Here is a 138,294-nt window from a genome sequence, read left to right as displayed (position 1 = left end):
ACTGCTAGTGTGTGTGTGTGTGTGTGTGTGTTCACACAGTAGATCATCATATTGATCATCGATAAACCACCTTCCTGGGTTAAAATCCTCCAAACAGGAAGTGGCCTCGGGTCATTCCAACTGCAGGGGTCCCGGGGGGGGGGGGGTCACAGACCGGTGGTTCAACCCAAGCATTATCAATTGATTCTGTTTTTGCCGTTGTTTGATATTAAGGCCTCCTATTGAAACACACACATACACACACACACATACACACACACCGGACCCCCGTCACCGCAATCATCCACTGAGCCGAGGAAATTAAGCCAGTTGCCAATAAGTCTCTGCAAACTGTGGCCTTAATGAATGTAATCATGCTGAGAGTCCCCCCCCCCCGACACACACACACACACACACACACACACACACACACACACGGCCCATTACAGCAGGCTACATTTGTTCCTACACACTGGTCAGAGGTCGTGGGGGCGCTGCTGCTGCTGCTGTGCACAGCTGGAAAAGATTAACAAGCCAACACATGTACACGTTCACACACACACACACACACACACCACACAAATAGAGCATTGTAACGATAATGATGAGGAGGAGGGTCCAGTAAGTGGAGAAAGGTGGAGAAATGGGGGGGTGGGAGGTCTTCTTTTCAGGTTGACATGAACGTAAACAAAGTACAGACGCGCGTCACTTCCTGCTCACACCTGATTGGTCAGCCTCTTCCCGATACTCGGCCAATCGATGAGCCATGTGTCACAGCGTTCAAAAGATGGTGTCCCACCTGGCATGGAGGGGGGATTGGTGGGGGTGGGGGGGCTCTACGGGTGTGTGTTCCGTGTTTGTGTTAGCCTTGTCCTCCATTGTGTAGCTGCAGCACCGTGTGTCATCTCATTGTCTCCGTCTGAATCGGGCCTTTATTTTTCATGAGGGTGGAAGCACACACACACACACATGCCCGCACGCACACACACACTCAGACACGCATACACACACATAAACAGACACACCAGCGCACAGACACACACACACATCAGCTCAAGTAGTATTAGCACCCAGAGAACATGTGATCAGCCAAACCAGGCCCTGCTCTTTTCTCTCTCTCTCGCTCACACACACACACACACACACACACACACACACACACACACACACACATAGCATGTGACGCCACCTAATCACGCCCCACACTCCTTCCAACTCATCTTATTTCCTTTTTTGAGGCAGTAAACTTGGCTCTGATACAAGCAGCCTCACGTGTTCATCTTGTACATACACACACACCTGCGTGTGAGCAGCTGGTGTGTGTGTGTGTGTGTGTACGAGGAGGATCTGTGTAACAGCCAATGCTGACGAAAGAGGCAGAAAATAAACACGGGGCTCATAGGGAGTATTGTAATCCCAACTTCCTGTCACAGTCAGCGCCTATTTACAGCCCAACAATGGGCGTACACACACACACACACACACACACACACACACACACACACCACACGCCTCATGTGTGTCAGTTCGTTTGTGTGCATGAGAGGGGGTGCTGAAATAGCCTGGTGAGTTCATGAACATCTTGTTATGTTTGGAAATTTGGCCAATGAGGGAAAGTCTTGCTATTTTAAGATACGAAGGAAAAAAAACAAAACAAAAACAAACGGCGTCCGTCCCAAAGTCCTTCTCGGTCGCCTCCTTCCATCCGTGCACGCTCGAAGCTGCAGGTTCCACGCTGTGGAGACGGCGTCCGCTGCTCCACCTCCTCCATGGTGGCCGTTAACCCCGTTAATCCCAGCTGCTGTTTCCCCGCTGTAATCCCAGTCCTAATCCAGGGCCTGGATTCACACACAGCCACAACAGTGCCGATGGAAAGCTTCCCCTTCACCCCCCCCCACCAAAGATGTCACTCTCTTCCACGTTTGTGTATGTGTGTGTGTGTTTGTGTGTGTGTGTGTGTTTGTATTTGTGTGTGTGTGTGTGTGTTTGTGTGTGTGTGTGTGGCGGGTAGCTAAACGCAGGCACTCAAAGAATCTCTTTCTTCTCTTTTGAAGTGAGTTCAAATGCTCTTCAAAGACTCTGTGTGTGTGTGTGTGTGTGTGTGTGTGTGTGTGTGTGTGTGTGTGTGTGTGTGTGTCTGTCTGTACATCTCAAACTTGCCCTTCACTCTTAGCCATGTATTTGAGGATGTTCTTTGATAGCCGACTGTTATGTCATTTTCTCGTGTACAGTTACATACGTGTGCTCGGCAGCGGCGCAGCGGTTAGCTCCGCCTCCTCGCAGCCAGAAGGTCCCTGGTTGGACACCACGTTCTCCCCGTGTCTGCGTGGGGTTCCTCAGGGTGAATGGCTGTGTTTCTCTTTATGAATGAGAGTTGATGGTTAGATGTTTGGCTTGAATTTTTCTCCACCCTTTCCAACCAGTGTGAACCCCTTTCTTCAGCTCTTCTTCACTCCTCTGGACTGTTGATCATAAGTACTTGAAACCCTTCACCTTCTTGATCTCCACTAAATTCCACTTGGGTTCCTCTCAGTCATATACGTATTCTCTCTAGCTGCGATGAACCTTCATACCTCTCCTTTCCAGAGCAGACCTCCACCTTTGTAAATGTTCCTCCACCCCATCCCTGCTCTCACGACAAATCACAATGTCATCTTCAAACATCGTGGTCCATGGAGATTCCTGTCTAACCTCATCTGTCAGCCTGTCCATCACCACTGCAAACAAGAAGAGGCTCAGAGCTGCTCCCTGATGAGTCCCACCTCCACCCCCAACTTCTCTGTCACACCTACAGCACACGTCACCACTGTCTCACGTCGAGCATACATGTCCTGCACCAGTCTAGCATACTTCCCTTCCACTCGAAACGTCATACAATACCATAGTTGTATGCTTGTAAATGGGTGTGAATGGTAGTAAGTGGTCAACCCCTCCTCTCAGCCAATCACAGCTGGGATCGTCCTCACTGAGTGTGGGATAAGCGTATAGATAATGAAAGGATTATTACACACACACGATGTACTAGTTACCCCCCCCCCCCCCCCCCCCCCCCGTTAATCTGAGAGAGGACTTCATCCCCCCCCCCGTTAATCTGAGAGAGGACTTCATCTAATCCACACTGATAACTGGATCCGGTGTTCGAAACCGATCTTCCTTCGCTGTCCGGGTTCGAGGTTTTTAATATTGCTCCATTGTGTTTGTGACACACACACACACACACACACACACACACACACACATACACAGACAGACACTAAGTGAAAAGTTCAGTGTGAATAGGAGTGTCACCTTCCTATCCTGCTGTGCTCCTGAAGGGGGGGGGTCGAACATGCATGTGTGTGTGTGCGTGTGTGTGTGTGCGTGACGGACAAACGTCTTTGCTCTGTTCTATTTTTTTCCCTGCTCTTTATCTTCTTGCGGCGTCTCGGAGAGTGAGGGGATGGAGAGGTTATGTAAAGTGGGGGGGGGGGGTTACATAAAGAGCTGTAGATGACAAAGGTCAATAAAAATGGAGCCTTGTAGTGTGTGTGTGTGTGTGGGGGGGGGGGTGAAAGAAGTAAGGCTGTGTGTGTGTATGTGTGTGTGTGTGTGTGAGGGGGGGGCGTTACATAAAGAGATAAAGATGTGGTAAATTATGGCAGCTCTGATTTTGCCGTTACATAAAGAGATGGTGAATCCAGGGAGACGGAATCAGATGTGACACAACGTCCGGCCTCGGACGACCCCGGGCTCACCGGCTCCGGGGATTAGAACTCACACACCTGTCACACACACACACACACACACACACACACTGCGTGGGGATCACTCCGTCGGGATCAGAATAAGCAGGGAGCCCGCATCACTCTGACCCCTGTTATTGTTTACAAAGCCTCCGTATGATGGTATGCCGCCATCCCCAGCACACACACACACACACACACACACACACACACACACACACACAAACACACACACTCTGCCCCCACTGCCCCCCCAGGCCTGCTCTGTGTCACACAACACCCCGTAATATCGGACTCAAAGAGCCCGAAGCCTGAAAGGCCGGGTTATTAAAGTCTGTGTGTGTGTGTGTGACCCGCGACTCTAGAGACGGTGTGTGTGTGTGTGTGTGTGTGTGTGTAAATGTTTGCATTTACCCTTCTCCTCTTTGATTCTAGGTATTATTACAACAAGAGGATCCTCCATAAGACTAAAGGCAAGAGGTTCACCTACAAGTTCAACTTCAACAAGCTGGTTCTGGTCAACTATCCCTTCATCGACATGGCGTCCGCTGGTAGGAGTGTGTGTGTTTGTGTGTGTGTGTGTGTGTGTGTGTGTGTGTGTGTACACAAATGTCACAGTGTGTTTATATGTGTGCATGCAAATGGGCATGTGTGTGTGCATGTGTTTGCGGGTGCAAATGCGGGTGCGGCTGCTTATGTGTGTGTGTGTGTATGCACGTATGCATGTACATATGGGTGCATGAATGCATGCGTGTGCGCGTGCGTGTGTGTGTGTATATATATATGTGTATGTATGTATGTATATATACTCACTTACATGGTTGTGTGTGCATGTGCATGGGAGATGTGAGTATGCATGTGTAACTGCATGCATGTCTTTGCGCTTACGTTCTCTTTGTGTGTGTAGACACATGTGGCGTGTGCGTTTACTTGTGCGCATTTGTGTGCATGTTTGTGTGGTTGCGTGTTTTTCCCACGTGTGTCCGTTGCCAAACCTCACACGGAGTGTGTGTCTGCAGGCAGCGGCGTCCCTCAGAGCGCCCCTCCCGTCCCCACCGGCGCCGGCACCCACTTCCGCTTCCCTCCGTCGACGCCGTCGGAGGTCCTGTCCCCGAACGAGGACCTGCGGAGCCCCGGCGCCGTGTTCGGGTCGGTGACCCGGCGTGCGGCGCGCGGCTCCGTCAGCGACTGCAGCGACGGCACCTCCGTCAACTCCGAAATCGAGGACGGCGGCACGGGCGGCGGCGAGGAGCGCGGCGGCGGCGGATACAGGAGCATCATCCACCCCCGCCTCTCTCACGAATCCCTGTTCCGGCTGTACGGCGGGCCGGGGAACTCCGGCGGGCCCCCGGGCCCACGCGGACCTCCGGGGCACCGCATCCACCCGGAGTCGCTATCGCCTTTCCCGGTGTCGCCTCTCCCCGGGCCGGGCGGCGCCGGCCTCCTGGCCCCGCCCCTTTCCCCGGCGCTCAGCATGACCCCGACTTCCCACCTGGCCTACACCCCGTCCCCCACCTTGTCCCCCATGCTGGGCTCCCACTTCTCCTTCAACCCCGAGGACATGAAGCGCTACCTGCAGGCCCACACCCAGTCGGTGTACAACTATGGCCTGAGCCCCCGCGCCTTCCTCCAGTACCCCAACATCGTCATCCCGCAGCCCCACCGGCCCCCCGCCGACAAGGGGGCGGAGCGCGGCGCCGAGCGCCACCACCAGCACCACCACCACCACCACCACCTGGCGTTGTCCCACGCCGCCCACCACCACCCGCACCCGCCCCACTCCGCCCACCACCACCCGCACCACCCGCTCCACCTGGCCGAGGAGCCCCCTCCCCACGTGTCGCCGTTCAAGTTCAAGCTGCAGCCGCCGCCGCTGGGCAGGAAGCAGCGGGACGGGCAGGGGAAGCCGCGCCAGAGCTCGCTGTCCTCGTCCTCCACCTCCGGCTTGGGCTCCTCGCTCTCCTTCGGCAGCGACCTGAGCTCCGCCGGAGGCTCCAGTCTCGTCTCCGCATCGTCCTCCACCCAGTCCCTCAACAGCGCCGGGCTGCCCAAGATTAAGGTGGGACCTCCCGCTTTGGTTTCTTTTCACTGTGAGGGGGGATCGGAAGGCGGTGATCTGATCAGTCTGGTAATCGAGGTCCCGAGAGGTCCAACCTGAGGTGTGTGCAGGTCCAGGGTCAGGTGATTGGAAGTCCAGGGTCAATTTTGTGAAGTTAAAGGGTCAGTTCCATAGAGGTCCACTGTCAGATCAGATTCTTGGGGATACAATATCAGGTCCATAGAGGTCCACTGTATAGTTTATAGGGGTCCAAGTTCAGGTCCATGGAAGTCCAATGTCCCTGGGGTTTAAGGATCAAGTCATTGGAAGTCCAGGGTCAGTTTTGTGAAGTTAAAGGGTCAGGTCCATAGAGGTCCACTGTCAGATCAGATTCTTGGGGATACAATATCAGGTCCATAGAGGTCCACTGTATAGTTTATAGGGGTCCAAGTTCAGGTCCCTGGAAGTCCAATGTCCCCGGGGTTTAAGGATCAAGTCATTGGAAGTCCAGGGTCAGTTTTGTGAAGTTAAAGGGTCAGGTCCATAGAAGTCCACTGTCAGGATCAGGTTCCTGGGGATGCAATATCAGGTCCATAGAGGTCCACTGTAAAGTTTATAGGGGTCCAAGACCAACGGCCTCGATCAGGTCCCTGGAAGTCCAAGATTGGGTCCCTTGAAGTCCAAGGTCCCTGGGAGTAAAGGATTGGGGGCCTGCTGGTCCAGGGTCAGATCTCTGGAGGTCAAATATCAATCTTGTCCTTGTACTCCAGGAAGAGGTCCCTGGAGGTAGTGGGTAAGGTCTTTGGAGGTCCAGGATCAGGTCCTTTTAGGTCTAGGATCAGATCCCTGATCAGGTCCCTCACCTGAATTGAACAGTTTGTAGAGTTTGAGGTTCCATGGTCAGGCTGGTGTTCATGGTTCTGTCTGACTGACGGAGTGTCCTCCCCCCAGGTGGAGCCCATCTCCGACATCGAGTCTGAAGAGGAGGTGGAGGTGACCGACATCAGCGACGAGGACCCAGACGAGGAGTTCGGGCTGTTCGGGCCCCCCCGCCCCGGGACCCCGGACCACCACCATCACGTCTCCAACGGCCTGGCGTCCACCTCACACCCCTCCCACCCGGATGAAGACCTTGACGAGGACGTCTTCAAGGCCCCTGCCCCTCCACCGCCCGGCCTGGCGCCGTTCTTCATGTCCCAGTACCGCGGGCTGCCCCCCCTCAAGACCGAGCCCCCCGAACCCGGGGACGCGAACCCCCCTCCGCCCCAGGCCGCCACGGCGGGGGCCCCCCAGACCAAGTGCATCCCCCTGAAGCTGCGCTTCAAGAGGCGCTGGAGCGAAGACCAGCGCATGGAGGCATCGCAAGAGGAGACCGACGACAAGAAGGTGCGTCCGCAGGCCGAGGGGGGGCGCAACGGGCGGATGGAGGTGGAGGAGGACGGGGGGGGCAGCGGGGACGGGGACAGCCCCCCCCCCGCTGCCCCACCGGGGGGCCCTGGCCCCCCCGGGTGCGACGCTGCGCAGGGTGAGCGCCGAGCTGCATCGGGCCACAGCCCAGCTCTCCCTGGAGAACAAGGACTGCTGATGGACAAGGGTTGGAGTCCCGAGGTGGATACGGAGAACCTTCACAGAACCCTAGGGTTCTGCCGGGACCCTCGGTCAGGGACGGTTAGAGCCTCGGATCCGGTTTCAGCCTCAAGTTAACCTGGCTCCAGGAGGCCCCCCATCTACCCCCCACTGCTCCTCCTCTGGTGTGACACTTAGAAGGGACTGACAAGTGCCTGAATCTGGAACCCCCAGCCTCAAAGAGTGAGACCCGACGTCTGGTCCGGGATCCACCATCTGGACCTGAGGCCCAACTTCTGCCCTGGTATCCACCATTGGGACCCGGGACCAAACATCTGGCCCAGAACATGTCGCCTCAGTACTAGGACCTGCACCTGGGACCTCAACATCTAGCTCCTGGGCCCACCGTCCAGATGGGATCTACCATCCAGATGGGCTGTACCAACAGGACCCGGGGTCTGGCCTGTAACTCACCATCTGGACCCAGGCTCTGCTTGGACCCAAATGTCTGGCCCCGGGTCCCAACCTCCAGGCAGGATCTACCATCAGGACCCGAGGTCCAATGTCCCAACCTTTGACCCTCGGACACAGCGTCTCGCATAGAACCCATCGCCCCGCTGCTTGGACCCGGGTCTGAGACCCCAACGTCTGGCCCCGGGAGTCTCCTTCTGGACCCGGGACCAATGTCAAGCCCCAGGACCCAACGTTTGCCCAGGGATCCTCTTTCCGGACGCACCATCTGGATCCTGGACCCACCTACTGGACTGGGGCCCCCTGTCGGGTCTGGAAGATACCGAAGATCATGATGGACAGGAAAAGGTTTCAGTGGGGAAGGGGGGGGGGGGGGCAGGATGTAGTCCACTCCTCTCAGGGAAGCCTGTGTATGTTTAGTGGATTTGTCTACACACACACACACACACACACAGAATGTGACTTGATGTAAAGGTTGGACACTAAACATCACACTTGGACTCGGAGCTCCTCCTGTAGGAGGACGAGGAGATGAGGGGACCATGGAGGGAGGGGGTCCGGGTGGGGGGTCCGGCCCGCCTCACACAGCTCGTTTACCGGAAACCGTTTTTTTCCCCTCCAGAAGCACAGAAAACTTCTTCATTCACCAGCTCAAGCTCCGCTAACAATCATAGATAGTGTTTAACTAAACCAGCAAACGTTCACACACACACACACACACACGGTCAACTGTCTCGCTCTCATTCTCGCTTTCCTTTTGCGTCGAGACGTTAGATTGTACCCGAGCGAGGCGAGAGCGGGGCTCATCTGAGAACACACACACACACACACACACACACACACACACACACATACTGCCTCTCTATGCCTTGTTTTTATAGCCTGTATAAAAGTGCAAACTGAGCTCCTGATGGAGCCAAAGTGACGGAGGTGAGATTTTAAGGATTTTTTTTAACAACAACAAAAAAAAAAAAATCGACCGAATGTCCCGACTCAGGAGGGGCAGGTCCAGGATCTGGTCTGTGGAGGTCCAGGACCATCAAATTCCAGGAGCAGGTACCTCAAGGTTCAGGATCAGGTGCGTGAAGTTCCAGGTTAAGGTGCATGAAGTTCCAGGGCCAGGTCCATGGAGGTCCTGGGGCAGGTCCAAGGAGGTCCAGGATCAGGTACCTGGAGGTCCTAGAATAGGTCCCTGGTGTTTCAGGATCAGGTCCTTGGAGGTCCGTTCAGACCAGGGGGTCCGAGCTGAACATCTAGCAGGAGGTGAAAGCTGCTCAGATGTTCTTCACGCCAATTGCAGTAGCTTCGTCCATCTTAGCACCAGTCCCTTCAGGGGTCACACCTCCCCGACCCCCCCCCCCAAACTGAGCCCAGGCCCTGTGTGTGTGTGTGTGTGTGTGTGTGTGTGTGTGTGTGTGTGTGTGTGTGTGTGTGTGTGTGTGTGTGTGTGTGTGTGTGTGTGTGTGTGTGTGTGTGTGTGTGTGTGTGTGTGTGTGCAGGTGGAGTTGCAGTAATAACGGTGTGTTTCTTTAAGGCCAGTTACCATAATGCTCCAAAGTTCGCAGCAGGTGTGTGTGTGTGTGTGTGTGTGTGTGTGTGTGTGTGTGTGTGTGTGTGTGTGTGTGTGTGTGTGTGTGTGTGTTGGGGGGGCCTTGGGGGCGGGGCCAGAGTGGGGTGGGGTTAATCATTACTGTATAGATGGGACGAGTTTGACACGTGAACATGTGACCTGAAACAGCCTCTCAAACTATGCACACACACACACACACACACACAAATATATATATATGCAGACTCCTCAACACACACACACACACACACATACAAAGCTCCCAGAGCTCCTGGTCCCAGGCAGGGCTCCGATTGGCCGGCCCGGTCCGCATAGCTGAAATCGAATTTCCTTATCGGACCCCTGCTGTCTGGATTAGAGCAGGCACACACACACACACACACACACACACACACACACACACACACACACCATCCTATGTCTGTACTCCAACTGACAGCTGCCTTAACTCTGTGTGATGTCGAGGCTCCGCCCCCCCCCCCCCTTCCTCGCCGTGATGCCCCGCCCCCCTCGCCGGTCGACGACACAGCACAACCCCCTCCTGCAGGCATTACCTTAGAGATTATAGATTATAGATTATTATTCCGAGGCTCGTCAGCTGTTGCTTTTCTGTCACTTTGGACCCCCTCCCCCCCCGTGGAACCCGGTCTGTAGTTTTTACAGATGTAATATAACTAATATGTCTGGGGGGGTGATGGGGGGGTCACAGAGGGAGTGATTTAATCTTTTTTTTTTTTTTTTTTTTGTCTTGTAATTTTTATTTTATTTTATAACATGTCTTTTTTTTTTCTCTTGCTCTTGTATATTTTGTTCCTGGGTGGGGGGTTAGAGAGGGAGAAGGATGTGTTTTACTGTGTAAAGGCCCCCCCCCCCCTCCGTCGTTACATAACCCTCAGATGGAGATGAGCGTTAATACCGTGACGTAACATGAAACTTCTCCACTTTCGGTTGTTTTTTTTTTTTTTTCGTGGCTTTTTTTTTTTTTTTTTTTTTCTCTCCTCCCATTCTTGTAATTAAGCTGTAATCAGGGTTAATTAAAAAAAAAAAAAAAAAAAACACGGTTCATGACCGTATGGATATCCGTTGCCGTGTGTGTGTGTGTGTGTGTGTGTCTTCTCTGGTGTTTTTAAATGCCCGCTCGGATTAACCTTTGACCTCGCGTGAGGGCGACGCCACTTGCCGACTGTTTCGCATAAAATAGGAAATTTCCTCATTTATAAAATTAAAGGTGCATCGACTGTCAGAAGCGAGCGCTACACACACACACACACACACACACACATTTACACAAAAGTACGTTGGATCCACACACAGCTTCCACTGGAACCCTCCACACTTTCATTTTCCCGTTACTGATTTACCCTTGAATGCACCCAATGAAAAAAAAAACGCGTGTGTGTGTGTGTGTCTTTGTGTGTGTGTGTTCCAGCTATGATTCATTTTTCCTAAAAACAAAAAACAAAAAAAAAACAACAGGCCAGGAAAAGTGTGGCTGTTGTGTGCAATTTGCGTTCTGTCCACTGGGTGGCGCTGCAGGCAGATGTGCAGGGCTTAAGAATACCTGCAGGAACATCCATCCAGAACGTCTGCGCTGACAGAAGGAGGATCCAAACTGGAGCTGCGGTGAAAGATCTCGGCTTCCACTGACAAAACCCACCGAACCAGGTGAGTCCTGAGATCAGCTCTATTTTTGTATCTCTGCAGGCGGCAGTACTTTTACTTCTTCTTTTCCCTTCAGGCGTCACCACAGCGAATCAACCCTCTCCATCCAACCGGATTCTCTGCTTTACTTTTACTAGCGTCTGCAAAATCACTCAATCAGATCCGGCTTTTTGAACTCGCCGGCTCCGCCTCTTCCTGTCGGCCGATTGGTTGCTGGGACTCACACTTGTGATGTCACTGGTGCCGAAGCCACGCCCCCTTTGCATCCTGAACACACCTGTGTCTGCAGCAGGAGGAGCTTGAGGATGCAGACATGAGGTTCTGTCAAGAGCAACACACACACACACACACTGTCAGCTTTTCAGCAGGACCAGGTCATGTGAGGTGATGATGATCAGATGTTAGCAGCTCCTTCATCTCCTGCTTCCATGCTCTGCAGAAAGTTCTCCCTGGGTTCTGATTGCTCTAAGCCAAGAACGTTAGAGTTTCCCGCCTTTTCCCCGCCGCGCCGCTTTCTTAGGTAAATATTTCACCGTCGTCGTTGTTCAGGGTCTGAGAAAGAAGGAGAGACACCAGAAACCACCACAACTCCTCTCCACATCCTGCTCCCTGCTCTTGTTTTCGGTTTCGCCTTCCGACTGCTTTCACAGAAAGCACTGAAATCCGTGCAGCAAGTTTGTTGTAACAGTAAGTCTGTACAGAGCGCGTGCACACACACACGCACACACACACACACACACACACACACACACAAACACACATACACATTATCATCACGACTTCCTGCTTGCATCTTTATATTAATCCTGGTGGTCCCTTGATGTAGTAATAACAATGATAATAATAATAATAAAGATTTAATTGGGGAGGAAAAAAATTTTAACCCAACTTTTCAATTTTTAAACATTTAAATGTAATTTTTTTTAACAAATTTTGCAATCTTTATGTATATGTATAAATGATGTTTAAATTGAATTAAATTTGTGCGCTGAAGCCCCTGATGTCTGACTTTACTTATTTCATTCAGAATGGCGCCTCTTGCTGGAGGTGGACGGCGTTGCACTCTGGTACAGATACAAGTTCAGATAATAACATTTATGAATAAATAAAAACGGCAATATACAATTAATGAAAACATAGACAGATTTTATGTTTAAAGCGAGTAAATAGAATTTAAAACCGGAACCCAGTTTATTTCCGGGTCTTTATCTATCGGCTGCTTTAATTTTGACAATCTGGATCGGGGTCAAGTCTTGAGTCAAAAAGGTGAAGGTGGATTCTGCCGCCCGACTCTCACCGCCGACTCTTCCCCCTAATTTTAGAGCGTCTGCAGGAATGTGTCCCGTCTCCTGGTGGACCCTCCACCCCCACCACCACCACCACCATCCACCCGACCAAGGAGCAGCTGGGGGGTGTAGAGTTACCGCCTAGGAGAATGCAGACAGAACAAGGAGCCTCTGTTCTCCATCCCGATGCCTCGTCTTCATCGTCATCCACACCCTCGCCCGTCTTTGAGTTTCCTCTCTGGGCGGGGGGGTCGGTATCACTTGACACGGTTTCATCACCGAGTCAGTATTCTCATAAATATGTATGTTTGCCGCCCCTTTTTAGCTCTTTTAGCTTTGTGACTGCACGGGCGGGGTGAAGATGAGGAGGACGTTACCTCACCGTGTATTTATCGTTGGTCAGTCGTTGCAATTTTTGTCAAATTGTAAAATGAGCGTGACGTTTCATCGTCATCTTCGTCCCTCTCTTCCCTCGCACACTTTCATTTCAAACTGTGATTCTTGGAAGAGAGATTTCTCAGGTTTTCTCAGGTCTTATTCACCTCCGAGACCAAGAGAATAAAGCTGATTTATTTTGATTAAAGAAATGTCCATTCATTCATTCAGTTGTGCTTTAAGTTTAACCTTTTTCAGTGAATTCATGTTTCCATGTATGTATGTATGTATGTATGTATGTCTATACATACGTGTGTGTGTATATATATAGATATACATCATTTATTTGTGTGTATATATATGTATGTATATGTGTGTGTAGATGTATGCACAGTATATATGTATATATATATGGATATATGTGTATATATTTAGATATGTGTGTATTTGTGTGTATATATATACACATGTATATATGTATGCATATAGATATATATGTATATGTGTTTATTCATATATGTATATAAATGTTTTCATGTATATATATATACTTGTACTTGTGTAGATATGTACATATTTCTACATATTTCTATGTATGTGTGTATGTATGTGTATGCACGTATGTATATATATGAATATCCGTATATACATATATACGTGTATATATGTAAATATATTTACACATATATGTGTACATATGTATGTATGAATGTGTATGTAACTATGTATATGAAAGTATAACTGTTTGTATAAATCTATGTATGTGTGTAAATATGTATGTCTATGAATGTATGTGTATATACAAATGTATGTATATATACACACAATTATACAGATGCACAATGAATATATTTGTATGTATGTGTGTGTATATATGTATATGTATACATGTATCTATATATCTGTTTTCATCAATATATATGTATGCGTGTATATATGTATGTATGTTTATATGCATGTATATATGTGTGTTTACATTCCTGTATGTATCTACGTAGATATAGTTATATATGTGTGTATGTTTATATGTATGTATGCATGCATGATAATAACATCAATATGTAATTGTCTATTTTAATGTGTAGCTGTGTGTATGTATGTATCTATCGATCTATCTATATATATCTATATATATATATGTGTGTGTGTGTGTATGTATGTGTATATATCTATGCATATATATATGTGTATATATATATACATGTATCTATATGTATATGTATGTATTAATATATATATGTTTGCATATATATATATATATATTTGTGTTTTTATATGTGTATACATGTTCATATATGTATGTATTTATACATAAATATATATTTATGTTTGTATGTATGTATGCATATACGTGTGTGTATATATTTACGTATGTATATGTGTACGTATGCATGTATTTGAGTATATTTGTATATGTTGGTATATATGTATGTATGTGTATATGTATTTTGTATGAATAGATGTCTCAATGTATGTCTATAAGTATACGAATGTATGTGATGTGTGTATATAAATCTGTCTCTATATATGCACATATATTCATACGTATATTGTGTGTATATGAAAATATATGTACATACATGTATATGCATATATATCTATATATAGACATACTTATGTGTATATATGTATATTTATATATAAATATGTATATGTATCAATTTATGTCTGTATATGTGTATACACAATAGTATGTATGTAAATATGTATATCTATTCATATATGTATGTAAGTACGTATGTATATATATATATGTGTATATATTTAATTATGTATGCATATATGTGTGTATATATGTGTGTATATTGGTACATATGTATGCATGTTTATGTGTATGTAAGTATGCGTTTGTCATTATGTAAATGAAAGTATAACTATATGTATATATATATGTATGTTCATATGTAGGTTTAAACATACATATATGTAGGTTAGACACACATATGTACGTGTGTATATGTATGTATATATTGATATCTCCATACGTGTATATATGTATCGGAATGTATGTATGAATATGTGATTGTATGTATGTTTATATGTGTAAATGCATGCATACGTTTGTTTATAAATGAGTATATACACAATATATGTGAATAGATGTTTATATATAAATGCATGTATAAATAAACACGTAATTATGAATTTGAATGTATTGCCTTTTTTATCTATGTGCATATATATATCTAGATATGCATTTATACATGTATATATATATATACATGTATGTGTATACGTATATATTTGTATAAATGTATATGTATGTGTATGTGTGTATTAATATATGTATGTATATTTATATATATGTATGTATGTATCCATATATTTGTTTTTATGTGTATATATATGCATATGTGTGTACATTTATAAATATATATATTTACGCATATATACTCATAAATGTTTATGTATAAATGTATATGTATTTGTATAGCTATATACGTATATATATGTGAATGTATATAAATATATGTTTGTACAAGTATATAGGTATTTATGTATTCATATATCAATATGTCCTATGTATATATGCATGTATAAGTAAATATGTAATTATGTATTTGATATTTTGTAAATATCTATGTATGTGTATATATACACTTATGTATTTGTATATATGTATGTTTTAATATATGTCTATGTATATACGTATGTAAATATGTACGTATATAATATATAAATATATATATATATATATATATATATACATACACAGTTGTGGCCAATAGTTATGAGGATGACACTTACACAAAGTGTTCCTCCAGGGTTTTTAGGTGTTTGTCAGATGTTTCTATGGTAGTATCATTCTCAAAACTTTTTACCATGACTGTATATATGTATGAATATATATAGGTATGTATGTTTATATATGTATGTGTATATATTAATGTATGTATTTGTGTTTACATATTTATATGTTGGTTTATATATGTATGTATATATTTATATGTATGTTATATGTGTATATGTATTATCTATGAATGCATTTATATGAGTGCAAGTATGTGTTTCTATGCATATATGACTGTATAGTTATGTGTATCTCTATTCATCTGTCTTGCTATATACGTAGAAACCTGTATATTAATAATGTATAAAGAGACAGAATTATATCTATATATAGATATATATATGTGTATCTATGTATATACATACACACATTAAGATATTATTATTATTATTATTATTATTATGACTTTTACATGTTTACATGTATATTTGAGTATTTATGAACAGAAATGTAGACATATGTGTATGTATACATATATGTATATATATATAGATATATTTTTTCTCTTTACAAATACATGTACAGGTGTGTATGTACATATATATGTTTATAAAGGTATATGCATCTATATCTATATATGTACATATATGCATATTTTTTCACATACACATATACACATATATAAATGTTCTATATGTATATGTGTATATACATGTATACATTCATTCATGTATATATCTATGTGTGTATATGTATATATTCAGAAGCATATATGTGTATGCATATATATAAAAATGTATGCATGTATATAATGCCTGTTTATATATATCAGAGTATTTGTAAATATATGTATTTATATATATTTACTTTTGTATATACCTATATCAATTTATGTATGTATATGTATGAATACACATCAATATATATATATGTGTGTATACGTACATATATATGTATACATGTGTAAATATGTATATGTATGAATATATACATATGCATATGGATAATGTTTAAATGGTGTAAATACATATATACACAATTTTTTATATCTATGTATATATTTTTGTATATATAAATATATATGTGTGTATATATGTATAAACAAGTATTATATGGATTTATATATATGTGTGTCTACATAAGGACATATGTATTTATTTATGTATGCATACGCTTACTTATGTATATTTGCATTTTACATGTATATTTATGTATCTATGAATGTATGTATGTTTATATGTATATGATTATGTATATATCTGTTTGATGTATATAAGTATGGATAAGTGTGCATATTTTTACGTATATATGTATGTATACATAGTTATATGTATATATATGTATATATATATTAATGTTTGTGTTATATGTATGTGTGTTTGTATGTATATATATATATCTATACAAAATCAAGATATATCCGTATTCCTATGTAAAGATATTTGTTTTTATATAAATATATCTATGTATGAAATTATATATTTGAATGTATAGCTGTGTGTATGTATCTTTGCAAATATGTATATATATGTATAAATACACGCATATATCTATATATGTATATGTATGTATTTATGTGTGTATATTACATAAATGGATGTATATATGTATATATTTTTATTTTTATATATATACAAGTATGTATTTGTATATATGTATGTATGCATATGTATGTATTTATGCATATATATATATATATATATATTCTTGTGTATATATACACATGTTCATGTGTTAATGTGTTTATACATGTATATAAATGGACATTTTTACTTGTATATATGTAATATATATACATAGATGTATATATTTGTATGTATAAAATATGTAAAAGAAATTATTTATGTAAATGTGTATATAGACTTATATAAGTGTATATATATGTATTTACAATATATATTGTTATATATGCATCTGTGTATATGTATATACATTTGTTGTGTGTAAGTATGTAAATCAACAAACACATACGTGTAAATGTATGTTTGTAAGCATGAATACAAGTGTCTATTTGTTATGTATGTATTTAATAATAATCTCTTTATATTTGTGTAGATATATATGTATGTTTGTATATGTATATATACATATACACATATATGTATACATGTATGTATATATGCATATATACATGTATATATGTATTTTGTATATGTGTACATACTTGTATGTACATATATGTATACATATGTATATATGTATCCATGTATATATATGTATATATGTATATTAATGTTTGTGTATATATTGATACAAATATACACAAATTTTCATGTTTATATATGTATGCATTTATACAAGCACACATAGCACACACATGTATATACATATACATACATGTATATATATGTATATTTTTATATATGTGTATATATATGTATGTATATATATCTGTATGTGTATATGTATGGATTTATGTATGCATGATTATCCGTATATTTGTAAATATATGTACTCTTATATACGTATTTGTATATATGTATGTATATGTACATTGCTATTTATATATGCAGATGTATTTATGTACATTATTGTATATGTGTGTATGCGGATATACATTTAGATACATATATATTTTTGTATATGTATATATACATATACATATATATGTTTATATGCATGTATATATGAATGCGTATATGGATGTATACATGTATTTTGTATGTGTGTACATATATATGCACACGTTTATACTTGCCTGTGTATGTTTATATATATGTATGTATTCATGTATGTATATATTTATGTATATATGTATGGATCTATGTATACATGACTATCTGTATATTTATAATATATGTACGTTTATATATGTATTTGTACATATGTACATATGTATACATTGGTATGCATATATGTGAATGTAAGTATATATATGTTATTGTATATATGTATATGCATATATACATTTAGATACTAATAAATGTGTATACACATGTACAGATATGTCTAGTATATTTATATACATGTATGTATGTATACGCATATGTACATGTATGTAAATATGTATATATGTATATAAATATGTGTAAGTATCCATATATATTTGTGTATGAATTGTATATACACATGTATATAAAGCTACACTTATGTACATATGGTGTCCATATTTTTCACACATTTATGTGAATGAATGTACGTATGTATTTACTCATCTATATGTATATACAAATAAATATGTATGTATTTGAATATATATGTATTTATTTATGTATATGTAAATTTAATATACGTATACCTTATTTGTATCTATGTATATATGCGTGTAATTTTGTATGCATATTTGCATACATACATGTATACATACATAGTTATACATGTACATATATTTTATTTGTATGTGTGCTTGTAATTATATGTATTTATACGTGTATGAATATGTATAGACATGTAAATATGTATGTATTTATAAATACCTTTGCATTTCTATGTATGTATATGTAAGTACATGTGTATGTATAGATATATCTATATGTTTGTATATGTCTATAAATATATACATGTGTATTTATGTATATATACATGCATTATACAAGCATATGTTTTTGTATGGGAATGTATACACACAAATATATGTGCATATATGTATTTGTGTATATGCATCTATGAGTAAATGTATAATTTTGATAAAAATGTGAATAAATATTGAATGAATATTTGAACGTCTAGCTCTGTTTATGTATCTTTGTATATGTATCTATATATGTATGAATATGTATAGACATGTATATATGTATGTATTTATATATACCTGTACATTTCTATCTATGTATATGGAAGGACATATGTATGTATAAATATATCTATATGTTTGTATATGTCTATACATCTATACATGTGTATTTATGTAAATATACATGCATTACACAAGCATATGTTTTTGTATGGGAATATATACACACAAATATACGTGCATATATGTATTTGTGTATATGCATGTATGAGTAAATGTGTAACTTTTATAAAAATGTGAATAAATATTGAAGAATGAGCGTCTAGCTGTTTATGTATCTTTGTTTATGTATATATGTATAAATATGTATAGACATGTATATATGTATGTTTTTATATATACCTTTACATTTCTTTGTATGTATATGTAAGTACATACATATGCATATATATATATATATATGTTTGTATGCCTATTCATGTATACATGTGAATATATGTATATATATGTACGTATGTATACATGTTCGTATGTGTATATGTATTTGTATGGGTATATGTGTATGTTGGTATATATGTATGTGCATATATATGTATGTGTTTGAATGAGTATTTGTACATTTGTACATTTAAAGAAATGTGTATTTAGATCTGTCTCTATATATACGTATATATATATCTATATACATTATATATGTGTACATGAATACATATGTATATACAGACATCTTTACGTGTAAATGTGTTCAATACTTTAATGTGTAAATAAGTAAAAGAATATACACACGTGTAAATATGTATATGTAGGTAAATCTGTATGTACAAATATGTATGTGCCTGCATATCTATATATATGTTTCTAAATGTTTATACACATGTATATATATATATATTTTTTTTAATTATATATATTTTATATGAATGTTTAGGTATGTATGTACGTATATAAATCGCTTACCCTCTACATATGTATATGTATATACACATACATATAGACGTGTACATCTATATACATGTATGTATGTGTATATATGGATGTATGTGTGTATATATATGTACATACATATACACGTGTATACATATGTATATTTATGTGTACATATTTGTGTATATGTGTGTATAGGTATGAATATATACGTATTTTTGTATTTGTATGTTTATGTATATACATGTACATGTATCTGAATGTATTTATATATGTCTATACATATATACACATGTTAATGTATATGTTTGTGTGTACATATGTATATATATATATGTATTTATGTGTATATGTATAAATGGAATGTAAATGTATGTATATTTGAATGTATGTATGTATGTACATATGTATGTATGTATGTATGTATGTACATATGAAGAAAGTCTCAGAAGAGCCAGCATAGATCTTATTCTCCCACCTTAGTGTGAAACCACCAGATGTCACCAATGTCTCTATTACCTTTGAATGAATAAAAAAACTCACCTCCACACGCAGGAGCTCACAGAAAGAGTCATGTGGTTTATTACAACGTTACAAACAACAAAAAGTTTAAATAAACATATGAATCCAGGTTCTGGGGTTTTAAAGTGATTCTGTGAGAACATGAAACTGGCCAAGTCATATGAACGTTTGTGTGACCTCGGCGAAACACAGCGAAACAGAAATTAAAAGCAGTTTTGTGTTATCTTTTGGTTTTAGCGTGGACAGGCGGAGGTTACGGGGTTAAATGTGCGGAGCGGTGGAATGTCCACCTCAACTGACGAGGTTTGGTTTAAAAAAAAAAAATGAAAGCGAGGGGCCGCCGTTCTGAGCTCAGACACCGTTGAGCAGGTGGGCTCGCTCCTCCCGCTGCTGCTCCACCGCCCGCTCCATCGCCTCCAGGAACCTCTCCAGGGTCACGGTCGGCGTCTGGAACGATAAGAGGAAGCAAATGAAGACACACCAGGACCTTCCGGCGTTCCTGCGAGGAGGTTTCTGAGGGTCTCACCTTCACAAAGAGGGCGTGGGCCAGGAAGGGCAACTTCCTGAGAACCCGGCCGCTCAAACCTTTGCTCTTTCTGGAGGGGAAGAAGAGACAAGAAAACATAACCGTCAGCCAGCCTTTGCAGATGTTTCTCTGGAAACCTGCCGCTGCGTGACGGGAGCCGGATGCTCACCTGGCGACGGCCCACAGGTTGAGGCTCTGCTCTGAAACCTCGCTCTTGGCGAAGCCGATGGTCTCCAGCTCCAGGAGGGTAAAGAGCTGCTGGCAGGGGCAGATGATCTGGCACTGCGGAGCAGTTCCTTTGTTACAAATAGTCCAACCCAAACGGAGTTTGATTTCACTGCAGCTCACACTCCGTGTCGAGCTTCAGTGCGCCCCCTTGTGGCCAGAACCACACCTCACAGCGACGTCCACATTTTAATATAGTGATAGAATTCAGCGGCGACCTCAAGGTGAGGGAAGTGACAAAATGTCGAACCGCATCCAGATGTTCCTCCCGAAACGAGGACTATCTCAGGATCTGGCTCTGACTGTCTGGCCGTACCTTCATGAGCTCCTCCAGGCAGGAGAGGTAGATGTTGTAGATGCCCTTCTCCGACGGCGGCCCAATGTACTGCTTGATGTCGGCCCGGTCCACGAACGCCAGGTCGATCTTCTCCGTCATGTTGGACGTCGCCAGGATCACCACGTTGGAATGCCTGAAGTTCCATTGAAAAGAAAGAGAGGGAACAAGATGGTCAGGATACCTTCAGCTGCCCGTTCCAATGCGAGCGCTGATGGAAACCTCTGGACCTTTTGATCTGGTCCAGCTGTGTGAGGACCGAGTTGACCACGCGGATGGCGTCCGACGGCTCGGTTCCTGCCTGGCAAGCATTCCTCGCTGCGGTCAGGCTCTCCACCTTCCCAATCCAAACAACACAAACTCTTATAAATCACAAAAAAAAAGTATGTATATATATATATATATATATATATATATGTATATCACATAAATATTTAGACACATGTTGTCATATGCATACATATATAAATGTATATGTATACATGTGTGTATATGAATATATAAATACATACATGTATACGTGTGTAAATACATATGCCTATATATGCACATATGAACGTACATACATATGTGTTACATACATACGCGGATCTTTATTAATACTATTTTTAAATATTTGAAATACTAAAATCTGTATTTCTTTTTTTAAACTTAGGATACACACACATATATAGACACATTTATATATATATGTATATATATATGTTCATATATAAGTATACATGCATATACATATATGTATACATATGTGAATTCACGTCTATACGTATAAAAATATATACTTATATATTTTTTAAACAACTAATATATAATAGTAATACACGTGTACATATGTATACCTATATATGTATGCACGTGTGTGTGTGTATATACATCTATACATATACATGTATATTTACACACAAGTATTATGTCTATACTTATAGACACACAGATATAAATACATATGTAAATAGACATTTACATATATATGTACAGATATATACATGTGTGTATATATACACATACATATGTACATATACAAAAGATTGTATTGATGTATACATACATATATACACATGTCAATAAACAAGGGTAGATATGTGCGCATGCAAGCTAATATATACATACATATATACACATATATGTATACACACCTGTATACATACACAACATATACACACATTCATATGTGCATACATATATATAATTATATACATATATGTATGTATGTGTATATGTATATTTATATATATGTGTGAATATATACATACATGTATATATATAAACATGAACACGTGTATATATATACTCATGAATTTACACACACACATGTAAACATATATACATAAATGTATATATGCACATAAATATCTAAACATATACACACACATATGTATATGTAAATATATATATATATACACTTACATTATATATACACACATACATGTATACACATATATATATATTTAAACATATGTAAATATACCTGCTTACATGTATGTATATTTACATGTTGCGTATATATACATATACACAAATATATCAGGTATATATAAATATGTACGTGTTTATATACATATATACACGTATATATACACATGTAAATATATATACATAAATGTATATATGCATATATATATAAACATATACACACATACATATATGTAAATATATATACACTTACACTATATATGCACACATACATGTATACATATATATACAAACATATATCATATACCTGCATACATGTATGTCTATTTACATGTTCTGTATATATACATATACACATATATATCAGGTAAATATACATAAATACGTGTTTATATACATATATACACGTGTATATATACAACACAAACACACATGCACGCACATATACAAACAGAAATATACATATATATATAAACATATATAAACACATTATATATATATGTATACACACATACATACACATCTATGCACACAAACGCATACTCACATCTACATATGTACACACACATACACGTATACATTCATACACAAGTGTATAGAAACACATATATATATACACACTTAGATATATACATATATTTATTTATATATATATAGACACAAACATATACTTGTGTGTCTATATGTATATATACACACGCACGTATATATGCACACATGTATATATATATATGTGTGTGTGACCATACATACATACATACATATAATACAAACATATATACATATACCTGCATAGATGTATGTATATTTACATGTTCTGTATACATACATATACACATATATCAGGTATATATACATATATACGTGTTTACATACACGTATATATACACAACACAGACACACACGGGCATATACACACAGAAATATACATACATATAAACATATATACACACATTTTACATATATATATAGACATATATATACATACACACACACACATACATACATACACACAAACACATCTATGCACACAAACGCATACACCCACATCTACATATGTACACATACATACATGAATACATACACACACAAGTGTATAGAAACACATATATGTATACACACTTAGAAATATACATATATAGACACAAACATATACCTGTGTGTCTATATGTGTATATATATATATATATATATATACACACACACACACACACACACACACACACACACACACACACACACACACACACACACACACGTATACATACATACATACATGACAATTGCCCAGAATGAAAGGAAAGGATTAATGTTGAGGTTGTCTTTGGGAGTGACCAGGATGGATAGGATCAGGAATGAGTCTGTCAGAGGACAGGCACATGTTAGATGTTTTGGAGAGAAGGTCAGAGAAGCCAGACTGAAAAGGTTCGAGGGATAGAGAATATATTAGAGAATATATTGGTAAACGGATGCTGGAATTGGAGCTGCCAGGCAATAGGTCTCGAGGAAGACGAAGGAGAAGATTTATGGACGTAGTGAGAGAGGATATGAAGGTAGTTGGTGTGAGAGAGGAAGATACAGAGAACAGGGTTAGATGGAGAAAGTTGATATGCATACATATATATACATGTGTGTGTATATATATATATATATATATATATACTGCTCAAAAAAATAAAGGGAACACTTGAACAACACAATGTAACTCCAAGTCAATCACACTTCTGTGAAATCATAGTGTCCACTCAGGAAGCAACACAGATTCATTTTGACTTGTTTTAAGGACATTACATCAAAGTTGGATCAGCCTGGAGTTTGTTTTTACACTTTAATTTTGAGTGTGATTCTTATCCAGACCTCCATGGGTTGATACAATTGATTTCCATTGATCATTTTTGTGTGATTTTGTTGTCAGCACATTCAACTGTGTAAAGACCAAAGTATTTCATAAGAATATTTCATTCATTTAGATCTAGGATGTGTTTTTTAAGTGTTCCCTTTATTTTTTTGAGCAGTGTATATATATATATATATATATATATATATATATATATATATATATATACACTTTTTTTTACATTTTATTTTAAAATCAGTATTTTCAATATCTTCACTACTAATATGTTGTTATAATAAGGATCTTCTTTTCTAAAACAAATAAAGTGAGGCTGAACAAAGGAGAAAAAGAAGAAGATGGAGGTGAATTCTTGTCGAAATCTTCTTGTCTTGGCAACTGGACTTGAATTTCTTCACTTGAAGACGTTTCAGCCCTCATCCGAGAGGCTTCTTCAGTTCTGAACTGAAGTCCAGTTACCAAGACAAGAAGATTTCAACAAGAATTCACCATGACGTGGATGACTGAGAACCTCCACAGACATGATGGAGGTGTCACCTCATGGTGAGGAGGTCATTGCAGGCAGGGTGGAGAAGATCAGCCGGAGTGAAAGGAAAGGTGGAGAAGAGGTGAGAGCAGCCATGGTGTTTGGTTTAGAGACAGTGAGGAGAAGACAGGAGGCAGCAGAGATGAATGAAGATGGAGAGGATCAGGAAGGAGTCCATAAGAGGGACAGCACATGGTAGATGTTTTTGGAGATACGGATTCTGGAGATACGGTCATACTGAGATAGTTTGTACATGCACGGAGGAGGGATGGAGAAGATCTTGGAAGAAGGATGCTGAGGCTGGAGCTACCAAGCAGGAGGTCTGTAAGAAGACCAGAGAGGAGGTTTATAGATGGAGGGATAGAGGACAGGAAGTTAGCTGGTGAGAGGGGAGAGGTTTGGATGGAGGCAGGTGATTGGCTGTGATCCTTGAAGGCAGACGGCAAAAGGAGAAGACTGTAACTTTACCTCATCAATCAGAACAAACACCAGAGCGTCTTTGTCGTCGATCAACTGCTGGATCTTCTGGAACATCTTGGTGACCAGCTTGCCGCTCTGCAACACACAAACACAAATTGTGAAGAAAAAAAAAAAGCCAGACCGGGAACCAATCAGATGGCGATGAGTGGCGTTACCTCCGAGAACCACTTGGAAAACAAGCTGTGGCTGTTGATCTCTACAAACTGCCCGTAGGAGTACCTGCAGGGACGGGGAGGAAGCTGCTGAAAACATCTGCTACGTCCTTTGTCCACCTGGCAGAGATGCTCTTACCGGCTCGACAGCCTGATGGACAGCTTCTGGGCCAGGGCTTTGCACAGGGACGTCTTCCCCGTGCCCGGAGGTCCTGCGGGACGACCAAACGCCACAGAACCATCAACGGTGAAAGACGAGCGCGGCCGGCGGATTCCCGGTGTCATATTTACCGTGAAGGAGAACCACGCGGTTCCACGAAATCAGGTTGCTGTCCACGTTCCTCTCTGAGAAGTAAATGGTCGTCGTGACGTAATCCAGGAGCTGCGGCATCAAAAACAGGAAGTCCATCAACGTGTCGGTCTCCTCAAACCGACGGCGGCTGTTGCTTTGCTTCATACCTGAGTTTTGACCCCGCTGTCGTACACCAGGCTCTCCCAGATCCCGTGGAACTCGGCTGTTTTGGCAATGAAACACAAACGTTCAGAGGAGCTCAAACATCTGTACGGGCGGCTGGTGGGTGGAGAAGGCCATGAACGCCATTGTCTAGCTTAGTCCTCCTGAACCCCCTCCTCCAGCAGAATAAACAATAACTGTGATTGAGTGGGGGTTTTGATCGATCAATGAGGTGATGAAACTGCTACTCATGAACTTTAAAGTTCATGAAGGCTCCTCAGGTGGACAGCTACTCCAAGGTAGAGGGCTTCTTTAAGCTCAACATTAAATATCGAGCCTTCTGCCCATCCTCCTCAATAATTACCGGCGTAATCCTGTTTTTTCAGGGAGCTTGCAAATGGAGCAGTACTACTGGAAGCCAGTGTTGCTTGGCATGCTTAAGTACTGACTTGCCTCTCTCTTAGAAAGTATATCGACATTGGACCAAATACCTGTTTACATACGTAGCCTGAGCAGAATCGAGCCTTTGCCAGCTGCTTGCTGCTCGGGATTCACCCTTGATGGGTTAATGCAGAGGACAAGTATTTGTACAAAAGCCAGACTAAATAAAGGGCCTTCTTCCTCTATTTGTCAGTCAGCTTTATTGTCAATTTTTCTGCATGTGCTGGACATACAGAGGAATGAACGGAATAATAGTAACCGTGCAAATTAGACTGTAAAATACACTGTTACATTAAACAATAAACACTAAACTATAAGGTATAAAGTATTAAGTGCACGCAGAGAGAAACTTCTCCAAAGCACCACCCTGTCCAGATACTATAACGCTCTCACACCAAGATGATTATCTCCGTTTTAAAATACTACATGTATCAAGTGTATCAAGTGTTTTTTGTTTTGAGTCACCTGCCGGGAGCAGCCAGTGGCTGGCCGCCGAGAGCTCCTCATCCTCCTCCAAACTCAGCACGCTGGGCCCATCCTCATTGAGGGCAAAGATGTGAATGGAGACCAAGCTGCTCTTCAAATCAAGGGGCTGAGTGGGGGGTGGGATTGATTAGCATTAAGGACATAAAATACAAAGCTTAATAGCCACAAAAGAAAACAATAAGCAAGCAACCTGTGCGGCCATTTCCTCCATGTCAACAATGGACACGGAGTCCACGTGTTTGCGGAGGAAGTCTTCTTCAAAGTCTGTCCACCTGTAGTTCCCAAACACCACGCAGTGTCGATTCAGCAGAGCCAGAACGTGCATCCTCACCTCCGACAGCTTAGCTGTGCTGAAAATCAAACCGGGACGGAGACAAGCATGGGCTCAGGATCACATCACTGACCAAATCCTGTACAATGTTGTGTACAAAATTAGGAGCATGACATTTTTATAAACGAATTTGAAAATGAAAGAAATGTGACATTGGATGTGTGTGTGTGTGTGTGCGTGTGTGTGTGTGTGTGTGTGTGTGTGTTGTGAGAGCAGCAGATGCACCTTTGGGGTTTGACCAGGACCTCCACATGGGTGGTCTGTTTTGGGGTTCCCACTTCCATTCTGTCACCCTCCATTCCTGAGAAAAAAAAAACTGTTGACACAGAAAAAAAACAAAGAAAAAACTTTTAGCAGGAACTCGTTCCATTTTAAAAAAGTTAATCGACTGTTTTGCCGCAAATATGTATGAGGGCGTTTGGCTCAGTTTGGCTATTTTTAGCTAGGAAAGCTAGCATTAAGTTAAATCTAATGAGAAGCTAGGAAGCTACAGGCTTCTTGTATGCCACAGGAAATGTCTATCGAGGAGTTCAAATGGAGTTTATACCCCACCGCTAAATGTTGTACCCGTTCTCACTTTACCTTACAGCATTAAGTTGTCGAGCAGATGACTTAATTTATCGTGAAAAGTCGACTTTCGCTACCAGAAAACTGACGGGCAGTCAAATCCGCCGCGCTGCTACAACAGGAAATACGTTTTCAGCCATCACGACGTCATATCCGATGCTCAGCCCCCCTTGTTGCTAAAGCTACCGCTAACCGCAGCCACTGCTACACGGGTGGAATAATCGCAGGACTTCACAAATACAATTCGAAAACATGGGGAAGAAACACAAGAAACACAAACCGGAGTGGAGAACAGTTGATGGTAGCCGATTACACCACTTATATTCAAAATATTTAGCTAGTACTACCTTCATTGTTCTAGCTAGCTTTGTGCTAATAGCATAGCCGGCTACATCGTCCTCCTAACTTCACCCTTAATATTATCATTAATTTAATCTTCCGCTGTTTTTTTTCCCACAGAATTTTACTGTGTACCTTTATGTGCGTTTATTCAAAATGAGATATCCTCGATTTTTATTGACTACACAAGAATCGGGAACGTAAATATTATGGTCCGTCTGCTGGCTGTTATTGACAGACACATTGATCTGACACTTAGAACAGTGCATTGTTGATCAGAGACAGACCCATTTATATTAATAATGGAGTTTCAATGACTAACACGATAAATAATACCCACATGTCTTTATAACAATTGCACAATGATAATAGCGTTACCACTCAGTTCCCTAATATTATGTATGTGCAGACTATCAGGATAAAGCACTGGAAAAGCCACTGAAGCTCGTTCTCAAAGTGGGAGGAAGTGAGATGACGGAACTCTCCGGATCGGGACACGACTCGAGCTACTATGACGACAGGTCGGACCACGAGAGAGAGCGCCACAAGGAGAAGAAGAAGAAGAAGAAGAAAAAGTCGGAAAAGGACAAAGACAAGTATGTGGACGATGAGGAGAGAAGACGACGGAAGGTGAGTCTGAAACGAAACCCTTTCTCCTCGATAGGCTCTAATGCTGTCATTGGAAATAATCTTCATCGTCCCACAGGAGGAAAAGAGGAAGAAAAGGGAGCGGGAGCAGAACGAATCCGAAGCAACTGCTCCCGCCACCACTGGTGTGCCTGTCGAGCCCTTCACCATATCAAAAACCATCGCCATCACATTGGAGGTGAGGAACGACGAAACTGGAAGTACATCGGTCATATATGTAACAATTACACCAATCACACCACCTTCCGTGCATGTTTGTTTTCACCAGCCGGAGGAGAAGAAAAAGAAGAAGGAGAGGTTTGAGATAGAGCCTGAGGTGCAGGAATTTCACCCCAGCGTGAAGGTGGAGGTGGAGCAGCAGGGCGACAGACCTATCCGAGCGTGTCGGACACAGCAAGGCGAGCAGTGCTTTTTCAACGCATCATCCTGACTTCCACCAAAACAATTTTAGAAAACAGTTTGGTCAAACTGTGTGATTTATTGCCCCCCCATGGTGTTTCCCCAATGCAGAGAATGAGTCCACTCCCCGGCAGCAACTGCTGGAGCACTTCTTGCGGCAGCTGCAGAGGTAAGTGATCCACTCCAATAGTAGCTCAATCCGAGCACACTCACCTTGGATACCTGGACACCTGGAATCACATGTTTGTTCTCATGGATGTGGGAAGGAGGACAGGTGTTAGAGAAGAGGGTCAGATGGAGGCAAATGATTGGCTGTGCCCATTCAAGGGAACAGCCCACGGGAAAAAAATTAGAAATTAGCTAAGAAAATCCCAAGGAATAGAATTGAATGATATGCTATCAAACATAGTCACCATTATATTTCTTCATCTCCCGTCCCTCCAGAAAAGACCCCCACGGCTTTTTTGCGTACCCTGTCACCGACGCCATAGCTCCCGGCTACTCTGTGATCATCAAGCATCCCATGGATTTCAGCACCATGAAAGACAAGATCAGGAACAATGAGTACAACACGGTGACCGAGTTCAAGGTGGGGAAAGCCACCGTCGTCGAGGTCAACGTCATTGACCTGTCGGACCTGACCCCTTCTGCAACTCCCCTCAGGCGGACTTCAAACTGATGTGCGACAACGCCATGGTGTACAACCGTCCGGAGACCGTCTACTACAAGGCCGCTAAGAAGCTGCTCCACACGGGATTCAAGATGATGAGCAAGGTAACCAAAGAGACCTTCTCCACGGTCAAACAGCATTCATGTCAATCCAAAGGTGGAGCACCATGAATGGATCATTTCCTTTCACTGCGAGGCTGTAGGGCCGCCATCTATCCATCTATCTACCTCCTCCTCTTCTCTGTCCGCCATCTCTCCATCCTGGATTAAGTGTGAATTGCAGTGATGTTGACTTTCCCTCCAGCGCCTTGCATGGCCGTGGGTGTGTGAACGGGTGAACGTGATCTAGGGTACAAGCGCTGTATAAGCAGAGACCGCCTAAGGTTCAGTCTTGTCGTCACACGACCATCTCTTCAAGTGTAGCTTCAGCTTAAACGGCTAATGTAGTAGAAGTGACCTATTTAATAGAAGTCTAATTAACCGCGGGTGTTTGGATATTCTCATTTTGACAAAATCGGAAAACCGATCTGTTCTTTGACCACCTTCGAGTCGCATCCGAAACTCAAGTAACGGAAACTAACACATTTTCCACCTCCGGGATTTTCTCTTTCCACTGACCTGACCTGTCCTGCTCTGTCTCCTGTCTTTTCTAAGCGCCGCCATTCTCTTTTTCCCCTCTGGTCTTTGTTCAGGAGCGTCTGTTGGCTCTCAAGCGCAGCATGTCTTTCATGCAGGACATGGATTTCACTCAACAGGCGGCCATCTTGGGGGACGAGGACCTCACGGCCGACCTCCCCCCGCCAGAAATCATACCCATGCCGACGGAGTCGGCTAAGAAGTCCAGGAAGCAGCCTGTCAAAGATATGAAGGAAGTCATAAGGTAGGCCCTGCATGCCACATCCAGGTTGGACGTTCTACCGGCTCTGGTATGACGCAGACACAAGGAGGCCCCGAGGAGCACGTTGTACGCGTGACGCTAACCCCCTCCTGCCCCCTCCGATAGTAGCTACCTGTATGAACCGGAGGGGAACGCTTGCAGCCTGACGGACAGCACGGCGGAGGAGCACGTCCTGGCTCTGGTGGAACATTCGGCGGACGAAGCCAGGGATCGGATCAACAGATACATGCCCAACTCCAAGGTCTCGTTTCCCTCTTGAACCAACAGACCAGGCGTCTTGGGGTAGTTTCCACAACTAAAATGTGTCGACGTGTCCTTCTCCGTTTCTTGTTCCAGATGGGCTACTTACGCAAGGATTCGGACAGTTCTCTGGTGTACACCGTCGTCAATCAACTCGACCCTGATGCAGAAGGTCGGGTATCGTTTTGCTAAATATCACTTTATAGTGCCGAAATTGCCCCTACGAGAAGTGGTGATGTTCCTTAAAGTTCATCTGGACTTTCTCCACCACACTGACCCTCTCACAGAGGAGGAGACGCACAAAGTGGATCTGAGCTCGCTGTCGAACAAGCTTCTGCCGGGACTGACCACGTTGGGCTTCAAAGACGACCGCAGACACAAGGGTACCTCACCGAGACGGTGTGCATCATCCCGTAGATCCCGGGGCCGGCCGTCGCTGATCAGGTCATCTTCTCTTCCCCGGCAGTTACGTTTCTCAGCAGCGCCTACAACATCCAGAGCCTCCAGAAGAACTCGGTCTTCCCAGACCTGCTGTCTGAGGAGATGGACCTGCTTTACTCAGCGTACGGAGACGACACGGGGGTTCAGTGTGCCCTCAGGTGAGGTCATCCTCAACACAACACACCGCCCATCCCGTGACTTTGTGATGAAACAGCCTCTCAACTTGTAATTTGTGTCCAAAGCATCCAGGAGTTTGTGAAGGGCTGCGGGGGCATCACCAAGCGCTGGGTGGATGGGCTTCTGGACAAGATGACGGCGGGCGATCACACCAAAGCGGCAAATCAAATCCGGCAGGTGTGTCTTCGTCTACCGAAGAGGGACGCTTTCTGCCTCGTTCCGATTTTGACGGCGCCGATGACCTTTTTTTTTTTTTTTCCAGAAAAGAAATATATTGCTGAAACCGGATGAAACCAAGTCAAATATCTGTGACATACAGGTATGTCGTAGCGGAGCAAGACATTCGAGTAAATTGGGAATATTTATAGTTTCTTATGCGCCTGACTGACCCAAGCTACGTTGCTGCGTTCAGATGGCAGACGGCCCCGGCCTGGCAGAGAACAGTTCGGTGCTGGACTTCATGGCGATGAAGAACTACCCCGACATGTCCCTGGACATCTCCATGCTCAACTCGTTGGGTGATTATCCCTCGCCGACATTCTCGCCACTTAGTCGGACGCCGATAATCCGGCCCTAATGTGATGAAGGCGGGGAGATGAGCATGATCGCTGCACGTTAATCCAATGAAGCTAATGACTCCACCGAGTAATTCCCATCAAGCACTCTAATTAGTTCACACACACACACACACCAGTAAGATTACAGTGATTCCTGTCTCATGTTAACGCCTCTTCTCAGAAGATATCCAGCAGCATTACCGTGAACCCCTCCACCGATCCAGGATGGACCGAGTTCCACATCTTCACGTCCCTCTTCCCCTTCTCAGGTAAACCGGTGAAGAAGGAGCCGGGGAACGAGGAGGGCCAGCAGCACTTCGACGATGCAGACAAGCTCTTGCAGGAGTTCCAGGAGGCCCAGGTGGACCGGGTGGGCTCCAGACCCTCTTCCAACCTCTCCTCCCTCTCCAACGCCTCAGAGAGGGACCAGCACCACCTGGGTATTCACAACAATTCATTCACAAGGTTACATAAGCGTCTCCAGTGGATTTGCAAATGTGTGAACAGTGTGTTTGTGTGTGTGTGTGTGTGACCCGCAGGGAGCCCGTCTCAGCTGGGCGTTGGAGACCAGTCCGAGATGGTCCACGATCCCTACGAGTTCCTGCAGTCTCCGGAGCCGGAGAGCGCGGGCAACAACTGACCCCTCGCGCCCGTTAGCCGCGAGCTAACGGCACCGTACGCTCCCTAAAGACTGAATGTACAGACTGTTTTTACTTTGTGTGGTTTTGTATCTGTGCAACCCTGAAAATAAACGCTGGCGCCTGTATTTATACACACACGACCTTCGATAACCCGATGAGCGCCCAGATAATCGCCGATACAGAAACCGGCGGGAGTGTTTTACGGCCTCAGAGACCATCTGGCCGCAATAAAAAAAAATGGATTTAACAGTAGGGATGGTCAACGTCTCACCGCAAGCGTGGGGAGGAGATTCTGCAACCTGTGAATCTTTTTAAAACTTTCATTTGAAAGCAGAAGCTCAGCTTGACGGCTCGGTCTCACTTCCCTTTGGCGGGAATTCGGCCTTCGGCTTTTGGGGAAAGAGTTACTGACCCTCAGCGAGAGGAACTTAAGGTCCTCAACGGAGGGCTTTGCCTTGGGTTGTTTATTTAAAAAGAAATATCACTTTGTGATTTGGTGATACAAATAAAACGTGAAGCATCACTAGAGAATAATTGCGTGAATCTGCGTGCAGCACCGGGACGCCAGAGAAAGGAGAGGGAGGGGGTGTGTGCGGGAGTACTGCGCATGCGCAATGGCCCGGTTGCCATGGCGCAGCTCCGTCCCGCTGAGTTGACTCTTCCAACTTCTGACTCGGCGTCGCTCGTCCGCATGAATCTCTGATTTCCAACCTCCTCCCCGGTGTTTTTTTTTTTTTTTTTTTAATTTAATTTGTTCCGCGTTCGCCCCCTCCCACTCCTCGGATGGAAGTGAATAATGTGACTGGTACTAACTTGGATTAAACCACCTGTTTTAAAAAGTCGCCATGGAGAACAAACCGGCTGGAAATCTGCTGCAGAACCGAGAATCCGACCGCTTCTGTCCTTAAGGCTCGAATTTATTCCCCGGTTAAAGTAAGTCTCAACCCGCCTGGTTTTATTCCCCGTGATTTTTTTTTTTACATTTATTTAATTCCCCGCAACCGTAATGGCACGAAAAAAAGCGCGGATGGTTTATTAGGTCATTACGGTAAAGCGATGGCGGCCGACGCTGTGCGTTCAAATGCCGTTCAAATGCCTTCTCGCCGCAGCCGCCGGGGTCAACCTTCACCCCGGCCGAGTGGCACAGACGAACCGTTGTTAAGAGCTCCGCCGCGCCGGGAGGCCGAACATGTGATTTGTTTTGAAGTCGCCCTCACCACCACCACCACCACCACCATCAAGATGTTGTACCTCCTGTACTCGGTGGATCAGCTGCTCCCTGGACAATCTCTTCTTTGTCCCGTACAAGAAGTTGAAGAGGTGAAAGCAAACCTCCGATTTCGCTTGAGAACTTGTGCAATCGAAGAAGCGGCTGCACTTCGAAGCTCCTCCGATGAAGATGATGAGGAGGAGAAGCTGGAGAGGCACAAACCAAGGGGTCGAGAGCTTCTTATCCGGTTGTCCGACGATGTTGCGACTTCCGGGAAAGTCGTGCCTTCCCTAGAACGCAAAGATGTAGGCCAAAGGGCAGGGCGAAGGGGTCGCAGGCGGTGTGCATGAGTTACATTTACGTTTGTGCCCGTGAACAGCTTATCTTCTGCCTCTTCCTTCAGATGGACTGCCTCCGTTTTCACCGCACAGCGCCAGTGCACGGCGGCAGCAGGAACGAGCTGGTGCCTTCCAAGACACCCAGGATGAACGGGTGGTCGTGGCCGCCGCAGGCCTTCCAGGTGGCGGGCTGGCTGGTGTACGGCTACCTTGCCGTCGTTGGCTTCGGCATCTTCATCCCGCTGCTGCCGGCGCCGTGGAACCACGTACTCTACGTTGTATCCTTCAGGCGGAGCGGCGAGCCGGCCGGCGCTCGCCAACAGCATTGTCTGGTCTGCGGAGCAGGACAAGGAACTTCTTGTCGGCTTGTACGGGCTCCGATCGCGGCGGCCGTGAATCTTCCCCAGTGTTCTCACCGGGGATTCTGTCACATGGCGTTTGCGGCTCGGCGGTCCCCCCCCTCGGCGTGCGTTCACCCGCCGTTACGTCTCTTTACGCGGGCTCTCGTTTTGAACGCCTCGAGTTCCAGGTTTTCAAATAAATCCATTGAAGGCATTCAACGGGAATAAAAGTTGCTTGCTAACAAGTTGAAACAGTCATATCCACATACAAAGCATACTTGTTGAAACTTGTTTTTCCCCATTATTTACTTCTCGACTCCTAGCGTTTGGCTCCTTGACCTTTTCCCCCCGCAAAGCTGACGAGCTTGGCCTTCGTCTCCCACTTCCTCACCCACATGGCCGCCGTGACCATCGACCCCGCCGACGCCAGCGTGAGGGCCAAGCGCGACTACGCCGGCCCGATGCCGCTCTTCGACCGGACGAAACGGGCGCACGTCATCCAGGACCTGCACTGCTACCTCTGTGACGTGGACGTGTGAGGAATCTCAACTCCTTGACCCTTTTCCCCTTTTCCCGTTCCGCCCCGTGTTTGATTCATCTGTGCTACCCAGAGGCCCCAGAGTGAAACACTGTGGCGTCTGCAACAAGTGCGTGGAGGACTTCGACCACCACTGCAAGTGGCTGAACACCTGCGTGGGAGGCAGAAACTACTGGTGAGGAGCTCTGGAGGTGAAGCCGTCGCTCTGGAAAAAGGTGGCGTTTGACAGGATGCGGCATCTTCTAGGTACTTCTTCGCGGCGTTGAGTTCAGCCACCTTGGGCGTCCTCTTGCTGGTTGCCGTCATCCTGTACGTGTTTGTCCAGCACTACCTGGACCCCAACGCCCTGCGTACGGCGCCGCAGTTTCGCAGTGAGTCACCTCCGGATTGATGTATTGATTGACCCGTTTGTAAACAACCGCCATGGAGCAGAATGAGAAGCATTTGTTTCGAAATCCTCTTTTGCAACTCCACATCATTCCAGCGACAAGAGGACAAATTTAAGTGTCTTTTAACACCAGAACCAGCAGGGATCACTGTTTCCCTGAGAGCACCAAAGGGTAAAATGTACCCAACAAACAGACGGCATTGATTTTCAAGTTGCACAGTCTGGTTACTTGTCATTCTTCTACTTATCAAACAGACTCGGTCAGAATGTTCTGGATTGGTTGTCTCCTCCTGTCAATCATATCCCAAAGAGCATACCGTTTTTCCTCCTGACAAGGTGATGCTCCTCAGCCACACTAAGAACAATTTGTAGAGGTTTCCAATCCGATTCTTTCGTTTAATAATAATCCTGGGAGTTAGCTTGGAGCGCCGTCGGTTCCGATCGTCACGTTACTAGAATTAATGAAGGGATGGAGGAAGATCTCCAAGTGGAGGATCTGGGTCTCCTTCAGATGGCTGTGAGGAGACGTCACCAAGTCTGCAGACCGGCGGTAATGAAGCACCTTCAGTCATGGAAATTATGGAATGTAACATCTAACTTCCGTTCCTGCATGGCCTCCTTCTCTCCCCATCAATGGAGTTCATGATTTGTGGAGCAGCTCTGTCACAAATAGAAGTAGCTACAATCAATGTTTCAATCCAGAAGGCGAAAAAAAAAACAACGTGCGAAAAAACTGTTATTAGGTACGAAAAAACGGTGTCGAATATCCGGCTTTATACTTACAATCTGTAATAATATGGGAGCTGCATGACCACATCAGCTCTTGACCTCTAGACTACCACACCTACTGATCCAAACCATCCGACTTCCCGACAGACGCATTCAGCTGTTTTGTCCAATCATGTGCTGCCGCCCTGGGTGTGTAAGCGTTGAGATGCTCTTGTTCTCCGAGGCGTGCCGGGAAACGAGACCTGGCTGATGTTCTTACCGGCGGCGCCCGTGAGGACCAGCTCTGCCGCCCTTCTCATCCTGGCCTTTCTAACCGCCATGCTGAGCATCGCCTGCCTGCTGCTGCTGGGCCATCTGCTCGCCTTCCACTTCTACCTCTGTGAGTCCAACCTCCCCGAAACCAGACGCCGCCGCCACCCCCCTTCCCGGTCCCGCTAACCCTCCTCTGCCCGCCGCCGTTTGCTCTTTTTTTTTACCCCAGTTTACAAAGGCATCAGCACGTACGACTACGTTAAGATGCAACGGCAGAAAGAGGCCGGGAGCAGAGACGAAGAGGCCGGAGATCCACATGAAGCCGACACGAGGAACGGAGTCCAACAGGTGGGGGGGGGGCGGGGGACTTTCTTATTTTATCTAAACAGCTCGTCCTGATCTGATCTCTGGCTCCACCGGGACATTAGCTCTGCATCATTTAGCGAACAACTGTGTCGGGTCCGTCAAATCACTCGGTTTATCTCGGCAAAGGTCAAGACGGCGTAAAATATCCTCAAATGTGTTTGCGCCCACTCGTCTTTTCTTTTGTCAGACTCAAGACAGCGCCATCGACTGTGAGCCGGCGCTCTCGCAGAGCTCCGGGTACGTACTCACCCGCCGCCCTGCGCCCCGGCCGGGCGGCGATTCTTTAACGCCGCTTCTGTTTCGCAGCGCCTGCGGGTCGGACGATAAAGGGCCGCTCGCCGGCTCCATCTGCGCCGAGGTGTGAGGACGTCCGCTCGGAACCTGTGTGAGTACATGCGGATCAGAGGGAATCGTCACACTGATGTTCTCTTCCAGCTGAGCGACGTGAAAAAGTCACCGGGGAGGGGACCGGCGCTCCGCCTGGCTCCGGAAGATTCTCTGGGAAACACCTGTAAAGATTCAAATCGGCAAGCGAAGCCCTGAGCGACACAAAGTAAAGACGGCGTACGTGCATCAAGACCTGGAGGGCGGAGGTGGATCGGGGCGCTCGCTCACGACCCCGGTGGACAGATTTCATTTTCTTATTTCTAATCCTATTTTTATGACTTTTAAAGCCTTCTTGCGTCTCCGGCGTGTCGTTTTCACCGTCCTCCTCGAGGAAAAAAAGGGCGGGAGATCCTTTTTTCTATCCCGAGACAGATTCGTGCCATATCCTGACCTGGAGCTATTTTTAATTTATTTATTATCATTTTTTTTTAAATTATGACTCCATCTGAGGCCTGAAGAGAGAGACTTTTATTTTAAGTTCCACCACTTCCTGGTGGAGGACAAGAGCCGAGAACTCGAGTGTTTTTAAATGTATTTAGAATGGAAGCCATTGAAATATACCGATACATAAATTAAATGTATTCTTAAATGGGGTTTCCAATTGATTTAATTGTAAACAAAAACTGCGGTTGTTTCCACTGCATCCAGAGAACCATGTGCTAATTTTTATAATAAACGTCCAATTTCAGGATAAATGTCTATTTTTTTCCCTCTTAATATTTCCCTCTTAGTATCTCATTCACATGGAGTGTGTCTCCACGTCTTGGACACACACACACACACACACACACCTCTGCTTCATGTCACATTTGATGTTTCGTTTCTTTAACTCGGCTTGATATTTATTGGCTACCCCCGAAATACACTCGTCCGTTAGAAGAATTATTGAAATAAAAAACTTTTGATGGCATACCTCTTCTTGTTAGTAGAGCAGCTATGCTAGCATGCTAGCGTCCCCGTTACCTGCCTTCATGCAGAAAAAAACCTGCAAAACAAATTATTTTTAAAATTCCACATCACACATTGAACTAAAGTGACAGAATATTGTCAAAGTTAATAAATAGTATTTACAGTTTCTGCATACCAGCTGAGGGAGGAGCTGTGGTTGTATGAGGAGGTCTAGACGTGCAGAGAAGCATGTCAGAAGGGATAGTTTGATCATTTGAAAGTGAAAAAATGCATAAAAGACATGGATTTAATTTTTTTAAATTAAAAATTCAAGAATTATCCGCTGTTTCGGTCAGAGTAGAAGACGATCCGCATCACTGAGAGACCGATCAGCAGATGTTATCAATGCGCCACCTGCTGCTTGTTATGACGTTGTTTCTACCCTGTTCTCTACCTCCCCGCTACTCCCTCATTAGCCAAAATGTCATTATCAAAACAGATAAAAGTAGTTAAAGACTGTAGAATTTTCAAAGAAAAATGGACTACGTCCTATTTATTTACGGAGACGCACGGGAAACCTTTGTGCTTGGTGTGTTTGCAACGAGTTTCGGTATTTAAGGAATATGATATTCGGCGCCACGACGAGACTCATCCCAGGGAAAAATAAGACGGCTTGCAAAGACGACTGAGAAGAGATAAGATCGACCAGTTGCTGGCGGGTCTGAGGAAACAGCGGTAAAAGCAAGAATGTGCAATTAATATTAGTTGGCAGCTTCACTACAAAAGAGTACGGTGGAATTCTACTGTTCATGCAACTCCATACGTTTTCAGCATTATATGTGTGTGTGTATGCATGTTTCATGTATGAAGTTAACGCATTTACAGGACAGGTGAATACTTTCTTCCTTACACATTTAATAGCACTCTTTTTAGTTTGAAAGGTGCAGGCAGGGATTTAATTTAGATTTTATATGCACATGTGTAAATGGCTTCAAAATCCCTTTCTTTATAAGTCTCATTTAATCTTAAAGTGCAATACTACATTTTTCACTACCAATTGCTTGTTATGGTTTTGTTCATTTGTACAAAACTTCAGTGGGATCAGTTGCAATGCATACATGTGAATGATAAAAGTGAATTGCACATTTGTCGAAGGAAATGCGAGGTGTTTCATGAAATGTTTTGTAAAAAGATTGTTCATTAAATGTCAAGATTCTCCAAACGCTCTTGTATTTCTTAACACCAAAACAAAAAAAAAAACACATGATATTTTGGTTATTTACAGCTAAGTATGCTATCATTTTAATGTTGGTATGTGGCCGGCAATGTGAAAATGAGTTTGACACCCCCTGATCTGGAGGCAGAGGTAACGCTCTGGAAAGAAGAGGCTGTGAATAAGAGGAACCAGGGAGGAGCAGTGAGGCTACCGGGAGTGGAGATGAAGGTGGAGGATTTGAAGTCCAGAGGGTCAATGAAAGGAAAGGTGTGTTGGAGACACTTGAGGAGGCAACAGAGATGAAGACGAGGTGGGGTCTCCTTAGGAGTGAGAAAGATGGAGAGGATTAAGATGGAGTCCATCAGGGGGGACGGAACATGTTAGATGTTCTGGAAATGAAGTCAGACTGAGATGTTTGGACACGGACAGAGGAGGGATGGGGAAGATCCGGGTGGAAGGATGCTGATGGATGAAAGAGGGCAGGAAGTTGGTGTGAGAGAAGAGGATGCAGAGTAGAGGGTGAGAAGTTGGCAGATGATCGTCTGTCTGAGTTTAAACAGGAAGAACAGCAGAGAACTTACCAAGTCTGGACTGTTGAGGCAAACAAGTAAACCTGTAGAGGTCAAAGGTCATCTCCCACTGAACGCACTTTCAGATGACTGAAGAAAAAGAGAAAAAAATAAGCTCGCTGAAACAATATTGATCTTCGATGAAGGTCAGATGTCAGATGTTCGGTTCAGAGGGTTGAAGATACTGCGATGACATCATCTTACAATAACCTCATCACCACCAGCGCCACCCTCGGAGTGAAAGGGTTTGTTTTGTCGCCACAGTGCAGCCATTGTTAATTGGACGAGGTGGGCAGATACGCAGGGTCCGACAGCAGGGGGTGTCCAAGAGCTAACTCCCTTACTTGAAGCAGCTGGGGTATTCTCGCACTTGTGGTGATTGGACACCATTTTTGTTTTGTTTTGAGTTGTCACCCTTTGAATCTAATCCATCAAGTGTCCCCGCTTACAATCGGAAGACTGGCAATTGGATTTCCGTCTCCTCCTGCCCGCAAGCCGAAGCGGGAGACAATGAAGTCCATGTTGTCGGCCACCGCCCCCCCCAAAAAAAGATGATTCAGGCACCCAAATTCACCGCCCGGGCCCAAACATTCCCAAGCACCGCCACTGTGCCAGGATCTCTGTTCCTGCATGGCTCTCGGTCCCGCGGATGACTCTGCACCGCGGGGATGCTGACTCCGCCCCAACCCTCCAACCCCCCCACCCCCCCCCACCCCCACCCCCCCGCGCCTCTGACGGCATCCGAAGATGCTCGGCGCCTCTCCGCGGCGGAAAAGCGCTCCGTCGGCGGCAGCCAATCAGCGGCCGTCTCTCTCTCCCAGCATCGCGGACGCGCGGCGGCCGTGGGTCAGACCGGAGAGCTCTTTCTGGAAGCGGCGACGGCGGACACGACACGACCCCCGTGGATAGGATGTGGTGAAATTTCCGTGGAAGTGGAAGGAAACCCGGCGGCAGGTGAATAAAACTCACCTCACCTTTTTTTACCCCCCCCCTTATTTTCTATCCCTCCTTGCACGCTCACGCTTCAAATGGCCTGTTCACTATTCAGGCGTTTGTGCACGACGTGGAATTTGAAAAAAAAAAATCGTGCGTTTGCGTCCGTGCACACACACACGCACACAGGCACGCACAAACACATACGTAGGTGCTTTCGATTTTGCAACCACCCGCCCCCTTTCTTCACGTTTCCTGTCACGGCGCGATTCAAACACGATATCACGGGTCGCGATCGTGTCGTGCGTTGACGTTCACGCAAGGAGGAGAGGAACCCCCCCCCCCCCACACACACACACACACACACACACACGCAGCCATTCATGTCAGTAAAGTAAACAAGCGCCATCGTCCGTGTTAATCTTCCCGGGTTCAGTGGTGGTGATAGTAGGAACCTCCTCCCATCGCTGATTGGCTATGACAATGATTGACAGATGGCTCGCCCAACGGCTGCAGCCCCGCCTGCACCCTCTACCCCCCCCCTCCACATAGGTAGTTACATAATTATGCATGAAAATAGTATCACTCCATCCTTATAAGGCGCCTGATAATCCGGTTTACAAAACAGGGGAGACATATTTCATCTGGATTATAATAAATGTGAGCGTGGCCCGCGGTGTGAGGATTGGCTCGTTAATTTTGTGGCATGTCACGGCTAGTAACGTGTTCATCTGCGGCTGATGAACGGCTGCTGCCGGCCCTCCAGGCTGGATTATTAATGCATGAGGGGAAGCGCAGTCACTGGATTTGTCCCACTTGTGCACAACAACAACAACAACAACAATTGCTCCCGGAGTGCAATTTACTCTTATTTAGCTCCAGATGAATCATATTTAGGTCAAAGATTTTTTTTTTTTTAATTCATATTCATGTCACGTCTGGCTGCATGCTGTATTCATGTGTCTGAACGAGGCAGGGATTGGCTAGACTGATAATTAAGCATGTGTAAGTCATAGATGGCTAAGAGATGGGTACAAGCACTGCGTGAACACTTCCTACTTCGGTATTCAGAATATTCATTTATGTTTGTAACCTTCTTTATTCATTTCTGCCAATTCATCTTGAAACCCGAATTCATGGCGAGGAGATCAATACTTGATTTGCATGTGTGATTGATAGGCAGTTGACCTATTGGACGATTAACGCCCCCGCGCACTCAGTTGGCTCTTTTTAATCGCCATAAAACAACTGCATGAGAAGCTGCACACTAAGGGATTGTTTTCCTGCGCGGTGCCAGGGCAACGTCTCGTGGCAATGGCTGCCACGGCCTCTCCCGACCTCTTGTTTAGTCTGCCGGCATTTTCCATCTTGGAGGGTGACAGATCGTGGCCTCGGAGGAGAGGCGGCATGTTGATATCACCAAAAAGAGCCTGGACGGCCTCTTGTAGAGGCTCTTTTCTCAGCACCGTAAGGTGGAACGATACAGCTGACTCCAAAGTCACTTCCTTTAAAGGTCACAGGCCAAAGAAGTCAAAGAGATAGCTGAGGAACGTACCCAAGTTCCTGAAGAACACGGGGTCTGCTGAAAGTGTGTGGGGGGGTGGCAAGGTTGAGGAGGAGGATGAGGGTGAAGCTACTACACTATGCTACGTTAGCTTGGTGTGTAAAAATGGTCAAGTAGGAGGAAGCGCAGGAGTTTGCTTGGGATCTCAAATTACATCAATCGGGGGAGAAATTTCTATTTATAAAGCTCCTTGAGACACCGGCCAGTGGAGGGCACAGAAATTAAGATGTCCACTTCGTTTGTGACGCATTTGTTGTCAGTTTACAAACGCTTGCGAGGAGGCAAAGAGGTAAAAACGCAGTTTGTCGGGCATGAGCGCCGCTAGGTTGGCTGGTGAAAAGGCATAGAGATCAGCCAGAAGAAAGGACGGAGAACCAAAGAAACAATTGGCGAGCAAAAGTCCGATGCCATCCTGAGGAGGGCAGTCATCCTTTTCATGCCTGACAACATGGGGTCGCGTTCCAGAGCAACCGCTTGGAAAAGATACCGATCTGGATGAAAAACAGATGGGACTCCAGTGTGTCGGCTCACGGTGGTGGACGTGCGAGCGACAACACACACACACACGCACACACGGAGCATCGGTTCGCGCATCACCTTCACCTGGTGTGACATTACAAAATGTTTTGGGTATCACCCGGCGAGCCACCACCGGACAGCGAGTACAATATTCCAGTGCCGCGTCGTCGTCGCTCTGAATAGACGCGGTCCAAAATGGGTCAGCTTCTGGTCGGCGCGCTCATCCGTGCAGCGCATGGCCAGAAGGAGTGTGTGTGTTTGTGTGTACCTCCCACCTACCGTGGGATGGAGGACGCGCTGCGACTGTTTGGAAAAGACAACGCCGACTCCGCCCACCACCCCGCCCGACCTGCTCGCTGGTCATTACCTGGCTAGCGGCGGTTTGCGGCGCCCCGTTGTTCTCGGGGCTCCGGCCCCTTGAGACAGACTCCAGACTAGAGGAGGAGGGTGAAAGGACACCATTGTTCCCGCCGCTGATTCGCTCGCCATCGTCGAGTGGCGTCTCCATTGAAAGCCAGTCGATCTTGTCTCAGCGGCCGGCCGTGGGCCTGGCGAGCCTCGCCAGTAAACGAAAACCAAGGTCTGGAAAGAGCGAAGATGTTTTTGTATGAGGACAACGAGGTCATTCTTCACTATCATACTGATCCATTAAAATGTTTATGCTAGTTTTACTCTTGTGTTTTCAAAGCGTTTACAGCCTGGTTATTCTACTCAGGGCAGCAATATTTACTTTTTTCCAACCCCTTTGGGTTCAAGCACAGTGGAGCATCTCGAGAAGTAAAGACCCGAGAGATGGTAAAAGTATTTCTCCATAACAAGCTAAGACTCGAGCTAGCATAAGAAAACGGCATGCTAAAACGAGCCATTAGCGATATTTTTAATTTGCTAATCCTTTGGGTGGTAGTTGGAGACGCCGCCATAGCTGTCCACCCCCGCCCCCACATCCCGAGCCCCTCGATGACATCAGAGTGCCTGCCATCAATAGTGTAAATGCGCGATATCACCGCGTTTGATGACGTTGGCGCGCATAGTGGACGCCACACAATGGCGCCCCAGTGCCGCTGGCTGTGAATGCTATTATTCACAGCCATTAATAATCTCCTCTTTGACAAGGCGATAAAGCAGTGACTTTATGCTGTGTCAGTCAGGGGGACCTTTTTGTTCCCATCCAAGGGTTAACTGCTCTTAGCTCCGCTCGTGATCGCGTGCCGGCAAGCGGGCGCGAAAAACACCACCCATTCACCTCTCGCGGTCTGGGCGAATGGGCTCGGTCGGCCTCCGCTTGGACACTCCCTTTTAAAGCGCTGCGCGCCTTGAGTGGCGGGTCCAGTCCGCGGGGGGACTGTTCGCCGGACGACCTGCGGGCCGGGCTGCTCTTCGCCATGGCAACGCACACGCTGTAGGGATGCCCGCTCGTTATGGGAACGGCTGAAAGGTGAGCGGGGAACATTTCTTAAGACGCCAAATTAGGCGGGAAGCTGCCGCTGAGATGGATTTCAGGCAGATGATGTTGTAAGAGAGGAATCCGAGCCGATGAAATCACCCGAGGTGAGAAAGTGGGGTTGTTGTGAACTTTGACCAACGTTCAGCTTTTGCCGTGGTATAAGTGGATGAGGAGAACTCCGGTTGCTTCTGAAGTAGCGGAAATCTTTCATTTCTACGGGGAATTGCTGGGGTTTGCCGTATCCGTGCCTCCGCCTTGTTAAAATACCGGGAGTTGTTTATGTGAAGCATGAGTGATGAGGAGCAGGCGCTTTGATTTCGTCCCCGTCCCATCCCTCCTCCCCCCAACGCCTCCCGGTCCGGTATCTCTTGGCCGTGCTCGACTCCCTTCTTTCGTCTCCTCCACAGCACAAAGAGAAAACAAACGTCAGCCGATTCCAGCGTTCCATCGAGGGCACCAGTTTCCTGCGAGAGCATGGCCGACCAGAGGTAGGTCTCCCCTCCCGTCGCACTTCTGGGGTCAAACGGCCCGTCTGCCCACTCGGCCCTTGATTTATCAGCCAATGAATTCTGCCGATTGAACCCCCCCCCCCCCCCCCCCCGCCCAGGCACACTTTGAAAGTTTAATCTTGCTCGTAAACAAAAGCAGCACTTCAAATGGAAAGAAGAAGTGGGCTGTGTCTTGACCTGATGTTGCACTTTCAGGCCAAGAAGTTTCAGACTAGATGTATCCTCCTCTTCCACGGAGACCCTCTGAGTACCGCTTTCATTTACGGCCAATAATCAATTATCGTGCTTTATCACTTCATGTAGATTTAAATCAGATCCTGTCATTTGATTTGAATGCTAACGTCAGCTAATGGTAACGTTGTTTGTTAGCTAATGCTATGTATTGAAGTTAACTCTAATTTCAAATATGGCTCAAGCGTCTGCATATTTGCAATTTATGATCCCGGTTTTTAATCCCAGAGACCAAATAGACGACTTTAAGGTGCAGATGGCCAAACATCCCAACATGAGCTCGGCTCCTCTGCGGCCGCACAGCGAACACTCCAAGGACCGAGCCTCCAAGAGGCTGTCGTCGGACTCCAACGGCACCAGCGAAGGAGGCGCCGGCTCGTCCACGCCGGTGGAGATCACCGCCTTGGAGGAGTCGTTCCGCCGTTTTGCCATCCACGGCGACACCCGTGCGACTGGCAAAGACCTGCACGGGAAGAACTGGTCCAAGTTGTGCAAGGACTGCGGCGTGATCGACGGCAAGAACGTCACGCTCACCGATGTCGACATCGTCTTCAGCAAAGTCAAGTAAGAGCGACGCCGGCCTGCGCTGCCATTTTAAAATACGCACCGGGAGTTTCTTCGCTGGGGGCTGTTCTGATTTGAATGTATGACGCGCGGAGAACAGGACAGATCGCTACAGGACCAAACATCCTTCGATGCGGTTTCTGCTCCTGCAGCGAAGATGACAGCAGCGTTAGTCATGCAGGTTCTTCTCCCAGGCAGAAACCGAAAGGGGACGAGCATCCGTTGCTGTTGCATTCAATTGGGATTAGGGTAGAAACACCAAGTTTTATAGGATAAAATTCCTCTCAGGTTTAAAACGGTATCGCTGACATGCAGATGAATTTATTCACCTTTTTTTACTCAATCGACCTGCAGTTCAGTCAACGACCACTAGGGGAATCATTGAACCGAAGCTTGGTTTTTCGATCTCATTGTGATACAACAACACGATCACACACTGAGCGGAAAACGTGATGTTTTTCCATCGAGGTGTGTCTGGTACCTCCGGTTGTGCGAAAAGTGACGGTCGCGATGGGTTCCTGATCTGCAGGGCGTCCGAAACCGGTCGCTGGCGGAGGGTATCGGTTGTGGGCGGCGTGCAGCTGTTCTGTTCGCCGTGTCCGGTCAGCCTTGGCGCAGAGCCCATCCAGAGTAGCGGGCGGAGCCAGAAGGTCAGGCTGCATCTCTTCGGGCCGCGGTGATTCATCCCCGGCTCCTTGATTCAAGTCTAATAATAAGACGTGACCTCATTATTATTTTCCAAAGGAGCCAAAGTTGAATTAATGCAGTGTCGTGGACGTGGGGCCGATAAGAGGCCGACAGCCGAGTGCCTGCATGCGCACGTCTCAACCCCTTTATCTTAATGTCAGCATCTGTCGAGGGTTATTTAGATTATCCCTCATAGCTCATCCCCGGACTTGTTTCTTTTCTATGTCGGTTGAATGATGTGAATAAAGATTCTTCTGCAAGACGGCACCAGAATAGAAATGATGTTTGGAGGGCCACTCATCGCCCTCTCTGGCCGCGGGGAAAGGCGACGTCTGAGAAGACCCAGCTCGGGAATCTCACGTTGATTTAGTGGATTTTCCATCATCCGCCGGTGAACGACCCTCATCTGTTCCACCTCGGTCTCACTCACACACTCTCTCTCTCTCTCACACACACCTGCGCAAGAACAGAAAAATCTCTGAAAACTCTCTCCGAGTTATGCTATATTCAGACTTAACAGATTTGCTTGATTAAGAGATAAGCTAGTGAGAAGTTGGACCGCCGGTTTGGATTCAAAATGGCCGACTTGCACTAGAGGCAGCGCTCTGGTGCATTTCCAATTGGCCAGCCCCTAAAGATGCTCACTTCAAGAAGTACCTCATATTTCACATTACATGACAACGGTCTGAGACATCAAACGCTATCCCTTCATCTCCTGCCATCATGAGGGTGTTCACTGGTGTTCATTCCAGTGTACTTCCTGTCTCGGGCCTCGCTTTGCAGACTCTCTTGGCTCCCTCATGAGGAGAGTTGAACATTTAAATGAGCCCCGACTAACGTCGGCATGGTCTTTCTGCGGCGGTCTGCATCGCGCCTATGCTCGGACCCAGACTCCCGCTGAGGTGGAAAGCGAGCTAATGAGCGAGCACTGTGAAATTTCCAGTCTTGGATGAGATATAGGAGTAGTCCTCACCTCCATGGTCAGCCTTCTTGCTGCGGTTTTCCAAACCAGAAGTAAACGTTCTCCAACCTTTATCCTTTCCTGACCCCGTCATAACCTCCCCGAAAAACGTCCCCTTCTATTTACACAACTCAGCCATTTGGATGCCTCTGGGACTGAAGCGGGACGGTACTTGGGGGAGGAGACGAGAGGAGGGCAGATATTTATCTTCCTCGGACAGAAACGGCAGCTGGAAGTCAAGTTTCCCCCCCCTGACAATAGACAGCATGGAACAGGCTCAGGGGAACGGAGCTCCCGAAAGGCTCAACGCTGATGGATCGCCCAAACAAAAAACCGTCACCGCATGAGTCAAATTAATAATAAAACCCAAACACCCTTGTTTACCGCTGCTGGTTGCTATGACGGCAGGTTGCTCTGGGAGACGTCGTGCTTTATGTACTGCTGTTTAGGTGATTTATCACCACAGTGATGGCTGTTTGTGTGTGTGTGCGTTACTATGCACTTTCAGCATGGAAGTGAAATGGGCCGACGGCCACAACTGAAGCACTCCCAGATAGAAGGTAATGGATGGTGATCCCTGGCTAAAGGGCATCGGCGTGGCTCACAGAACCAATCCGCTCAGTCGCCTCTGGCAGGGCTGAATGTCTCAATCGGATAGTCAGCCGAGATGTAAATCACCGCCGCGGCCGCCTGTGCCGGGAAACCAGCGCGGACTACGGCCGACCGAAAGGCTGATGTACGAGTTGAAGAGGCGGTCACGTATACAGTCTGCAGCTGGGTTTGTTCCGGGGGCCGGATTGTTCAGATGACAGCTCGGTACTGAGAGCACTGGGAGTGGAGATCCAAACAGTGAGAGTTCCTGCACTGTTTATCCCTCCGAGTACCACGCTGTCCCACATCTGCAGCGTCAAAGTGAACGCGCACGAGCGTCCGAGCAGTTTCCAAAGCTTAATATGTGATATTTCCATGTTACCCAATAAAAGCGGCGAGGCCCGTTTTGTGTATCCATCTGTCTGAAGTATCGTCCGTGATTTATCTGGTCGCCTAGAACAGCTTTCTGCTCAGGTCAGAGCAACGGCCAATGCCTGACAAACCCAGGCTTGTCAACCTGAGCAGGTATCCAGCTGAAACCTGGAGACAGGAAAAATCTGGCAAGCTGCAGGGGCCACCGTACGATGCAATGCATCGCCTGACTAAGGATTATCTCAATCGTCAACTAGTCATCGATTGCTGTAACGACTAGTCTGATGATGAACCGTACGGGAAACAATGACTCTTCTCTATTGGAGCAACAAAATGCAAAATGCAGTGACAAAATGCTTGTCTTTCCCTTCGACAAAAGTGCATTTTGTGGATAATACATCCAGTTCCTCACAAACTTTGGTGACCAACGAAATACTAAATGGTTGCAAGCGGTGAACTTAACTAAAAAAACTTTTCGTGGTCGTGTCGCGCACAAAACTTTCCCGAACATTGTTGGTTTGGCGTACGCCTGGCCCCAGCCGCCACTGCTTCCCCTTCTGGTCACGAGCGCTCATGTGCTAGCCATGCATCAAAAATTTGACAAAAGTGAGATGTCTCACTCTGGCCTACTTCAATTGGTTAAGATGAAAATAAATGTTACCATCGACAAGTAGCCTTACACGTGATGTTAGCTAGGTTAGCTGTTTTACACTTCTAAATAAGCAACTAAACTTGCTTTCGCTAATGTTCAGTATTTGACCGGTATGAATCAGTTTATCCGGAGGCTCTCAACCTCTCCGTGATGTGAAGTCGATAGAACTCAGAAGGACTGAGAGCCCCATTAGCGGCGGAAATTACATAATACGGCAATTTAGCTTTCGAGCCAAGCGATGGCTGAGAGGCTATGCCCTTAGAGTGAACCGGGCCACGGTGGTGACGACCGTTTGGCCCAAACCGGGCCCACATCTGTTTTTAGTTGAGGAACACGGCATGAGATTGGACCCCGGAGACACTGCTCCGTGCCGGGAGTGTCTCCAGCGGATTGTTCTTTGCGTTACAATGCTGCGACAAACACTGATACCATCTCTTTCCACTTTCAGGAAGAAATCCTGCCGCACCATCACGTTCGATGAGTTCAAAGTTGCCCTCGGAGAGCTCGCCCGGAAGAAATACAAAGAGAAGACGGGCGAGGAGGCCGAGGCCGAGGTCTTCAAACTGATAGAGGGCAAGGCGCCGGTCATTGCCGGAGTCACGGTGAGATCCCAAGCCATCACGCTCGCGAAACGAAAAGCCCGTTGCCTCGGACGAACGCAGAACGCACTCAAATGTCATGCCAACTCCCTCACAGAGAGCCGTGGCCTCGCCGACGGTGAGCCGACTCACGGACACCACCAAGTTCACGGGGTCCCACAAGGAGCGTTTCGACGACACCGGTCGCGGGAAGGGTAAGGCCGGGCGGGTGGACATAGTCGACACCTCCGGATACGTCTCAGGATACAAACACCGAGGGTCCTACGAGAAGAAGGTCAACAAACCCATGTGAGGGCGAAGGAACGGAAGCAAACGTTGGATCCACGACCAGGATCATTTTCTATTCCAAGAGTACTCAAAAGAACATAATAGGTTGTCATTTTTCTCTCCACCCCTCTATGTGTGTGTGTGATCGTGTGTGTGTGTGTGTGTGTGTGTGCCAAGAGAGATACTTTGGAGTTCTTCTCTTGTGAAGCGCAAGAACTGGAAAACTGTTTACATTGATTTTTTTGTTTGTTTTTAAAATGTCTTTACCGGTTGGTACATTCCTGTCTGAGAGCAAGTCACTGCCCGAGAACGAATACCGAAGCTTGGCTGACGAAAGGGCCTTGTTTTTAAAACGGGATCAGGATGAACTCGCCGATGGCGCTATAAGATCCGCCCCCAGGCTGTATGCGGCGCATGTTTCCGACCCATATCGCCGACGCTTCTTTCAAACAATTACCCTCAGTGCTAACCCCCCCTCTTGCCTCTTGCCCTCTCGCTTGTCAGCTGTTTTCTAAAGATTTTATACGCTCGCGCCGTCGACCGCCTTCAGCTCGGACCCAAAAAGATTCACATTTTTCGCCGATTTTGCTTGTTTCTTCAACCTGACGCCAAACAACCCCCGTCGTCCCATTCGCCTGACGTAGACAAAAGTAAACATCGGGAAGCGACCCCCTCGGCAACAGGATGAATCGGCTATTTTCTCCGATTGGTCAGTTCAGCTGAAGGAAGCTCCGACCTCACTGGGCGAGCTCAGTTGTACAAGATTGTATTTTTAATATCAGTCCCTTCATTAGATTTATACATAGTAGTTCTAATATATTTGTGGTAAGATGGTGTATATATCGGAAAATGTTCTTCTTCTGAGTCGCCTGTGCTATGTGCATGTTGATACAGTATATATATCGCATTTTACCCGGAAGCGAGTAATCGATGGCAGGGGTTTGCCGCGCTGCGCTTCTCCATTAAGTCCTGGGGTCACGACGCGGCAGGATGGTGACGAAGAACGCCGTTTGGCTCGAAGTCAAAATGTATCAGTGCGTATATGTACAGGGTTCTCCCCCCCCCCCCCCCCCCCGCCGTCGTTGCCGTCTGTCTGTTGATCTAGATTAGAGAACCCTTCGCGCTGCCGACCGAGGCGTGAATATCCGGCCCGGCCTCAGCTCGCAGGGAGGTTGGGGTTTACTATTCTGTCTGGAGTACCGTGTGAGATAAAAGGGAATAAACGCAAAAGAGTAATATACTTTTGTAGGGTATTTTTCACGTTCGTTGCCTCGGACTGGGTGGGGGTGGGGGGGGGCAGACCTCCAGAGCAGAGCTAGCAGCTATCAGTGTTACCCCCCCCCCCCCCAATTTCTTTTTGACCCCTTTTTCTGTGCTTGATGCCAAACACTGTGCACCTTTAACGTGGAGGGACAATGTGATGGTTTTTTTTTTTAAATAACTTCTAATGTGTCGTTGTGCCCCTCCTCCCAAACCCCTCGGTGCATGCCGTGTGCTTTTGTACTCGTTCTTTGGAACTCTTAATGTGTGTTCATTATTTGTAATGCGTTATTGAAAATAAAAATTAAAAAAAAAAAAAAACATGTATTCTTTTCAGCTATTCACGCAAGACTGGTGACACAATAGCTGGGCTGAGCTGAGCTTGCATAGCATCCATGCTAACAAGGTTTGCTCTGGTCTACACATTCCGTGCACGTGCACGTGTGTGTGTGTGTGTGTGTGTGCGTGTGCGTGTGCGTGTGTGACGCTCTCCAGCCCCCGAGGCGGGGATATAAATAAAGTGCAGTGCAGCTGGAATCCACATGCATTCATTCCACTGCTGCCTACAAAGCAGATGGAGACACAACTGACCTAAAAAAAGGATAAAATAAATAAAAATGCCAGAGAGTAGCAGGGGGTTGGGACGCTGACGCAGATTATCCTGTGTTTCCTTCTACAACGAATTAATGCTAACAGCTAATAATAACACCTCTTATATATATACTTTACTATAGCATCATGTTGTTTTTAAGTCCATCATCGAGGAGCTCAGCCTCCAAAACAAGTCGCTATATTAATATGGCGGTCTAGCCAATATCGGCCATCCGCATAAAAACAGTAACAGCCCCATTACACTCTTATTTCCAACTTACTGACTTCCTGATATGGACTTAACTCCGCTCTCCCCAGTAACGTCAGAATAAAAAGCGTCTTGAGAAGGAGAAGTCGTGACAAAAACATTGTTTTGAGTCCAAACCACTCTTTACAGTGCTTGCTTTCCAAAAACGCCCATGGCGGTTTCCTCACTCTGATTCTTTGAAAGGTCCTCGTCTCCCTTCAGTCCGGCCGTCTCCCTCAGCAACCTGCAAGACACACACACACACCGCAACAGTGACTCAGGTGTGACGTCGTATTGTGTGTGTGTGTGTGTGTGTGTGTATATGTGCGGATCCTGCTTAGCTTAGCAAAGACATGCTACAGCCCAGGGGGGTTCCTCCTACCCTGGGCTTCCATGCAGATGCTCTGGGCCTTGTGCACTCTCTCCCTCTTCTGTGGACGTCTCCATGGACCGTGGAGATGCACATAGGCAGCTGTGGACTCCTGCGGCCGGACCCAGAGGTTGCAGGACTTTGGGCCTTGTGCTCCTCTTTCCGTGCCGCTGCTTGAAACTTGAGCGCACCCGCTTCCTGTCCCAGGGACTTGACCTCGGCCTCCCGGCAGGAAGTACGGTTTTCCATCACGGGGAGGATCTGGAGGGTCCGAGCCGCAGGCAGTGACAGAGAGGATGAGAAAGTTTCCTTTCCCCCCCTGAAGTGTTTGTGTTTTTTTTTTTTTAATTTGGTTCACAGAGCTGAACTCCAGACTCCCACGGGAAGTCATCGTCAGGCTGCAGCAGCCATCAAGTGATGGTCAATGAGAGCATCTCCGGACGCTTCTTGTAACCCCCCTGAACCAGGAGGTCAGAGACAAGTCGGGGGTTATGGAACAAACAACAAGGTGGTGGAGATTATGTGGAAAAATTCTAAAATCTATTTCTGCCCTTGTTCCCCAGAAGCTTCTGCTGTCTTGTTGGTGTGTCAGCCTTGGAGGGTGTGAAACAGGGTTGGAGGCTCTTGACAGCTCCAGGCCTACACAGCACCGGCTGGGAGGCCTTACTAAGAAACATTGAGTCATCTTCCACAGAAGGCCATGGCAAGACATGTCCAGAAACATGCAGGTTCAGGGGTGAATGGTTCTATGTCTTGATATGATGTGCGAATGAATGAGTGAATGGTTTTCTCTCTATCACCTGTGAATGGAAGTGAATGGTTGTATGTCTTTATATAGCATAATAATGACAGTGAATTGTATGTTTCTACAGGAGGTGTGAAAGAGGGTGAATAATTAATGAATGAACTATTCTTTTTCTCTGTGAGATGTGTCTGAGAAAATGAATAATCATGTTTACATGACGTGTTACTGAGAGGGTGAATGGTTGCATGGATCTCAGCGTCAAACAACAATGAGGTTAACGTGCAAAAAGAACACGCGGAGCTGACATCCATTCCACTGAAAATCATGGGAAACCAAGGGAGTGTATTCCTTAGAAACACTGAGGTCCTCCCTTGAATGAAAGCGCAATGGTCCTCCGTCTCTACCTAGTGGTGACTGTATATATTGCAACAACATAAAGGATTTACTGTCCATTTCAAAAACGTCACAATGACAAAAAAAAATAACTTTTTCTGAAAAGGCAGTTGGTGGGTCATTTTCCCGCCCCAAATTAAGTTGAAATATAAATATTACACTAATCTATGGACAAAAACCCTCTGATTTGGGAAAAGAGAAGATGGTTGTTTGCTCAGCCGATGGGTGATGACAGACGCAGCACTTCCTAGAACAAAAACAGAACTTACTTTTTTGAATACCTCAAATCAGTTCTGCAGGTGATGTTTTCTTGACATAAGGAAAATAAAGTTACCCATTAAGGGGAGGAGGTCTGAGGCTGTACAATACAGTGCAGCGGAACCTCGACTCACAAGTGCATCAACTTACGTTTTTTCTGAGATTTTAGCCGATGCTCAGTGGATTTTGTGCTTTGTGATGAAAGCCAAGATCTGGTCTGGAGCAAGCAGGACTGTCTGTGAGGTGGCGTTTAAACATTGACAGACAAGGCGTTGGAAGAGCTGCTCAAAGCCAGTCGGGGATGGTTCGATGGTTTTTAGAAATGAGATGAGATGAGAACAACTTTATTTATCCCGAAGGAAATTGTTGTGCCAGAGTTTCAAGTAAAAACATAACAGCAATAGATAACAGTAGAAAGGAGGAAGAATAAGAAATACAATGAAATATAAATTGTCTTAACTGTTAACTGTTGAAAGAGGAGCGGCGCTCACTTCGTCCACAAATGAAGTTTAGACACAAAGTGTAGTAAAGTGTGCATTTTACATATAGCAACACTTTGTAGCCTCAAGTGTGTAGCCAGTAAGTTAAGGATAGAGAACCAATGAAAAATTCCCCTAACCTCCTCACCGAACACCAGCACCATGGCCCCATCTTCAAGATAAGTACACTTAATAAAACTGGTTACATTCATTATACCAGCTTTACATCTTTATCTTGAAGATGGGGCCATGGTAGCTTAGCTACAAGCGGCTACAAGCGGCTAAGCGGCTAAGCTGCTGCTTAGCTAGCGGGGAAGCTAGCTGGTCGCAATATTTATCTATGGCAAAAGGAGTAAGCAATGCTTTCCGAGTACCCAAACAAAATTGTACGAGCAAGTTAATGTTATTTTTCATATTTAAAACCGGAATGTGTTTACGAGGCATGGGTTTTTTTATTAACAATCTGTCCCCTACCCATTACTCTGTCGACGAAATTGAACATCCCGCCGCCATTCTTTTCAATTTGTTGCGTTCACTGAATATCGGGAAAAAGCAGATGTCACAAGTATTCAAAAGTATGCTGCATTCAAACCCACTCAATGACAAACCGCAGAGTAGTTGGGGCGTTTAGAATTGCGTCAATCGTAATAATAATAATCACTATGCGCAGTAATTGTAATTATGTATACCGTTATAATGGCAACAGAATTTGCTGTTTAATTTCCCGCTCCACTGAAGGCCTCATAAATTATCAATTCATTCAAATGGTTGACTTTGGCATCAAAAGGAAACACATTGCAGACTCATCAAATAGGTCAACTTCACGCATAGTATCCCTCTCATACTTAAATTACTTCTACCGGCGAGTTTCTAGTCAAGAAACAGGCGCCGCTTTTGGAAGTTTGACGAGTTTCCTGAATGCATCCTTTTGGAGCATGCGCACTGGTGACTTCCGGAATCGTCACATGTCAAAACAAACGCGCCAGTGTGAAGTTCGGTGTCAAGTCGTCCCGTTTCTTCGTGTGCAGCTTTTAACGATGTTTCGGAGGGATTTGTTGTCAGATTTATTAAGAAGCAAATCGATTTAAGCAACGGATCGATGGCGCCCTGCACTGCAGAGTGGATCACATTGTGCTCCAACATTATTTTGTGTGCGACGGCCCTGCGCTCCTCTTATAAACTATTCAGGGTAAATAAGTAATATCTGTTGGCGTGTGTTATCATCTTTGTGTAATTAATCCTAACCCTGCAGTAATTCGTGTGCATTCAAGTATCTTTGAGTAATTCAGTGCAGTATATGACAATAGTTGGCTGATACAGGACTCTTATATTATATTTAATAAGGAATATACTCGTATCATCATATCGTGGATATTCAAAAGTGCAAACATGTTAAAGACTTTGACATATGGTATTACCATATTTTGCATTTTGGATTTGAAACGAGCTTTTTAGCAGAAATTGCATGGAATAGCGATTTAAATATTTGAGATTTTGGTTGTTGATGTCACTTTAGGAAATAACCGTGGGCCTAAAAGGCCAACCGCTGGGTTAGTAAGATAAACAGTTCATCAATCTGCTTTTGATATTTGTACTTTTCTGTCTATCTCCCTCTGCAGGACCACAGGGCTCCCTCGGTCGGCCTCTGGCTGGTCGGGGTCTCCACGGGACTTTGCATTCTCTGCCCCTCGGATTCATGCCTTGCCGCCTTGCAGAGGGACCTGAAGCGGACCAGCGAGTTTCTGGCCCCAACGCTACTCTCCTTTGACTTCCTGTGGCTCAGCGAGGACCACAACACAGCGCTGGTGCTGCTGTGTGGCTCCTGTCTGCTGCTGGCTCTGTCTGACAGCCTCTCTGCCGAGACGCTGGCCTTCCTGACCCACTGCCTGGGCCTGTCGTCCCTGTCCTGCTGTCTCACCGTGTGTCTGTTCGCCGGCAACGCCCTCGGGGCCCTCTGCGGCTTGGCGCTCAGCCTGCCGCTACTTTGGGCCCCTGGTTTCACAGTCGACGCTCTGTCGGCGGTCGTGTCTCCAGCCGGCGCAGAGGCGGCGGCAAAGTGGGTCATGAACGTTCTTGTGTCGGCAGGCTGCTGGATTTCCACGCCCGCCCTCCACAAGTTTGCGCTGGACTTGATGGACAGAAGCAACTTTAGCTAATATTGTTCACACGCTGTGGCCAGGGAGGATTGAAATGGATTCTGATTTTGTCACGACATGTCATTCTGTTAATGTTACATCTTTGAGGGCAACAAAAACATAATTGTGTAGCTTGTCATTATTTTGTGATGCTTTTAGTGATGAATAATCACATTATCAACGCGCACGACCACTAACTAGCACTTAAATAAATATCCCTATGTGTTTTTTAATTCATTTGATATGACATGTTGTGGTTTTGTTGATAAACATGGAGCTGTAAGCAAACGTGACCTTTTGTTGAGCCATTTCGTTTCGAGGTCGGCGGAGGAGAATCATCCAGATGCCGCAGCATCACCGGGAAAACACCCGTCTTGAGATGATACACTCGGTTACTTCAGAAAAAATCTGCAGGTGTGAGTCAGGTGCGGGGCCTGGTGTACTTTTTACTGGTACTCCACCCTGCCCTCACTTTCCTGCATATTCCTCACTTAACTCCAGCAGGGGGGTGTTCGAAGGTCGCTCAGGGATTTCCTCTGCAGACCCATGCGTCTCTGCAGCACTTCCTGTGTTTTACCTCCAGTGGACCGGCCAGGAGTTTATCACCTGGGAGGGTACATATTCATAAGAGTATACATAGTGAAGAGTACAAATACAAAAATGTCACCCGGCCTCAAATGAGACGGTTCCCCTTACGCCACTTTCGGGGTGTATCTATTTCTGAGGAAACGAGAGGTCGTCTGAGATCTAACCTCCCCCTCCTCCCCGGCTGTATGGGACGCTGCATGTCCACACCTCCTCTGCAGCGACTGGAAGGCAGCCACTGAGCATGCTCGCTGCAGATGCAGCCTGTAGATGGGGCAAAAGTGAAGAGGAGGAGGAGACGAGGTGCGGAGAGCAGCGAGAGGGAGTCACACCGCCGAGAGGGGAGGCAGGATTTGTGATTTGACGGCTGATGCATGAGAATGGAGCGCCGGAGAGGAGTAGATATATGATAAGGTAAGCAAGATGGTGCGTGACAGGATCCGAAGAGGATTGGAAAACGGATGCACCGCGGGGTGAAACGGTCACCATTCCAACCGCCGGTCTTCAAGACGCGTGAAGCTCCACGGAGCGCCTGGCAGCGGGGAGATGTATGCTTTCTACTCCCTTTTGGTCTACATCTTCTACACCGTCTTCAAAAAGGAGGAGGAGGAGGAGGGAACCTTGGAGGAATCCCATGGAGCTTCTGCTGACGTGAGTCTCGCCAAAATGCGCCGGATCCGAGACATCCAGAATGGCGGCGCCGTCGCATCCAGCTGTTTGCGTGTAAACTGTTCTGTGCATGCATCGCCCCTCATGTATGTTGCTCTGCTCAGCAGCCGGGACCTGTTTCCATGGAAACAGGGTGCAGGAGGAAAAATAGCCACGCCCCCAAAACAGGGAGAAAGGCCTGCGCTCGCCTCAGTGAGCCGAGTGAGTGCCGGGGGGGCGGAGGAGGGAGGGGGTTCCAGAGGTATCCCTCGGATTCAGAGGATGAACCTCGGTGTTTGTGCGCCCCAGGCGGCAGCAGCGGCAGCGACAGTGACGAGGCGTCCCCGAGCGACGAAGATGAGGACGACATCCCCGACGTCCCCGCGTGCACCCCCCTGGGCGCCTTCCTGTCCTTCAAGCAGGAGTCCGAGAAAAGGCGGGCCTCGCAGGTGCAGCTGGAAACGTCCGGAAAGGTGAAGGGGCTGATCTGCCGCTGCGGACCAGGAGCGATGGCCCTCGTTTTCATGAACGCGCGTGTGCTGGCTTTTTTGCGCTAGCTCCCGGAGTCTCCCCTGATGGCGGTGATGTCCCACCTGCTGAGCTTCCTGGAGCAGTACTCCCACTTCCAGCAGCTGCAGCAGCAGGCCGACCAGTACCGGGTGCAGCTGAGGAGGCACCGCGTGCAGCACCGCCGCCAGATGAAGGCCCTGCGCGCCTCCTACCGCCAGCGCCTCAAGGACAAGAACACCATCATCTGCAGCCTGGAGGAGGCCATCAGCCTGCAGCAGACCCCTAGCCCGCTGAGCGAGGGTGAGGAGAAGGGGGAGGAGGCGCTGTGGCTCCATGATGGATGAGTTTACATTAGCATACAGCCAGTCAAGGTCGCAGGCCTTTTTATAGAAGCAGGAGAAGAAGAACAGGTGGTGCGAGAGGAGGAACATGGAAACCTCACATGCAGTGTTGGAACATTAATGCAACCCGTGCGAAAACAGTTATATCACAATATGTAATCATGTCTGACGATGTGTTATTGTTTGAAGTCAGGGGACCTCTAGATGCCAGATGTTGGTGTCTGCTGCATCTTAAGAGGACCAGATGGTTCTTGGGTGTGTGTTCAAGGAGCGCGGGCCAGCAGATGTAGCCCCATGGCTGGAGGTCACGGAGACGTCGTCGAGACACATGATGCTCGGATAGCAGCTCGCTGTCATCAATAAATAATGGCCGTTTCATTCGCCCCCAAACGCTCTTACAAGGTCTGGCACATGCAGGGCGCCACGTGCACTGGTGCTCCGACTAAGAATAGCAAGACGGCGGAGGTTCCTGGTCCCCAGTGTGGCAAGGCTGTTAGCCTCCGAGATGTAAAGTGCAGGTCTAAATCCGCAGCTTCGTCATCAAGTGCTGATGCGGAACCTTCCAAACTATTCCAGGTGGCTGCGTTTAAGCTTGCAAGGGCCGGAAAAGGAAAATGTCATCTACCTTTGGCGTTTCTTTTTTTGCCAAGTAAGCCTCCATGAACCCAGTCCACTAACACAGGCCCGTCCGGCAGCTTGATCAACCGGGTCGGACCATCAGGCGAGGATGCGGTATCAAGTGATTCTCAGCGAAAGTGTTTCGGCCGATGAGTCACTTTAAGTTGCATTGGGATGGACTGCGATGTTTGCAGATGACACTGTGATCTGTAGGGGAAGCAGGTGGAGGAACATCGAGAGAGCTGGCGGTATGACCTAGAGAGGAGAGGGGTGAAGGGTAGCAGCAGCAAGAGGGAATACAGATGTGTGAATGAAGGAGGTAGAAAGACGCTGAGGTTGGAACTATCGGGCAGGAGGTCTAGAGGAAGGCCAGAGGGGAGGTTTATGGATGGAGGTAAAGAGGACAGGAAGTTAGGTTGCGTGAGAGAAGAGGGTTAGATGGAGACGGAAGCTGATGAGTGACTGCACCCCAAAGGAGAAAAAGTGTCGCTTTAAACTGCGACGATGACGGGAAGCGTTTGGTGCGGTTACGGTAGAAGAGCAAAGCCTTAAAGGCAGTTTCTGTGCAATCCCTCCTGGATGGTTCTTGGGAACGCCCTAAAATGGGTGACTGCGGAAGTGACGGCAGGTTTTTTTTTTTTTTTTTTGTCTGCCTGCCTGCCAGGTGAGTGTAGCGGCGACACGGCGTCACACGGCGGCGTTCACAGCCTGGTGGAGTCCCTGTCCGGCCTGCAGGGGGAGAGGAGCCAGCTGAGAGGCGAACTCCGTCTGATGCGCTCACAGCTGGAGCAGAAGGAGCGAGACAGACACTCCCGGATACAGGCCTTTCAGCAGCAGGTCAGACATTGATTTGATTGCAGGTTAAATCTACGTTTGGTCGGAGTGAAATGGCAGATGACTTTTGGAGGATGTGAATGCAGGAAACTTCCAAGAAACCTGACATGCTCCTCTTCTCTGAAGCATACTGAAATCTTCCAGCGTTGTCTTTAGTCCCTCGGTAAAGGCTAACATTTCTCGCTTCAGATCGACGAGCTGAAGAGCTGCATCGAGGAGCGCGAGGAGGAGCTGTCCAGACTGAGAACTGCCTCGGTGAGATCTGCCTTTTCAGGAAGCTAGCAAAGCTACAACCAGCTCCTGTTCCCAGGAGTGTATAGCCTGACTAGTACAGGTACTGTATCTTAGCCCAGTGTATCAACACAGTACAAGGTCAGCAGAAGGTGCGCGGATACAAACGGCCCTTTGGCTCAGTGGGACCTTTTTGCAGTTCCGAGATCCTTTTCAGGTATGAGACAGCTTCTTGCCTCATAGGAACCAGGGACCGTGGATCTCAGTTCTTAGAATAATTTCAGCTCCTACCCTGTGGCAGGGTCTTTTTAATGTTCCATGGGAAGCCATATGAACCCATTAGCCACACCCCTTGCCAGAAACTTCTTGTGGACTTTTTTTTTTTAAATTTGTGGTCACTGCTCAGCTGCTTTCTTGCGCCAAAATGGACAGAAGTGACAGTAAATGGAACTTCTGGCCCTGTTATGGTTAGCTAACAGTAGGGTTATTCACAGAGCGAAGCAGTGCAGGGAGAAGTTTAAGCCACTTCCACACATGCAATAGTCCATGGTTATTATTCAGTGAACGCCGTTCCATGTTTTCCATGCTGTCATCTTCTTCTTCCCTTCCTTTGGTTGTTTGTTTTGGACTTAGGTTGCATGTTGCCAATGCTTGTGTCACAAGGTCCTACTGTAGTCCCTTACTGCCTGAGGGGAAGCAAAATTAAAAAAGTTCCTTTCCAGAAGCTGCTAATGTTACAAGATTGATACAGGGATGAGACTTGTGCCTTCTTCTGTTGCTTCCAGGGAGTGACGGACTCGGAGAAGAGGGTGCTATGTCTGTCGGCGGAGAACGAGAGTCTGAAACAGAGCCTGAGTGTAACTCAAGGCCTCCTGCAGCAGCTGACGTCCATCCCCTCGCAGTCCAGCACCATGCTGATGAAGGTACCGCTCCAGCAGGACGCCTCCCCTCCGGGCTCCCGCAGGTGACTCCTCAGCACATGCGATTTATTTATTTTTTTGTCCGAGCAGGAGAACGAGAACCTCCGGAGCAGAGTGCAGCAGCTGGAGAGCTCCCTACAGCAGCGAGCCGAGCGGCTGTCGCTGCTGGAGCGGCAGAGTGAGCAGAGCGAGTGGAGGAGAGGGGAGGAGCTGAGGAAACGGGAGGACAGAGTCAGGGAGCTCCAGCTGGAGCTGGACAGGGAGCGAGGCAAGGAGCCGCTGGTGAAGGTAACATGTTTTCAAAACTACTTTAAAAAGGGAAGTGCGGCACAGGGGTTCCTTGGTTAGCCACATAGCAAGAAGGACCCTGGACCCTCTATGTTCTTCTTGAGTCTGTATCGGTTTCCCTTCCGGTCCAAAAACATGCAGAGGGTTCAACGGAGACCCTACTTTGTCCAGACAAGAAAGAGAGGACGGATGGTTGTATGTTTCTACATGTAGCCCCGTGATGGATCCAGGGTGAACCCTGCCTCCGGCCCAATGCCAGCATTTCCGATGAATGAAAAGGGCCGACAATCAGAAATGTATTAACGCGAACGCTCCCCACCTGTTGTCGTTGCTTCTCCCCTCCCAGTACGTGACCCAGACAGTGGAGGTGGAGTCACCGGCCACCGTCAAGCAGCTGAACAAGGCGCGGCAGCGGAACGAGCTACTGTCGGACAAGCTATCCGGTCAGAATTTGCGCTGCAAACAGCTGGAGGAGCAAATCAGAAAGTCGGACGAATACAGCTGCAACCTGCAGCACAAGGTGGGTTAGCTTGCGGCTACTTCGACCTCCGTCGGAATCCTCCTCATCCAGTGCGGATACACAATCTGCACACAAATGGACACTGTCGTTTAGCGGCGGCTGATCCCTGCTAGTCCTTGTCAGAGATGATAGTCCGAGCCCTGACCCGGTCCGGAGGAGTGAATTCGCACACCTGTGCTCACATTTTGACAGATCGCGGCGTACGAGCGGGAAATCGGCAAACTGAGAGAGGAGCTGCTGAGGGAGATCGGCCACTTGGAGGAGAGAAAGGAGGAGGCGGTGAAGGCGGCAGCGACCTGCTCGGCAGAACACTTCCAGAACCTGCAGCACCAATTCTTCAGTGAGTCACTGAAAATCCTGCCTCCCGGTTCCATTTGAGTTGGGTCTCCCTATGAGCTTGTTTCTCTTTCGCCAGGTTTACAGAAGCGCCTTACGGCCCTCCCCCCGACCCTGCGCTGCATGAAGACCGACTACGCCAGCCTCAGGAGCCAGGTCCGGAACTTCTCCGACTTTTACGGATCCGCCATAAATGAAGCAAAAAAACAGGTACAACTTTTATGGGTGCAAAAATAAAGCCTTCAGAGACGGCGGTGTACAAGTTAGGAGTGTCCTCCTTCTGTCCGGCAGATTTCAGCGGCCATCAATGAGATGTCTGAAGCCAACAAAGACCTCCTGGAAAAATACAGGAAAGAGGTTGCCCTGCGCAGGAAGTACCATGAGCAGCTGGTGGAGCTCAAGGGTGAGGCGTGGAAGGAGCAGGAGCAGGAGATGGAGGGAGGCCAGGGAGTAAAGCTGCTAACAGGAACTTCCCCTTCCAGGGAACATCCGCGTACTCTGCCGCGTGAAGCCAGTGTTGAAGGAGGACCAGCGCGAGGAGGGCCAATCTGTCGTCGTGACAACCGACCCCAACAACGAGTCCTCCCTGTCCGTGCTGAGCAAAGGGAAGGGGCGCGTCTTTGAACTGGACAAGGTCTTCCATCCTCAGGCCACACAGGAGGAGGTAGCAACCACGGATAGCAAAGATAACATTTTAAATCAAGCCTTGAGCATGTCTTGAGCTGGTTTCCTCTTCTCCTCGTTAGGTCTTTCAGGAGATCGAGCCTCTCGTCACCTCCTGTATCGATGGTTACCACGTCTGCATATTCGCCTACGGGCAGACGGGCTCTGGAAAGACCTACACCATGGAGGTGTTTGCCAAGACTCACTTGTTCTAAACCCTCTAGTGTTGTTGCAGCTAGGTTTTGCTGTTTTCTTTAGCATGTCAGTTTGTGTGACAGAAGAGAGTGGGTTCTGTGTATTTTGGATCAATGGTCACATCCAATTTCCCTTTTTTTTGCAAACCTAACATTACATTATTAGTACCCACGTAATCAGTGGAAGATTGATCACGACTGGTTGGTGTCACGAATTCGCCGTTTGCAGGGTGACATTAGGCATACAAGTTCTTCTGCCCCAAATATGGGCTGTTGGCTTTACACTTGTTTGGGTTCTCAGGGCAGCGTGGAGAACCCAGGCATCAACCAGAGAGCCCTGAAGCACCTCTTCAGTGAGGTGGAGGAGAGGAAGGACATGTGGTCTTACTCCGTCACCGTCAGCTCTGTGGAGATCTACAACGAAGTGCTGAGGTGGGTGGATGAAGAGTGTAAAACACAGGTCCCTTGGAGCAGACTCTAAGGGTTTTGGACCTTTGCAAGCTAGTTCTCTGCATTCAGAGGATGCTGAAGTTCCACGTTGCTGTTTGTGACAAACATTTAATTGTAGTTGGAGTCAGAGCAGCCCTTTTGTTTCCTCTGTCAGGGACCTTCTGAGTAAAGACGGGGAGAAACTGGACATCAAAATCAACCCGGACGGAACAGGGCAGCTGCATGTGCCGGGCCTCAGGGTGGTGGAGGTCAAGAGCTTCCAGCATATGAAGAAGGTGACAGACATCGTCCGGCTGCTGACTTTAACTCCTCCAGGAATAAACCATTTGAATGCTGATGATAGACGTTTTTGTTTTCTGTCAAGGTTTTAGCCACAGCACGTAGGAACAGGATCACCTTTGGCACTCAGATGAATCAACACAGCTCACGCTCCCACGCCCTGCTCTGCGTCACCGTCCAGGGCACCGACCTCGCCACCGGGTCCAAGACCACTGGTAAGTCTCATCCACACTGTCTCTGCCCACTAAAAAACTTCTGCGGAAGACTCAAGCTACTTTTAAGGTGTATCTGTACTATCACTAACTCATTATATCCACTTCTACGCCAATGACACACTGATCTAATTACCAAATAAAAGCAAATGAGTGGAGCGATCTCAAAACCGCCATTAACAACACCAGGGAATTGAAAAAGATACCAAATGTGAAGTCTGTTCCTCCGGCCAAAGACTGTTGACTGTAGCCCCCTTGGCACTGTCGAAACTATTTTGCAGTTTGTAGAGCCTTTTTAGGAGCCGGGCTGTTTTCTGGTGGATTCGGACAACAGTGATACCACGAACCTCAGTTCCAAGAACCATTTTAGCTCTTGGTCCAAGTTCTTTTTACTCTTACGTAGGATCTCATGTGACGTACGTGTTCGCCGACTGATTGAACCCATAAACCACAGCCATTACCAGCTTCTTCTTGCGGATTGCGGTGTACCGTTTTTAAAAACTACTGTGGTCAGCTGTGGTCTTGCAACAAAATGGAAAGGACAGACGAGAAATTAAGTGACGAAGACGTCCAAGCTCTTCCGGCCTGCGATCCGGTCCGCATCATCCTCCTCTTCTTCACAGTGGCATGTTTTGGAGTGTGGACATTGAGGTGCACGTTGCAGGTGCTTGGGTCACATCCTGACCGTTGTCCACTTACCGGCTTTGGGGATGCAAAACTAAAAGGTTCCCTGGAACAAAATTCAACCTGGACAGTTTGGAACTTTACTGTCGAAAAGCAGCTAATAGCGGCGTGGTTCCTGAACAACGTTGGGAGGACCGACGAAAAGCTCCTACAGTACAAATGAAACCCATCACAGAGAACTCGCTTGCGTTTCCCCAGGCAAGCTGAACCTGGTGGACCTGGCGGGCTCGGAGAGGGTGTGGAAGTCTGGTGCCGAGGGCGAGAGGCTGAAGGAGGCGCAGAATATCAACCGCTCCCTGCTGGCGCTCGGCGACGTCATCCAGGCACTGCGGGCCAGGCAGACTCACATCCCCTTCAGGAACTCCCGCCTCACCTACCTACTCCAAGACTCTTTGGGGAAAGGCAGTAAGACGGCCATGGTGGTGCAGGTAGGACTCCTGTGTTAAGTCGTCGGGATGTCTACAGATTGGACGGCCATATTTGTAGTTGCGGTGCACTTCCTTGTTATTTTTCCTCTAGGTTTCTGCCCTGGACAGTAACGTTGGCGAGACGTTGTGCTCGCTGAAGTTTGCCCAGAGGGTGTGCAAGGTGGAGCTCGGCCCGGCCGCCAGGAAAATCGAATCCGGCGGAGGGCTGTGCGACTGATCGGGGATCAGTCCCTTCCCGCCGTTGCCACGAGGGAAGCCCCCTCCTCCTCCGTTTTGGCCAATCACGACTTTACGGCACCAGTGAGATCAAGAGCTAACCTGCTCAAGGGCTAAATCTACAGAGGTCCCAGTCAGGCAGAGGTCTTCGGCCTCCTCTTTGCTAGTTTCTGCTTTTGACAACTAACAAGCCTTTCTAATTTGCCAATCTGCATGCAGACGTATTTATTCTTCCACTCTTTAGTGCCAAAAGAAACCTCTGCCCCCCATCTTGTTCGAAAAAGTTTCCTTGAGCCGCCCTGATCTCGGTTTCCACCCTCCCCATTGGAGCATCTGTATTTTCCAAACCTCACATTTTAATCTTTCCATTTGGGCGACCAATTATCAGCCATCTTACTAAAAAAAAAAATTAAAAAAAAAAAGCCAGTAGTTCGTGGTTCCGTTTTCGAAGGTTGTCGTGTGTAGGGTTACTTGTTTTGTAGCACAAATATTTACTTCTCAAGGACACTTTGGTCACACATTTAGGTAGCTCGTGCCAAGAACAGAGAAGCGAGGGGGGCTACTTTGGTTTCTCTTTACCGCCTTAGCTTGTTTTTTTGCCTTTTGGAGAAGGGGGAAGCTGCGGAAAGGAGCAGGTGGCCTTGAGTTAGCAATACGGACGGTGCAATATCCTCCCCTGAGGAGGCGGTTCGGACCTGTGCGGGCAGAAGATGCACTTTATTGCGGAAGAGAAGGAAGGACTGACGTCGGGCCGGGGTATTTAGGTGCTTGCAGTAGATATCACTAGTGAATGTCAAACCAAATAACGAAAGCATTTCCTCATCCGTCCCATGTGTCACCCTTTGGATCTGAGCCGACTTGATCCGCTCGTAGCAGACGTCCGTGTTGCGTTTACCGAGTCTACCGTGTTCACAGAGTCCGTATTCGGATACATTTCTGAATAAATATGACGTATTTACAAAAGTGTCGTCTCTCTTTATGGGCGCCGATCAGGTAAAAAAAAAAAACATCAATAATTACAGGACTTATGAAGATACAAGGGCTGTTCTGGGCAGTCGGGACTACATGTACGGGTGGTACCATTGTGTTCTTACTTAACGCTACCAGGCGGGAGGCGTCAGTTCTTGTCTCTCTGAGCATCCGGAACATGAACTCCTTCCTGCCTCCCTGCTGTCTGGTCAGCCCTCATTCCGAGTCACCCTGCTCCACGCCAACCGCTCCCACCGCCCCGGCCAGCTCCTCCTCGCTGCCTTTCAGACGATCTCCTACACACACACACAAATACACACATATTGTAAAAACCCATCGCGGAGGGGAAACATCTGGCCTATTTTTAAAATGTGGATCAAACATCAGTGACACCTCTTCCGAGGCCTCCCAAGTCCCCGGAGTCCAGAAACGCCACCAAACAATTAGCCCAGTATTCTGCGCCGCCCTCGACAGAAAAGGGGAGAATCCAGAGCGGGGACGGAGGGATGGAGGGACGGAGGGATGGAGGGATGGAGGGATGGAGGGATGGAGGGATGGAGGACCACTTACGTATGAGCTCGGCGATGGCTCTCTGCGTTCTCCTCTTCAGCTTCTCCAACTTCTTCGCCACGTCGCGCTTTAGGTCCCTGGATTTAGAAGCATGTCATTAGATCTCGGAGGCACAGGAGAGCGGGCTTTCAGGGGCGGGGTTTACCAGTCGGGTTTCCTCGGGGCGAGGTTGGCCACGTCCTACGGGGGCAAAAAAGGAGGTTGGAGGCGTCAAAATCTGCGTCTTTCACGACAAAAGGACATTCACGTGCAAGAGCTGGACTCACCACTTCATCAAGGATGGGCTCTGGATTGGCTGCCTCCAGCTGGTCCTTCACTTTATCCTCCACTGCGAACACACATATACAGCGATCCCTCGCTATAACGCCGTTTACTTTTCACGGTTTCGCTACTTCACGGATTTGCATGGTGCATCGTGTTCTGCATTCTGATTGGCTAAAAAGTCACTCCGCTTCTTCTCTACCTGTGCGTCAATAACGTTGCAGTTTAATATGTACACGTACGTAAAACAGCTTGCCGAATTTACATTACGTACGTGCAAAAAATTCTCTTGCAATTTCGAGTTTCCCTAAAACCCATAATGTTGACAAAACGCTCTGGACCGACAAAAGGGCCCAAAAGGCAGCGAAAGATGCTATCTATCGCAGATAAAGTTAAACTTCTGGACACGCTAAGGGAAGGTAAAAGCTATGCGGCTGTAGGTCGGCATTACGGGATTAATGAATCTTCCGTTCGTTCCATAAAGAAGGAAGAAAAAAACATAAGGACGACAGCAGCGATAAGTTTTAATTAGGATGCAAAAAGGGTTGCAATTGTCCGCAATTTTATTCATAATCATTTTTAATTTTCTCCCATTTAATCCAATTGCTCGGGTCGCGGTGGGCGGTGCTAATCTCCACATTTGAAGCCTTCTGTTCATATTGATGATTAAAATTATCATTTGACAGTACAGAGGTTATTTGTTGAAAAAAACATTTCTTAAGTACAGTACTTTTATTTGTGAAACAAATGATTGAGCCTGTAAAATGGTTTGTTCTTTCTTTTCAATGTTTCATCGAATATTTAATTGTATAATAATTGTAAAAAAAAAAAAAAAAAAAAAGGTTTCTACTTCACGGATTTTGCCTATCACGGGTTCTTTTTGGGACGTAACCCCCGCGAAAAACAAGGGTATACTGTATATACACTGCTCAAAAAAATAAAGGGAACACTTAAAAAACACATCCTAGATCTAAATGAATGAAATATTCTTATGAAATACTTTGCTCTTTACACAGTTGAATGTGCTGACAACAAAATCACACAAAAATGATCAATGGAAATCAAATGTATCAACCCATGGAGGTCTGGATTAGGAATCACACTCAAAATTAAAGTGTAAAAACACACTCCAGGCTGATCCAACTGTGATGTAATGTCCTTAAAACAAGTCAAAATGAATCTGTGTTGCTTCCTGAGTGGACACTATGATTTCACACAAGTGTGATTGACTTGGACTTACATTGTGTTGTTCAAGTGTTCCCTTTATTTTTTTGAGCAGTATATTTAAAATGTCTATAACCGCGCTGCTCGGCCTGAACCGATCACAGCGGACGCTGAAGCGTGATGGTCGGGTTCCCACCTGAGGCAGGTTTGGCCTTGGGAACCTGCCTGTCCTTTAGCTCCTTGTCCTCTGGAGCGTAGTTCCTGAGCTTCAGCTCCCTGGACACACAAGAGAAGATATGAGCACAGCGTCCGGCGTTCTCGCAGCAGCCCTGTGGGTGGCGGTGCGGGAATGTATTCCCGCACGGGCCGCGCACCATCTGCCGACCCCCGGGCGGCCGATGGTGGTACGACCCGCGTAGGCTGGGGAATAATGTGCCTCTTTATTCCTCCACATGTCTCATTAACATGTCCCACCTGCTCCTGGCGGACGGGTGGAGGAAACAACCAGCTGGAGGACACGGTGCTCTGCGTACAACTCCGCCGTCTCTCATCACGCGGGGATTCTTCGCCGACAGCTCCGGCCGTTATTTACAAACCGGCGCCCTCGGATTATCAGCTCCTCCGCGCTCTACGTACGCGTGGGATGGTTTCCGACGGCGCATCCATCACCCCGCCGCGCCGACCCCACCCCCACCGCTGCCCGTGGACAAACCGATGCCTTGTACGGCAGCGTCCGGGGGAAATGCATGTCACGTCTCGACGTCCCGCAGAGGCGGGGTGAGCCCGGCGTCGTCGGTTGAATCGCCCGGGCCTCGGAGACATCGGGAAACCAAATCGAACCCTCTTTGAATCATCCTAGATGAAACCCGTCAGAGCGAGGGCCAGGCTGCGCCACCGCGGCTATCAGTACGGGCTTCGCCTGCTTGACAGAACTTTAAAGCGGCCATGTTTTCCTTCTCCTACGCGTCTGAGATAAGATAAGACCCCGTTCTCCCTCCGGGGTGATTTGCTTGTTTCAACATTGGGTTGATAGCGTGACAAAGAGGCAGGTATGGTGGGAGGAAAAAAAAAAAAAGGGTGTAGCGTGAGTGTGTTTGGGGATTTTATAGACACTCATAGCTGCGCGGATTCCCAGATGTTACCCAGGAGATGATCCTGGGCGGGGGTTATTGGCTCTACGACAGGAGGTGATAAATGTGCGAGCTGTGCAACCCCGAGGGTTTGCGCGGAAAAAGTGAAACGGGTACAAGTGGAGTCGGCGCACACCGACCCACGTGCGCGGGGATGCGCATCACTCGAGAAAAAGACTACATCGGTCTAGTTATCATACAGACAGAATGTTTATGTAAAACGTCTGGTTGAGCGAGGGACTTCGAACCCCCCTCTGGGAGTGTGTTTATATTATTTCCCCTTTCAAGTGCGCCGAGGCCCTGGAGCAAGGCGCGGCGGGATATCGAGACCCCCCCCCCCAGGGCAAGTGTAGTAAGACTCGATAAGCTGGTACAAAGAAAAAAAAAAAAAAAAGCGCATGGTGCGTTTAGTGGAATAAGCCTGGAGGAATGTGGGACAGAGCACTAAAAGCCCTCTGCAAAGATCTCAGATGTCAGAACAAGCCCGAGACTGTTTATTGTTTCCGTCTGGCAACCTGATCCGCCATGACACTCATGCTAATCACACACACGCGTGCTGCCATGGCTTGTGGGAGGGGAGGAAAAAAAAAAAAAGAATAAATAAAAACATGGGTATCTGGTAAAACCCAGGGTTCTTCTGAAAACCGTGTGCGGGCTTCAGGGGAAAACTTCTATATTAGGCAGCGACCCTGTGCAGATTCTTTCTCACGAGGGGGAGGTGGGCCAAAGGAAAGCTCCCTCGACTCGTGTCTTCACCACGCTGTCATTAAATATAAATAATGGGGGAAAAAAAGGTCAGTTGGCACGGGGGGGGGGGGGGACAGACTGCACCTCGTGACCGGCCTGTCGCCTCGCACGTAGCCGATGACAACAAATACTTCCACGCTAGCTTCATTTCTGTGCGGCTGCTCGGGGGGAAAAAAAAAAAAAAAAAAAAGGAACGCCGTGACCTTTGAAATTGCGGCGTGTTCACGGTAGCGGGCGAACACAACCGACCTGTGTTTGCTCTCCTTCTGCGGCTCCGCCTCTTCCTCCTCCTCCTCCAGTGCAGGCTTCTTCTGCTCCGGTTCGCCGTCCACCCGCCCGCTCCCCTGTTCAAACACAATCACGATCTGATTTACCAAGTACTGCAGTCTGAGTGGCACTGAAAAAAAAAAAAAAACACACACACACACACACACTGGGGCGGTATTTTTCCCAGGATTCATATTTACATGACTTCTAATTGGATGTGTGGAGTCATGGGTATAAATGGCGAGGAGAGGTATGGTAATCATTATGTGAGGAAATTACACAGGAACATCCTGTATCACAATTCTCTATAGGAAATATATATTAGACACCCATATATACTGCTCAAAAAAATAAAGGGAACACTTGAACAACACAATGTAACTCCAAGTCAATCACACTTCTGTGAAATCATAGTGTCCACTCAGGAAGCAACACAGATTCATTTTGACTTGTTTTAAGGACATTACATTAAAGTTGGATCAGCCTGGAGTGTGTTTTTACACTTTAATTTTGAGTGTGATTCCTAATCAGACCTCTATGGGTTGATACAATTGATTTGATCATTTTTGTGTGATTTTGTTGTCAGCACATTCAACTGTGTAAAGAGCAAAGTATTTCATAAGAATATTTCATTCATTTAGATCTAGGATCTGTTTTTTAAGTGTTCCCTTTATTTTTTTGAGCAGTGTATATATTAGGCTTTACCGGTTATCCTGCACTCAGGGAGACTCCTACTGTGGGAATCCAACTAGCATAATATCAGCTGCACGCTGATATTATGCAACACCTTGCTGACGCCAAAGTGCTCTAGTCAGTATCTTCACCAGCCACCACAGTAGCAGCGATTGAGGCCTCCTGCCCCCCCTCCCCATTAGAGGAAGCCAAATATCAAACAGGCCCCTGAGGAATGACAAACCAGAAGAAAAAGCCAGAAGTTGTAACAGAGGATAAGGAGCCCCGCCCACCTTGGGCTTTCCTGAAGAGGCTTCCTGTCCACCTGCTACAACAATTCAGGGCACTGACTCACTCTTGAAATGCACAAAAGGGGAATTACTTCAAGCTCCTGGAATGTCAACAGTTCCTTATCGGACATTCCCACCTCCAAGCAGCAGTGGCTGAATGCTAGCTAGCGGCCCCAGCCATTGGCTTCGAAACATAGCAGGGTTTCCTGCTGCCAGACGGGTTCATATCATAAGGGGAAAGGCGGTCAGGGTCAGGTTTTCTGCCAGCGCAGCAACACAGCGATGCAACATAACGGAGAGACGTTTCAGACGACCAGATCAGGACGAGGCAGTGACAAGAAAGACTCATGATCTTTGTTTGAAGATCCAGAATCTACTTTTCTATCCCTTCTCCTGTGAGTTGGGTGGACAAATGTTCAAGCATATGCCGGGGCCGACTGAACACGAATACCTGGCCTGCAGAGCACGGATGGCTTCATGTGATTGAGAGGGTGAATGGTTGTACGTCTAGTAAAGCTTAACATTAACACCTCCCTCCAGGGGCGCTTTCAGAACCGAAGGATCCTCTCAAATTAGGTGCGAAACGTCTTCAAGTGAAGAAAATCGAGACGGGTTGCCACAACAAGATGATTTTAACAAGAATCCACCGTGACCTGGATGACTGAGATCCTCCACAGACACGTAAAGCGCTTCGGGGATGAAAACCATGTAATTCAAACATACCAGCGCCAGCAGATCAAAAACCCGTCTACAAATAAAAACGCCATCCATCGCTGGTGATGGTTTCTTATTAAGACAACATTAGAGTGTCTTGAAATGCTAAGTGAACCTCTTGCATGTGTTTTGGACTGTGGGAGGAACACACAACTTCGACAGATAATGAGAAAACAAGCCATTTTCTGTCGACGGTTTCATCTCATGTGAATATATCATTGTTGATGAGCATTAGCGAGCTATTGAACTATAAACATTATCAAGGGGATAGCATAGCATAAAATGAGTGTAGCATTGCTACATGAGTTAAAAATAAGCACGGTAAAGAACCAGAGCTATTTCCACCGCCGTGAAATAGTCTAAAGCGAGTCGGTATCTATTTTAATGCAATAATAACAACATTCAGGACTCTGCTTTAAGAGTTTGCTACCATTACGATGCTAACGCTAGCTAAAGGCTAGGTTTGCTAACCACGACCGGTTTGCGAAAACCCGAGTTTGCCGATATTATTTATTTGGAGCGTCGGTTTAAAAAAAACGGCATTTTCCAGACGGGGACTTACATTGAGCTGGTTATTTCTTAATGCTTTTAGCCTTTCCTTTCTCTTCAGGGCCTGCTCCTGTAACGACCCAACATTTTGCTCCATGTTTACCTCCGCACGCCGCTCCGCCGCCTCGGAGATCGATTCCCAGCCCGACCCAGGCCGCTTAATCGATCGCCGAGATCATCGATCACGTTGGACTGTTTTCCTGTACATGTCATAGAATTGCAGATACAAGCCCCAAATTATTATTGTATTTCAAATTGGAAACGTGTGTTTTGTATCATGGTGAAATTCAGGTGTGTACTCTGTTAATTTGATCCTCTTTCTGCCAGGATACTGATGGATTCAACAGTACAAAAAGAAAGGACCAAAAGCCTTTTAATAATAAACTCCCTTGTGGCAGAGCGGCCGTTTGCATTAATGCAAATGATGGTTACACTCAATGCATCCATGACAGGGAGGCACTGTGATGCCTGCTGATGGTCACATTGTCAATTTCTCCTCAGGAATGTAGGCCACTGCCATGGTAATACAACTGCCTTAACTATGTCACGCCCCAGAATGACAGTTATACCCTCTGTCAACTCACACCTGATCTGCGATTAAATTTTCCGCAACGCAGAAAGGGCGAAAAACCGTGATGCCGTTTTAAGGCACATGAACATACTAGTGAAATGGTTGCATGTCTCTACAGCACGTGTGAATGAGAGGGTGAACGTCTCTATAAGTGGCCCTGTGATTGGCCGAGAGACGGGGCTCACCTTGGACCAGTCACTGTGATTTGCCCAAGGTGAACCCCCCCTCTCGGCCAATCACAGCTGGGAGAGGCACAGGTGCTCTTGCATAATAGATGACGAATGAATGAATGAATGAATGAATGAATGAATGAACAAAAGCAAAACAGTGTGAGCAGCTCACAAAGCGTCACAGGTGTCAGTGAAGGAGAACACGCGTTGCTGCATATTAGCAGGGCGGATAGAAGCCGAAAAAAAACATGCAAATTACCAAAACATAGCCACAGCATGAATAAGAATTAAAAACAAATCTCATAAAGACGTTTACAAAGGGACTCCGCTGATCTCAGACGGCCTTCCTTTCTTCGGTCTCAAATCCGCTTTGAAATCAATTTCGGTGATAAATACGACGCATGTTGTGCAGGGCGGATGGGGGGGTTGTTGAATGAAACTAGGTCATAATAAACAGTGTGAAACTGTGGTAGATGTCACGCTCAGGTTTGAGCCATCATGAAATCATTAAAGTGGAGCGATGATACACGAAAATGTGATTTATGAATAAACAAGAGGAAAGGAGGGAGGCAGGGGGATGGCAAAGGCCTCGGGTTGCGTCTCACCTCTGATGCTTGCACGAGGTGCACCGCGGGGTTTCAGGTGGTTTCTTCTAGAGGAAGGTTTGATCGCTCCCAGGTGGTGGCAGATGTTCAAGGCCAGGGGTCGGCATTCCACATGCAGCTGTTTGATTCCTCTGATGCGGCTCCCTGTGGCTTTTGAAAATAATTAATGAGTATTTCATTCAAATGTATTTGATTTTAGTTTGTTCATTTTTAAAATTGAAGATTATGGCCATCATGTAACATCTAAATAAAACATGTTAGAATATTTTTGTTACTCTTTCTGCACGCGCCAGTAAGAGGATGACAGCACATAGAGAGAGGAGGGCATTTAAAGTTAAGTTAATTTATGTTTGTCTTTTTTTCATAAATCCAAGGACTCAAATAGACATTGAGTGTTTAGCTCAAATGTAAACTTCAACCCAACGTCTTTTTTTCGGAGTTCAAAATGTTTTGTCGCATGCAGAAATTTATTAAGAAATTAATTTAGTTTTCTCTGCAGTTGTTCATTGTTTTTAGAAAATGTAAAAACTATTTTGTTTTATACGTAGCATAAAGGTAAAAAAGCCATCTTGACTTGTGTCCTGCCGGACAAAAACAGTACAGATCAGGTCAATGACAAAAGAATTTCCCTAATAGGGGTCAATAAACTCTTATTATCTTATGGCCAACCAGGGATTTCTGCAGTTTCTGATGGCTGAGGTACTTTATTTGTCTGGATCCTGAAGACCAGGAGACACGATGGAAACACAAGACAGGGGCCTTCGTGATGAATAAAACATGCAGCGGGGGACAGGTGAGACGTGGAAACCCGAAGCCCGCGGAGCATCGTGGACGGGCCGTACCATTCTCACAACATAGCGGTGGGATTGACGTGTATGACAAAGAGGAGTTCATATACACACACGTATATGTGATGTGCATGTTCACACACACACACACACATATATATCATAAACACACAGGAATATTTGCGACATGCATATACACATATGTTATATATACACACAGGTATAATGATATACATGTCCACACACACACACATATATATATATAAAATACTCAGGAATATATATATGATATACCTTTACACGCAGATGAATGAAATACATATAAGCATATAAATATAATACATTTATACATATGTAGTATACTAATACACACAAATACAGATACATGAAAAGAATATTCTTTTAATTGTCCCAAAGTGGGGAAATTTCAACCACACACAGCAGAAGTTGACAGTGCAAGAAAAGTTATTAAAAATAGAAAAACTAAGAACACACAAGAAACGGTGCTAACAATACATATAAACAGGTAGGGCTTGTATTAACAAGTTGTACCTAAACAATATGACAATATATAAACAGTATAAATGTACAAAACTTGCGACGAGCAGCGACCAGCAATACTTGTAGCGGTAGGAGGCAGGAGGAACACATGTGGTGTCCAAGCGAGCGCATGTGTAAAGTGTGAGGAGAGAGATGGACACTTGAATCGATGAATAAATGAATAAATGAATAAATGAATGAATGAAAGAGAAGTGTATTAAGAGCAGAGTTGGGTGTTAACTAGTAGAACATTAGCTGTCAGGAAGGACCTGCCAAATCTCTCCCTCACACATTTGGGGTGAAGGATATGTCTATACACATGTATGAAATATATATATATATGTATATATAACAAACATACGTGCACATATACACACATATATACATGATATACATGTATAATACACATATACTATATTTATGACTCATGTGATGTAGCGATACACACACACATGCATGCACTGTTGTATACATAAACACATATTTGTGACGCACACACACACCATTTTACGTGCACCTTTCCAAGCTCACCTGTTTACCTTCCCCTCTCAAGGTGAAACGCGTGCCCGTGCGCGCCCACCTGACTCATGCACCCCCACCCCCCCCCACCCCCGTGTCGTGCACACGCATCCGGAACCCCACGGCCGCGTCGGGCGGTTGCGTTGTTTGCACGGAGGAGCATCAGCCGCTTCCGTGGGAACTCCCTCCCTCCCTCTCTCTCTCTCTCTCTCTCTCTCTCTCTCTCTCTCTCTCTCCACTAGGAAGAACGGAGCAGCAACAGGCTCGCTGGAAATGCGGACATGGGTGTTCCTGCGCGCACACGCGTTTCCACGCATTTTCTCTCCACCCCACGATCCCGCCGGTGACCGCACTGCGCGCGTCCACGCTGTCATGCCGCTAAGTTTCTAAGCCGGAAACACTTTTTTTTTTTTTTTTTTTTTTTTTTTATACCTGTGTGTGTGTGTGTGTGTGTGTGTGTGTGTTGAAGACGCGGGAATGCTCGACGGCGGTGATCCGCGTCCAACTTGAGGCGGCCACGGCGCGGGTCGTGCACGGCGGCTGTGCGCGCTGATGGAGGCGGCGGAGGAGGAGGAGGAGGGGAGGAAGAAGAGGACCCCCGACATGGCATCCGGCGACCGGCTTTACGAGCTGTGGATGTTGTATTACGCCAAGGTGAGACCGGAAGTGGCCGTTGTGACACCTGTTGTTGACACACACACGCACATAAGTTTAGAAGAGTGGGAGAAGCCATAGTGAAGGGCAGAGGGGGGTTCTGTAGGGTCGGGGGTCTCCATTTGTCACTTCCCTCGACAAGGAAGCACAACCTACTGTTTAATAGTACTTGTTTAGTACTTGTGTACTTCGTCGCGTCGGTCGGAACCCTCTGGCGTCACTTCCGGTTGGGTGGGTCTTGGGGGGGGGGGGCGGCAACCCCCCCCCCCGCGTACCTGTCGCGCAGGTGTTGAGTCATCCGGGGCCACTTCCGGTTCCCGTTCCGGCTCAAACCTGCACGATCTTCCTCCATTTGGAAAGGAAGAACTTTTAACTGCAACAGTACTCTTTGTTTTAGATCTCACATATTATTATTATAGTAGTTATCATCATCATTATTAGTAGTATTATTATTGTTTTTGTTGCTGTTATTATCATTATCATTATTATTATTGTTGTTATCATTATTATTATTATTATTGTTATTATTATTATTATCATCATCATATTTATTATGAGAAGATTTATGGATGTATCGAGAGAGGATATGAAGGTAGTTGGTGTGATTGAGGAGGATACAGAGAATAGGGTTAGAAGAGAAAAGGTGAAAGGAAGAATCATCATATTTATCATTATTATTATTATTATTATTATCATTATTATTATTATAGTACTACTATTATTGATGTTGTTGTTGTCATTGCTGTTGTTATCATTATCGTTATTACATGATCATAATTTATTAGCATTGCTATTATCATTATTATTTTATGATTAACATTGTCAACATATTTATTGTTATTATTATTATTATTAGTAGTAGTAGTATTACTTTTACTCTAATGATTGATGTTGCCGTTGCTGTTATCATTGTTATCAATATTATTATATTATCATTTATTATAATTACTTTTATCATGATCAAATTTTTTCACCATATTTATTATTATTATTATTATTATAGTACTAATATTATTGATGTTGTTGTTGTCATTGCTGTTGTTATCATTATTGTTATTATATTGTCATCATAATTTATTAGCATTACTGTCATTATTATTATTTTATTATTAACATTGTCAACATATTTATCGTTATTGTTATTATTATAATTATTACTATTACTCTCATTATTGTTGTTGGCATTTCTGTTATCATTGTTATTACTATTATTATATTATCATCATCTTTATTATAATTACTTTTATCATTATCATAATTGTCACCATATTTATTACTATTATTATTATTGTAATTATTATTATAGATTTCTATTTTCCACATGGGGCTCATGAATAACAGTTAATGTGTTGTGTTTGTAGCTGTGCAAAAGTTTTGCAGAAACAAAAAGTATTAATTATCAGACAGTGAGGTATTTTGCGAATGTTCCTCAATATGGAGGGGTCGGTGGCGGCGGTGAGCGTCCACACTCGACTCCTTTTGAATTTCTGTTTTTAGGCTTCAGGTTCCCTGGTTGTTGTGTCGAGAAACTTACTTTTGCCGATAAGCTAATTCACCCATTCCTGATAAAGATACAGTCAGGGGGTGAAGAAGAAGGAGCAGGAGGAGGAGGAGGAGGGTCGGGTGGGTGAATTAGATATTATTATTTAATGTGTTAGCAATCTGCTTCCACGCCCGAGGACACACACAAGCCAGATGGGACTCCGTTGCCAAGTTGGCATGTACAGTATGTGGGGCAGAGACATCTCTGGTTATAACAGGAGATGGAGAGGAGGAGGAGGAGGAGGAGGAGGAGGAGGAGGCTGGTGGTGGTGGGTGGATTGCGTTCTTCTTCACTGCTCGCGAGATTTTAAACTTTAGACTTAATTCCAATCCGGGCTCAGGGTCGGGGCTTGTGTGTGTGTGTGTGTGTGTGTGTGCATGTGTATCAAACTCCCTGCTCGCTCTGGAAACTTGCCTCCGCTTGGCCCGAATCAAGGGGCGGAGAAAAAATTCGAAATTGAAAATGGCCGACATGAGATTGTGCAAGGATTCTGTATATACAAATATAAATGTTTATACGGGTATATCTCACTTATTTCCCATACTGTATATCCCGCCATCAGCTGGGGCGCCACCTCGCCGCTCCCGCAAGAAACGCCATCTTTGGTGAGGCGTGTAATTAGCTGTTAGCGAAGTAGCATTTTCGCGGCTTCACAGTTGTGATCGGATGGTCGGCGGTTCAATTCCAGCCTCTTCCTGTCTGCACGCTGACGCGTCCTCAGGCAAGACACTGACACCCAACCACCGCCGGTTGCACCCGATCGTATGAACGAATGAATGCAATCCAGGGTAAAGTACTCTCTAAGTAGAGGCCTTTGACCTTTGACCTTTAACCTTTCACCTTTCATACTTGATATTCAGGTTTCAGAAGGACGTGCCTTTTCTTTTTGTCCGAATGTCAACACCGTCTCGCCCACAACTTTGCCGCGACCAGAAAACTGCCCCGACTGCTCCGCTCTGTGACGGAACGCGAGCACAAAAGACGGAGAGGCGGCGGCGGCGGCGACAACGACGACGTCCGAATTCCGCCCCGTATGCCGCCGCCCCACATGCCTCAGCGTGTGACGCTTCCTTTTTTTGCTTTTTGTTTGTCGTTCTCTGCCTGTTTGTCAAGTCGGGAGGTGGATTCTTTCACGTTCCTGCTGCGGGTTGGAAAAAAAAAACGTCTGGAGGGATCTTCATTTTAAATCCGCGTGTCGAGGCCGTTCGCTGAGCGGCGGGTGGATTAGCTCTCCTTCCCGGCTTCGGACGGTTCCCCCCCCCTCCGGTTCTGCATTTGCAAAAGAGAGAAGAATAACATGTATGGGCTTGTTAGTGATAAAAGAGCTTTGCTTCCTCTGATTGTGTAAGAAATCACACGCCCATTGACAGATTCTTATATCAGGGGTTGACGCGGGGGTGTTAATCCGCCCGGCAACCCGTGTCTGTAAACATTTAGATGGACATGCTGTTCTGAGATGCCTGGGGCGGAAGTGCAAACCCCTCTGAGGCCAAAAGCTACGAAGGCTACCCGTCGATTCCCCCTGCGTTTCCTGTCATAACCCCTTCCAGTCCAGCGGGGGCAGTACGCCGCTTTACGGCACGCTGAGGTTTGTTTCTGGCAATATAGATCAGTGCTCACACGTTGGGTAGTTGTACATCACAAAGGGGTGAATTAATGACTCCTTTACTTCAGGCTAGTACTTTGGATGAAAAACATCGGATCCGGTTGACTAAGAGGCCGACGGGGGTATTTACGATGTTTTGTAGTTTCTAATTCTCGCTGTCAACCACCCTGAAGCCATTGTTTCGACCCCAACATCGCCATGGTAACCACACGGCGCGACGTTATGACCGCCCCCGGTGGGCCGTTCGGCTTCCATCTAAAAAACAAAAAAAAAAAAACAAAACCCGTCTCAGCTGTCACGGCGCTAACTTGCCGTTAATGCTTGGGTTTCGCCGTGGACCGGAGAGAATCTGCGGAAATGAGCGTCTGAGCGGAAACGGAAGAATAAATAAGCACCTTCGCCCGCCGCCGCCATGTGGAAAGATGTCACCATGCCTCACCATTATTGTGATCCGGAGCCGGAGGAGGCGGCCGGAGGAACTAATTAAAGACGCGAAGGCCGGGTGGGGGCGTTGCATTTCCAGGCGTTAGTCACCGCCGAACGCATCCACCTGCCGAATTCCGCCGAGAACACCGGTCCCGACAGTTGTCGCGGTCGAATCCTCGCTTGTTTTGTCCGAAGACGGCGCCGGCAAGGGGAACCATAGCGGCTTTGAGTGGCAAGCGGGGATGCCGGAGCGACGCTGAATGCCAAGCAGCAGAGAGCGGCACAGCTGCTCGGCCACGTGAACAGCGAAACCCCCCCCCCCCACGACACAGGCAACACTGACTGCCGTTCAAAACATCACCATCAGTTCTTCTTCGCTGGTTTCACTTTCCTCTACAAACAGTAACTGAGGCGGGGTAACACTCAGCTGGGAGCAGGCTAATTCCTAAGAGTGCGTTTGTTGATGTCCACAAACAGTCATATGTCCATAAATGTGTTCCGAGGAACAGAACGTGTAGATAAGTGTCCTAAAAACGTTTGTAACGTAGCCTTAGCATAGGCGCGGGCTAGGACTTATGCGTGGATGGCAACAGTGAAGTCAAGGAAACGTAGAGCTAAGGGTGAACATGGTGAGGGATGACTCGGGGAAACAGATGGAGCACCCAGAGATGGTCACGCTGTGGTCCATCACATGGAGATCGGGCCCTGCAGTGCCCGCAGGGGCCACATTGGCGGCACCTAGCTTGACATCAGGCCCGCCCTGTGCCAGGTTGTACCCATACCTGCAGCGCATTCCCAAGCTGAACAGGCTCGGGCGCGTCAGAACGAGCTAGATAAGGGAAATCGGCATGTTCGATCGGTAATTTCGGGAAAAGGGTTGCTACGACGGCCGAGTCGACTCGGGACGAGCACCTTCTCCTCAGGTGTCCTGCATTAGATAAGCATACAAGTTCCTGTTGCTCTGTAGACTCTGATTTGTTATTTGGCTCTCTGTGCCGGCTGAGTTGAATTCACTCAGTCACCGGTCCCATTCACTCCCTCACTCCGTCAGTGGAACAGTTCGTCCCAGGCGGCGCCCGAAAACAGTGTCAAATATCCAGATGTTTAGGGTACGAAACAATAGCTCCATCTCGGCTTCCTGTTTCCCGTCCCGCGAATGCGCAGGTTTATTCACCGACGCGACTTTGAAATTGGCCCCCGGAAAGTTCCGCCCATCGATCTCATTCGGCGAGAACCCCCAGCGCGGAAGGCGCCGAAGCTCCGCCCCCACCCCCTCGTATCTACTCACGGGCGAGCGCCGAACCAAAAGAGGAAGGGCTCGAGGCCTGCCGAGGAAACGGGCTTCGGGGCTGAAGCGACATGTCACCTCCCGGTTGTTTTGCTTAACGTACGAGGTGCTCTGCCGCTGGAGGAGGTGGCGGAGGGGAAGGGGGGCGGGGGGGGGACAACGTGCAGCTGAAGGCACGTCTTCAGGCCGGGTTCCACAGGAACCTGCACCCCCCCTGAGATGGAGATGGAGCGGCTCCCGAGTCCATGCAAGTTGGTAATGTATGACGGCGTCGGGGAGGCGGGCGGCAGCCGGGGATACAAACAAGTCGGAAAACAAGTGCTGGGGAGTTTGGGTCAAAATGTTCCCTAACTCCGATGTAGCTTGTGTGTGTGTGTGTGTGTGTGTGTGTGTGCGTTTACAAGTATAGGGGAAGTACCTGACTGATCCTTCTGGTATCTGTGTGTGTGTGTTCTATTGTCGCATGATGAGTCAGTCCTCAGCTGAGAGACCTTCACATTTCTTCCACAATTTCATGTATATGTGTGTGTGTTGTCTGATGTGTGATAGGGAGTGATGTGTGTGTGTGTGTGTGTGTGTGTGTGTGTGTGTGTGTGGGCGGGGGGGCAGGATGTGTCTCGCTGCAGACGACAGCTAAAGCTAAGATAATGGCTGAGGCGCTCTAACAGAGCTGGGTTTATCTGACTCAAATGTCACGATGTGCTGTGTGTGTGCGTGTGTGTGTGTGTGTGTGTGTGCTTTTACCGCACTTCAACGTGCACAAGCGTCAGTGAAAGAGTGACCTCACGTGCACACTCTCCCACTCCCTTCCTCCTTCTGCAGAAGGATGTGGCCTACCTGCAGCAGTGGCTGGAGGCCTTCGTGGCGTCCTTCGAGAGGCTCATCGACGTGCACTCCCTGGAGCCGCGCAGGTGATGACCCTTGACCTTTGACCTTATCCCCCAGAGACGCTGGCTTTTGTTTGGTTAGAAGTTTAATAGGACAGTGTACAATTAAATTAAGCACAGAGGCAGAGATGTTTTTGTACCAGGTTGTAGCTCATAGCTAATTTCCATCTGTAGTCCTTGGACAATACAAATATAAAACTGTCCAAAATAGACAATATATATAACGATAGGCAATAAAATAACTATACAATATATAAACAGGCAATAAAATATGTATTTTGCAAGTTGAAATTGTTGTGATATTATTACTTTGTGTAAAATGCACCCCCCTTTTTGCTGAACCCCCAGGCCGGAGGAGTGTGTCTCGGAGGTGCCTCTGCTCCCGCGGGAGGTGCTGGCGTTGCTCGGCGCCCAGATGTGGCGCGGCGCTCCGCACCTTTCCGGCGGAGCTGACGAGCGCGACTGCGGCGCCCCGCACCCGCTGCTCCTCGTCAAGTTCTTCATCATCGTCTGCAGGTGAACGCGAGGGCGGGGCGCGATTAGCGGGGGATTATTTTGGCTGAAACCAAAACAAGATAATGTCCAGCGTGGTCACCATCACCAGAAGAGAAGCAGATGAGTTGCTTCCGGTTGGGCGCCGTAAGGGGCTGCAGAACGCCGTCGGCGAGCTGCTCGAATGTGTTTTCTTGGATGAGCGAAGCTCCTCCTTGTCGCTCAAATCCACCTCTCGCCACAGGAACATGGAGAACGTCGACCCGGACAAGACCCCCGGCTTCGTCTTTGAGACGGTGAAGCTCATGAACTTCTGCCTGGAGCAGGTGAGGCGCAGAAGCGACATGTTTACGGCGGGTGGGCGTGTGCACTCGCGGCGCCGGAATGCAGCGTGGCGCTTCTCTGACGGAGCAAACATCACGACAGGTGTCTCTTTGACAGCTGAAGAAGGGCCAAGGGGACGGGGGCTCCCTGCAGCTGGTGGTGCAGTATGGCCTGGTGCTCTGCGAGAGCCTCTTCGACCCTTACCAGACGTGGAGGAGACGCCGGGCAGGGTGAGTGCGAGGACACGGCGCGAGCGGTGAAAACTCCCGGCGTGGGAGGTGGAATTCCTCGCCGACTTTGAACGCGGCGTGCGGCCGGCCTCCCTGTTGACATGTGACCCCCGCCTTGTTGCAGGGAGGAGGTGAGCTTGATGGAGAGGAACAAGTACAAGTTCTCCGCGTTGGCTCTGCCGGAGGAGCTGCCCGGCTTCTTCCACGGTACGGAGCCATGAAGGGACACGATACGAGCTAATTGTGTGTTAGCCACGGGCTAATTAACCGGATGTTTCCTCACAGAGAGCCTCCAGGACAGCGAGCAGATACCGGAGCTTCTCACGTTGAGGCTGGTCCACCTCCTCGGCGCCGTCATCAGCGGCAGCAAGGTCTGCGGCACCGTCGCCTCTTCCTCGCTGGTTCCCCTCGGAGTGTCAAAGAACGTTCGCCTTTTCTGCAGAAGAACGGCCTCCACGCTGTCACCCCCCACTCGGCGGAGGACCTCTTCTCGGTCCTACGAGTCTGGTGCTGCCGGACCTCCGGCGACCCCAAGGACACCCGGCTGCCGCGGATGACCTTGCAGTGCTTGACGGCGATGATCCACCTCCTGCACTCCAGTAGCCCTTCAGACCGGCGGGTGGAGATCCGGACCATCCTGGAGAGCTACTTCCAGCTTCTGAACTGGAACCGACCGCTCAGCGGCGACCAGCAGGACCGGCGGAGCTGGGAGGACAGCCTGGTGTCCCTCCAGAGTCACATGCTGAGTGAGAACCCCCTCCGCCGTTCCTGCCTCGAACCCCGAACCCCAAGCCGCAACCCCCGATGGGTCAGCATCTCGTTGTTTTCTGACGCTTTCAGCCGCCGTCCCCGAGATCCTGCGGTGCTCCGACAGGCCGGTCCTGCAGGCCGTGTTCCTCAACAACAACTGCTTCGAGCACATCCTCAGGTTGATCCAGAACAGCAAGGTGGGCGCCACCGCTCGCCAGCACACCCAGACATGTCCGTCTCCCTTTTTACCTCCGAACATGGAGGCCGACTTCTTTCCCAGCTTTCAAACATCACGACTACAAGAGGAACCAACAGAAGTTGCTGCAGCGGCTGGAGCGGCAGAACTCAAGTCCAGAAGGCAACTCGCTGTCTAATGTCTCGTCTTTTTCTGTGTGCGTATGTATGTGTGTGTGTGTGTGTGTGTGTGTGCGTGTCCTGTAGCTCTTTCAAAGCAACAGACGTAGGCCGGAGGTTGTATGTGACCTCACAACAAGTGTACTCACAGAGGTGGATGTGGACCAGGTACTCCAGCCTCTCGTCCACCCCCGCTCCTCCGTGTGTTGATATCGGTCTGTCAGCAGGAAACTCAGCCTTCTGAGCTCTTCAAACAGGAAGCCCGAGACAGGAAGTCAGTCTTGCGCTGGTTTGTAAATAATGTCATACTCACCCGTGGCCTTCAACGTGCACTGCGGTCCGCCGACTGGATTGATCTTTGCGGACGTCCGAGAGGCCACGCGGAACCAGCTGAGAGGCTGAGAGGCTGAGTTCCCTGCTGGCGACACCAAAGAGGCGAGAAGGGCCCGCGGTGTTTCCGTTGTCGCCTTCGCCGTGCATGAGGTGGCTCTGATTGGTGCATGACTCCCTCTATCTCCCGCCTGAGTTTGGGCTGCTCCGTTGCTTCTACAAAAGCCTAGGATTGTCCGAAGGGGTCGGAGGTGTTTCCTTCTTCTCCGGCGGCGGTTGTGGATCTTCTTGTTTCTGGTGTCCGGCTTTGGTTGCTGCATGAAACGTAGCGGTGATTCACAGAGTCAGGTGGCTGATCCACGCGCTCACTCGGTGGACAATGAAGCGGCGCTTCTATTCCACCCCCTGCGCTTCACGGGCTGAACAGAACCCCCCTACCCCCGGTCCGCTCTTACGTCCAGGTCGGCGACGGCCAATGCCGCTCCGGCCTCAGCGATGCTCTCTCTTGTCGATGCAGGTGTGGGAGCGGGCGACCGACAGCATCACGGTTCACGCCCTGGGGGTCCTCACCGCCATCATGAGCAACTCACCCTCGGCGAAGGTAAGAACCCCCGACACCTACATGCGCTGGAAGTGCCGGTTCATGCTCGACGTTAAACCCGTATTCAAATGGCACCTCCTGTCCGAACTCTTCACTCACTTCCTGCGAAATCCTGTGCTTTAGCATATCCGTAGCCCAACGCAACAAACGGGGCACCAGTAGAAAGGGGTGGCAGTGTTATGTTGTATGCTCAAGAATTGTCCGTCCAGAAATCCCACACCATCCGCGCTGCTTCTTTTGGTGGTCGCCATATTTGCTATTGTCTGAACGGAACTCAGAAGTCAGAGGTGAACTCTGAACTCTGTAGTGTCCTCTAGTGCTGCGTTCCCCAACCTTTTTTGTTCCAGGGATCAGTTTTATACATGTTTCCACGGACCGGTTAGAGGCCCAGGGGTAATAAAACCTTTGGTCGGTTCACGGTATTTAATCTGAATACGACAATTACGCTTTATATTAGCCCTTGTGTTGTCTTGCGGGTCAAAAGAGACCCACTACCATGTTTAGCTGTGGAAAAAAACACCTTAACCTATTTTTTTCCAACTTGAAATTTTATGTCTTTTCCTAAAGAGACCCCATAATTAGAAAAAGCGATACTTCTTTTTTGTTTTTGTTTCCACGTGGGCTGTACACCACTAGGGTACAAAGATTGTCTTATCATTGATTGTCAAGATCGTCTATCATTTTTGGCCCCGTAGGACAAGGGGAGTAAACACAATGTTAAGATCGCACAAGGGTTAGGCAGTTACAATATTAAGTGAGGCAGTAAGACGAAGTCGGAAACAGTCGTTTGTCAAAATAAGATCGGGGAGGTCTAATGAAAAAACTATCATTTGTGCCAAGAAAGATTTTCCCTCTGGACCGGTACCAAATGACCCAGGGGTTGGGGACCACTGCTCTAGTGGGTAACCATGGCAATGCGCAGGAATTACGTGGGCAATGACGCCGGATCATATTTCAAACGGACATACCTGGCTACTTATGTAACGTTAGCATAAACGAGCACTCAAACAGCCTGATCCAAGCACAGCTCGCGGAGCTTTCGTTGTATCCAATATGTGGAAGTGTGCCTGCGAGGCATCCCTTGTGTCACAGCTTTCTGTTTCCACCCTTCTCCGTCCTACAGGAGAGTTTCAAGGAGAGGATTGGCTACTCCCAGCTGTTTGACGTGCTGAAGAGTCAAGGTCACCCCACGAAAAGGCTGCTGCAGGAGCTGATGAACATGGTGAAGAAGCTCTTTCCTTTTTTTTTTTAGCCTGCTGGGTAAACCAGTTATCTCTTGTTAGCGGCGGGCTATTCAGGCGTGTTGGGGGCCACTTGGTTGGTCATGTGACCGGGATGGGCAAAAACTGCATCCGGTGTTTGGCTGATGTTTTAGTTGTCGAGGTGACTAGATATTGAAATCAGGCAACAAGAACATACTTGAAAATCCAAGACGAATAGTGGAGTAAAACTACTACAGGAATCATACTGGTTCTCCTTTGGTATCTCCAGGCGGTGGAGGGTGAGCATGCCCACGCCCATCACCTGGGCATTAGCAATGACCAGCCCCTGCTGCTGCTCCTGCAGTGGCTGCCCGACCTGTCCGGTCAGAGGGACCTCCAGCTGCTGGTGGCCCAGTGGCTGGCCGCCGTTTGCGGGGGCTCCCTGCCCTGCCGGACTGTGGCCGTGGAGGCCGGCATGGTGGGGGCGCTGCTGCAAGTGCTCTCGCAGCCTCAGAGGCTGGACAGGCAGTGCGCAGAAGCCTTGCTGGGCCTCTTCCAGGACCTGGGCTCCCTGTGTCTGAGTCCCAAGGAGCTGAAGAGTCTGCTCAAGCTCCTCAGGGTGGACTGGGACAACGAGTCAACAATCAAGAAATTGCACCCCTACTGCACTCGCATCATCCAGGTGCTTTCCGCCATGGCGGCCAGAGAAGGTCAGGACAGTGCCCTGCAGTACTTTGACCTCACACCCCCCATGGCAGGCATCATGGTGCCGACAGTCCAGCGCTGGCCGGGTAGCGGCTTTGCCTTCCACGCTTGGCTCTGCCTCAACATGGAGTTCAACAAGCGCACGCCTCCCGCCGGACACCAGCAGCACGACATGGGCAAAGGAGCGCGCAGGAAGCAGCTCTACAGGTAGCAGGAACGAACGCCACTTGTTATTTTCATGTCATGAGCGGATGCCTGGAGCTGCCCTTTCCTCCGTACAGTTTCTTCACAGCAAGCGGGACCGGGATGGAGGCCTTCTTCACCATCGAGGGGGTGCTAGTGGTGGCTGTTTGCACGAAGAAAGACTACATGGCCGTGCCACTGCCGGAGTACCCACTCGCTGACTCACGCTGGGTGAGTGAGCACATGTGCTGAACTAATCTAGGTTCCGCCTTGCCGATGTAATATAATAATTACATAATAATAACCGTGATAAAAGTTAGATTCGCTCCGCCTGGTTAACCTGAGTGATGTGGCTCCACCGCTGCTTTGTTTTAATAACCGCCCTGCTGTGACAACATGGGAGTGGCCATATTTGTTTGGCTGTTTACCCTGCGATACAGCTGGAGGCAGGTTTACTAGCCGTCTGTTAATAAATGTCTGCTGCATGGGAAAGAAATCGCCCATCCCCGGAAAATAGCGACTTATATTCACTTTTTGGACCCTTTGTTTCCGACTTATAAGCAATCTCCATGCCCAGTAGCACATATATATATGTGATTGACATGTTTTTCCCTATTTGTCCAAAGGGCCACGTTGAGATAAACGTATTTAGCAAACAGTTATTACCTAGAATTACAAATTGTAATGCATGATTTTAATTTTCACCAGCTTGAACTCGCCTTCGTTTTTTTAATTCTGATGAGTCCTCTGCACTGTCGCCCTCCTGGCAGCATTCGGTGACGATAGTCCACGTCCCGGGCCGCCGGCCGTTCGGTCAGAACCTGGTCACCGTCTATGTGGACGGGGAACCCCGTAAGACTGCGCAGCTCCGCTTCCCGTCTCTCGGCGAGGTAATTCGAAGCGCCCGTAGATTCACGGACGTGTCCGACAGATGCAGCTAGCGGGGACAATAAAACAAAACACAACCTAGAGCGTACTCTCAGTAATACCTCCCTGTTTGTCCTCTATCTGCCCCCTGAAGCCTTTTACCTCCTGCTGCATCGGCTCCGCAGGCCACCGGACCACTACCACCACCACCTCCCCTAACCTGCCCACCTCCCTGGCCTCCCATCCGTCACCGGAGTTTGCGTTCCCTTCCCACGCACCCTCCCTTCTCCGCTCCCAGTCCTTCCCAGCTTCTTTCTCGGGGGGTCGCTGGGGCGACTCTCCGGTGCACACCATCCCGGCGGGCCTGCAGGACACCGAGTGGGGGACGCCCACCTCCCTGGACGGTCTCCTGGGCACCGCCTTCATCTGCCATGAAGCTCTGCAGCAAGCCCAAACCCGAGCCCTGCACGCTGCAGGTAGACGCCGCGCCGGATGCATCGGTCGCTCTCCTCGTTTCAGGGACGCCTTCTTCACGCCGTTCTGCTTTCTGCTCTCCATCACAGGCCCCAATCATGTGGCCTTGTTCAAAGCCGATGGGGAGTTATCTGACCTCAACAGCAGGCTCCTGCTCTACTACACCCCACAGGTAAGCCACTGGAAGTCACCTCAGGGCAACATGTTGGTCCAATAAGAATTGACCAACTGTGCACGGTTGGGTTTTAGGCGTTTAAGAGCCAGATATGCCTGGATCTATCCCCCAACCACCTGTACGACGGCCGACTGACGGGGCACAGGGTGGTGAACTGGGACGTCAAGGTGAGCATACCCACAGACGCTTTGATTTGTGGCCAATTCAAAGGAGTGAACTTTTGTCACTTCACGCCTTTCTTTTGTAAATGTTGTCTCACATGAGCGAGCCCCCCCCCTCGATATTTCCCCTTTGCAGGATGTCATAAATGTGGTCGGGGGGTTCGGAGTCCTGCTGCCCCTGCTTGAGCAAGTGTGTGAGGCGGAGCAGGTGTACTACAGCGGCCAGGAGACCTCCGAGCTGCTCGGCCCGGAGCTGACCTGCCCCAGAGGCCCGGCAGCTATGTTGATCCCCCTTAACAAGTCCTCTGGTAAGTCAAGTGAAATATCGACGACTAGACGCTAGATGATTACGGGATTACCGAGTCGCGACATGTACCTCCGAGAAAAAGACTGACGCGAAACTTATCCCCCTTCTTGTGATCCAAGCGAGATAGGAAGAGGTGCCACGATGCAAAGAGCATTGCTGCGGGCAAGACAGGAAATGACTCGTACTTTGCCTTTTTTTTTCGCTTTCAGAGGTTCGACTCGAAAGGAACAGCGTCGCCGCCTTCCTGCTGATGGTGAAAAATATGATTCGCCGTCACGCCGTGAACCAGGAGAGCCTGTTGCAGTGCCACGGGCCGAGCATCATCGGGGCCATGCTCGGCAGAGTAAGTGGGAGCGGATGGCGAGCGCTTTCTCGAGGTTCAATGTGGGTCGGAGTTGGAGTTTGGACGGTTGCTGTGAGCGGCGAGCGCGGCTGCAACCCAGGCGTGCTGCTTGTCTGACAGGATGTGTTGAAATACATGACGTAAAGGTGGAGCATCCTGTAAGGAAGCGGTGTCCCAATAGCAGAGATGTAAAGCCGCGCATACGATGTCGACAGGAACTTGCGAGATCAGCATTTGGGTGTTTTGCGACAAATCATGGCGGTCCCTGCACACACACACTTCACTGCCCCCCTCTGCAGGTTCCAGGCAGTATGATCGACATGAACGTCCTGATCGCCTGTCAGCTACTGCTGGAGCAGGTTTTCAGCGAAGGCAACAGTCCTCTCCTGCAGCAGCTCTACCAGCACCTGCTCTTTGATTTCCGAATCTGGACCAAAAGCCATTTCGCAGTCTCCCTGGGTGAGCGCCGTTCGCATCCAGCAGCGCCGTTGGACGCCGCCGTTTTTTAAACCGCCAATGGGTTTGGCATTTCTACGCGTCACTCTGAAGGCAGGTCCCTTCTCCTCTCCCGCACAGCTCACGTCCAGTACGTGTCGTCTGTGATAAACAAAGGGAAGCAGCGCCTGAAGAGGAAGTACGGGGTCCAGTACATTCTGGACACCGTCCGCGTTTACTACAGGTGAGCCCCCCAAACGCCCGCCGCTGTCTCCAAACTCCGCCCGACTTCACACTCCCGCTACTCCGTCCGTTGCATCGTTCCCTCCCTAGCGCGGAGAAAGACGGCAGCCCGCTGTCGGACGAGAAGCAGACCATCCGGACCTCCCTGTTCACCTTGCTCAAAGACTTCCTCAAGTCTCCTGCGCCGGAGGAACTCCACAGCGTCCTCGCCTACATCGTGAGCGTCGGGGAGGAGCAGCAGGTAGCTTGCCGGAGGTCGTAGAGGTGAAAGGGGAAGCTGACTTTCTAAGCCTCTCCCTTGCAGCTGCAGCTTTCTACTCCTACCGAAATCCATGTTTCTCAGTGAATCCCCTCACCTGCCCGAACCCCCAGGTGGTGAAGGCGTTGGACGTGCTGTACGAGCTCCTGCGGAGCAGCCCTCCCCGGGAGCAGGTGCAGGCGGTGCTGCTGGAGTGGGGAGTGGAGCAGCTCTACAGCCTCCTGCTCACGCCTGGTTTCGGTGACGAGGCCAAAGAGAGGGTGTTCAGGGTGAGTGGGCGGTTCGGTCTCGTATTCTCGGCGCCTCCGCAGGCCATGACGTCCTTGGACTCTTGGGGCTCCAGGTTTTGTACAAGATCCTCAAGAGTGAGCGAGTGTCTGAGCGAAACAAGCAGCGCATCAAGCTGAGGGACTGCGGCTACCTCGGCCTGGTGTCCTTCCTGGAGGACGTCCCTGTAACCATGACAACTGTACGGTGTCTGTACGAGCAGGTCCTCGCTACGGGTAAGAGACCGTCACGTCGGTCGCACACGCTTAGACACACTCCACCGATGAAGCGAGCGCTCACGGAGTGATTCTTCTCCGCAGATGTGAGTCCGAACTTCAGGGATCTCCTGGCGGTGGTCCGTCTGTCCCACCGGGCCGACCTCGCCGTCCGTCTAGACGTCTGTCGGAAGGCGAGTCTGCGCTCGCGGCCCCCCCATACTGACCCCCTCCAAGCCGTTCTTCCATGTTTTTCAACGGTACCATATTCTGTTCCCGGCAGCTCTTCCATCTGATCTACTCCAACGAGGACTACGTCAAGCAGCTGTCGAGGCAGCCCGGCTGGCAGGATGTTCTCACCAAGCTCTACGTCAAAGAGTCATACGAGTCTCGCGCCGACAGCATCTCGGGCTCCGGCACCCTCTGCAATTTGGAGCCTCCGCTGCGCAGGGAGCAGGCCCTGGTCATCGAGGACCCGCGTACCGACATCTTCCTCAGCTACAGCACCTCGCAGGACATGGAGGACGAGGAGGAAGAGGATGAAGGCGGGCAGCCGGACGTCTCTGAGGGCTTCTCCGATTTGTCCCAGTCCCCTCCCAGCGGCGGCCAGCTCAAGAACTTCACCGGCTCGCTCCAGTTTAAGTCCTTCGATTCGGCCGACCAGGAGAGTCACTGCTCCTCCCTCTCCAACGCCATGGACATCGCGGCGTGCCGACCCGACGAGGAGGGGAGGGACTACCAGCCGCTGTCGCCGTTCGGCACCTCGCCCTTCGACCTGGAGCTGGGGAGCGCGGGGGATTCCGGCTCCCAACCCCCGACGGGTGGCAGCCTGACTAACACGCCGTCACCCCTGGAGCACTGCAAGCCCTTCCCACCGCTGCGCCCCAGGAAGAGCTCCAGCCTCTCCAACGTCCTGGACCACACCAGCTACGGGACCGACCCGCCCACCGCCGACACCATCTCCAACACCTCCAACCCGCAGGTAGACATCTCACCTCGCCTTCCTCGCCGCCGCCTCTGAACGCTGGTTGGTTCTGATTTGTAAACCTGCTCCCCCCTGCAGACCCCGGAGGAGGAGCTGTGCAACCTCCTCACCAACATCATCTTCTCCGTGCTGTGGAGCGGCAGCGGGGCCGAGGGGCCCGAGGACATGGTGTGGAGGGAGAGGGGCCAGGTCTTCTCTGTACTCACCAAACTGGGCTCCTCCTGCCAGCTGGTCCGTCCGCCGGACGACATCAAACGCAGGTCAGTGTCGGCGAGCATACCGTTTCCCGAACGCACGCCGTGTCGTGGGGGTATGACCTAAGAGTGTGTGTCCGCTCGCCGCCAGCCTTCTGGAGATGATGCTGGAGTCGTCCCTGTCTGACCTGAGGGACGCCCAGGGGGTTTCCCTGCCCTTCTGCCCCAGCCTGGTCAGGCTCCTCAGGCTGCTGCAGGACTTCCTGTTCGCCGAGGGCACCGACAACTACTCGCTGTGGAGTGAGAAGGTCCGTCACACACATTCACACGCACGCACACACACACACACACACACACACACACACACGTCCGAAATAGACCGCCGACTCCAGGTCACGGAGTTGCAAAGCCTCTCTCGTCCAAAGTATCAAAGCAAGGTTTGATATTGATGATATTTTCAATTGTTTTAATAAAAAAAAGGACCTTAATTCGACTTCAAATTGATCTTCAGTTGGGGTTCAATTCATGGTATCTCCAGAATTTTCCAAAGTCCACAGGGTGACCTCTCCACCTGGTGACCTCGATTGCCCTCATAGCCGTAACCGACCGGTTTTTAGTCAGACGGAAGTTCAAAACCAGGTCGAGATTTCAGTCGCCAGCTAGCATACCAAATGGCACCGCTCTGTGGTGAGTGACGGCCGTCGTCCTACTTGCAGATTTTCGAGGGGGCGGTGAACCTCCTGGACAAGCTGCAGGCGTGGCACAGCACCCCCGGCAGCCCCGGCAACACCGAACTCAAGGAGATGTCCCAGATCGGCCTTCGGATCATCACAGGTTACATCAAGCAGCGGCACTCCCAGGTCGGCCCCTCTGGAGTTCAGGTTATTTCTCAAGCGGATCCCGGACCTCAATCGTCTCCTCTTCTTCAGGTGTGCGTCATGGCCTTCATCAAGCTCCACAGCTTGCTCCAGACCGTGCTGTGCCTGAGCTGGGAGGAAGTCTGCTTCCTGCTGGGCCAGCTGGGCGCCCCCTTGTGGCCGGGAGACGGAATGGACGGCACCAACTGCGGGCACGCGGAGGCCTTCGCGCAGCTGGTTCCCGTGGTCCGCACGCTGCTGGACCAGCACGCGGATCCCGTCACGGTCCAGCGCCTGCTGCCGAACCTTCCCGTCGCTAACGGCAGCACCACCTTCGCCCAGGACCTGAAGTCCTACTGCCGCACGCTGGAGTGGCAGGAGTTCTGCCGGCAGCAGGTTGGCGTCCGACGGTTCTGGTTCAGGTTTTCCCCAAATCTGGGGGTCAGTTTACACTCCAGGCCAAAGGGGCGTCGGTTGATGAGGCCGGTGCCGAACAGTGGGGCCAAACCCGGGGCCGAGCCGGAGGTTTTTCAGGGCGCTGCATGACAGCACGCCTCCATAACTCTGCTTTGTTTGGGTTTCACCGGGACTTGCATCAACAACATACATCAACCCGTACGGCACTACGCTAGTGCTCGATGACAGCAGTTAACGTAGTCCTTTATATTGCTTCGCAAGCACACACACACACACACACAGATACGTACATACATGGGCACCGATGGTGCAGAGGTGCAACTTGGGGTTCTGGCCCGAAAACACTCGGGCATGCAGGGAATCAAACCGACAACCGACCGATTTGACAGGGTGCTCGCTCCACCACCGAACCACCGCCGCTCCTGATGAATACACCAGGGCGCTATTTATTTCCAGGAATCATGAGCCGCCAAATACTTCTGGGCGGGACTGAAGGTTTAGGATACACTTTCTGGAGATGAACAGGAATGAACGTGCTCCATCACCACATTGACTCCTGGCTGATCCCTGCCTGCAGGTGCAGCCCACCATGGAGCAGTACCAGATGGACACGTTTGGACGGAGCCACGACGTCATGTCCAACTTCTGGAACTCCTGTTTCGACGACCTGATGAGCACGGCCTTTAAGTGGGACAAGGACTGGTCGGACAGCAAGGCCAGGTTCCAGGTGACGAGAGCCTCAGGGTGACATACAGCGCACCGCGCTTGCCGAAAAGCCGACACTGAACTTCGCCTTCTTTGCCGTCACAGGAGGCGATCATCGGCCCGTACCTGAGGAGGGTCAGGAGCGAGAACGGCAGGTTCTCCGCCTGGCAGAAGCAGAGCTCTGGCCAGCAGGGGGTGGTATGGCAGCACTGGAAATCACTGCGCAGGCTTCTGACCAGCGAGAGAGCGGCTTGGGCCTTGAAGTAAGACCTCAGCCTCTTTCCCCTTTGCCCCAACGTTGAATCGCATCCCGTCCCTTAATGTCTGGATTACCTATTTATATATCGTCGAGCGCCTCGAGAACCATCTCTGATCCACTCCAGAATCCAACCGGAGGTCAAGTGGAAGCTGTCGAGTGCTGAGACTTACTCCAAGATGCGTCTGAAGCTGGTGCCCAACCACCATTATGACCCTCACAGCGAGGCCAGTGCCCTCCGGGACAACATGGGTGCGTCTTCTGCGCCGCCGTTACGCCTCTTCCACCAACAAAAGTCACCTTCTTCATCTTTTTTTTTTTAAGGGGCCGAAAGTCCACGCAGCTCGGAGCCTCTCCCGTTGGCCGTCGCCAAGGAAGCGAAAGTGAGCGACATGGAGGACGATCAGCTGGGCGAAGAGGACCTTGTCTTTTTGGACAACAAGTAGGCGCGAGTTTCCACTGGACTGGATTGGATGGAAGCACTTTTACCTGAGAGACAGAGGAGTTGTTAATGTTTTGCTGTCTCACCAGGGTGGAAGGGGACGACGAAAACCAGAAAGAGAAGCTGGTTCTCTCCGAGGACTGCGAGCTCATAACCATCGTCGCCGTTGTTCAAGGTCGCCTGGAAGTCACCACGCATCACCTCTACTTCTACGACGGCAGCAGCGACAAAGAGGAGACAGAAGAGGGTGAGGCGTGTGTCACCATGGCGATAACGTCATGGGGGAGTTTGAATCTCGTATTATTTTAGTGCTGAAGTGATGCAGAATTGGACATAGTGATGGCAATGTCACTGCATCGGTAGAGCATGGCACACTTATAGATTCTTAAAAAGTAATCAAATTTACTATAAACTCACAAAAATAAGACGAAAAAAGGTCCATTGCGGTTCTAAAGTCAAAGTCTCATCATGTTTATGCTTTCAGGCATCGGTTTTGATTTCAAGAGGCCTCTGTCCCAGCTCAGGGAGGTCCACCTGAGGCGCTACAACCTGCGGCGGTCTGCGCTGGAACTATTCTTCATAGACCAGGCTCACTACTTCATCAACTTCAAGAAGAAGGTGAACATCTGCACTGTACACGTGACCACGGCGCCTCCTGGACGCCATCCATCCATCCATCTCCTACCGCTTATCCGGGATCGAGTCGCGAGGCAGCAGCTCAAGAGAGTAGCCCAGATCGCCCTCTGCCTGGCCACTTGATCCAGCTCCAGAGGCGTTCCCAGGCCAGCCAAGAGACACAGTCCCTCGAGCTTGTCCTGGGTCATACCCGGGTCTGGGAGGTCAACCTCCTCCCGGTTGGACATGCCGGGAACATCATTGCTGACGGCGCACCGATCCACCTGTCAATCTCCTGTTCCATTTTTCCCGCACTTGCGAACAAGACCCCGAGATTTTTGAACTTCTCCACTCGGGGCAGGACCTCTTCCCCGACCCGGAGTGGGCACTTAACCCGTTTCTGTCTGAGATCCATGGTCTCAGATTTGGAGGTGCTGGTCCCGTCTAGGGACCCCAAAAAGGGTGGGTAGTCTGAACTGCTGTTTGATGTATAGGCACACACAACAGTCAGAACCCGTTCCCCAACCCGAAGGCAGAGGGAGGCTACCCTCTTGTCCACTGGGTAGCTTCCCAACATACAGGCGCCGAGTCCGGGGGGGCAGTCAATATGCCCACACCTGCCCGACGCCTCTCACCGGGGGGGCAACTCCAGAATGGAAAAGAGTCCAACTCCTCTCAGTCCAAGGCGTGCAGCAAAGTGAGTCCGGCCACATCAAGCCGGAACCTTTCAGCCTCTTGCACCAGCTCAGGCTCCTTCACCCTCACCACGGGAGAGGTGACCTTCCATGTTCCTAGAGCCAGTTTCTGGAGCCACGGATCAAACCACCAAGGTCCCGCACTCTTGCAACCACCCAGCTCACATCGTATCCAACCTCCACGGCCCCTCCTCTGGGTGGTGAGCCCAAGGGATGTAGGACCCACGTTGCCATTTCAGGCACTCGCCATTGAGGTTCGTCCCTGGTCCTGGCTCGGGGGAAGGGCTCCGGTGACCTGTGTACGGGCAAGAAAAAAACAGGTCCATTTGTCAATTTCAACATTTGGGGTTCTTGTCTTGTCCCTCACCCTCACCAGGGTGACCAAAGCCCCCGACAACGTAGCTCCTGGGGACCTCTGGGACATGCAATCCCCTCCAACACAAGAAGTTGGTGGCTGAAGGAAGCATTTCTGCCTCCCGGACGCCCCTAACCAAATTCTCCCATCTTGTTACAGGTGCGGAACAAAGTGTATTCACGGATTCTGGGCCTCCGACCTCCCAACCTCTTCTACTTTGGCTCCAGATCTCCTCAAGAGCTGCTAAAGGCGTCCGGACTGACACAGGTGACCAACTCCCTGAACGGCGGCATTATCCCGCCTGGCGTTCCCCCTGACAGACCCGATGTCTTCCACAGAAATGGGTGTGCAGGGAGATCTCCAATTTCGAATACTTGATGCAGCTTAACACCATCGCGGGACGTACTTACAACGACCTGTCGCAGTACCCAGTGGTAAAAATACACCAGCTCGCTCCCGGGTCTGTCAAACGGATCAGGTACCATAATCGTAGTCCCTGCAGTGTTTGCCTATTTTTTGGGGTTTATCCAGTTCCCGTGGATCCTGTGCGACTACACCTCGCCCATCCTGGACCTCGACGACCCGGCGGTTTTCCGAGACTTGTCCAAACCGGTCAGCGTGGTCAACCCACGCCACGCGCTGGCTGTCAAGGAGAAGTATGTCAGAAAAGCAGTCCAGTAGCGTCATCATAATGTTATACAGCAAATATTTGTACATTCTACTGTCTTGATAGCAGTACAGTTCAGAGAACCACCAGCAACCACTGCCTAAAAGAACCTCTAGAACTTTAGGAAAACTGCAAATAATGGGAATGCTAGTAATGCCAGCAATGATGGGAGCTATTGAAAAGCAAAATCCAAACATAGTCTGTACTTCAAGTACACTTTGCAGTACGTGCCACGTGGGCACAGTGTTACCCTGACATGGCGGTCGTGACAAAAATACTTCAAGTCCAAGAAGTGGACAGTGTTAGTCGCACAGCTTTTAAGCTAGTTATTGTTCCATATCAGGCATCGTGATCTGAAATGTTCTGGAATGAATGGAGTACTTTTCCGCTCGTCTTCAGGTACGAGAGCTTCGAGGACCCGACCGGTACCATCGACAAATTCCACTACGGCACACACTACTCTAACGCGGCGGGCGTCATGCACTACATGATCCGCATGGAGCCGTTCACCACGCTGCACATCCAGCTGCAGAGCGGCAGGTGGGAAGCCGTGCGCGAGAAGCGGCCGAAATCCCGTTTCGGTCCGCTCACGTTGCACCTCCCGTATTTTCCGCCCAGGTTCGATTGCGCTGACAGGCAGTTCCACTCGGTGACGGCGGCGTGGCAGGCCCGCATGGAGAGTCCGGCCGATGTCAAAGAGCTCATCCCCGAGTTCTTCTACTTCCCGGAGTTCCTGCAAAATATGAACGGTGGGTGCGCGCCCAGTGGATTCTTCTTGTTCGGATTGCGGTGCAGCTGACATACCTCCTGTGCGGTTGCAGGCTTCGACCTGGGACACCTGCAGATCTCTCAAGACCCGGTAGCAGATGTTCTGCTGCCTCGCTGGGCCAGCTCCAGGGAAGACTTCATCAGGAAACACAGGAAGGCCCTGGTGAGTTTGGCGTTTATACCTTGACTAGCATTAAACGGTAAAGTCGGATTCCGGATATGACTTATCTCCAGTCTACATGTGTAATAACTAGATGAATACATGCCAGAAACAAGATGTTTTATTTTCAGGAAAGCGAGCACGTGTCCAGTCACCTTCACGAGTGGATCGACCTGATCTTCGGCTACAAGCAGCGAGGCGAGGAAGCTGTGAAAGCCCTCAACGTCTTCTACTACTGCACCTACGAGGGTGAGGCCTGCGCGGAGGTCTCTCCTCCCGGACAGAAAACCGCCACCTCCTGTTGTTCACTCCTTGATTCTCTCTGCCACCTCCTCCCTGCAGGCGCGGTAGATCTGGACGCAATAGCCGACGAGACAGAGCGAAAGGCCCTTGAAGGCATCATCAGCAACTTTGGACAAACCCCTTGTCAGCTTCTTAAGGTAGCACCCTCTCCGGTTCGGTAGCCTGCGCGTTCCCGATCTCCAAGCTTAAGGGAACCGCTCCTGTCTCCAAAACAGGAGCCCCACCCGCCTCGTATCTCCGCCCAGAACGTGGCGAGGAGGCAGGCGCGCCTGGAAAGCTTCCTGCCTAGTATCTTCGATCACCTCGACAAGCTGCGCCCGTTTGTGGAGGTAAGATTTCAGCCGTCCATGTCTTGAGCCAGCTTAAAGTCGCTGCTGCTTGTCAAGGTACGCAGGACGGTGTCTCCGGGTTTGGTGACCACCTTTATGCCCTCCAGGTGGTGAGCGATGGCGTGCCTCTTGTCCAGGCTGTCGTTCCAAAGAACCAGAACCGCTCCTTCATCCAGGGCTCGGACATGCTGGTACGTCCCTGCCTCGCTTCTGAAGAGTCTTACCTGAACGCCACATGTAGGTCACCGTCCCGCCGTGTCCTCTCCAGGTGACTGTGAGCTCCAACAGCCTGATCGGGACTCACAGCTGGTTGCCCTACGACAAGAACATTGCCAACTACTTCACCTTCACAAAGGACCCAACGCTGAGCAACACCAAGTGAGTAATGGGATTACTCGCTTGCTCGGGAGGCCGATGTTTGGGAGTGCGCGAGCATACGATCTGCTCCCGTGACGTCCGCCGGGATGAGATGGTCGCAGATTCAGGTCCTTCTTGTTTTCCGACCGATCTCAGGACCCAGCGCTTCCTGGCCGGGCCGTTCTCCGCCGGCGTGGAGATCGGCGCCCAGGTGCTGGTGGTTTCCAACGACGGGCGGCTGCTTTTCAGCGGAGGACACTGGGACTGTAGCCTCCGGGTCACCCAGCTCGGCAAGGGCAAGCTGGTGGGCAGGATCTGTCGGCACATCGGTGAGCTCGCACGCTCCGCCGACGCAAACATCTACCCTCCGCTGTCTCTTCATGCCTCTAACTCCTCCGTAGATGTTGTCACCTGCTTGGCTCTGGATCTCTGCGGCATCTACCTCATCTCCGGCTCCAGGGACACCTCCTGCATCGTGTGGCAGGTCCTACAGCAGGTAAGCGCCTTTTTCCGTGCCGGCCACAAACGCGACCCCCTCTGCCCCCTCAGCACACTGTTTTCTTTTAAGCTCCTCCAAACCCTCCACAATGCAGCTGTTCAGCTTTTAACTCGGCGTAATGAGAGATCGCGACTCACTTATAAAGTCATTATGAACCCCCCCACCCCTTCGCCGGCTTCCTGTCGAAATCCTCTCTTTTTTTATTTTGGACACCACTATCCGCTTTCATCTCGCTGCCTGTTTAAACACCCCGTTGTAATCCAGTTCCTTCATTCATTCCTTCCCTGTACCCTTTATCGTGCCGTCAGGGTCGCCGGAGGTGATCCCAGCTGTCACTGGGTCCAGAGACGGGGTTCAACCCTGAACCGCCGCATTTAGAGACATACAACGTTCACACTCATTCACACGTCTGGACAATGTAGGGTTTCCTGCATGTTTTTGGACTCCGGGAGCTGAGAACTCCACGGAGACTCCACGCAGAAAGGCTCCCTGTGGGAATCCAACCAGGGACCAATGTTCCCTGTAAGCTGCACACCCGCGCAAATGCGCACTGCAAGCTAATTGGATATATAACATTTTTTTCTGTATCATAACTCAGAGAATGACGGGTGTCCAGCCTATCATACGATACGATGGCATCACGCTACGCAGCCAATCACGGCATTGACAGTGCTTGCGCACGTGCTCTGCCCATACACGCTATATAACAATGATAAGTGAAGCTAATGCTAACATGCTAATCATGTCTACTCACCAAATCGAAGTAAAAAAGAAATGCGGTTCTTCTAAGTTGGAATGGCTGTCGGAGTACGTGCAAATAGAAGAGCAAGCGGTGAAACCGGGCGAGATTTTTTTCCTTTTCGAGTGAGAAAGGTCTGCTCTGCGAAGCTAAAGTAGCTAAAGTAGCAAAATATGGACTAAACGGAAGCTATGATCCCAGGTGTGATATTGACGTTTGGCCACAGCGTGCACATCAGTGGTCCTCCATGTGCTCACCGAGGTCGTCTGTTTGCCCCGACATATGAAAAATTAGGGAACGTTGCCAGGGACCTTCTCGCTTTGAGGCGGAGGTGCTAAAGTCTGCGTCGCCGTGACGCCTCATGTCTCCTACCTCCCTCTCTGCTCCTCAGGGTGGCTTCTCCAGCACTCTGTCCCCCCGGCCCGTGCAGGTCCTCTGCGGACACGACCAGGAGGTCACCTGCGTGGCCATCAGCACCGAGCTAGACATGGCCGTCTCGGGGTCAAAGGTCGGAGTTTCGACGTCGCAAATTAAGAACATAGCTAGCTTTGCTAGCAGCCCACGTGACCCCGCTCTCCTCTCCGCCTTCCACCAGGACGGCACCGTCATAGTCCACACCATCAGGCGGGGGCAGTTCCTGCGGACGCTGCGCCCGCCGGGCGAGGCCGTCGGCGGCGCCCAAATCTCAGCGCTCCAGGTGGGCATGGAGGGCCACATCGTGGCGCAGACCTCCACGGAGGAGCGCTCCGGCAGGAAGGTAAGGGCGCGAAGACGACGGGGAAGCACGATTCCCGGCGGGCCGAGCGGACCTCCCGAACTTCTGTCCTCCCCCAGGGGAGGTACTCCATCCATGTTTACTCAGTGAACGGCTGCCTGCTGGCCTCCGTCACCATGGAGGAGCAGGTGACCGCTCTGCAGCTGGTGTCCGAGCACATCGTCCTGGGGACGGCCAAGGGCGGCCTCCACATCCGCCATCTGCACAGGTAAAGGACCGGCGTCCTTTAGAGACGAACAACTACTCACCCTCTCGTTCAACCATCATGTAGAGACGTGCAACCTTTCACCCTGCTCTTCTCACGCGATCCAGACCTACAACCATTCCTTCATTCATTCATTCACACCTCAGAAAGAGACATACGACCAGTCACATGTATATAGAGACGAATAACTATTCATTCACTCAATCCTTTACTCAGACGTTCATTCACTCAATCGCGCAACGCATAGAGATAAACAATAATCCAGCCTCTCATTCATTCACTCATTCACTCAGTCACTCATTCATTCACTTACTCATTTGTTCACCCAGTCATTCATTCAATCAGTCATTCACGCAGTTATTCATTCACTCACTCATTCATTCACTCATTCATTCACTCATTAAATCACGCCTTTATTCACTCACTCATTCATTCACTTACTCACTCAGTCACTCATTCATTCATGCACCCATTCATTCACTCACTCATTCATTCTCTCATTTAATCACTCAGTCCTCGATTCACTCACTCATTCATTCACTTACTCATTTGTTCACTCATTCATTCATTCACCCAGTCATTAACTCACACGCTTATTCACCCATTCACTCACTCAATCACACGTCACGTAGAGATCTGCAATCCTTCACCCTCTCAGTCATTCACTCATCCATTGAGTTGCTCAATCACTCACTCAGTCGCTCATCCATTCACCTTCTCACCGACGTCCAATCGCTCCAAACAACCACTCACCCTCTCATTTACACACCACACGGAGCCGCAGGCACGTCTAACCGCCCCTCCCCGGATCTCCCCATGTGACAGCCTGGGGGCGGCCGTGGCCCCGCTGGCCCTGAAGGTCCCGGTGAGGAGCATCTCCGTCACCAAGGAGTGCAGCCACGTCCTGGTGGGGCTGGAGGACGGGAAGCTGATCGTGGTGGGGGCGGGGAAGCCGGAGGAGGTGAGAACCCGAGGTTCGGAGGGTTCGGGGGGGGGGGCCACCGCACGCTAAGTGCGACGCCGTCAGGGGGGGTTCAGATGATAAAGCGCCTTTGGTCCGACGCCCCTGTCCCTCCCCCAGGTTCGCTCGGGGCAGTTCTCCCGCCGCCTGTGGGGCTCCACGCGCCGCATCTCCCAGGTGTCGGCGGGGGAAACCGAGTACAACCCCACCGAGGAAGCGGGCAAATGAGACGGGGGGCCTCCGTCGCCCCCATCAGGACACTGTACACTGAGCACTTTGGCCTTTGGAGAACTTGAGATTTCATCCTGCACTGTTTTTAATCAGCGTCATTCCAAAAGGGCGGTGGGCGGCGAGCCGGAGGCGTCCAGGCTCCGCCCGCCGCCGCCACCGGCGCCGGCGAGTCATATTCCCACCAGGGTGATTCACCCGGACGCCGCCCTCTCTCCCACGGCCTTCGGCCGCGACTACCCCTTCTTTGTCTTCATGTGAACGTTCAATCTTCTTGAAAACTTCTAGAAGCAAAGTGACGCCCAAGATCGATCCAGGGAAGGGGGCGGGGCCGGCGATGGGCCGCCGCCGCCGCCGCCCTGCCGCTGTTGCTATTAAAGCAACAACTGCTTTAACAGTCAAACACGAATTATTCGCCTCTTCTGGTCTGGAGCGAGAGCGGGTCGGGATGCAGATGGAACCCCCCCGCTGCCTTTCACGAAGGAGGCGGGGCGCCGCACAGGACGCCGCCGCCGCCGCCATTTAGTGATTCTTTTTACTCTTTGCTGTGTCTTTTCTATCCCCCAAAAGTGCCTTTCCTTTTTACTTCTGTTGTTGTAAACACTTATTCCAGCCGGCAGCGTGTGTGTGTGTGTGTGTGTGTGTGTGTGTGTGTGTGTGTGTGCCGCCATTATCTCTCTGCGGCTCTGAAGGCACGGCGGCCCACGCTGGAATTCACTTCCTGCCGTCTTCTATCGCCGCAGTTTCAGCAACGCGGTTGCTGTGCGGCGTCCGGGACAAATGTAGCCGCCCGGGTGAATCTGTGACGGATAACTTGCTCACACACACACACACACACACACACACGCACGCACACACACACACACACACACACACGCATTACCTGCATTTGTAAGAATGAATAAACAGGAAGAAACTTGGAATGTTTGCTCATCTCTTCTCGGAAAATCCAGCCGGCTGCAGAGATCACGCTGTGACATCAGACCTCCTCATTCCTACGATTATTCATTCATTCATTCACACGGCCGATCCTGCGCTGAAGGCCGGGGGGGCGGAGCCTATCCTCTCGGACGTGATTGGCCGAGAGGCGGGGTTCGCCCTGTCAATCACAGGATAGCAAGCTCAACCTCACACATCGTGAACACCTTCTACATCAGGCGTGGCTAATATGTCGATCGAAATCTACCGATTTCAAAGTTAGAGCGAGATGATCCCGTGGGATTAAAAAAAAAAAAGACGTCAGCCTATCATCCGTCCTCACTATAAATTTTAAGATAAATCGCCGGTCCGACGTCTGACCTTTTCTGACTCGTATGCTTGCGCGTACAACGGCGCTAAGTGCCGCAAAGCTAGCGAGTTAACCGAGTGGGAGGAGGACTTTTTGGGTTTGCCTCATCCGGGAAATGTGAAGCTGCATTTTTTGGGACCGTTCATAAAAACTACGACGCCGACTTCCCTCCGAAAAGCGAGGTGAGAAGGAGAAGGGCGAAGGAACTAAAATCACGGTTGTCCACTTATTTAAGTGAGTCAGCCTTTTCCCACATGAAGATCATTAAGTCCAAATACCGTTCTACCGTGACGGACGATCATTTGGAAGTGCGCTAGCAGAGGATATAATAACATCTGTAATAACATCTACAGAACTGTATTGTACGATATGAGTTCGTGCAGTTATGCAAGGTGCACCGACATATATTGCACATATAAAGAATTCTCAATATATTTACAAAGAAATACATGTTTGGCATTTTTTAAGTCGGTGGACCATTTTGACATTTTGTTACTAGCTTGCATGCTGAAAAAGAAAAGCCTCCAGTGGGAATCCAACCCAGGACCTTCTGGCTAAAGGCTGCACCGCGCTCATCCTGATATTATTAACTTAAATACGCTAAATAGCTTTACAACTCACTGCTATGGTGCATTTGCCATTGTGTTTCCTTCAATCCGAGCTAGCTGACGGCTCGCTGCAGAAGCCACCGGTGGTTAGCGTTAGCCTAGCCGCTAGTCGGCTTTTGCCAGCGTGCATTAATCAGATAGGAATACAATCAGGTTATAATATTGAAATGAAATAAAAGAGAGCATCCTCATCTGACTGGCTTAAGGTCAAGCAGACTGTTGTCCTTGTAAGATCATATTATGGGATGTCTGATCCTCCCCTATCCACTCCCCCTCCCTCTCCTGTACGTTGACAAGGACCTGGAAAAAGAAAAACAGCAGAAATATAAACTTTGAGTTGAGGGTGGTCGCCTTGGATACGGACTTAACTGGAGGAATCTTCTGTTATTTCCATCCAGAGGATGACCCCCTCCCACACACACACACACACACACACACACACACACATGATTGAGGGAAAGTCGTCACCCGGCTTTTGCATGCGTCTGCGACGTCCGACTCCGGCCCCGGCTGAAAAGGTCGCGGCGAGCGGCGGCCCGTCCCGCCTTGAGAGCAGACTTTGATCTCCCGGCGGGCTGAACATCCTGCCCCCACCCGCCCCGCCATAAACACCTCTGGGGGTACAATAGCCCCCACTCCCACTCCCACTCCCACCCCCGAGTGGGGAGGGGTGATAAAGACCGACCTGTGGAGCCCACGCTCACATGCAAGACACAGAATAGGGAATGAGGGGGGAGGAGGAGGAGGGACGCGCTCACTATGATGGTGTCTCACTAGTGGGAGGGGTCGACACCTCGCTCACCAGGACTGGCAGTGTCAGCGCACACACACACACACACACACACACACAAACACACACACACACACAAACACCTGAGGGGACGCCCAAAGACAAAAAGACAAAGGCTGCAATTTAAGTGCTGCCCAGGATGCAGGCACACACTTACTCATGGCAGCACACACACACACACACACACACACACACACACACACACACACACACACACACACACACACACACACACACACACACACACACACGCACACACACACCTTCCTGGTTTTATTTTTTTACTCTTACTTTTTTACCCCACCACATCAGTGATTGATTGACCTGAAGCTGGATGGATGGATGAATTTTTGGATGGATGGATGAATTTTTGGATGGATGGATGAATTTTTGGATGGATGGATGGATGGATGATGGAATGGTGGATGGATGAATGAATGGATGGAAGGATAGATGGATGAATAGATGGATGAATCTATGGATGACTGGATGGAATGTATAGATGTACGGATGAATGGATGGGACAGGGAATCCTAAGCATGATCTAATTCTATCAATGGCACATTACTGCCCAAAGAAAAGGGACTCTGTGTGTGTGTGTGTGTGTGTGTGTGTGTGTGTGTGTGTGTGTGTGTGTGTGTGTGTGTGTGTGTGTGTGACCACTTCCTGGGAGTGTGCTGAATTCTGGTGATGTCACAGAGTCGCCCATGTAGCTCCAGCCTTTTATAATAATAAGACATGATTTAATATTCTCTTTCACACACACACACACACACACACACACGTTTGTGTGTAAATATGGCCAAAGGTTTTCATTTATCTTTTATTTCAGCCTCTCGGCCTCTTGTCGTCCCTCAGCCAGCTTTGAAGTGTGTGTGTGAGAGTGTGTGTGTATGCGTGTGTGTGTGTGTGTGTCATTGTGCCTAAGATGCCTCCATTTGTTCCCCTCTGATGCCCCCCCTCTAATCTTCTCATCAGTAGAGATCAAACATGTGCTGCTTTCAGGGGAACCTGTTTGATTCGCGTTCTTTCCTTTGTGTCTGATAACAAGTGATCAGGAACGTAAAGTCACAAACACCCCAAACAGCCACCCACCAAAACCCCCCCAGCCAGGATTCCCCAGCCTCAGCTCACCACAAGTCGGATCCCTTAATCCCACTTGAAGAAAGTTTGTTTTCATTGCTCGGTTTGCAGCGTCCTGCAGGATCCCAGGGTTCTCCAGGGCCTGATCATTATAATAATAACAACAATAGAAAATAATCACGGGGACGTATAAATGAAGACGTGAATACGACAATAAATGCACAAAGAATAAATCTAAAGATAAATCAATTTTTGCATACTTACATACATACATGCATTCAGACATGAATGAATACACAAATACATACTTTTACCACAGCGAATCAACCTTCTCCATCTAACCCTGTTCTCTGGATCCTTTATATCTTCCCTCACTTTGTCCATAAATCTTCTAAATACACAAAAACATACATTCATGCAAAATAAAAAAATGATGCATATAAATAGATTAATACATTCAAATAAATAAATTTATGAATACTAAAATAAGTGCTACAAAAAGTAAGAAATACAAACGACATACACACATATACTAATACAAAATTAACATATAGATATGAAAATAAATACATCTCAGTGCTAAAACATGTAGAGGAATTACACAGTAGTACCCATGTACTTGCAAATTGTTGAGTGAGAGTTTATCGTGAAACACACACACACACACACACACACACACACACACACACACACACACACACACACACACACACACACTCCGTTGCCCCAGGGCCCTCTCCGACAGTAGCACAGCCAATGAGCGGGGACGAACGTCACCAATTGGACGGAACTAGCGCGCGGCTGGACGGCTCAGCCAATCGGGAGAGAGCCGAGGAAAGAAGGGGCGGGGCGGGACTCGTCCTCCCTTCAGTCCTCCTCCTCCGGCCGCAGAGAGAACTCCTCCACAGGAGAGGCTTTGTGAAAGAAGGAGGGAAGGACCGGAGAGAAAGAGGGAAAGAAAGAGGGAGAGAGGGAGGGATGACGTCCCCCGCGCCGTGACCCGCCGGGTTCCCCCGGGATCTGGAGGCCAGCACAGGGAGAACCGGAGAACCGGAGAACCAGGGGGGGGGGGGAGAGGAAGGAGGCGCCGACCCGCCCGACGGCGCGCCGGAGGCGGCGGCGAACCCGTGGCGACGTGATGGCTGCGCTGGCCGTGTACGCACTCCTGCTCGTCGGGGTAAGACACACACACACACACACACACACACACACACACACACACACACACACACACACACACGCATGTTTCGTCCCGATTTGCTACGCTCTCACCCGAGCCCAGTGGTGCGTTCAAGTGCAAACCCGACAGGAAAGTTTTTTTGGGAGGGGGGAAAAAAAAAACTCAGCTGTGTGTGTGTGTGTGTGTGTGTGTGTGTGTGTGTGTGTGTATTTGTGCGCGATTTGTGACGCGCTCATCCAAGCCCGGTGGTGCGTTCAAGTTCAAAAACTTTTTTTTGGGGGGGGGGGAGAACTCAACTGCGTGGATGTGTGTGTGTGTGTGTGTGTGGAGGGGGGATCATGGTATGAGCCACACTTAATTCAAAACACGCGCACACGCACGTCTGTTAAAGAGTCCGCGATTTCCGACGCTCTTACCCGTTCCTGATGGATGCGTTCAAGTGCAAACACGACAAGAAAGATTTCGTTTATAGAAACCCAGCTGTGTGTGTGTGTGTGTGTGTGTGTGTGTGTGTGTGTGTAGAAGGGAGCTCTTGATGTCTGGCACACACAGCTGGAGGGAAGATGCCTATTCTTTCGGTTTAAAAGCAATTGACATTGACGAAGAGGAGCGGCGTCTTTCTCCCCGCCGCCTCTCCTCTCCACGACCAGGCAGAAATAAATTTCAAACGAAGACGCAAACGGCGTGCGTGGAAACAAAAGCCGTGACGCTCCGAAATCCGACGGGCCGTGAACCTGCCCGGACACGCGGCGCCGCGTCTGGTCCGGGTCTGCAGCCCGGCCTGGAGAAGGAGGAGAAGGTTTCTCTCTCCTCGTTCCTCCTCCCCCATCGGGAGGGTGAAGATCTTTAGGTCTGCTCCTCCAGGGGGTCAAAGGTCATCCTCTTCAGATCTTGAGGTCCCCCCCCCCCCCCCGAACCCTCTCACCGCCAAAAACCTCTCAGCCGCTGCCGGGGATCTGGATATCCGGAGCAAAGCAATTATCATTATTTTCTCCCCGTTTGTGGCGTGTGTGCATGCATGTGTGTGTGTGTGTATGTGTGTTTGGGAGAGAGAGGGGGGTGTAACCGCAGTATTTCCATGCAGTAGTTAAGCAGAATACTCTGGGGGTGGACTTTCAACATCACTTAGAAACTTTTAACCGCTTCGTGACTCTTTGATGGCGAGTCGAAGGAAGAGATCTACCTTCCACGTTCTCCGAGGGTCGGATCACCTCAGCCTCGGATTTGTCCCTCAAGACGGCTTTCCTTGGCCTGTCAGCGCCAGAGCCTGGGTGTCCGAGAGAGAGAGAGAGAGAGAGAGAGAGAGAGAGAGAGAGAGAGAGAGAGAGGGATGGAGAGAGAGAGAGAGGGATGGAGGGATGGAGGGAAAGAGAGGGCGAGCGAGCGTCCCTTTGTGAGTTTTATCTTCACACAGATTAGACGAGCTGTGGAGACCCCATCACTTGTGAAGCAGTTCTGACCGACTTCAAAGGGCACTGAGGGCTGATGTAGTCTGTGTGTGTGTGTGTGTGTGTGTGTGTGTGTGTGTGTGTGTGTGTGTGTGTGTGTGTGTAACCTTCGATGACTGAGTGACTCCAGCAGCCGGCGAGCTGAGAGCCCCATTGAAAGCGGGTGGTCCCGTCTCCTCTCACTGGGGAATCCCTTTGGATTGCGGCTTCTTACCTAGATGGAAAAACACACACACACGCACACACACATACATACACACACACACTCTGTAGGAGTGAATGTGTGTGTGTGTCAACTCTCTCTTGAAACTTGTACTTCCATCTGCAGTGACATTGGAGATATATCTCATATATATAGACACACACACACACACACACACATATATATATATACTGGACCGGAGGTCTGCTTGGCCCCCAAACCCCCCACCCCAACACACACACACACACACACACACACACACACACACACACACACACACACACACACACACACACACACACACACACACACACACACACACACACACACACACACACACACACACACCCGTGTGATCTGGGTTTTATGGTGGCTGGTGTGATACCATCAGCACCGCAGAGGCCGGCTGTTGTTGTTGGCCCTCCGAGTGTTTTGCGACCAGGGGCCGAGCGCTCTGTGTGTGTGTGTGTGTGTGTGTGTGTGTGTGTGTGTGTGTGTGTGTGTGTGCACACGGGTTCACACACGCCGCCTATGTTTGCTAGCAGACAAAGGAAGAGCCGCGGCGGCCGGGCCGTTCCTCCCCTCGCAGGAGGTCGGCCGTTAGACATCTGTTTGCTCTCGTCGGCCCCTGGGGGCCCCCCCTCTTTAAAATCTGTGCATGTTTAAGATGCCGCAGTTCAGAGCGCTGAAATACTGACCTTCACACACACACACACACACACACACACACACACCTGCAGGGCTTGGCAGCTTCAAAGGACTCGCTCTCACCCAAACAGACTCTCACATGCTGGGCAGCCGTGGTGAGCTGACACCCCCGCCTGGGGCAGAAGGTGTCTCCTTCTTACCCCCCCGCCCCCTCCTGCCCCCCCCACATTCACATTGTCATTCACTCTAACCCCCCTCTTTTTTTTTTTTTTTTCCTTCCTCCCTCCACGTCATGTTTCTCTCAGAGGGTTCGGAGCCGTCTGATTACCCCCACACACACACACACACACACACACACACTCGCTGCACAATCTGCGAGGAATGTCTGATCCGGCCGCCGTGTCATAACTCAAGCCGGGCAGATAAGGAGCCCCCGGGCGCTGGAAGGGTGACAACCCAGAACGATCAGGGAGATAAAGGGGTCTGTTTTGGGTTTAATGGCGCGGGGGGGGGGGGGTCGTTAGCAACAGCGGGGATAACGTTCATTCATTCATCCGTTCATCGGCGACGCCTCCGATCCTGCGCCGTGATTGGCGGTACTGATCCGCGAAGAAAATCTTTCTCGGTACCGTCTTGGTTTTACTGCCGCGCTTAACGCCGTCGCGCCGTTTCACACACAAGCTGGCCCTTGAAAAATAAAAGAGCCAGGACCAAAAAGTCAACAAAAGGGAGGAAACGGGGGAAACAATGAGATGGCGAAAGCGTCGCGGCTGAAAGAAAGCTGCATTTAAGGGAAAATATCAAGAGTCCGACCTAAGTTACGGGTTTGTCGCAACAGGTGATACACAAGCGTTGCGGTATGATCGTGAAAATATTGGCACTGTCTAATAATAAAGTGTAATCATTGCATTCAAGTTAAATACTGTTTTAACTATCTGACATACATAAAACCGATCCCTGGTAGAAAAAAGGTCAGGGAGAGCCGACGTAGACGTACAACTTTCGGAGTCCACACAGAAAATCGGACCGGTGAGAAGCTAACGGCTAACGGTGGCGTCTCCTCCCCGCAGGTGTCGGCCGTGGACTCGTGCCCCAGCGGCAGGTACACCGAGTCGGGCCGGTGCTGCAGCCTGTGTCCGGCCGGCTCCGGGGTCCAGGTGGATTGCGGTAAAGAGGACACCAAGTGCGCGCCGTGTCCGCAAGGTGAGCGACAATCAAACGTTTTGTCTTTGTCCGAGTCGATTCCGCGTAGCTCGGCTTCACCTTTAGCCCTTCTCGCTCCTCCTCGCAGGGACGTTCTCCTCCTCCGAGGGCCTCGGCCCCTGCCGGCCCTGCTCCCGCTGCCCGGCCAGCGTCCCCACGGCGGCGGCGTGCTCGCCGCAGCGCAACACGCAGTGCGAATGCCAAGACGGCTACTTCTTCCTGCACGCCCACGGCCTGTGCGCGCCGTGCACCAAGTGCAAACGCGGGGAGGGCGCGGCGCGCCGGTGCGGCCCCGCCGGGGACACCGATTGCCGCCTCTGCGGCCCCGGCGCCTTCCAGGAGGACAGCTTCCACAGCAAGCCGTGCCAGACGTGCACCCAGTGCACCGACAGCGAGGTGGAGATCCGGGCCTGCATTCCCAACTCCGACACGCTCTGCATGGGTGGGTGCACGGTTAGCGGCTAAGCTAACCCGCTCAGCGGGGTTCTCCCGGACGTCACGTGGAAGGCGAAGATGTGTGAGCCTCTCCTTGATCCCCGCAGATAAGAAGCTCCACATCCTCTCCCGCCCCGCCGAGCCCGACGGCCCCGGCCAATCGGACACGGGTGAGGCAGCGGAGGCCAGTGCCTCACCCGGGACTCCCAAGTTCACCCCCGACGACGAGGGAGGCGGCAACAACATCCTGGTCTACGTGTCGGTTCTGGCGGCGGTGGTTCTCGGCCTGCTCCTCTATGTAGCCTACAAATGGTAAGCCCCGGCTCAGGAAAGACGTCCTTATTTGGGCACGGTAAGAGCAGGAAGTGAAGTGACGCTGCCTCTTCCTCTCCGCCCGGCGCAGCTGGAGGTCCTGCAAACAGAAGAGGGCGCTCTCCAAGGCCAGGGCCGCCGAGCTGGGGGCGTCTCCTGAGGGCGAGAAGCTCCAGAGCGACAGCGGCGTTTTCCTGGACTCGCACAGCCTGCAGGACAACCAGCCCAATAAAGGTGGGGCACCACACACACACACACACACACACACACACAAAATAACAAGACAATAAGTACATCACAGTGATAAAATGCGTACATATTAGTACCAGTATACCTGAAAATAGGTGAGTGAGAGTTTACCGGGACTGTGAAAGGACTATCTCCCACACACACACACACACACACACATTGCTCACTTCAGTCCAGATCCCTGTATTAAATAGAAACATTCATTATACACATGTATTACATGTGAATACACAGTATACAACAGTACAATGCGGTATATAAAAATAGCCTGCATTACACGCCAATATACCGACTATATTACATGGTAATAGAAGTATATAATAGTATTACACGGTAATATACACAGGTATATGAATTATGTGCATGTGTGTTTCCTGTCACTTCATGCCTATACACACACACACACACACACACATCTCCGGATGAACGGGAGCATTATTTCCCAAGTGTGTGTGTGTGTGTATGGAACGCTGGTCCTATAGATAGATGTGGAGGTAGAAGTGTGTGTGTGTGTGTGTGTGTGTGTGTGTGATAATGAAGCGCCCCCGAAACATTTGCTAGTTGCCGTAAATCTCCGGCGCCGTTATCACGCCACATGTGACCCAGTTACACGGGCTGTAATTAACTTCAGAGCTTGTTAGTTACACGTCGGTCGCTAAACGCCGCCGTCTCCGCAGGGACCAAGAGGGACAGCAAACAAGATGGCCGCCTGTACGCCAACCTGCCGCCGCACCGGCAGGAGGAAGTGGAGCGCCTCCTACAGGAAGGGGGCGGCGCCGCGGCGCGGGGCTGGCGGCAGCTGGGCGCGGCGCTGGGCTACGAGCCCGAGCAGCTGGACCTGTTCGGGCACGGCGAGGCGCCGGCCCGCACCCTCCTCGCCAGCTGGGCCCAGCAGGAGGGCGCCACGCTGGGGGCGCTGTGCACGGCGCTGGCCCGCATCGACAGGCCCGACGTGACGGCGGCGCTCAACTCCCCTGCCCAGGGGGTGTCCCTGGTTTGAGACTCCGCTTTGTCGTATTCTGGATCCAAAAGCGGAAGCGACGGCGCCCCCCCCCCCCCCCCCTTCCCTCGGAGCGGCGTCGTTAGCTAGCCGGACGCTTATTACACGTTTATTACACGCTTACTGACGCTGGACTATCATTTTAAAACACCGGATGAGTTATTCTGTTTTTTTTTATGTTGTTTTTCTACCGCAGCCACTAAGTATGAAACAATCTGTGAAGAGCGAACCCCCCCCCACACACACACACACACCCCGACCCCCTCGTGCACGCAAGCCCCGCCCGTCCACCCCCGTCCGAATGATTGTAAATATCCCTGCCGGGAATCGACCCCCCGCTTCCAGCTGTTCCGTCCGCTCCACCGGGCTTCCGTCGGAGTACAAAGAAGAAGATCTCTTAAATTTTTCTTCTTTTTTTTTTTTTTTCCGGCTCCAGACTTCCTGTCTTTGCTTTTTTTTTTTTTTTTTTCGTATTTATTTTATGATTTTTTTTTTTTTATCACTGTTTCAAGTTTGAAATAAAGAAATAAATAAATAAAAAGCAAAGCACGGGCGCCCGAGTGTGATGCGGCCTCAGACCGCCTCCATCTTCTTCTATTACACAGTAATAAACAATGTCCGCCGTTAATTACATAGTAATGAACAATTTAAAGGACCGATTGCCTAAAATCTACTCCCGCCCCCCCACCCCACTCTTGTGTTGTACTTTAGTTCAATCAAAGATGTCACTCAAGTCCAGATACGATGCTACTGTTAGCATGGATGCTATTACACTGCAATAAACGTCATAGTCTCCTATTACACAGTAATAACAATGTCCGCACACAGTAATAAAGCTTTTAAAGGACTAGTCTTCTGAAATGATGTCTACAGCTGACCGCCCACCCTCCACACACACACACACACACACCAGACCTCGGCCTGACTAGTCTGATCCAGATCCGTCATGTTCTTCAAACCGCAGTTGCCACGGAGATGCCAGGGACGTGGACAGGGAATGAAAAACGTCGGGTTGCTCCTCAGGTCGTGCCAAGAAGCCGCCGGGTCTCAGAAACCTGCCACTCAAACAAAAAGATCATAACTTTATACGAGGGGAGGTTTTCTCAGTAGCATTGAGTCAAAATACTACGAATCGCAGGATTCTAATGTACGAAAAGTTTCCTCTCCAACAACCTCCCCCCCCCTGGGAAGTCGCTAGAGAGGTATTTAATAATTTGAGGGTGAAATGAAAACATTGGTTTGATCCAGTGTGCGTGCATGCATGCATGCGTGTGTGTGTGTGTGTGTTTGTAGCACCCCCCCCTTCTCTGAACTCAAATCTGTTAATGATCTCTTTGCCTTCAGTTCTAAGTGGGAGCAGCAGGCGTCTCGCATGGCCTCGGGCGGCGTTACATGCTGTCACACACACACACACACACATACACACACACAACCAGACGGGACTGCTTAACTGCGGTCTGAAGCGCGCAGGCATGGAGCTGCGGAATGTGCATACGCTTGGGGAAGGAAATGGAGAAGGAGGAGGGGTAGAAGAGAGGAAGCGGTGCAGCGGCGGCGGCGGCGTCTCTCCGCTCGTCATTGGTCCCCGTGGAGCGAACGTGAACGCCCCCGACGACGGGGGCGGAGGAGAAGAAGAAGAAGAAGAAGGCCGATCGCTTCTGAGGAACCCCGTTGACCCAGTTTGGGCACGAGGGGGGTTTGAAGCGAAAAAAAAAACAAACAAAAAAAAAACTCAAAATAAATAAAAACAAAAGACAGGTTTATTATCTCTTAAAATGTTTGTACACTCGTTATGACAATGTGCTTACACAGTAATTACAGTAGAGGAGGGCGGGACTGACTTTGTACATAGAAAATTATAATAAAATAAAGAAACAGGTGAAGACCCCCCCCCCCATCAACCACCGGATTAATAATATAAAAAAACAGAGCGCTGTGACACTTTTTGACGTGGGGCTCACCTTGCCCCCCCCTTCCCGGCTCTCACCCTTGACCCTTGACCCCCCCCCCACCTCCCCGCCCCGCCCTCTTGCAGCTTTTTTTGGTAACAACACATATTTACACCCCCGGCCACCAGGTCGGCGTCTTTTCTTTTTTTTTTTTTTTTTTTTGTTTACAAAGTTTATTCAAATAAACGTCGTGAAAACTAGTTTGACGGCCACGGGCGGAGCCGCTCCACGTCCAGCCCGTCTTCTAATGCTGTGGATAGCGACGCACACGCACACACACACACACACACAGAGTCCTGGTGACCCCACCCACCCACCCACCCACGGTGTCGCTGATGTCCAACTACGGTTTAGAGGGGGGTTTAAAAAGAGCCGGAGTAAGAAAAAGGTTTAAAAATCCCACCGTTGAGGAAACAGGAAGCCGGCTTCAACAGGAAATGTGGTGTGTGTGTGTGTGTGTGTTTGTGTGTGTGAGAGACAGGTGACGGCGCTGACAACCCCCCCCCCCCTTCCTCCCCCCGTGTGAATTCATAAAAACTACAAGAGGCTCCAAAAGTCTTGTGGTCGAAGAAGAAGGCAGGCGTCGGAGGATGAGGAGGTCCAGGTCCAGGACCAGGACCAGGACCTCTGCGGCTCCAGTTAAAAGCAGCACCAGATACAGTGGCGGGGGTGGGGGTGCACAAAGTTGGGGGTGGGGGGAACAAACAAACAAACAAGCAAACAAACAAACGAACAAAAATAAACAAACAACTGGACTGTTGAGTCCTTGATCCGCTCCAGGGACTGATAAATAGAAAGCCGCGGCGGGCAGCAGGGCGTGAGGCCCCCCCGCCCCCCTCAACAGTCTTTAAAAGGTGGAATAGAGGCCAAACCGCCCCCCCCTCCCCCCGTCCCCCCCTGGAGGCGGGGGGGGGGGGGGGGGCATTACGAGCCGTACATGGAAATAAAAGAAACAAACAAAAAAAAAAAAAAAACAAACAGAAAGAGTTAAAATTCAAAGAGTCAGTGAAAACAGTTCCCCGCTGGGCTTCGGACACGCCGGCCCCCCAGGGAGGAGGAGCAGTGCAATTCAGTCATAAATAGGTGTGTGTGACGAGGGGCGGCGGGGGGGGGGAGGGGGGTGGCGGGCGGGGGTCAGCACACCTCCGTGTCCTCCTTGGGCCGGTACACGGAGCCGAAGCGCTGCATGTACTTCTTGATGTACTCCTTGGTCTTGTGTTTCACGTTCTCGTTGCACTCCAGGTCCTCCGGGTTCTTGCAGGCCTTCAGCTCCTTGTTCATGACGCCGTGGGTCAGCTGGGACACAGAAGGGGGGGGGTCACTTGGTTTGATAGATTGCGAGCTAACCGGCTAATCCAAAGGCTGATGCTGGCTAATGACACGGCTAACCCTGGTTAAAGATATGGTTAGCCCTTGCTAACAACAGAGCTAACTGACAACATGGCTAACCCGGACTTTGCTCTTTCAGAAAAAATCTCCCTAAAAAGGAGAAGCCGGACGCCTATGTCCTCAGAGGCCTGGTATGTCCGAGTGGCACTTGGTGCAAACCGCTCAACACACACACACACACACACACACACACACACACACACACACACAGACTACACGGACACACAGGGAGCTGTGCAGAGAAGAACGCAGGCCCTCTAAGAAGAAGGAGAGGGCTTTTAGAAGGACCACCACCGCGGGAGCGCCTCACCTTCCTGGCCAGGTGCTTGAAGTCCTCCGTGTTGCTGATGCGCCCCAGCTTGCAGTCTGGCTTCCGATACGGGTTCAGACACTGCACTATGAACTGGGACATCTGGGCGGAGGACGGCGAGGCCGCGGAAGACGAGGTCGGGGGGAGGGAAAAAAACAAAAAGGATGAAGGCCACGGAGCAAAAATGAAAACAAGCGAAGCGGGACGGACTCTGACTCACCTCCTTTCGAAAGGTCTCCTTGCTCTTCTTGGCCAGCTCGCTGGACGTGTCTGCTTCGGCTGTTTTGGTCGAGAACTGTTGGAAGGAATAAGACAGAGGGGGAGTTTTCTCTGTTTCTCTACAGCGGAAAAGAGAAAGGACAACCTCCATGGTGTTATTCGGGAAAGATGTTCTTCACGCCGCTGCGACTCTGGCGTTTAAACTGGCTTTCTCGTTACGGGAAAGACACCGATCCTCCTCAAATGTGCGGTGCGAACGCCAACGAGGGTGCGGCGTCGGCTGTTGTTGCAACCGTCTCTACAGAAAAACCACACTGCTTCTCACCCCAGCTAAGAACACAGTTAACTCTGGCTAAGGACACAGCTAACCCTGGCTAAGGACACAGCTAACCCTGGCTAAGTACACAGCTAACCCTGGCTACAACATGGCTAACGCCACAACCAACCATGTCGCACAACATGGCCAACCCTGGGTTATGACAAAAGTAAACCTTGCGAAAGGCACGGCTAACCCTGGCTGCCTTCAGAGCTGATCCAAGCTAAAAGGAAACACCTAACCCTAATCTTTAGCCAACCCATGACGGACCCTGGCCAAAGACATGGCCAGCTGGGGCTAACAACATGGCTGCCTGGCTAACAACGCCACTAACCCAGGCTCAGAACATGGCCTGCCCTATCTAACAACAGAGCTAAACCTAAAAAAAACAAAAAAAAACCCAACATAGCCAGCCCTGGCTTACGACATGGCTATACTTGGCTAGCAACACAGTGAAACCCTTGCTGAAGACATGTGCTACACAGATTAATGACTTGGCTATGCCTGGTTCATACATCTAGCCCTAAAACTCTAAAATATGGCCAACTCTGGCTAAAGACATGGCCATCTACACGGCCAGCCCTTGCAAACGACAAAGAGAACACTGGCTAAGGACGTGGCCGGGCCCTTGCTAACAACACAACTAACACAGACTAAGAACACGGCAAACCCTGGCTGACGACACGGCCAACCCTGGCCGGCGCAGGCGGCCATGTGTTTGCTGTTTCTCTCCCCTCCTTTTAATGTCCCCGAAAAGCAAACAAGACATCTGGATGTGGTTTCTCGGGGGATCGGGGTTTGTTTTCCAGCTGCGGGAGGACAGGACGCTGTCAGTCGTGTCGGCGCTGCTTTCTGTAAGCGGACGCTCCGCCTGCCAAGATTCCAGTCGGCACCGTCCGAACGGCGGATTCCGCGAGAGGGCCCTCGGTTCACCCTGGCGAGGCCAAAGCGAGAGGGACGGCCTCGGGGTCCCGGCTTCGCAGGTGCCGACGAAAACGGGACGGCATGACGCGCGGGACACGCTCAATCTCAGTACTTTAGCGCGGCGGTCCGGGGCGTCCATGTGGACGTCGGGAATCCGACCTTGACCCGGAGGCGCCGCACGGAAAACACGGATCTAGCCATCGGCGCGCCGCCCCCGTCCTTTTAGGAGACAAAGGGGACACTTGCGCAGTCGGGACTACAATGGAGGAAAACCGCAGATGAATGGACACATGGCTCCCATTATCCTCAAAGATGGCGCAGGAACGAAGGAGGAAAAACAAATGAGGCGGAGGAGGAGAAGGAGGAGAAGGAGGAGGAGATGAGCAGGGCCTTTCTTCTCTTTGTGGCCTCCGGGCTTGGCGACAGACAACAAGGCGAGGGGTTAGACTTCACGTGAACGGTGATGAGGCGGCTTTTGCGAGGAGAAGAATACGAGCGGGGGGCAAATTACGCCGGGCGAGCGCGGCGTTGCGCGGGGAGGGTTCGGTTCCTGCCGCGCTCCTCCGCAGCTGAGAGCAATCACCAGTGCATCTTCAATTACCTCCAGGAAGAAAACACTATAATCAAGTTTCTGCGTTCCCGGCTCAGACCTTCTGGGAACCGCAGGGCGAGGAGCGGCTCGGCGGTTTGCCGTCTGACGCAGCTCTCTCTTGCTCCGGATGGGGTTTTAAAAAGAACAATCCACGGCGGCGGCGGCGCGCTCACCTTGGAGGGGTTCTCGTCGTAGGTGGGCGTGCCCAGGTCCATCTCCGACTCGTGGTCCACGCTGGTGTTGTCGCTACTGCCTTCCCAGGTCGGAGGGTCCCACTGCGTTTGCCTGGTTCGTGGGGGAGGATCATCAGAGGAGACTGAGGGGCTCAAACACACACACACACACACACACACTCACGGATACAAACCTGGTGACCACGTGGTAGTAGTAGATCTTTCCTTCAGGGTCCCGGGCCGCTTTCCAGTTGCGAGGTAGGAAGATGGTTTTGGCCTTGGGCGGCGAGGGTGGGGGCAGATCGATCACATTGTTGGGTACAATCATTTCCTGGATGGGGAGAAGAGCGCCGACAGTGAGTCCCGGCAGGGAGGTCCATCAACGAGGAGACCCGGCGACGCCTGACGCAGGCGGTGGAATTCAGGGGAATACCGCCCCCTTGTGACCGGGGAGCCACTTCCACGGACCGCACGCGATATTAGGGGGCTAATATTCTGAGCGTGTCACCTGCTGCACGGTCTGAGACGTGACGATGGTGGTCACCGTGCCTCCCTGCTGCACCACCACGCCCTGCTGGTGGCCCTGGTACACCGGCTGGCCGTGCAGGTAGCCGGCTGTGGGGTCGGAGTAGGCCTGTGGGGGCGACGACGACATTAAATCTCGGTGACGGACAGAGCGGCAAATGTTCACGCGATGCTGACGAAGTGGAAATATAAATACATATGGCAACCCAAATATCAACACACCACATGGCACTTTGGAGCACACAATGGTGGTGCTGGATCAGGATACCTCCTGGACGCCCCCCTGGGGAGGAACTCCAGGAGGTATCCTATCACGAGGAACCACGTCACCGGACGGAAGAGCCGGGCCGAGGGGCGTTTGGGCGAAGACACAGAAGCGTTCGCCCTCATTCGCGTGTCGTCGTGAAGCATACGACCATCCACTCACTCACGCATCATATTCAGGCATACAACTCTTCACCCTCTCATTCACAAGTCCAAGAGACGGGCAACCATTCACCGTCATTCATGCGCACTATGGAGACATACAAGTGTCGCTCCCTCAGTCACGCGTCCGTCAATGTAGTTTCCCGATTGACCGACTACATGTTTTTGGACAGCGCCAGGATGGCTGTGGCGCAGCTGGTAGAGCGGGCGGCGCTCCGATGGGAAGCTTGGCGGTTGGATTCCCAGCTGCGGGCACACAGAGGTGTCATCGGCGAAAGACACAGAACGCCTCCTGTTCCCCCTGACGGTCTGCTTTGTGAGCTTGCGTGAGAATGAACGGGAATAAGCACAGTAACACCTTGACCCGGGCATTTCATTGGTTCCGTGACCGAGCTCCTTACTCAGTCTGCTCCAATATCTAATTCAATTTCCCCTTTAAAATGAATGGAACGCTATTAATCTGTTTCAGCCCCCCCCGGTTTTCTGACGCGTTTTATAAATAGCACATACTATGTAAAAAATAATAATGCATAATGAAGGAGAACGCTAACAATTGAACCGATTTATGAAGTGTATTTACGAGAAGACCGGATGAAGATACCCGCAGTGGCGGAGGAGGCTGGGGGAGTTCATTTGGTTCTCTGTCCTTAACATAACGTGCAACACTTTATATCTAAAGCGATGGAGTGAATGCAGCTCTTCCTTTTTACACCATCAAACCGTCCCCGACTGGCTTTGAACAACTCTTCTGAGGCCTCATCTGTCAACGTTCCTGCCCTCCGCTGCACCAAATCCCCATAAATATCTCCTGCCTTCTCACAGACGATGCTTCCCGGCACCGCATCTCACCGACAACATCTTCTCCATCTCTTCATGGACAAGTCCATGAGACGCACACCTGAATTTCTCTGGGCTGCCTAGTGGCGGGCGTCGCGTCCCGTTGATCCTAACTCCGATCTGAGCGCCGATCACAAAGCAAAAAAAATCCACCGAGCGACGGTTCGGATGTGGGAAAACTCCCGAGTGGGTGTACTCGTAAGCCACGGTGCCGCTGGCGTCACTTCAAAATACCGTAATGATGATCTAAACGGCTGATCGAAATGATCGGCGTGAGACGGAGGGGACACGACAAGCAAAACAAAAGAGGTAGCTTTTCCATTTTGGACCTTTTCTCCTGCCTACCTGGATGACGGGGGTGCTGGCCTGAGGGTAGGCGGCAGGGATGCTGTAGATGGTCTGACACGGCTGGCCCTGGTAGTAGATGGCCGTCTGCGTCTGAGCCTGGGGAGGTGGCGGGGGGTACTGCTGCGCCGGCTGCGTCTGCACCGTCACCGCCTGCTGCGTGGCCGGGTCCCACAAGGTGGCGTAGCTCTGCTGGCTCTGCACCTGAGGGGCCGTCTGGGCCGGCACGGAGAGGACGGCCACCCCGGCTTCCTGGGTCGCTACGGCCGGCTGCGTATACTGCTGGGGGTTGCCGGCGGCCAGGTTGTTGGCGGTGATGTGCTGTGAGATGCTGGGTACGGCGGCGGCCTGGGACGTGGAGGATGGAGAGGGCAGCCCCAGATCCGAGATGAGACGCTGGGGGGGGGTCTGTTCGTAGCTCAGGGAGGGCTCCACTGCCGGCGTGGGCAGGAGAACTTTGCCTGCATTGGGATTGGAGGGATCCACGAAGGTCTGGATGGGATAGCCGGGGGGGTAGGTGATGAAGCCGGGGCTTGAGGCGTAGGCCAGGGTCGGGTCATAAGCCATGGTCTGGAGCTGTTGCTGCTGAAGCTGCTGCTGTTTCTGAGCTTCCCGTTGAGCGACCTCCTGCTCGAAGAGCTTTCGGCGCTCCTCGGTGGACAGCTTGTTGCGCTCCTTGCCGCCAACTCCTCTGGGGGTCTTGTTGCTGTTCGATGGATCGAACCTGGGAAGAGAGCAAACGAACCATTAGGAGGCTCTAAAGCTGCGTGGGAAGCATACAAGTCTATTCAGCAGAAGGTCCAAGTCGGGTCAGATGTTTTTGCTACAGCGCCAAATCACAACCCGTTTGTTTGTTTGTTTGAGGACTCTTTCCATGGAGCAGGGCTGGACCACACTCCTTAGAGATGATCAACAGCAGGGCTCTCCGACCTTTTTGAAAGTGAGATCTCCTTTTGGAGCACCAACTTATACAAAGAGGCGATCGGTTTGATACAAAATTTTGAAGTAACTAATTGGCTCAATTTACCTTTATTTTTATGTTATTTAAAAAAAATAAAATAAATAAAGAGATGTGGCTCACTGGTAAGGGGTGCTATGGTGAGCTATATTTAACTAAAGAAACCCAACATTCCCTCCAGAAACAAGCGCCCTGTGACGGCGGCAAGGAAACACTGCCTTTTACCGGAGCAGAAAACTCAGATTCCAGCTGAATGACCGGGAGATGGCAATGGAAAGCGGTGTGTCAGAAACGGAGGCATTATGAAGGTTGGAGAGGAACAGGCACAAACTATATAACTTCCAATAGCAGTAACACTAACAGTTACATGCTAATAGCAGAAATTATACAATAATAGCTTTATTAGTCATTAAAGAAAGAACAATGGTGGACATCTGACAACTCGGGAGAAGATATGAGGTTACTATCATGAGTCCAGACAAGACAGGAGTGGAGGAATGTGAGAGGGCCATCATGGGATATCCTTCGGCAGCATAGCCAGGGCCTAGCCTAAGGCTAACTGTAAGCTTTCTCAAAAAGGAAACTCTGTAGCCCGTTCTTGAGCAAAGAGTGCATGGAGATAGGAAGATGGCTCCAAAGAAGAGCAGCTCAGTAACCAAGCACTCAGTCCTTGGTCTTGCTTTTGGAGACTCCGGGGACCAGAAGAAGCCCTGCGTCCTGGGAGAGTAGAGATCCAACTGGGTGATAAGGGTACTAAGTGTTCCTTGAGATATGATAGCGCAGAGCCATTTAGGGCTTTACAAGCAAGGAGAAGCATTTAAGACACTACAGGGAGGCAGTGCAGAGAAGCCAATTCTGGAGTAATACGATCCCTCACACGGGTTCTTGTTAGAACGTGGGCAGCAGCTGGAGGGTCTTCAAAGCCTTATCAGGACAGAAAGTTGCATGACCAGGCCTGGTCAAAGAGAACTCCCAGGTTTCCAGGTGTAGCCAATCACCGTGAGCCTATTGAATGATACACAGCTCTGGGATTGATTCACGCATCATGTTCTTTGCAGGGAGAGGCATGAGAACATGCTAGTCTTCAGAACAAGCTTCCAGTGCACTCCTCTTCCTTATTGTACGATTAAAAACAGGGTTATATTGTTTCCCTCCCGTCTTATACAGACCGCAGACTTCCTCTGAGGGGGACCTGGCTGCTGAATGTTGGGAAGAGAAGTACTTCCTCGATCTAGGGGTCAACATCAGCTTCCACCAATTGTTTTTAGTCTTTCAACCAAAGGTGTTGTTTCACTGGTATTCAAGCCTCGATTAGCTAACGGGTTCTTCCTGAACGCCCGTTGACCGTCGACTCTGTGATTCAATAAAGCGATTCATTTTACGACTTGCACATTTGGATCAACCAAGCATTGTTGCGATCCCGATGCAGACGGGTTCCGGTTGGCTCCTGGCTGGAGCCAATCGAATCTCTAATTGGGCGAGAGGCGGGTTCACCCGGGGTCAATCACAGGGCCACAAAAAGAGACATACAACCATTCACTCATCATGTACACAAGTGGACCAAATTGTTGGTACCCCTCAGCTAATGAAAGAAAAGCTCTACATTTTCCACTGAAATACCTCAGAACCCACAACCATAATCACATAAAAACCCTGAGAAAAGATTGAAAATGATTTGACCAAAAGGACATGTTCAATGAAGGCGTGTCCTCTAGTTAGCATCACAGATGTCTTTAAATTTGAAGTCAGTCAGTCTGCCTACTGTGCTTTCTGGTGACATGGCGTGCACCACACTGAACATGGACCATAAGAGGCAAAGGAGAGAGTTGGCTCAGGACATTAGAAAGAAAATTATAGAAAGTATTTCATAAGTAAAGGCTTTGAGGGCATCTCCACGCAGGTTCATGTTTCTGTGACTACAGTTATACATACTACTGAGATTGTTTTAGGTCCACGGGACTGTAGCCAACCTCCCTGGATGTGGCTGCAAGAGGAGAATTGATGATATATGGAGAGACGGATAATACAAACAGTAAGCAAAAAGCCCGGAAAACCCCCCGAAGAAATGAAAGGTGAAGCCCAGGGACAAGGTACATGAGTGTCACATCGCACCATCCGTCAGCGTTCGAGCCAAAGTGGATGACCAAGGAGGACGCCACTGTTGAAACCAAATCCTAAAAAAAGCAAGACTAGAATTTACCGCAATGCATGTTGACAAGCCACAAACAGAATGTCCTTTGGACAGATGACACAGAACTGGAGCTTTCTGGCGAGGCGATATGGCTCTACGTCCACAGACCAAGAAGTGAAGAATACCGAGAAAAGCACCCTTTCCCGAGGGTGAAACATGGAAAAGGCTCGGTTATGTTCTGGGGCCGCTTTGCCGCACCTGACGCAGGATAATGCGAATCATTTCGGTGAAATCTCAAGACTATCAAGGTCTTCTGGAGCGAAAAGTGCAGCCTTGTGTCAGAAAGCTTGGTCTCAGTTGCAGGTCATGGGTCACCAGACATCCAATGACTCATAACACACAACTAAAAACATCTCAAAGAGCAAAACATTGGACTATTCAGAGGAGGCCTTCTGTGAGCCCGGATCGAAATCCTACTAAACATGGTGGAAGGATAAGACTTACTTTGTGACAGTTGCAGAAGTCTCATTTACAGTTGAGAGAAACTGTTTGATTGCAGTGATTGCCTCAAAATGAGCAACGAAATATTACATTATGGGTACCATCATTTTTGTCCGGGTGTGTTTCATTTCTACATATATTTTTATTATTCTGTTAAACAATTCAAAAGCAATTTCTGATTCTCATTGGCCCATTTTCAGTCATTTTTTTATTTATTTATTTATTATTACTTTTGACCATTGTGGGTTTTCTTTTGATGACAGAGGGGCACCAACAATTTTGTCAAGGTGCAGCCATACAACCATTCACAGGACATATAAAGACATACAACCATTCGAGATCACACGCACACGTCTGGTCAATTTACAACCTCCTACGAACCTCCTCCATGTTTTTGGACTGTGGGAGGAAACCCATGAACGAAGAGGAAACCAACCCCGAGTGCGAACCCAACCAGGGAGCTCCTTGCTGTGAGGTGGTGATGCTAAGCCATCTGTCTAAATCCAGACATACAAGATGTCTGAGGTAAACCTTTCTGTCGCAGGATACAGGCTCAGGATTGGTTTCGCTAGATTCAGACACAGGAAGTAGAAACCCAACAGCCTTACCGTTCCTCGGTGCGCCGGCTGCTCCTCTCGTAGGACGAGGGGGGCGGCGATGTGGAGCGCCTCCTCCGCCGCTCTGAGCTGCGAGGGGTCTTGTCGGAAACCCGGTCGCGGTCTCTCTCCCGGTCCCTGTCCCAGTCTCGATCCCTGTCGCGGTCCCTGTCGTAGTCCCGGTCCTTGTCTCGCTCCCTCTCGCGCTCTCGACTGCCGGAGGCGGCGCGCGGCATCAGACCGGCGTCCCGATCTCGGCTGCGGTCTGCGCGGAAACGGGCGGGTTAGTCCGAAACGTCGCGGGGTCCGGAGGGACAACCTGCTTGGACTTACCGTTCCCTTCCTTTTCCACCTGACTCTTCTTTGGTATTCTGTACACCTCCTGAAAGGGAAGCAGAGCTACGTCACCAAAGGTCACGTTTCACAGCAGAAAACCAGGAAAACTTCATTTCACCTTCAGATCCTTCCAGCTGTCCAAGAGCCGGGCGGCCATGCCACTGATGTCCAAAGTGCTGAGAGGGGGCTCCTGGCTCCTCTCACTCTCCACATCTGAGACCCCTTCCTCTTCGTCCTGAGAGGGCGTTCCTATCACTGATGGCTCCACGGGGGTCGCTTGGACCTCCGCCGGTATGCCGGTCTCTGGGATGTCGGAGCTCGGTGGTGGCGGAGGGGGAGGAGGAGGAGGAGGTGGGGGTTCACTCGACTGCGCCTCGGAGACAGAAGGCGGCTTTTCGGCCTCCTGCTTTCCCTCCTGGGTTTCCATTTGCTCCGGGGGCGTCTCGGCCGGAGCGTCCGCAGCTTCCACTTGAGTGGACCGAGTCTCCGGCTCGCAGATTTTGAGAGCGGGCTCGTCGCTTTCCATGACGGTCTGTTCCGGCGCGTCCTGAGCGGCCAGCTCCTCCGCGCTTTCCCGTTCAACGGGTTCTTTGGGCACCTCGGGTTCAACCTTCGTTCCACCACCGGCATCTTCTTTTACCTCGCCGTCCCCTTTCTCCAAATCCACCTCCGTCTTGTCGCTCACCTCCTCGGTCTGTGCTTGGGGTTGACCTCCTGAACTGGTCTCCGCCTCTTCCCGCGCTTCTTCTTTGACCTCTTTCGCCGCCTCTTCCGCCGGCTCTTTCGGTGGATCTCCAAGTTCTGTTGTCGCCTCCGCCTTCAGCTGCTTACCGTCAGGAAGTCCACCCTGCGACGATTCCTCTTCCTCCTCATCATCTTCCTCCTCCTCTTCTTCCTTCCCGTCGGACGCCTTGCTGGCGTCAGAGAGTGCACTGTCCAGGCTGTTTTCGCTGATGATCTTAAGGCGTCGGTACACGGCCGGCTTGGAGGCATCGCCGTCCAGCTCGGGTCCCAGCTTGGCGGAGGAGCCGTCCGGGGTGTTGAGGGGTGTCTGAGCACGCGAGGTGTTTTCGCTGGAGTAGCCGTCCATCTCGGCGGGCTGGGGGAGAGCTTTCGTCTGGGCCCATCGCTGAATCAGGGTCAAGACTCTACTCTCCTCCAGCATGTTCTTGGTGGAGATTGGCAGCACGGCCAAGGTCTTCATGATCTGCATACCGAAGAAATCATCAGTGACTGAGGTACAAGGGGCTAGGGTCTGGAGCAGAAGCCAGCGGAGATCTCACCTCTAGCTGCAGCTTGATGTTATTGGCACTGTTGCCCTTGGCTTCGGAAATCTCCACCATGAAGATCCACAGCAGAGACAAGCCATGGTGATCCAAGAACTGCTTCAGGCACGATGGATTTTGAGTGTCCTGTCGGAGGCACGGGACATCATCAAGCACGGTCAGGTCAACCGAGAGCGTTTTATAAAGCTGTGGCGAGAACCATACTTGTATGAGCTTGAGACAGATGAGCTTCTGTTCCATGGTCTCCACTCGGACCATCAGCCTGCACAGAGACACCACCTGCTTCTCATCATACAGGCCCTCGCCGTTCTCCAGCAGCGCCTCCAGCTCCTCATCCACCTGAGGAAGAACAAGAGCCTGGATTACTTCTTTGGAAAGGTGGCAACGCAAGGCCCTGGTTTTCAATCAAAAATGCCAAATGTCTACCGGTCTTGGTCAAAACCATAGATTTTTAAATGCAAAGTGATCTTCAGTTCTACCCTCCTCTGGCCTGAAGAATGTTAAAAGGGAACGTTAACTCCGTGTAGGGGCGGAGCCTGCTGTCTTTCCGCCACGTCCACCTCCTGCACGGGGAGGCAAATGAAGCAGTACTGACGGAACCTGTGGTATGCTCAAGTCCCATCGGAAGAAGACAGCATTGCAGCGGTATGTAATGGACGCACAGAGTGCTCTACTCCCTTTCTTAGAAAGTACATAATCATCCTTCAATAGCGCCATGTTGGTTACGGTCTGAAATGGCGCTCAGAAGCGACCTCTGAACTACCCTCCAGTGCAGCGGTCGGGAACCTATGGCTCTTCCGGTGACGGTATATGTCTCCAAGACAATTTCGAGCTGAGAAAAAAAAAAACTGTAAGCAACTGATTTTAAAATACTTGTGATATTTGTTCATACTACTGTGTCATTTTTAAGTAAACAGAAATAAGATTTGAGGATAAATTTCACGGGTCACCCGTTAAGTCGGATCGGGAACCAATGGCTTCTGAGCATGTCTGGGTTATTGTAAAGGTGAAGAAATTCATTTTATCAGGTAGCCAACTAGTTTATACGCCTCAACCGTTGTGATGGCGAAAAGAAAAAAAAAAAGACCGTGATTACCGTGCATTCCAGGCTGCGTGGACAAAAGAATATGCATTTGGATCTGCGGTATGTCTAATATGCAATGATAAATTTGCATCGATGAAACGGTCAAATATAAAGCGGCACTTAAGGTCGCATTAAAAGTAAGACATATTTAATCTATTTTAAGTTAAAAATACTATATGGCTCTCAATGAAGAAATATTTGGCTTTTATGGCTCCCCCAGTCAAAAAGGTTCCTGACCCCTGCTCTAGTGGAGGCATCGGCAAAACCACTGGGAAGAAGTTGTGCAGTGAGGTTCGTTTGTCTCAGAGGTGTAGAGCAGCGACTGGCTGGCACGTCGGTTTTTTTTTTTTAGCTTTCGGGCACACAAAACAATCACACTTCCAATGGCGTCATCTTTAGCGACATTATAGCATTTTGCATTCTACACCAGGCGAGTTTCCAAAAGTCAACATTTGGGCGTCGGGCCCGGGACAGACCGTGGTGAGGGCGCTTTTCCGACTACGGTCCTTCTTCATCCTCCCCCCGGCTGCCCGGACGCTGACTCTGTTCTCCCCTCCGAGGTAACCTCTGCAGCTGGGGGCGCCGCAGAAGCACTTCTGTGCTTCTTTGCTGGGGTAGGGGGGGAACAAACAGCGTGATTCAATGAGAGCAGAGTACGTACGTGCACACACACACACACACACACATTACCCATATCTCTGGAATTGATAGTCGAAGGTCAGCTCCGTCCCTGCGGTGACTGCCTTGGTCGTGAAGAACCCAACCCGAAGCTGGCCGTTAACCGTCCACTGATGTGGAGAAAGACAAAACAAACAAAAAACGACCCGGTCACCGCTGCGCTGCCTGAACGGTATGCTCGTGAACATTTCTGCTTTACCTTTTGGGTTTCACAGTTGGGCTCACAGCTGTGGTTCATAAACCGGGAGCAGTTCCCCTTCAGGGTGGCATCAATGATCTGCAGAGCAGGAGAGGGTGTCAACATTTCATATCAGCTCAATGGACTTCAGAGGTTCATGAGCTTCAGTGCTGTTGGATCCCTCACCTCGTTATTCTTGAGCGACATGAAGTAGTAGTGGATGTTCTTGTTGCGGGCATACTCCTTCACTCTTGTTTTGAACTCTTTGTGGTCCAGCACCTCACCGCAGTACTCCAGCACAAAGGTGTTTCTGGAGACAAAAGACATCTTCAGAACTCCTTTCACAATGTTCACCGCTTCTTCTAATTGGGCCACAGCCAATCACCTGCCTCCCTCTGACCCCTACGAACTTCCCATCTTCTTTCCCTCCATCCATAAACCTCGAGACCTCCTGCCTGGCAACCCCTGGCAACCTGTCCATGTCCAGATCACTTTAGGTCTGACTTTATCTCAAGAACATCCAACATGTGCTGTGCCTCTGATGGATTCCTGGTCCTCTCCATCCTCCTCGCTCCCCTTTACACCTTCATCTCTGCTTCTTGTCTTCTCCTCAGTTTCTCTAAACAAGACAACATGGCTGCCTTCACCTCGGTCTTCTCCACTCCCTGCAGCCCCACACCTCCACTTGGGTTCCCTCTCAATCACACACTTATGCTGTCTTGCTGCAGCTGACCTCCACCTCTCCGGGACGTACCTCCACCTTGACACTGATCTATAGTTGCCAAAGACACAATAAGGGAGGATGGATTGGTAGGAGACTTACGCAGACAAATCCCTGGCCGCCCGCAGTCCCCAGCCCTTGTCGTCCGTCAGGATGACGTCGAAGTCAGCGTGCTGCTTCATCTGGAAGCGTCGGTTGGAGCAGTAGACTCCGTTCAGGCACCGCGACGAGCTGTGGGAGGGCGGTGAGGACAAAAGACGCTGGAGGTTTCGCTATCAGGTCTCGGCTTCTTGTTCGGCGATCGGTGACGACTTACCACTCGATCATGAGCAGCCGATTCAAACAGTCCTCCCCGCACGCCAGCGCTCCTCTTGAACGCTCCTCTCGGGGCAACACGGGGCACTCGCACTGCATCCTCTTGATATCCCGGTGAGATTTGCTCTTCTTTCTGCAATCGGCATTTCGGAAAAGCCTGTGAGACGTTTCCTTAAAAACAACGGGCGACACATAACCGACCAAAGTAACTTGGGAGATTACCTCTCAGTGAGGTACAAGTTCTCCTCGATCAAGTCAAAGTACGGGGGCATCTTTTTGGACCTGGCCATATCCTTCCATTTACTGGGGTCCTGGAAGTCCTGCAGGGTGAGTGACGGCCGCTGCGCCTCGGCCTTGACGGGAGTCCCCTTGGCCTCGTCGGGTGGCCCGGGGCGCTCGCGCTTCCCAGCCGGCCCGGCTTCCGCCTCATTGTCTGAGTCCGATTCTATCTCCGGTCGCCTTTTCTTGGGGGGGCCCCTGCCTCTGTGGGGCCGGAAGCTGTCGTCCCGCGGGGGGTCGGGCGCCGACGGCCCCCTGCTGTTGCTGCTGATCTCGTGACCCTGCACAAAGAAGGAGGAGCCGGCTGTGCTGGACGCGCTGTAGTTGCCAACTGCTTTGCTGAGTTTGGAAGGGTTGACCCCGCCGTAGTCGTCGTGGTCGCTGGTGAGAGAGTCGGGGTGGATTTCGCCCGCAGGGTCGTGCTCGTGGATCTGGAGGTAGGACTGTCTGCTGGTCTGGAGGTCTGCCGGTTGGTGGTTCCAGGGGGCCACATTGTGTCTGTGTTCCTGCTCCCTGGGCGAGGTTCCCTTCAGCTTATGGTTTGGTAGATGCGGCCCGTGGCTGCTGTCAGGCTGCGGGTACGTGCTGCTGGGCTGTTCCGGTTGAGAGAAATCCCAGGCTTGGCCGAAGCCGTTCTTGCCGCTAAGCTTGCCGGCGCCGGCGAAAGGGTCGTGCTGGTAATGAGCATACATCTTTTCGTGCTGTTGGCGCCCGTGCTCGCCGTGCGTGGAGTTGTCAAGGCCGTGGGCGGGATCCGGGGCACCCCCGTGGGCGCCGGCATGACCGGCCGCATAGGGCCGGGCCAGGCTGGGGCCCTCCGGCTGACTAGTGCTGTCAATCATGTTACTCTGGGACTGACACAGAGCGCTGGCCCTGGACAACTCGCTTTGCTGCCACATATGTGCACTGGTGTGGACACCGGTGATGGCGCCGCTGCTGCTGCTGCCGTGAGGCTTCGAACCGCTTGTCTGACTGTACGGGGAAACCCCTGCGTTCTGCGCGTCCATCGTCAGGGACGAGTTCTTCGGCACCACCACCACCGAGTGCAACCTCTTGATGGCCTCGCCGCAGTCTGAGTCGTACTCCGAGTTGTCGCTGTCGCTGCCGTCGCTTTGACCTCCTGACACATGCGTGGCATGCGACGCTCCGGCGTGGGACTCGGTCTTGCGGGCGCCGTTCTCGGACTCGTCATTGTCGTCACTGGTCCAGCCTTGGATCTTCGTGCCTCTGTGGTCACCGGGTTCGCGGCGGTCGGTACTGGTGCTTGCTCGCAAGGGCTTGTTTTGGTCATTCCAATTATCGTTCGTGTGTATTGTGTCTAAGTCGGCCGCCTGCTTCGGTATCGGGGTCCGCTGTGTTGGTCTGGAATGTACGTCAGGTTCTTCCGGTGTGACATCTGAAAGGTCCTGCTGGATACCGTCTTTAGAAAACTCAATTTTTCTGACCGAGATCACCTTTTTGACCGCAGGCCTGCACTCCGTGCACGACGCCCTCTGCGAGCCGTCGCTCTCTGCCGCGTCCTGCCCGACGATATCCCACCTGGACTTCTTGGCGGCGCTGCTTCTCTTCTTCTCCGGATCCGCGGCCTGCTGCTCGCACGTCAGCAGGCCCTCCAGACACGACGATTCGGATCGGAGCATTGGACTCACGCCGGCCTGCTTGTCGGAGCTCCAAAACTGGTCAACCGCCTGTGGCGTATCTTTATGCCGGGCTTCGTTCGAAAGCGACAAACCCTCCGTGTTGGGCACAGGATTAGATTCCTGGTCGACCACCTCCCTGTCCGGGCCGGTGATCGTCACCTCGTTTCCGCCAAAGGCGTTGGAGAGACGCGCTTGTGAAATCCCCTGTGGGCTCTCTTGAGGAGAAAGGCTACCTTTCGCATTGGTCAAGTATTCCAGGGTGGCGTTCACAGGCCGCACAGCTCCAACCCACCTCTCGGCCGATGTGCCTTCCAGACTCCGCGCGGTTTTATCCGATTCATCGGACGAGGGTCCCTGCGGAGGCACGTCGCTACAAGAGCTGATCTCCTCCATGTTTGGCAGATGGAGCTCCGTCCGGTGGTCTCTATTGCTAATCTGGTGTTTTTCTTCGCCGCTGGGTGAACACGTTTCTGCGGCTGCTGCGTAAGTCAGTACGTTGACGGGGCAATTGAATACACTATTTGATTGTCTATCGTGTCCAGTGGTTTCTACAGAAGATCTAAAAGGGGCGACCTGCTTGGGATCCGGCCTGCTGGTTTTCAATTGAGAGTTTCTGCAGCTCTCGTCGGAGGCCTGAGATCTACCCCGGGGTTCCGCCTCCAGCTCGCCCGGGCTGCTTTTTTGGAGCTTCTCGTGCGTTTCAGAGTGCGCTTGTAGGCTGTAGGAGGTGGACTTGCTGTTGCCGTCGGACTTGTGATGGACACCGGACTTGCGGTAGCTCGAGTCCGGGGGCGGCGAGGGTTTGCTCTGCGAGTCGGAGTCCGACAGTCGCTTTGAGGTCCTTTCACACTTCGACGATTGGGATTTCCTGTCCAGCTCGGAAGAATGGGGAGAGCTTTCGGATTTGGAGGCCTTCTCGGGTTTGGAGTACGAGGAGGGCTTCGAGCTGGAATGGGTGGACGATCTGCTGGAGTCACTCGTCCTGGTCCTCGGCTTCCTGTGGTCGTCGTCAGAATCCGAACTGTCCCGGGTTCGGTCGTTCCGGGAACGGGAACGCCGCCTGTCTCTGCGCGGCGAACTCCTGTGTGACCACCGATCGGATTCGTGGTAGTACGACCTTTCCGAGCGGGAGCCTCGGTCGCCCCTGGACCGCTCCGATCTCGAGTGGGACAAGCTCGTTCGGGAACCCCTCGATCTCGACCGTGACCTCGACCTGGACCTCCTGCGATCTCTGTCCGATCGGGACGACCGTGACGACACGTGCCGCGAATCGCGGTCTGGTTTGGAGTAACTAGAAGACCTCTCGTGGTTCTCCGATCGCTTCGAGGAGCTTTTTTCCCTCTCTTCGACGTACGACCCGTAGGAAGACTTCTTCGCTCCTTTACTACCGCTCTCAGAGATTGCTTTACTTCTGGAGTCATCGGATTTGTGTCTGGAAGACATGTGAACTGAATCTTCATCGGATTCGGACCCGGTGGGCGACCTGTCGGACTGAGACCTGGCTTTCCATTTGAATAACTTACTATCGGTCTCAGTACTGCTGGAGATCTCTCCGTCTTTTCCTGAGGGCTTCTTGAGGCTGGGAGACACCTTCTTCTCGGCGGCTTCGGCGTGGGAATTCTCCGGGGGGCAGACGCCGGTAATGCTCTGGGGCTGGGGGGTCGGGAATTCTGTTGCGGGTTTGGCCGACGCCAGCGGTCCGGCGGAGGGCGGATCCTCCGGCACAGCCGACGTCTTCTCCTCAGTCACAGACACGCTGAGGATCTGCTTCTTGAAATGCTTCTTGGCGAGGTCCACCGTCAGCTTGGGAGCGGAGGAGACCGGCATCTTCGACGGCGTCTCCGACGTCGACGTTGGCACTGCGTGGGTGTGCTTCTGCTCGCCTCTGCCGTCCGCCGCCTCCGCGCCTTTGTCCGAGGCCGGTTGAGACGAGGCGGCCTGAGCCTCGGTGGCGGACCTGTCGGGGCTGGAGGGGATGTGGAACCGGCTCTGCAGCGGCTTCTTGATCTGCGAGAAGCTGAAGGACACTTTCTGACGACCCTGATCCTCGAGGTTGACCTTCATCTTGGTCCCTTTAGGCAAGAGATGGTTGGATAGCATGACTCTAGGTGACAGGCTTTCGATCAGAGCTGCCTCGGACAGGCTCTCCACCTTTACCTGCGGCACAAACAAAACAACAAAAAAAAACGCGATTTGAAACTTGGGCCTCGTTCTCCGCCAGTGTCAGACATACCTGACTAATGGACACATTTCTGACTTTGCAGACCGTGAAACAGGAGCGGACGCAGGGGTTGCACAGCATTTTTTGGAAGAAATTAAGCCGGTTCATTTTTCTTGTTCTTCAAGCCCGGTTCAAATTCAAGCCCAGTTGCCACGACAAGAAGATTTCGACGAGAATTCACCACGACCCGGATGACGGAGAACCTCCACAGACCAGTTCTCTTTTTCTTTGCCAAATGGCTTTGTTTAATCAAAACGCACTGAGGCACCACTCCCTTCCTCTCTGTGATTATATAACAACAGCACGGAAACATTAAAAAAGGAGAGAGGAACGATTGTAATTAATTTACACACCTAAATGCAATTGCTTAAGAGTGACTAGGGGCGGATAAGCCTAGATGTGACTTGTAGACATGTAGGTTTTCAACAGGCTGTCGGCCCAATACAAGTCTACGAGTATATTTGCAGGCCGTTTCACCTGCCCCCACCCCAAATTTGCGGGTCAAGCGAGCTCCACAGCTCGGACATCCATACGCCATCAACGATACCCGCAAATGGGTCTGGCGGCTCACCGAACCCCAGAGTGGATCCCTTTCGGCCAGATGTAGCTCTCGTGAAGGACACGTTCGTCTGCACGGCTCCACCTGACCCCCCCCCCCCCCCCGCTCGCCTGCGCTTTAAATGTCACTTCACTAAGACGTCTTCAAGGTGTTGGATTCAGAGAAGGCCCGACCTTTAGATTTGAGCTGTGCAACTTGTCTACTGCATTTTTTCCTCTCTCTAAAAAATAAATAAATAAAGTGTCATTGCAGGGTGAATGGGCCTTTACCGTCCCGCGGGCATTGCGCAAATACTTTCACGCGTATACATTCCACGTGGAATGTCATCTCTCGCACTTCATCCGGAGCGCGGCTGGCGTTTACGAAGCCCTGGATTGTAGCGAGCGACAGGAAATGAGGGGAGGTGCGGCGCGAGTCGCTCGATGGACGGCGGCTGAGGCCGGAGCGCTGCCGATTGCCGCGTGTGTCCAGGTTACGCGCCCAACGGGTGAACGACGAGCTGTCTCTTCTTGTGGATTTACAGGTGCAAGAATGGGTGACCGGATTAAAACGGAAGATTGTCGTAAACCAAAAAAAAAATGACAGGATTCATTCACTAATGGATGAGTGAGGGTAGTAAGGTAGAAATAGACAAGTGCAGTCGTACCCTGACTTACGAGTCCAATTGGTTTCCGTGACCGAACTCGCAACTCAATTTACTCATCTGGCAAATAAAATGTCCCCATTAAAATGAATTTAAACGCTATGAATCCGTTCCAGCTCCCTGGTTTTCTTGTGTGTTCTTTTACATTTAAATAATGTACATTATAAATAACATGTTTTAAAAAATAGTAATATGTAATAAAAGGATAAGGTAAGGAAATAAGCTGGTTTTATTGACCAGGGCGGAGGAGGTTGGGGGAGTTTTTCATTTGCTGCTCTGTCCTTAACTTAACTTATTGGCTACACACTTAACGGTACAACGTGTTGCTGAATGTAACTTTGTCACACTTTATCTCTAAACTTCATTTATGGAGGGATTGAACGCCGCTCCTCTTGAAACCATCCCTGACCAGCTATGAACGACTCTTCCATTGCACCAATTCCTACCAAACGTCTCCTACCTTCTCACAGATGATGCTCTCCGTCACTGTATCTCACCAACAACAACTTCTCCATCTCTTCATGGACGAGTCTACAGCATGCACACCTCATTCTGGTCTAACCTAGTGGGGGGCGGTGAGTCCCACTGAGTTTAAACGCCACTTTAAACGCCCACGACGATCGGAAAGCAAAAAAAAAAAAAAAATCCACATAGCGACGGCTCTGCTCTCGGAAATCTCCTAAATCGATGCACTCGTAAGTCAAAGTTCCACTGTAGTACCATAATACTTCAAACACTAAAGGCTTGATCATGTTTACCAGTAAACCTATGAAAGTTAATTTAACATATTTTTTTAACATAATTGTCAACACATTACGTCGCCTTGCTCAAAGTCAAAGGCGGAATAGGCCTCACATGATGTGATTTTTGCAGGGGGAAAAAGATAAACACAAAAAGCGCGCATATGGAAAAGCGCGGCGACTATGAAACATACATGTCGATATTTAAACCATGCTTTCCTCATTAATATAATGGAGCTAGCCTTTGCAAGGCCATTTGCAATCTGCGCTGTATTTAGTCGTTCCTGTCTCAGAGCAAAAAATGAGAATACCGCAAAGTGAAAGGCTAGAGCAGGATTCTGCAAACGTGCGCTCCGCTGACCCTGCTGCGCTTTCATAAACCGATGCTAACGTCGGCGAGGTACTGAGAGCCCATACGGAAAACAAACTGATTCCTGTCCGGGGAAATACCTGCAGGTCGACCCTCCCCCGCATCCCGACATGCTCTTTTCCCTGAAAAGTTCTCTTAATTTCACGCACCACATTTATACAACAACCCTGACCTTACGTAAACACGCCTTTGGACACTCTAGCGAGGCACGAATGTGTGACATTCCCCCCCCCCCCAGGGGCATACCCAGGAGGTGTGCTTGGTAACAATTGGGCCATTTAATCCTCAGGGATTTTGGTTTTTTTTTTCCCTTTGTCTCAGTGACCTTCATACCAAGACACTTATGGTGTAGTGACTAACATGCCTGACCTTCTACACTGAGCTATATGTGCGGTGTGTTATAGGCATTTACAGTGTGCAATGCATCACTTTGAGATAAAGATCATTTTAATTACCTATAAAAACTGGAGTGCTTGGTGTAACACAACGGCAATTATGCCTGCCACTTTTCCTTTTTTTTTTTTAAACTCATCACTGAAGTGAGCATTGTATCTTCACATCGTCTACAGACCCTTTCCTGTTGTAAAATCCAAGCATGGCTGCACACTGCGCGTGTCATTGCACCACACACACACACACAACAAGCTAAACACGGGCAGGACAGCGGGGTAAAAGCAGAAGAAACTCAACAGAAGGTCTTCAATTTCTTGGTTGTCGGGATCCCGATGTTACAGAAAAGCCCCGGGTTTAGGATGACCTTGAAATCGAATCCATTCAGCAGCGCGCGCTGCATATTCCCCCGAGATCCTCACACACCGACTCACAGGATAAAACTGTGCGGCCGCGCTCTGCCGTCTGCAAATCCAACACAGGGATCCATTTTGCGCCGCCCAATACCTGATTTCTGACTGGAGCAGAGTGTCCATTGAGAAACTCATCTAGGGTCAGAAGGCCCGTGGAGGCTGCCGGCCGAGAATAATCCAAATCACACAATGGAGCCCCCCAAAGCGACGCCACACCTGGTGAAACAGAGAGAGGGTGGACGTGAGCCGAGCTGTGAGCGTCCATGAGGGTCTAAAAAGACACACACTTTTTCCTTCAGAGTAAAGCTGGAGTCGTGCAAACGTGCCAGGTATTTCTGTTTACTCAGGGATGTCGGACCCGTATGGACGACACACGTCTCAACACACATAGTTGTGAGTGGATGACGCCTTTCAGCAGCTTCTCTGTGACTGACTTTGTTATAAAAATGCAATGAAGCTCGTCCACTTTCTTATGGACAACGTTATTATTCCCCCTTTTACGGCGGGTGGGCTGCACACAATTACTAAGGCTAAGGCTAGACTGATCTGAGGTAAATAAATTGTACTTTGCTGGTTG

The 138,294-nt window shown here is 49.4% G+C and overlaps 11 protein-coding genes and 1 long non-coding RNA gene across 29 annotated transcripts in view; 8 read left to right on the top strand and 4 right to left on the bottom strand.

Moving 5' to 3' along the window:
- Positions 1–7,475, top strand: part of erfl3 (Ets2 repressor factor like 3) — a 27,455-nt gene extending 19,980 nt beyond the window's left edge. Inside the window, 4 exon segments of the mRNA XM_086155422.1 lie at positions 4,137–4,252; positions 4,721–5,760; positions 6,691–7,206; positions 7,208–7,475. Coding sequence (XP_086011548.1) covers positions 4,137–4,252; positions 4,721–5,760; positions 6,691–7,206; positions 7,208–7,324 — 1,789 coding nt within the window. The 3' untranslated portion in view covers positions 7,325–7,475.
- Positions 7,476–20,556: 13,081 nt separating this feature from the next.
- On the bottom strand, positions 20,557–32,996 carry trip13 (thyroid hormone receptor interactor 13). Of its 5 annotated transcripts, XM_086155416.1 has the most exons (15): positions 32,879–32,996; positions 32,510–32,693; positions 27,968–28,058; positions 27,602–27,761; positions 27,391–27,517; positions 26,490–26,545; positions 26,322–26,412; positions 26,170–26,242; positions 26,034–26,097; positions 25,867–25,953; positions 21,835–21,941; positions 21,587–21,740; positions 21,215–21,327; positions 21,046–21,115; positions 20,557–20,966 (listed from the first exon to the last, which is right to left on the bottom strand). In XM_086155416.1, exons 3-15 carry the CDS (start codon positions 28,039–28,041, stop codon positions 20,871–20,873), a joined length of 1,272 nt encoding a protein of 423 aa, XP_086011542.1. In that variant the 5' UTR covers positions 28,042–28,058; positions 32,510–32,693; positions 32,879–32,996; the 3' UTR covers positions 20,557–20,870. The 5 variants fall into 5 exon arrangements, with proteins under 5 accessions (XP_086011542.1, XP_086011547.1, XP_086011545.1 ...); XM_086155421.1 differs by lacking the exons at positions 32,510–32,693; positions 32,879–32,996 and adding an exon at positions 30,983–31,104 and having other exon boundaries at positions 27,968–28,043; XM_086155419.1 differs by lacking the exons at positions 32,510–32,693; positions 32,879–32,996 and adding an exon at positions 30,983–31,038.
- brd9 (bromodomain containing 9) lies at positions 28,475–33,841 on the top strand. 5 transcript variants are annotated; one of them, XM_086155415.1, is made up of 17 exons: positions 28,475–28,610; positions 29,058–29,278; positions 29,355–29,474; positions 29,565–29,694; positions 29,807–29,864; positions 30,140–30,284; positions 30,359–30,469; positions 31,120–31,244; positions 31,368–31,503; positions 31,599–31,674; positions 31,790–31,885; positions 31,969–32,101; positions 32,186–32,297; positions 32,383–32,439; positions 32,533–32,638; positions 32,947–33,117; positions 33,217–33,841. In XM_086155415.1, exons 1-17 carry the CDS (start codon positions 28,562–28,564, stop codon positions 33,315–33,317), a joined length of 1,947 nt encoding a protein of 648 aa, XP_086011541.1. In that variant the 5' UTR covers positions 28,475–28,561; the 3' UTR covers positions 33,318–33,841. The 5 variants fall into 5 exon arrangements, with proteins under 5 accessions (XP_086011541.1, XP_086011540.1, XP_086011539.1 ...); XM_086155414.1 differs by having other exon boundaries at positions 31,099–31,244; positions 31,371–31,503; XM_086155413.1 differs by having other exon boundaries at positions 31,099–31,244.
- Positions 33,842–33,898: 57 nt separating this feature from the next.
- On the top strand, positions 33,899–38,549 carry zdhhc11 (zDHHC palmitoyltransferase 11). Of its 4 annotated transcripts, XM_086155930.1 has the most exons (10): positions 33,899–34,251; positions 34,932–35,144; positions 35,564–35,742; positions 35,819–35,920; positions 35,992–36,116; positions 37,086–37,241; positions 37,344–37,462; positions 37,668–37,717; positions 37,787–37,838; positions 37,916–38,549. In XM_086155930.1, the coding sequence occupies exons 2-10, from the start codon at positions 34,932–34,934 to the stop codon at positions 38,021–38,023; spliced, it is 1,104 nt and encodes a 367-aa protein (XP_086012056.1). In that variant the 5' UTR covers positions 33,899–34,251; the 3' UTR covers positions 38,024–38,549. The 4 variants fall into 4 exon arrangements, with proteins under 4 accessions (XP_086012056.1, XP_086012054.1, XP_086012057.1 ...); XM_086155928.1 differs by having other exon boundaries at positions 37,668–37,838; XM_086155929.1 differs by lacking the exon at positions 33,899–34,251 and adding an exon at positions 34,674–34,833 and having other exon boundaries at positions 37,668–37,838.
- On the bottom strand, positions 37,747–41,119 carry LOC147229780 (uncharacterized). The gene is made up of 4 exons (XR_015106853.1): positions 40,553–41,119; positions 38,952–38,986; positions 38,781–38,852; positions 37,747–37,861 (listed from the first exon to the last, which is right to left on the bottom strand). It is a non-coding gene; the product is annotated as an uncharacterized LOC147229780 (long non-coding RNA).
- Positions 41,120–41,352: 233 nt separating this feature from the next.
- Positions 41,353–52,014, top strand: tppp (tubulin polymerization promoting protein). Of its 2 annotated transcripts, none has more exons than XM_086155405.1 (5): positions 41,353–41,494; positions 45,408–45,488; positions 45,969–46,304; positions 50,016–50,169; positions 50,264–52,014. In XM_086155405.1, the coding sequence occupies exons 2-5, from the start codon at positions 45,475–45,477 to the stop codon at positions 50,456–50,458; spliced, it is 699 nt and encodes a 232-aa protein (XP_086011531.1). In that variant the 5' UTR covers positions 41,353–41,494; positions 45,408–45,474; the 3' UTR covers positions 50,459–52,014. The 2 variants fall into 2 exon arrangements, with proteins under 2 accessions (XP_086011531.1, XP_086011530.1); XM_086155404.1 differs by lacking the exon at positions 41,353–41,494 and adding an exon at positions 44,854–44,991.
- Positions 52,015–55,742: 3,728 nt separating this feature from the next.
- On the top strand, positions 55,743–57,066 carry LOC147229778 (uncharacterized). The gene is made up of 2 exons (XM_086155402.1): positions 55,743–55,965; positions 56,396–57,066. Exons 1-2 carry the CDS (start codon positions 55,876–55,878, stop codon positions 56,930–56,932), a joined length of 627 nt encoding a protein of 208 aa, XP_086011528.1. The 5' UTR covers positions 55,743–55,875; the 3' UTR covers positions 56,933–57,066.
- Positions 57,067–57,790: 724 nt separating this feature from the next.
- On the top strand, positions 57,791–66,291 carry LOC147229777 (kinesin-like protein KIFC3). The gene is made up of 19 exons (XM_086155401.1): positions 57,791–58,147; positions 58,273–58,366; positions 58,454–58,617; positions 58,702–58,954; positions 60,278–60,450; positions 60,637–60,702; positions 61,464–61,601; positions 61,689–61,886; positions 62,233–62,406; positions 62,599–62,746; positions 62,822–62,952; positions 63,034–63,145; positions 63,225–63,406; positions 63,489–63,593; positions 63,901–64,031; positions 64,204–64,324; positions 64,414–64,543; positions 65,423–65,652; positions 65,744–66,291. Exons 1-19 carry the CDS (start codon positions 58,043–58,045, stop codon positions 65,867–65,869), a joined length of 2,781 nt encoding a protein of 926 aa, XP_086011527.1. The 5' UTR covers positions 57,791–58,042; the 3' UTR covers positions 65,870–66,291.
- A 531-nt stretch (positions 66,292–66,822) lies between these two features.
- ccdc12 (coiled-coil domain containing 12) lies at positions 66,823–73,342 on the bottom strand. The gene is made up of 7 exons (XM_086155403.1): positions 73,215–73,342; positions 70,959–71,053; positions 69,029–69,108; positions 67,674–67,735; positions 67,553–67,587; positions 67,408–67,484; positions 66,823–67,133 (listed from the first exon to the last, which is right to left on the bottom strand). The coding sequence occupies exons 1-7, from the start codon at positions 73,296–73,298 to the stop codon at positions 67,054–67,056; spliced, it is 513 nt and encodes a 170-aa protein (XP_086011529.1). The 5' UTR covers positions 73,299–73,342; the 3' UTR covers positions 66,823–67,053.
- Positions 73,343–76,716: 3,374 nt separating this feature from the next.
- Positions 76,717–104,149, top strand: nbeal2 (neurobeachin-like 2). Of its 4 annotated transcripts, none has more exons than XM_086155408.1 (55): positions 76,717–77,048; positions 82,734–82,822; positions 83,147–83,314; positions 83,535–83,616; positions 83,732–83,844; positions 83,969–84,051; positions 84,130–84,215; positions 84,290–84,590; positions 84,685–84,791; positions 85,036–85,116; positions 85,796–85,879; positions 87,003–87,101; positions 87,371–87,993; positions 88,068–88,200; positions 88,740–88,859; positions 88,991–89,312; positions 89,400–89,482; positions 89,560–89,652; positions 89,783–89,954; positions 90,163–90,296; positions 90,596–90,755; positions 90,873–90,975; positions 91,065–91,215; positions 91,347–91,502; positions 91,577–91,736; positions 91,821–91,909; positions 91,999–92,697; positions 92,779–92,960; positions 93,046–93,202; positions 93,611–93,754; positions 93,824–94,147; positions 94,746–94,895; positions 94,979–95,136; positions 95,257–95,381; positions 95,454–95,571; positions 95,661–95,818; positions 96,056–96,189; positions 97,396–97,503; positions 97,575–97,670; positions 97,768–97,892; positions 98,303–98,443; positions 98,522–98,652; positions 98,725–98,834; positions 98,963–99,080; positions 99,174–99,271; positions 99,350–99,463; positions 99,571–99,654; positions 99,732–99,841; positions 99,977–100,149; positions 100,222–100,316; positions 101,450–101,566; positions 101,654–101,815; positions 101,893–102,041; positions 102,864–102,999; positions 103,120–104,149. In XM_086155408.1, the coding sequence occupies exons 1-55, from the start codon at positions 76,947–76,949 to the stop codon at positions 103,225–103,227; spliced, it is 8,418 nt and encodes a 2,805-aa protein (XP_086011534.1). In that variant the 5' UTR covers positions 76,717–76,946; the 3' UTR covers positions 103,228–104,149. The 4 variants fall into 4 exon arrangements, with proteins under 4 accessions (XP_086011534.1, XP_086011532.1, XP_086011536.1 ...); XM_086155406.1 differs by having other exon boundaries at positions 84,287–84,590; XM_086155410.1 differs by lacking the exon at positions 85,036–85,116.
- A 3,810-nt stretch (positions 104,150–107,959) lies between these two features.
- On the top strand, positions 107,960–114,037 carry nradd (neurotrophin receptor associated death domain). Its single transcript, XM_086155927.1, has 6 exons — positions 107,960–108,173; positions 111,545–111,677; positions 111,766–112,119; positions 112,220–112,424; positions 112,516–112,658; positions 113,351–114,037. The coding sequence occupies exons 1-6, from the start codon at positions 108,135–108,137 to the stop codon at positions 113,671–113,673; spliced, it is 1,197 nt and encodes a 398-aa protein (XP_086012053.1). The 5' UTR covers positions 107,960–108,134; the 3' UTR covers positions 113,674–114,037.
- A 2,655-nt stretch (positions 114,038–116,692) lies between these two features.
- setd2 (SET domain containing 2, histone lysine methyltransferase) overlaps positions 116,693–138,294 on the bottom strand; it is a 22,817-nt gene continuing 1,215 nt past the window's right edge. Inside the window, exons 2-21 of one of the 3 annotated variants that reach the window (XM_086155399.1) lie at positions 137,812–137,933; positions 130,685–134,538; positions 130,464–130,595; positions 130,250–130,378; positions 129,613–129,736; positions 129,448–129,525; positions 129,261–129,358; positions 129,047–129,179; positions 127,691–127,825; positions 127,484–127,612; positions 126,319–127,407; positions 126,198–126,246; positions 125,877–126,129; positions 121,679–122,402; positions 120,054–120,179; positions 119,740–119,876; positions 119,546–119,657; positions 117,542–117,616; positions 117,322–117,423; positions 116,693–116,918 (exon numbers count right to left, since the gene is read on the bottom strand). In XM_086155399.1, the coding sequence (XP_086011525.1) occupies positions 116,757–116,918; positions 117,322–117,423; positions 117,542–117,616; positions 119,546–119,657; positions 119,740–119,876; positions 120,054–120,179; positions 121,679–122,402; positions 125,877–126,129; positions 126,198–126,246; positions 126,319–127,407; positions 127,484–127,612; positions 127,691–127,825; positions 129,047–129,179; positions 129,261–129,358; positions 129,448–129,525; positions 129,613–129,736; positions 130,250–130,378; positions 130,464–130,595; positions 130,685–134,481 (7,584 nt within the window). In that variant the 5' untranslated portion in view covers positions 134,482–134,538; positions 137,812–137,933 and the 3' untranslated portion in view covers positions 116,693–116,756. Of the gene's footprint in view, positions 116,919–117,321; positions 117,424–117,541; positions 117,617–119,545; positions 119,658–119,739; positions 119,877–120,053; positions 120,180–121,678; positions 122,403–125,876; positions 126,130–126,197; positions 126,247–126,318; positions 127,408–127,483; positions 127,613–127,690; positions 127,826–129,046; positions 129,180–129,260; positions 129,359–129,447; positions 129,526–129,612; positions 129,737–130,249; positions 130,379–130,463; positions 130,596–130,684; positions 136,445–137,811; positions 137,934–138,294 lie in introns of those variants that run through there. The other 2 variants (XM_086155400.1, XM_086155398.1) reach the window with 2 other exon arrangements.

The sequence above is a fragment of the Fistularia commersonii genome, chromosome 11 (genome assembly GCF_037954325.1).
Source record: "Fistularia commersonii isolate RoL2024-O1a breed Wild chromosome 11, RoL_Fcom_v1.0, whole genome shotgun sequence".
Lineage (NCBI taxonomy): Eukaryota > Metazoa > Chordata > Actinopteri > Syngnathiformes > Fistulariidae > Fistularia > Fistularia commersonii.
This window is presented reverse-complemented; position numbering and strand designations above follow the sequence as displayed.

Coding starts and splice junctions, on each gene's coding strand:
- zdhhc11 (XM_086155928.1), top strand. CDS start 34,932: ATGGACTGCCTCCGTTTTCACCGCACAGCGCCAGTGCACGGCGGCAGC. Junction 37,242..37,343: donor CGCCTTCCACTTCTACCTCT/GTGAGTCCAACC, acceptor TTTTTACCCCAG/TTTACAAAGGCATCAGCACG. Junction 37,463..37,667: donor CGAGGAACGGAGTCCAACAG/GTGGGGGGGGGG, acceptor TTCTTTTGTCAG/ACTCAAGACAGCGCCATCGA.
- LOC147229777 (XM_086155401.1), top strand. CDS start 58,043: ATGTATGCTTTCTACTCCCTTTTGGTCTACATCTTCTACACCGTCTTC. Junction 58,618..58,701: donor AGCTGGAAACGTCCGGAAAG/GTGAAGGGGCTG, acceptor TTTTTGCGCTAG/CTCCCGGAGTCTCCCCTGAT. Junction 64,544..65,422: donor CACCGGGTCCAAGACCACTG/GTAAGTCTCATC, acceptor GCGTTTCCCCAG/GCAAGCTGAACCTGGTGGAC.
- trip13 (XM_086155416.1), bottom strand. CDS start 28,041: ATGGAGGGTGACAGAATGGAAGTGGGAACCCCAAAACAGACCACCCAT. Junction 21,741..21,834: donor CAGCTGGACCAGATCAAAAG/GTCCAGAGGTTT, acceptor ATGGAACTTCAG/GCATTCCAACGTGGTGATCC. Junction 20,967..21,045: donor CCCACGCCCTCTTTGTGAAG/GTGAGACCCTCA, acceptor TTATCGTTCCAG/ACGCCGACCGTGACCCTGGA.
- brd9 (XM_086155411.1), top strand. CDS start 28,562: ATGGGGAAGAAACACAAGAAACACAAACCGGAGTGGAGAACAGTTGAT. Junction 32,440..32,532: donor CAAATATCTGTGACATACAG/GTATGTCGTAGC, acceptor TGCTGCGTTCAG/ATGGCAGACGGCCCCGGCCT. Junction 32,639..32,946: donor CTCCATGCTCAACTCGTTGG/GTGATTATCCCT, acceptor TCCCCTTCTCAG/GTAAACCGGTGAAGAAGGAG.
- LOC147229778 (XM_086155402.1), top strand. CDS start 55,876: ATGGCGCCCTGCACTGCAGAGTGGATCACATTGTGCTCCAACATTATT. Junction 55,966..56,395: donor CCTCTTATAAACTATTCAGG/GTAAATAAGTAA, acceptor CTCCCTCTGCAG/GACCACAGGGCTCCCTCGGT.
- nbeal2 (XM_086155406.1), top strand. CDS start 76,947: ATGGAGGCGGCGGAGGAGGAGGAGGAGGGGAGGAAGAAGAGGACCCCC. Junction 90,756..90,872: donor CCATTTCGCAGTCTCCCTGG/GTGAGCGCCGTT, acceptor TCTCCCGCACAG/CTCACGTCCAGTACGTGTCG. Junction 100,150..100,221: donor CAGGATCTGTCGGCACATCG/GTGAGCTCGCAC, acceptor ACTCCTCCGTAG/ATGTTGTCACCTGCTTGGCT.
- ccdc12 (XM_086155403.1), bottom strand. CDS start 73,298: ATGGAGCAAAATGTTGGGTCGTTACAGGAGCAGGCCCTGAAGAGAAAG. Junction 71,054..73,214: donor TAAGAAATAACCAGCTCAAT/GTAAGTCCCCGT, acceptor GTGTTTGAACAG/GGGAGCGGGCGGGTGGACGG. Junction 67,736..69,028: donor CAAGGCCAAACCTGCCTCAG/GTGGGAACCCGA, acceptor GTGTGTTCGCAG/TGGAGGATAAAGTGAAGGAC.
- nradd (XM_086155927.1), top strand. CDS start 108,135: ATGGCTGCGCTGGCCGTGTACGCACTCCTGCTCGTCGGG. Junction 111,678..111,765: donor GTGCGCGCCGTGTCCGCAAG/GTGAGCGACAAT, acceptor TCCTCCTCGCAG/GGACGTTCTCCTCCTCCGAG. Junction 112,425..112,515: donor CTCTATGTAGCCTACAAATG/GTAAGCCCCGGC, acceptor CGCCCGGCGCAG/CTGGAGGTCCTGCAAACAGA.
- tppp (XM_086155404.1), top strand. Junction 46,305..50,015: donor ATCGTCTTCAGCAAAGTCAA/GTAAGAGCGACG, acceptor TTCCACTTTCAG/GAAGAAATCCTGCCGCACCA. Junction 50,170..50,263: donor CGGTCATTGCCGGAGTCACG/GTGAGATCCCAA, acceptor ACTCCCTCACAG/AGAGCCGTGGCCTCGCCGAC.